The 144,179-nt window shown below is 37.4% G+C and overlaps 1 protein-coding gene across 1 annotated transcript; it reads left to right on the top strand.

The window, feature by feature from the left end:
* Positions 1 to 49,966: 49,966 nt before the first annotated feature.
* Positions 49,967 to 142,091, top strand: LOC129517103 (NKG2-A/NKG2-B type II integral membrane protein-like). The gene is made up of 4 exons (XM_055336732.1): positions 49,967 to 50,153; positions 50,539 to 50,634; positions 88,507 to 88,658; positions 142,068 to 142,091. The coding sequence occupies exons 1-4, from the start codon at positions 49,967 to 49,969 to the stop codon at positions 142,089 to 142,091; spliced, it is 459 nt and encodes a 152-aa protein (XP_055192707.1).
* Positions 142,092 to 144,179: the final 2,088 nt, after the last annotated feature.

Below are 144,179 nucleotides of genomic sequence, written 5' to 3'. Positions count from 1 at the left end.
AATGCTAACCAACTTCACCACCCAGGGACCCCTCACTTATTTAAATTTTTTATTTCATTCATGAACTAGAGGGATACTTTCTACATATGTCAGTTATGTCAACTAGATCCTACCGTTTTTATAGTTTTCCATAGTCCTTCTGATATTATGACTAGTGTTCTATCACTTATTGAGGGAAGAACTTTTAAATCTCCAACTATACTCATAGAATTTTGTATTCATCCTCCTAAATCTGTCAGTTTCTACTTCATGCTTTTGAGGGTTCTGTTGTTAGGTAAATAATATATCTTTTTTAATAAAATATTTTATTTATTTATTTATTCATACGAGTCACAGAGAGAAAGGCAGAGACATAGGCAGAGGGAGAAGCAGGCTCCATGCAGTTAGCCCGATATGGGACTTGTCCCAGGACTCCAGGATCATGCCCTGGGCCAAAGGCAGACGCTCAACCACTGAGCCACCCAGGCATCCCAATATATTTTTATAATAGTTTTTCTTCCCTTTATCCTGATAGCTTTACTATTTTGAATTTTTAAAATTCTGATAATATTTCTTGTTTTAATAGCTACTTTATCTGATATTAGAATAGCCAATTCTGCTCACTTATGTTCATGTTTTTAGGTTATCTTACCTTGTTTTAATTTCACCTAACTGTGCCTTTAAATCTAAAGTGTGTCTATTGTAGATAGCATATAGATGCATCTTATTTTTTATTCAGAATGATAATTTCTATTTCTATTCTATTCATATTTCTATTCCTTTTCTACTCTAATCATAATTCTAATTTCTATTTATATTTCTATAATTTCTATAATTTCTTCTGATTATAGTATTTATTTCATTCACGTTAATGCAATTATTTGTATACTTGAATTTGTCTGTCATTTTGCTATATGTTCTATGGATATGTCTTATTTTCTTCCATCTTAACTGATATCTTTTGTATTAAACACATATTATTTTAGTGTTCCATTTTAATCCCTTTGTTGATATCATAGCTCTAATTTTAAATTATATTCTCGTCATTCCTGTAAGTAGAACAAATGTATCTTCTGTTTGTTTTTATTGAGATATAACTTACATATAGCATTGCATATATTGCAATATGATTACCGTCATAATATTAGCTAACACCTTTGTCATGTCACATGTTTATCATTTCTTTTTTGTGTTAGAGACAGTTAAGATTTAGTCTCTTTGCAACTTTGAAGTTGCTAATATGCTAATGCTGACTACAATCACTATGTTGTACATCAGGTCTACAGAACTTATTTATCTTCCAGTTGTAACTTTGTACACTTAAACAACATCTCCCCAGTTTCCACCTCTTAGGCCCAGGTAAACAACATCTGACTGTATTTTTACAAGTTCAAGTTTTTTAGATTCTACATATAAGTAAGATCACACAGTATTTGTGCATTTCTGTCGAATATATGTCACTTAGTACAATGCTTTCGAGGTCCATCCATTTGTCATGAATAGCAAGATTTAATTTCTGGGGATGGCTGAGTAACATTCGTGTTTTTGTGATATATATATATATCATACCTTCTTAACCCTTTATCTGTTGGCAGACATGTGTTTGCTTTCATTTCTTGGCTGTTGTAAGTAATGTAATGAGCATGGCTGTGCAGATATTTCTTTCAGATACTGATTTCAGTTCCTTTTAATATATACCAAAGAATGAGATTACTGAATTATATGATAGTTCTGTTTTTAATTTTCTTTGGAAGTTACCATATTATTTTCCATTGTGTCCACAATTTATTTTCCCACCAAAAGTCTTCCTTTTCTTCACATTGTACCAATATTTGTTATCTTTTCTCTTTTTGATAAAACCCATTCTACTAGATGTGAGGTGATGATATCAGTGCTTTATACTCATTGATTTGCATTTCCCTGATGAATTGTGTGGTTGAACACCTTTTCCTGTACCTATTGCCCATTTGTATGTCCCCAGAAAAATGTCTACTCAGGTCCTTTGCCCATTTTTAAAATTGGATTATTTTCTTTTTTATTATACTGTTGTATGAGTTCTTTATATATTTTGGAAATTAGTCCTTTATCAGATATATGGTTTGCAATTATATTCTCCCATTCTATGCTGTCTTTTCAATTTTTTGACTTTCCTTTGCTGTGCAGAATCTCCTTATTTAATGTAGTCTCATATTTTTATTTTGCTTTTTTGATGTCTGTGCTTTTGGTGACTTATCCTAGACAGCATTGCCTAAATCATTGTCAGGGATCTTTTTTTCTTTTGCTTGTAACAGTGATTTTACACTTTTCATATATTTTTATTTTATTAATTTGTGTGGGTTTTATTGTTTGTTTTGGCTTAAAGAATTCCCTTTAGCATTTCTGTCGGGTACATCTAGTGCTTATAAATTCCTTATGCTGCACGGCTTTAACAGATACCAGCGGAGTCATGATGCTGCTATCCTGTGATTGCCATCCAAGGCCAGAGTTGAAACTTTGATTCACCATCCCCTGAGATGGTGTGAAAATCTTTATCTCTCCTTTATTTATGAATGGTAGCTTTGCTGAGTAAGGCATTCTTGGTTGACAGCTATTTTTTTCTCCTTTGATCTCTTTAAAATATTATCTCAACTTCTGGGGAAGTGCCAAGTAAGAAGCTTACCTCATCTCATGGATACAACCAGGTAACACCCACATCACTGTTAATAACCTAGAAAATGACCCAAAGACTTGTAGAAAAGACTATCTACTGCTGATTATAGGGAAGAGGCTACGTCCAAGAAGATAGGAATCCAGAGATTCAGTCAGGAGCTAAGCAGACCTGCAGAACTGTTCATGGGAAGCAGGGCTGCCGTGGGTGTATAGAAAGAAGAGAAAGAAATCCTCACACAAAGCACCACAGGCCTGGAGAGCTCATTCGGGGAAAAAGAATCCCATAATATTGGCTTGAAAACCAGAGTTTATTTTGTGAGTTCTTATAATCAATGGGATCTAAGACCTGGAACGTTAAAAAAGAAATGAATAGTCTCATCTCTAGGTGAGGCTGAGGGAGCTATAGAAAACTCAGTCCCCGCCCTTAAAGAGTCCGCACCACAAACAACAGGCTGAGACAGGCCTTCTTGGTGCCCCTTCTGGCATGCTGACACTCAAAGCCCTTAAAGCAGCATTGGAGCTATAGTCCTAGGATCAAGTGCAAGTGAAACCACCACGATGCCATGTCCAGTGGCACAGCTTCACTTGTCACTATTGCACTGATGTCTAGAGTGGAGGCATATGCCAATATCCCATGGACACTGTACTTGGGTCTCAGAGGATAATTCCTGTGACTCAGGCTAGTAAAGGAAATGCATAGGTGACACAGATTCTGGGATTATGAGGGTCAGTGTTGCTTGGGACCAGCGGTAGGGTCTAATAGTCTGGGATGGTGGAGTCAAAGGTTCAACTCTGGCCTAGGTGGCAGTCTGGGAATGCTCAAAAAATTTCCATATAAATTAATGGTATTAACTTATTCAATTTGTACCATATTAGCCTAAAAACTGTTTCATAGCAATATTTCAGATTCAGATAGCAAGGGAAGCCTGCACTTCTAAAAATGTGCTAAAGCCAGTTAACACCGGTTTCTGAGCACCAATTATACAAATTTTTTTCAACACTGTGTTCATGATTTCATGTTAGTGACTTGAAATAAACCATTCAAGGTGACTTTGCACCACAAAAATCAACAAATGCTAAAAAAAAATAAGGCATAAATCCCCTTCCTATGTGCCCAATTACCAGCACAAGGTTGTATCCATATATGGTATAGACCAACCATACAGTGGTATGATAGTTTTAAATAATCTTATCTTTTAAAGAAATAGAGAAGAAAACACACACAGATTCTTAAATTTGCCCACATACTTAGTACTTATATTGCCTTCTTCTTCTTCTTCTTCTTCTTCTTCTTCTTCTTCTTCTTCTTCTTTCTTCTTCTTCTTTCTTCCTTTTTTTTTTTCTATTGCCTTTTTGTAGATATATGTTACCACCTAGTGTCATGTACTTTTAGCTTGAAAAACATTTCTGGAGAACATGTCTGCTCAGAAGAAATTCATAGGTTTTGTGTGTGTTGTTAGGTCCTTATGTACCTTCTTTTTTTGCAAGATTGTTTTGCTAAATTTAGAATTCTTTTTTGACAAGTTTCTTTGTTTTGTTTTGCTTTAATTTGGGGGTTTTTGATTTGTGTTTTGTTTTTAATTTTTTTCCAGTACTTTCAGCTCTTTGATTTTGACCTTCTCTTTTATTCTTCATAGTTTCTGGTGAGAACTCCTCTACTAATCATATTATTAGTTGTAATGAGTAGTTTTTCTCTGGTGCCTTCAAGATCACCTCTTTTTGTTTGTTTACTTTCTATTTTATTTTTTAATCGTGTTAAAAATATTAGAAAATTTATCATTTTACCCATTTATTTAAAAAATAAACTTTATTTATGAGAGTAGGTTTAGGTTCACAGCAAAACTGAGGCAAGGCACAGAGGTGTTCTATATACCACTACTGTCTATATCTGTATAGCCTTTCCCATTATCAATATCCCCCACTTGAGTGGTATACATTTGCTACAACTGATGAATGTACATTCACCCATCTTTATTACTGAAAGACCTTAGTTTAAATTAAGATGTACTCTTGATTTTGTAATGTTTTTGAGTTTGGAGAAATGTGTAAAGACATTTTATATAGAATAGTTTCACTGGCCTAAAAATCTTCCATACTTCACCTATTAATTCTTCCCTTCCTGCTAAACACTGGCAACCATTGATATTTTTAAGTTTCCATAGTTTTATTTTTCTCTGGGATTTTGTATAATAGGAATCACATATTATCCATTACATTTTAAAGTACATTTTAACATTTTATGTCATGTATCTTAACCAATTTTAATCAGATAGTTTGAGTGCTAACTATATTCACATCATTGTCCAACAGATTGCTAGAACTTTTGCCTTTTAAAACTGAAACTCCATACTCATTGAACATAATTTCCCTCCTCCATTTTCCTTTCAACCCTTATCAATCGTCATTCTACTTTCTATCTTTGACTAATTTGATACATCATATAAATAGGATAATATACTCTTTTGTGTGTGACTGGCTTATTTCACTTAGTGTAATGTTCTGGGGTTTCGTCCATCTTGTGGAATATAACAGGATTTCCTTCCTTTGCAAGATTGAATTGAACAACAATATTACTTTAAAATACTTTTTTTCTAATAAATCTAACATCTTTTCCCAGTAAAAATTCTATTAGCCTTGTTTTCCTGTAGTATATAGACATTTATCACTTTCTATGCATGTTTTAAATTTTGGTGGATATTTTGAAAATATAGTTTAATAAACATGCATTGTATTTCATTTTTCTTAGATTTTTTTTTATTTCTGGAACTTCGATAACTTTTAACATAGAGACTTCTCTGAATTGCCAGCTGATATTTCTGCTCCGTTTTCTCACATTCTTATTATTTATTTTTATTTTCTAGCCTACCTTTCTAGAGATTGGCTTTGTGATTTTGTATCTTAGATGTTAACCACTAATATTTTTTAAAGGATGTATTCAAATATTGCGTCAGTAAGGTTTCCGCCCTTTGCCATGTGATGTGTGTGCATGTGTGTGTGTTTGCGTGAGTGTGTGTGGGTGTGTGTGGGTGTCAGGGAGAGAGAGAGAGAGAGAGAGAGAGAGAGAGAGAGAGAGAGAGACTGGCAGTACCCATAAATTTACTATCAGTTTTCAACTCTCCTTCAGCTTTCACTTTTAATTGGGTTTATCTGGGTCTTCTCTACATGTAGGCACATTTTTTTCCATCAGCCTGGAGTATGTAGAGAGAGCTAATGTCATCACTTCTGTTGTACTTTCACTTTCAATATCTTCTCGTTATATTTATGGGAGATAAATCCACTTCAGAAAGTTTGAGTCTTCCTCAATCATTATCAAGTAAATTCTCCACTTTGAGCTGCAAAAGCATTGGGCCATTTATCTCTTTCCCCATTGTTCATACATCTGCTCCTGTGGCAACAGCCCCAGTAATTTTTGTAGCCATTCCAAAATTATAAATACTACAATTCCTCTTGGTCACTGACCTAGGACAGGCAGATGGGGAGGCATGGGAGCAGTCCTAGACAAAAGGATTACAAATGTACTTTTTAATTGAATCTCTAGGAGTTTTTTCAATAATAAATATTTCATAAATTATTACTAATCTTTGATCAGTGATCAGAACTCTGAAATTGTTATGTTTGGTAGATCGTCCACTGCACTTAGTCTTACTAAGATATTTTCATAATGTGTCCAGTGTGTAACATTATATCATAATTTGGAAGATTCTATAGGGGCACCTGGGTGACTCACTCAGATAAGCATCGGACCCTTGATGTTGGTTCAGGTCGTGATCTCAGGGTCTGAGATGGAACCCCCTACCCTCCTGTGGGACTTTGCACTGAATGTGAGCATGTTTGAGATTTTCCACTCCCCCTCCTAATATAACAATAATATAATAATAATAATAATAATAATAATATAATAATAATAATAATAATAGAAGAAGGAAGTAACTTTATTTGTTGCCACAAAATTTAAATGAGCTTAAGAGCTTTATTTGACATCTAATAAAATCTATTTCCTCATAGTATATGTTGAATTTCTTCATTTCCTCTTCATGGATTAGAGTCTCCCGGAGAAGCAATAATTCATGGGTGTTGCCTAAAGGCTTAACTTTCTTTTCCAAACAGTAAGTTTCTCAAGAATTCCTGTATTTTATACCATAAAAGAATTAGTCATGCAAAGAAAAAAGCATTATGTGATAATTATATAAACACAGTGATTGAAGTGTTTCCATAAAAAATGAGAGAAAATGTTCAGATTTACACATATAACTGCTAGTAAATGAATTGTTCCGTCATGAAAATATTAAATTAAACATTGCTAAGATTAATTAGATATTATTTTCTATATTTCAGGTTGTCAGTAACTTCAGGGAGAGACAATTGTACATTTCTATATCTTCAAATAAACACAACTTCTTCTGCATCCTGCTTAGAAAGAAAAACATATGTTTGTAAGCACCAGATACTTAAGATTACCTAAATTTGATATAATGTTTCTCATCTTCTATAAAGAACATATTTCTCTTTTCTTCAAGCCATATGATTATTGACTCAATTATTTTTTAAAGAGGTTATTTTTTAGAGCAATTTTAGGTTCACAACAGAATTAAGAGGAAGGTACTGAGATTTCCTATATTGCCCCTGTCTGCACCCCTGATAGCTTCCCCTGTTATCAACATCACTCACTAGAAATGGTTCATTTGTTACCAAGTATGAATCCATAGTGATGCATTATACTCACTCCAAGTCCAAAATATACCTGAGATTTCACCCTTGATGTGTAGAACTATTTTTCAACCTTTATTTAATGTAAACATATATATTCTCAGGACATGTTACTATACATTTTAAGCTTTTGTATTGACTAAAATAAATTATATATAAATTACAAATCATAATATAAAGCACTGCTTTTATAAAGTCCTCAAGAAGATGAACACTTCCACACATATTTCCAAATTAATCGACTTGTCCTAGCCCTTAAAGGAGCTACAAATGAAGGTTGAGCAACTCAGGGTGGCAAGGTTATCAATCAGTTTTGAGGAAGGAGACAGAAACCAGGAGAAGTTCGATATGGAGCGTTATTAACCATTTGTAAGGGAAAGCCTTCAGAAAGGAGATGAAAGAAAGTTATAAGGATACCTTAGGATTAAAGGAAGGATTTCTGAGAAAGCCAGATCTACTCTCTGAAGATGGGATTCAGATGTCACTGAAGACAATGTGGCTACACAGCTTCATGGCAGACATGCTCACGGGATTGGCCTGGGACGGAGCAGCTGCCCAGACCACAGGCTGAAGGTGGTGAGGATGGATCTCAGGCTGTGACGGGCAAGCAGGGAGAGCCCCTGCCAGAGTGTAAGTGTGTAGAGGCTGGAGGATGGGAAACTTTGACTGATATTGGCCACAAAATCTTACTGGAGGTTGAAAACACAGGACTTCCTGCCTGCATGCAGCTGGCAACCAAGCCACAGTAGCCAAACACCATGAAAACACCATGAAACCAGAAGAAAAGACCTTTCTGCAGCAGCGTCTTGTTAATTGCCTTCACCAATAGGACACAACCTCATGTGAGCTAACAAGGGAGAGAAGCTGATAGCACCTAGCTCCATTATCTGACAACAGTCAGGGATCGATGAGGGGCAGGGAGTACTCAGTTGTTAACAGGCACTCAGGGTGATCATGCAGCCAGCACCGGGTGGCTATATAAGAGCCTTTCACATCTGCCCCACTTCCTCAGAGGATGAAACCAGAGTGTTTTTAGAATCTGTTTTAGTGCAGTACTGTGAAAGGTTAGGCTCATTGTTGGTAGAGATTGCTTTCTCCTTGGGTAATAGCCAGTACTTTTTGATCTTTTTTCTTGTCTGTTGCTTTCCTGGGTTTCAGATATTTTGGGAGAGATATTGTTTATTAAATTCTCTATGTCCTTGGATGCACTTGTGTGGCTTAGTGGTTGAGGGTCTGCCTTTGGCTCAGAGTGTGGTCCCAGAGTCCTGGGATCAAGTTGCACATCAAGCTCCAGGTAAGGAGCCTGTTTCTCCCTCTGCCTATGTCTCTGCCTCTCTGTTTCTCTCATGAATAGATAAATAAAATCTTTAAAAAATTCTTTATGTTCTCACTTCTGTCACTATTATTACCAAGTTTGAATGTGAAAAATAAAAGGTTAAATAATGAAGAAAATAAGAATTTAAAATGTATAGATATTTGTGTGAGTCAAACAACTAGTTATTACCAGAATTAAGAGTCAAACAACTAGTTATTACCAGAATTAAGAACAAACATTAGTAATTTGACAATGATTAAGAGATTTTTCTACCCTAATTCAATGACCTTCAGAGAAAGAGAGACATTAAACTCAATTATTATTTGCATAATAAATTTATATTTCATATGCATTTATCTCTTTGAATATAGACATATTCTTTTTTAAATATTATATTTGTTTATTCATGATATACAGATAGAGAGAGAGAGAGAGAGAGAGAGAGAGAGAGAGAAGCAGAGACACCGACAGAGAAGCAGGCACCATTCAGGGAACCTGATGTGGGACTCGATCCCGGGTCTCCAGGATCACGCCCTGGGCCGAAGGCGACGCTAAACCACTGAGCCACCCAGACTACCCAGACATATTCTTTATATTTTTTATATTTACTTCCCCTGTTAACACAGAGTAGGTGAATATTCAAAATTAATATAATACATAAATAGTAGTTGTAACTAACTGCAAAAATTGTGTTACCAACAACCTAAGATTTCAATCACATTTAAAAATAAGCATTTATTTCTTATTCACCCTTGTGTGGTTTGGCTTTGTTTCAGTTGATGGAGGTTTGGGTTTGTATGAATTTGGCTGTAAACCACAGATGCAGCTCAGATCTCTTTTATATATTTTATTCTTAGAACAGTGGGTTATCTGGTATATGACCTATTTAAAAAGAGATTTGCAGCTCTTCAAGGGGCCAGCAGATATGTGTTTCTTAATTTTGCACTCTGAACTCAAAAGGTGCCACTTTCCCACTCACCATATATTGTGAAAATAAGTCACATGGACAAACCTATCAATAATTGTTTGCAAAGTACACTGTTTTCAAGTGGTCAGTTGGAGGAAAGATGGGTTCACTGAAAAATAACCTAATCTACCACAATGACCATAGGAATATTTTTCTCATTATATTTCATGAGATAGATATCTTTGTTTGTAAAAAATAAACATTAAGAAATAAAAAAATCACACTTTCTTAACCTCCTATCTAGAGTTTTGTTTCATCTATGACTAAACTTCTTATAAACTAGCTTTGTATAGTGGTAAAAATCATCATGCAGATGTTCACCTAGGTCCTTGATCAACTTACAACAGTGAGGATACAGTCTGGTATAAAGTTTTAGGACATCTATAGTGAAACCAGCTCACTTCTGAATGCACAGTATTAGGCTGGTGACTCAGCTACATAATTTCTCTGGCTCAATTTCCTCTCCTACAAAATATAATGCAAATAGTATCTTATTTATAGAGTTACTTGAAGACTATTTGAAACACACCTCTTGCTTCATAAGTATTCACGAAATCTCTACATTTTTACTTAAAAACATCATGCTTCAGTTCCATCACCTGTGATATGATAACCATTTATGTAGCCGCTCATTGGGCTGATCTGAGGGGTAATACTACAATGCCTAAAGATCCTAAAATAAAGCCTAACCTCCAAAATCTATAAAGAACTTATTAAACTCAACACCAAAGAAACAAACAATCCAATCATGAAATGAGCAAAAGACATGAACAGAAATCTCACAGAGGAAGGCATAGACATGGCCAACATGCACATGAGAAAATGCTCCGCATCACTTGCCATCAGGGAAATACAAATCAAAACCACAATGAGATACCACCTCACACCAGTGAGAATGGGGAAAATTAACAAGGCAGGAAACAACAAATGTTGGAGAGGATATGGAGAGTAGGGAACCCTCTTACACTGTTGGTGGGAATGTGAACTGGTGCAGCCACTGGAAAACTGTGTGGAGGTTCCTCAAATAGTTAAAAATAGACCTGCCCTACGACCCACCAATTGCACTGTTAGGGATTTACCCCAAAGATTCAGATGCAATGAAACGCCGGGACACCTGCACCCCGATGTTTCTAGCAGCAATGTCTGCAGTAGCCAAACTGCGGAAGGAGCCTCGGTGTCCATCGAAAGATGAATGGATAAAGAAGATGTGGTCTATGTATACAATGGAATATTACTCAGCCATTAGAAACGACAAATACCCACCATTTGCTTCAACATGGATGGAACTGGAGGGCATTATGCTGAGTGAAGTAAGTCAATCGGAGAAGGACAAACAGTGTATGTTCTCATTCATTTGGGGAATATAAATAATAGTGAAGGGTAATATAAGGGAAGGGAGAAGAAATGTGTGGGAAATATCAGAAAGGGAGACAGAGCATAAAGACTCCTAACTCTGGGAAATGAACTAGGGGTGGTGGAAGGGGAGGAGAGTGGGGGGTGGGGGTGAATGGGTGATGGGCACTGAGGGGGGACACTTGACGGGATGAGCACTGGGTGTTATTCTGTATGTTGGTAAATTGAACACCAATAAAAAATTAAAAAAAGAAAAAAATAATAAAGCCTAACCACGTTAAGTTCTTGCTGTGGGATCTCTACATATTTTGAATTTCCAAATTTTCAGTGAAGGCTGATTTCCAAAAAAACACAAGCTAAAACTGTCTTCTTCCTTTCACCCCTCCAAATCTCTGTTGTTACAATATATTTAGCTGGGCATCAGAAATATAATCTGACTTAACCACTCCCATCATATACATCAAAAATGTTTGCATTTTAATACAGGTTTTTGAGAAATTCAATACATGTCATGTAAGGATACTAAAGAGGAGTAATTTTTTTTTCTGTACATGCATTTCCATCTTTGCAATTAAGTCACAGTTACTGTTCTTCCTCTTATTGGTCAAAAACCCCAGTCTCCTCACCTAATGCATTAGTTTGGGCATATATAAGTGCTGCCTCTTTTGGAATTGAAGAAATTTGGAAATAATTGTCTAGATTTGAGAAGATAGCCTATTCAGTTCTCACATTTGGGGAACCTACAGCCCTAGAGAAAGAAGACACTGAAATGCCCTTTCCTTCCATTGTGGGAATATCCCATCCACACATGTATCTCACACCATTGAGGATGGGGAAAAGACAGAGAGAAATTGCTTAATACATTCTGATGTGGAACACCTCCCAATTTTCTCTTGAAGTATTTTTTACACATCTAAATATGTTCATAAAAAGGTGCCTAAAATGTTACATGTATTCATAAGAAGCCATGGGAATCATTTAGTAGTGTGAGCTTGGGTTATGAGATCCACTAAAAGCACTGAAGATGTGCTTCATTGTGATATATGCATATATATATATATATATATATATGTATATATCACAATATTAGGAGGGTGTTAATCAAGGGTGAATTCAGAATAGAAAGAGCCATGCAGAAGTCATGGATACAAAGATCAAAATGGTAGTTTTCTCTGTATCTCACTTTCTGATATTATGCATTAGGTATTGAACATAAAGAGCTTGTTTTTCTGGATCCCAAGTTAACAATACTCATTTCAGCACTAAATTCAGAGGAAGATGGTGCCCTTTTAAAATTGACTGTTACTGGAGCAGAGTAGAAAGTGTATACTAGGCAGGCTGTCAGTTCCAGAGACAATGCAGGAAGGACTGATCTATGTCTGCCTAATCCTGCGTACCAAATTTCCTAATCTGAAAATTCACTTCTCTGGTAATTAATGAGAAAAAATTGGGATAAAATGAGACAATAGCCATAAAACCTGTTGCTTTGCCCTACATTTTATGAGATTCTTCCCTTGATTATAACTATTGTTTCTTTGTGGTTCCTCCTAAGGCAACAGGTAAAAATTTAGCTTTTGTATTCCCAAATTCTCTCTTTGGATAAAATTAATCCAATCTGAGAGGAAGCAAAAATAATTTTTAAAGGAAAAATGATGTGATAACTTCAAAGTTGTGACATGTAATCAAGATTTTAGAAGGAGAAGGAGGGGCAAGATGGCGGAAGAGTAGGGTCCCCAAATCGCCTGTCCCCACCAAATTACCTAGATAACCTTCAAATCATCCTGAAAATCTACGAATTCGGCCTGAGATGTAAAGAGAGACCAGCTGGAGTGCTACAGTGAGGAGAGTTCGCGCTTCTATCAAGGCAGGAAGACGGGGAAAAAGAAATAAAGGAACAAAAGGCCTCCGAGGGGGAGGGGCCCCGCGAGGAGCCGGGCTGAGGCCGGGGCGAGTGTCCCCAGGACAGGAGAGCCCCGTCCCGGAGGAGCAGGAGCTGCACCAACCTTCCCGGGCGGGCGGAAAGGGGCTCGCAGGGAGCTGGAGCAGGACCCAGGAGGGCGGGGATGCCCTCGGGCTCCCGGGGACACTAACAGACACCTGCGCCCCGGGAGAGTGCGCCGAGCTCCCTAAGGGCTGCAGCGCGCACGGCGGGGCCGGAGCAGCTCCGCGGGGCTCGGGAGCGGCTCCAGGAAGGGTGCTGCAGGGCGGGAGCGCGAATCCACCAGCGCAGGCCCCGGAGCACAGGGCGCCGGGACACAGCCCAGGATCCGGCCTCCCCCGGGACAGGCAGAGGCCAGGAGGGCCCAGGACAGCGAGGACGCTCCTGCCCTGAGCTGAGCAGATCAGCGGCCCCGCCCCGGAGCCTCCAGGCCCTGCGGACGGAGAGCCGAGAGCCCCGAGCCCCATAGTTCCTGCGGAGGCTGAATCCAGGCTTCCAGAGTTGCCATAGCAACTGCGGCTGTTCCTCCTGGGGCCTCACGGGGTAAACAACCCCCGCTGAGCCCTGCAGCACGCAGGGGCAGAGCAGCTCCCCCAAGTGCTAACACCTGAAAATCAGCACAGCAGGCCCCTCCTCCAGAAGACCAGCTGGACGGACCAGTGATACTCCCCCATGTTCCAATACAACTTGTTTTTGGCCACTCTGCACTGAGCAAAATGACTAGAAGGAAAACCTCACTTCAAAAGAAAGAATCAGAAACAGCCCTCTCTCCCACAGAGTTACAAAATCTGGATTACACTTTAATGTCAGAAAGCCAATTCAGAAGCACTATTATACAGCTACTGGTGGCTCTAGAAAAAAGCATTAAGGCCTCACGAGACTTCATGACTGCAGAATTTAGATCCAATCAGGCAGAAATTAAAAATCAATTGAATGAGATGCAATCCAAACTAGAAGTCCTAACGACGAGGGTTAACGAGGTGGAAGAACGAGTGAGTGACATAGAAGACAAGTTAATGGCAAAGAGGGAAACTGAGGAAAAAAGAGACAAACAATTAAGGAACCATGAAGACAGATTAAGGGAAATAAATGACACCCTAATGAAGAAAAACCTACGTTTAATTGGGGTTCCCGAGCGCGCCTAAAGGGCCAGAGGGCCAGAATATGTATTTGAACAAATCCTAGCTGAAAACTTTCCCAATCTGGGAAGGGAAACAGGCATTCAGATCCAGGAAATAGAGAGATCCCCCCCTAAAATCAATAAAAACCGTTCAACACCTCGACATCTAATAGCTTGCAAATTCCAAAGATAAAGAGAAGATCCTTAAAGCAACAAGAGACAAGAAGTCCCTGACTTTCATGGGGAGGAATATTAGGGTAACAGCAGACCTCTCCACAGAGACCTGGCAGGCCAGAAAGGGCTGGCAGGATGTATTCAGGGTCCTAAATGAGAAGAACATGCAACCAAGAATACTTTATCCAGCAAGGCTCTCATTCAAAATGGAAGGAGAGATAAAGAGCTTCCAAGACAGGCAGGAACTGAAAGAATATGTGACCTCCAAACCAGCTCTGCAAGAAATTTTAAGGGGGACTCTTAAAATTCCCCTTTAAGAAGAAGTTCAGTGGAACAATCCACAAAAACAAGGACTAAATAGATATCATGATGACACTAAACTCATATCTGTCAATAGTAACTCTGAACGTGAATGGGCTTAATGACCCCATCAAAAGGCGCAGGGTTTCAGACTGGATAAAAAAGCAGACCCATCTATTTGCTGTCTACAAGAGACTCATTTTAGACAGAAGGACACCTACAACCTGAAAATAAAAGGTTGGAGAACCATTTACCATTCAAATGGTTCTCAAAATATACCCTAAAAACTATAGAACACTTCTGAAAGAAATTGAGGAAGACACAAAGAGATGGAAAAATATCCCATGCTCATGGATTGGCAGAATTAATATTGTGAAAATGTCAATGTTACCCAGGGCAATTTACACGTATAATGCAATCCCTATCAAAATACCATGGACTTTCTTCAGAGACTTAGAACAAATTATTTTAAGATTTGTGTGGAATCAGAAAAGACCCCGAACAGCCAGGGGAATTTTAAAAAAGCAAACCATATCTGGGGGCATCACAATGCCAGATTTCAGGTTGTACTACAAAGCTGTGTTCATCAAGACAGTGTGGTACTGGCACAAAAACAGACATATAGATCAATGGAACAGAATAGAGAACCCAGAAGTGGACCCTGAACTTTATGGTCAACTAATATACAGTAAAGGAGGAAAGACGATCCACTGGAAGAAAGTCTCTTCAATAAATGGTGCTGGGAAAATTGGACATCCACATGCAGAAGAATGAAACTGGACCACTCTCTTGCACCATACACAAAGATAAACTCAAAATGGATGAAAGATCTAAATGTGAGACAAGATTCCATCAAAATCCTAGAGAAGAACTCAGGCAACACCCTTTTTGAACTTGGCCACAGTAACCGGAGAAGGACAAACAGTGTATGTTCTCATTCATTTGGGGAATATGAATAATAGTGAAAGGGAATATAAGGGAAGGGAGAAGAAATGTGTGAGAAATATCAGAAAGGGAGACAGAACATAAAGACTTCTAACTCTGGGAAATGAACTAGGGGTGGTGGAGGGGGAGGAGGGCGGGGGGTGGGGGTGAGTGGGTGACGGACACTGAGGGGGATGCTTGACGGGATGAGCACTGGGTGTTATTCTGTATGTTGGTAAATTGAACACCAATAAAAATTAATTTATAAAATTAAAAAAAAGATTTTAGAAGGAGAGGGAAGCATTTGGCAGAAAAAAAATTTGAAGTAATAATAGCTGAAGGTATTTCAAATTTGTTGAAAAGTGCCATGTTAAATTCAGGAGCCCAGCAAAACCCAAATAAGATAAATAAAAGCTAAAGCATAAGTGGATACATTGTAGTCATACTTCTAAAAGACATAAAACAAGAACTTTAAGAACAATGATAGAATAACAATTAAGATGTCCAGAAATCCATCAGAAATAATGAAATGTACAAGACAGTAGAATATTAATCACAAGAAAAGAATCTGCCAACCCAGAATTCAATATCATTTATCGATTTCCAGAATGAAGGTATATTAAGACATTTTCAAACAACTACTCAGAACATCCATCAACAACAGGCCTGCATTACAAGAGGTGCTACAGCCCCAAGGGTTAGCAGTATCAGATGGAAAAATGGGTATTTGGGAAGATGAGAGGGCATGAAAAGTATAAATATCTGGGTAAATATGAAAAACAATCATCTGTTAACATCATTGCAGTATGCATGACTTCTTTTTTTTCCTTTATTTTTTAATTTATTTTATTTTTTTATTGGAGTTCAATTTGCCAACATATAGCATAACACCCAGTGCTCATCCCATCAAGTGCCTCCCTCAGTGGCCATCACCTAGTCACCCCCACTCCCTGCCCACCTCCCTTTCCATCACCCTTGTTCATTTCTCAGAGTTAGGAGTCTCCCATGTTCTGTCTCCCTTTCTGATATTTCCCACTCATTTTTTCTCCTTTTCCCTTTATTCCCTTTCACAACTTTTTATATTCCCCAAATGAATGAGACCATATAATGTTTGTCCTTCTCCGATTGACTTACTTCACTCAGCATAATACCCTCCAGTTCCATCCATGTTGAAGCAAATGGTGGGTATTTGTCGTTTCTAATGGTTGAGGAATATTCCATTGTATACATAGATCACAGCTTCTTTATCCATTCATCCTTTGATGGACACCGAGGCCCCTTCCACAGTTTGGTTATTGTGGAAATTGCTGCTATAAACATCAGGATGCAGGAGTCCTAGCATTTCACTGCATCTGTATATTTGGGATAAATCCCCAGCAGTGTAATTGGTGGGTGGAAGGGCAGATCTATTTTGAACTGTTTGAGGAACCTCCACACAGTTTCCAGAGTGGCTGCACCAGTTCACATTCCCACCAACAGTGCAAGAGGGTTCCCCTTTCTCCACAGCCTCTCCAACATTTGTTGTTTCCTGTCTTGTTAATTTTCCCCATTCTCACTGGTGTGTGGTGGTATCTCATTGTGGGTTTGATTTGTATTTCCCTGATGGCAAGTGATCCGGGGCATTTTCTCATGTGCATGTTGGCCATGTCTGTGTCTTCCTCTATGAGATTTCATGTCTTTTGCCCATTTTATGATTGGATTGTCTGATTCTTTGCTGTTGAGTTTAATAAGTTCTTTATAGATCTTGGATACTAGCCCTTTATCTGATACGACATTTGCAAATATCTTCTCCCATTCTGTAGGCTGTGTTTTAGATTTGTTGACTGTTTCTTTTGCTGTGCAAAAGCTTCTTATCTTGATGAAGTCCCAATAGTTCATTTTTGCTTTTCTTTCCCTTGCCTTCATGGATGTATCTTGAAGAAGTTGCTGTGGTCAAGTTCAAAAAGGGTGTTGCCTGCGTTCTCCTCTAAGATTTTGATGGAATCTTGTCTCACATTTAGATCTTTCATCCATTTTGAGTTTACCTTTGTGTATGGTGAAAGAGAATGGTCTAGTTTCACTCCTCTGCATGTGGATGTCCAATTTTCCCAGCACCATTTGTTGAAGAGGCTGTCTTTTTCCCAGTGGATAGTTTTTCCTGCTTTGTCAAATATTAGTTGACCATAAAGTTGAGGGTCTGCTTCTGGATTCTCTATTCGGTTCCATTGATCTATGTGTCTGTTTTTGTGCCAGTACCACACTGTCTTGCTGACCACAGCTTTGTGGTACAACCTGAAATATGCCGTTTGATGCCCCCAGCTATGGTTTTCTTTTTTAATATTCCCCTGGCTATTCGGGTCTTTTCTGATAGACACAACATTAAGATGATCGGTTCCAACTCTCTGAAGAAAGTCCATGGTATTTTGATAGGGATTGCATTTAGTGTGTAAATTGCCCTGGGTAGCATTGACATTTTCACAATATTAATTCCTCCAATCCATGAGCATGGAATATTTTTCCATCTCTTTGGTTCTTCCTCAATTTTTTTCAGAAGTGTTCTATAGATTTTAGGGTATAGATCCTTTACCACTTTGGTTAGGTATATCGCTACGTATCTTATGCTTTTGGGTGCAATTGTAAATGGGATTGACTCCTTCATTTCTCTTTCTTCAGTCTCATTGTTAGTGTATAGAAATGCCACTGACTTCTGGGCATTGATTTTGTATCCTACCACACTGCCAAATTGCTGTATGAGTTCTAGCAATCTTGGGGTGGAGGCTTTTGTGTTTTCTAAGTGCAGTATCATGTCATCTGCGAAGAGGGAGAGTTTGACTTCTTCTTTGCCAATTTGAATGCTTTTTAATTCTTTTTGTTGCCTGATTGCTGAGGCTAGGACTTCTAGTACTATGTTGAATAGCAGTGGTGAGAGTGGACATCCCTGTCTTATTCCGGACCTTAGGGGAAGGGCTCCCAGTGTTTCCCCATTGAGAATGATATTTGCTGTGGGCTTTTCATAGATGGCTTTAAGATGCTGAGCAATGTTCCCTCTATCCCTACACTGAATAGTTTTGATCAGGAACGGATCCTGTATTTTGTCAAATGCATTCTCTGCATCTATTGAGAGGATCATATGGTTCTTGTTTTTTCTCTTGCTGATATGATCAATCACATCGATCGCTTTATGAGTGTTGAACCAGCCTTGTATCCCAGGGATAAAGCCCACGTGGTCATGGTGAATAATCTTCTAAATGTATTGTTGGATCCTATTGGCTAGTATCTTGATGAGAATTTTTGTACCTATGTTCATCAGGGGTATTGTATAATTCTCGTTTCAGGTGAGGTCTTTGTCTGGTTTTGGAATTAAGATGATGCTGGCCTCATAGAATGAATTTGGAAGTACTCCATCTCTTTCTATCTTTCCAAACAGCTTTAGTAGAATAGGTATAGTTTCTTCTTTAAACGTTTGATAGAATCCCCTGGGAAGCCATCCGGCCCTGGACTTTTATGTCTTGGGAGGTGTTTGATGACTGCTTCAATTTCCTCCCTGGTTATCAGCCTGTTTAGGTTTTCTATTTCTTCCTGTTCCAAATATGGTTGTTTGTGGTTTTCCAGAAATGCATCTATTTCTTCTAGATTGCCTAATTTATTGGTGTATAGCTGCTCATAATAAGTTTTTTTAAATTGTTTGTATTTCCTTGGTATTGGTAGTGATCTCTCCTTTCTCATTCATGATTTTATTAATTTGAGTCTTTTCTCTCTTCTTTTTAATAAGGCTGGCTAATGGTCTGTCTACCTTATTAACTCTTTCAAAGAACCAACTCCTGGTTTTGTTGATCTGTTCCACAGTTTTCTGGTCTCCATTTCATTGAGTTCTGCTCGAGTCTTTATTAATTCTCTTCTTCTATTGGGTGTAGCATCTATTTGCTGTTTTCTCTCCAGCTCCTTTAAGTGCAAGCTTAGCTTTTGTATTTGAGTTCTTTCCAGTTATGGATGGATGTTTGTATTGCAATGTATTTCCCCCTCGGGGCTGCTTTTGCTGTATCCCAAAGATTTTGAACGGTTATTACTTCATTCTCATTAGTTTCCATGAATCTTTGTAATTCTTCTCTAATTTCCTGGTTGACCCTTTAATCTTTTAGCAGGATCATTCAGGTTAATTTAGCATTAACCTCCACATGTTTGAAATCCTTCCAAGCTTCTTCTTGTGATTTAGTTCTAATTTCAAAGCATTATGGTCTGAAAATATGCAGGGGACGATCCCAATCTTTTGGTATTGGTTAAGACCCGATTTGGGACCCAGTATGTGGTCTATTCTGGAGAAAGCTCCATGTGCACTTGAGAAGAATGTGTATTCAGCTGTGTTTGGATGTAAAGTTCTGTAAATATCGGTGAAATCCATCTGGTCCAGTGTATCATTTAAAGCTCTTCTTTCTTTGAAGATGTTGTGTTTTGAAGACCTGTCGATTGTAGGAAGCGCTAAATTCAAGTCACTAAGTATCAGTGTATTATTATCTAAGTATGTCTAATTTTGGTTATTAATTGATTGATATACTTGGCAGCTCCCACATTCAGGGCATAAATATTGATGATTGTTAGGTCCTCCTGTTGGATAGATCCTTTAAGTATGATATGGTGTCCCTCTTCATCTCTTACTACAGTCCTTGGGACAGACTTTAATTTATCTGATATAAGGATGGCTACCCCTGTTTTCTTTTGAGGCCTATTTGAATGGAGAATTGTTCTCCAAACTTTTATTTTCAGGCTGTAGGTGTCCTTATGTCTAAAATGAGTCTCTTGTAGATAGCAAATCGATGGGTCTTGCTTTTTTATCCATCTGAAACCCTGTGCCTTTTGATGGGCACATCAAATGAGGTGATGCTGGTGCTGAGTATGTTGTGGAGTCCACTGGGGTCTTCACCACCATGCAGAAGGCTGGGGCTCCCTTGAAGGGCAGGGCCAAGAGGGTCATCATCTCTGCTCCTTCTGCTGATGCCCCCATGTTTGTGATGGGCGTGAACCACAAGAAGTATGACAACTCCCTCAAGATTGTCAGCAATGCTTCCTACACCACCAACTGCCAAAGTCATCCTCTAGCCAAAGTCATCCATGACCGCTTCAGCATCGTTTAGGGCCTCATGACTACCGTCCATGCCATCACTGCCACCCAGAAGACTGTGGACGGCCCCTCTGGGATGCTGTGGCATGGCGGCCGAGGGGCTGCCCAGAACAGCATCATTGCTTCCACTGGCACCGCCAAGGCTGTAGGCAAGGTCATCCCTGAGCTGAATGGGAAGCTCACTGGCATGGCCTTCCATGAGCCCACCCCTAATTTGTCAGTTGTGGATCTAACCTGTCGCCTGGAGAAAGCTGCCAAATATGATGACATCAAGAAGGTAGTGAAGCAGGCATTGGAGGGCTCCCTCAAGGGCATGCTGGGCACACTGAGGGCCGGGTTGTCTCCTGTGACTTCAACAGTGACACCCACTCTTCCAACTTGGATGCTGGGACTGGCATTGCCCTCAATGACCACTTCGTCAAGCTTATTTCCTGGTATGACAATGAATTTGGCTACAACAACCGGGTGGTGCACCTCATGGTCCACATGGCCTCCAAGGAGTAAGAGCCTCCGGATCACCAGCCCCAGCAAGAATAAGAGGAAGAGAGAGGCCCTCAGCTGCTGGGGAGTCCCTGCCCCAACTTAATCCCCCAACACACTGAGAATCTCCTGACCTCCAATTTACATCCTAGACCCCGAGGAAGGGGAGGGTTTTGGGGAGCCCTACCTTGTCCTGTACCATCAATAAAGTATACTGTACCCCGCCAAAAAAAAAAAAAAGATATGAATTTAGTGTCATCATGATACCTATTCAGTCCCTGTTTTTGTGGATTGTTTCCTTGGATTCCGTTATTCCTTTACAGGGTCCCCCTTAATATTTCTGGCGGAGCTGGTTTGGAGGTCACATATTCTTTCAGTTTCTGCCTATCTTGGAAGCTCTTTATCTCTCCTTCTATTCTGAATGAGAGGCATTCTGGATAAAGTATTCTTGGCTGCAGGTTGTTCTCATTTAGGACCCCGACTATATCCTGCCAGCCCTTTCTCACCTGCCAGGTCTCTGTGGAGAGGTCTGCTGTTACCCTAATGCTTCTCCCCATAAAAGTTAGTGATTTCTTATCTCTTGCTGCTTTAAGGATCTTCTCTTTATCTTTGGAATTTGCAAGTTTCACTATTAAATGTCGAGTTGTTGATCGATTTTTATTGATTTTAGGAGGGGAAATCTCTCTAACTCCTGGATCTGAATGCCTGTTTCCCTTCCCAAGTTAGGGAAGTTCTCAGTTATCATTTGTTCAAATACAGTTTTTGGACCTCTGTCTCTTTTGGCGTCCTAGGGAGCCCCAATTAAATGTAGATTTTTTTTTCCTTCTGAGGCTGTCATTTATTTCCCTTAACCTATCCTCATGGTCTTTTAATTGTTTTTCTCTCTTTTCCTCAGTTTCTGTCCTTGCCATCAACTTGTCTTCTATGTCACTCACTTGTTCTTCTACCTCGTTAACAATTGTCGTTAGGACGTCCAGTTTGGATTGCATCTCACTTAAATGATTTTTAATTATGGCCTCATTAGATCTAAATTCTGCAGTCATGAAGTCTCTTGAGTCCTTTATGCTTTTTTTCTAGAGCCACCAGTAGCTTTATAATTGTGTTTCTGAATTGGCTTTCTGACATTGAATTGTAATCCAAATTTTGTAATTCTGTGGGACAGAGGACTCTCTGGTTCTTTCTTCTCAGGTGAGTTTTTCCCTCTAGTCATTTTGCTCAGTGTGGAGTGGCCAAAAACAAGAAAAAAGAGAAAAAGAGAACAAAAAAGAAGAAGAAAAAAAGAATAAAAAAGGGGTGTGGGGAAACAACAGAAAGAAACAGAAAAGAAAACACAAGGGGGAGTATCCTCTTATTCTACATACTGTAAATCCTTTGACTTCCCCTGCAACTTTGCAGTGGTGCTTGGTCAATAATTTGCTTTTCCCCTGACCTTCTAGCTGGTCTTCTAGGGGAGGGGCCTGAGGTGCTGATTCTCAGGTGTGCGCACCTGGGGGAGCTGCCCAGCCCCCTGCCAGGTGCATGGGCTCAGTGGGAGTTGTTTATCCTATGAGGCCCCTGCTCAGTCCCAGGTACAGGCTGACACCAGCGGGGACAACAACAGTGGCAGTGGCCAGCTGCCCAGCCCTGCAGTCAGCTCCCGCAGTAACTACTGCGGCTCCCAGTCCACAGGGGCCTGGATGCTCCAGGGACGGGGGCCGCTGATGTGCACAGCTCGGGGCCGCCTGGAGGCAGGAGCGTCCTTGCTGTCCTATGTCCTCCCGGCCTCTGCCTGTCCCAGGGAGCCCTGGATCTTGGGCTGTGTCACCCGGTGCCCTGGGCTCCAGGGCCTGCGACACTGTGAAGGGACCTAAAGTACCACAATGTATAATTTAAAAGCATCAGAGTAAATTTTGTGTGAAGTTAACTTATCCTTTATTACAAGTAAAATTCATAAGCCATTATAGAGGTTTATGAAAAACACAAAATATAGAAACAGTGCAATGACAGGGGAGGGCAAGCCTTCCGTTGGGCTGCAGCCATCATGAGCCCCACGGTAGGAGCTGAGGCGGACCCTTGAGATGGTTCACGTGTTGCTCAGGGGTCGAAGTCAGTTGCTCCAAGGGCAGGTGGCGGCTCTGGCACTTTGGGGACCCGATTACAGGCACTGGGGCCTACTCCTCTTCTGGGGTGGCCAAGGGTGCAGGTGGCTCCTCCTCATCAGGGCAGGGAATCAGAGGTGCGACCACCACGTGCACTGATTTGGACTCAGGAGCCAGCATCACGGATCGGGCCAAGCCCTCAGCTCCAGCAGCCGGGACCGGCTTGATCACCTCAGGCCCTGAAGCTTCATCAGGCCCCACAGTCAGAGCTCGGGGCAGGCTCTTGGGGTGGTTCAGGGTGTTGCTTGGGGTCCAAAGCCGGTTGCTCCATTGAGTTAGGTGACTGCTCCAGCACATTGGTGACCACGATAGCAGGTGCTGGTGCTTGTTCATCCTCCAGGGATCCCAAGGGTGCAGGTGGCTCCTCCAGGGCAGAACAGTGAACTAGAGAAGTGACCACTGTCTGCAGGGGCTTTGACTCAGCAGCTGGCATCTTGGCTCAGGCTAAGCCCTCAGCTCCAGCAGCCAGGACCGGCTCGATCACCTCAGGCCCTGAAGGTGGAGCAGGCCCCACAGTTGGAGCTGGGGCAGGCTCTTGAGGTGGTTCAGGGTGTTGTTCTCAGGCCGAAGCTGTAGCTCCAAGAAGACAAAGTATCATCACCAGGATGGACTTTCCACGTCTTTCACAAATGAAGGACACTCTTCCCACCGCTCAACGTGTGTGAGTACAAAAGCCCTGGGACATCTCCTCAGACTGCCAGCCCCTGGGGATGGGGGTGTGAGCCTACCCACTGCTCCCGGCCCAGCTGCACAGAGGCTTGATCTGTGGGTTCCACACTGTCCCAAACTCGGGTAGCCCCAGTCCTCCTCACCCCTAGCCTCTGGCTCCACTGGATGGAGGCATCTGAATTGTTTGAGGTAATACCAGACATGGTTTTCCAGGTCTGAGCCTGGCATGTACTGCCCCATGAATGCCAGCAGCTTGGTCAGGGAAGGAAATTCTGGGAGCTGACAAAAATCCTCTGGTTAGTAGTCCAGTCAAATGTCCAGGATGCAGGATATGGCCCTGGGGACGGACAGGTGGGCACAGGCATCAGAAGACAGGGCTCCCTCACACACAGGTGTCCCGGGAAAGCCCTGCAGGAACCAGGGCCCCTGGCCCCCCACTCGGGGCTTTCAGAGGCCAGTCCTGCTCCTTATCCACCTGCCACCTGACGGTCCTGCCTGCCACAGGCCTGCTCACTGAGGAGGGGCTGGCACGAAGCCTCTGTGCATGGGAGCCCATGACCAGTGGTGTGACCATCACTGTCTTTCCTGGGGAAGCAGGACTCCCTCCTCAGCCTGGCTCCCAGCCCACTTGCCCCTTGAATCCACTGGCAGGCATCTGGGGACGGGGGGCACCTGGCTTGTCATTGCCCTTACTGCACACTGTCGCTCTGCGAATGTCCAAGCGAGGAGGGCTTGGGTTCTCTGTCTTGCCAGGCCTTTCCAGGAGCTGCCCGGTACCGCCACCTGCCCTCCTGTGGATCTGCGCTGCCTCACTCACCAGGGGCCCCCAGGGGGTGTCCTTCCACTGACTCTAATCTCCCATCTCTCATGGGGCAAGCACTGTCTTGTCCTAGAGCGCTCACTGGCCCTCCTGAGCATTTGTTGTGCACCCGGTCCAGGTGCCACCAGATTGGTGAGTGCAATGCTCCCCACACACTCTGCTCTGGGTCCCAGTGTGGGGTAGGCAGAGGGTTGGGAGGGGGTGGGCATGGAGAAGGTCTCCCTTAGGGGTCCCAGTGCTCTCCCAAGGCCCGCACCCCATCCAGGGCTCTCCTTTGCTCTTTTCCTGAAGGGCCCTTAGACCTGTACCCTGTCACAGGAATTGCAGATATGTGGGGTGAGGGTCCAGCAGCCCCTCTGACCCACAGCCCCCTTGCTGCCCTCCTGATGAGGGAAGGCCCTCCTGCATGAGCCAGAGCTCACTCACATTTTCCACTGCTCCAGGACTCCGTCGTTCTCCTCATAAGCAGTTACAATGCATCCATATCTAGAGGAGGGCAGGGGGCATCACATGAATCATCCTGTGGACGCGACCTCTCATCATGGGGGCTGTCACCCTCTGACACCTGACTAGTCCAGAGCCCTGGGGGGCCATCAGCTCTGTGCACGGGGCTACGGGCAGCTCCAGGAGAAGCACCTGCACCTACTGGGGCTTCCTGAATGCTTGAGGATTGAAAGGGTCTGTCCAGGGCCATGGCCAAAATCCAAGTGGGTCTGGGGTTCCCCAGTGTCCCCAGGGTCCCCCAGTCTGGTTGCCCCAGGACACAGACCCCCGATGGACTCTCAAACCTCCCTTTCAATGGGAAAACAGCCAGCTCAAGACCCTGGTGATGGTGGGCGAGGCGGCACAGGCTTCATCATGGGGAGAGAACGACGACTGGGGAGCACAAGCACAGCCCCTCTAGCCGACCTGCCACAGGTCAGGCCCTGGGGGCTTCCCTACAGGACCCGACTAGGCCCTGTGTGACTCTACTCCAGTCGGAGGAGCAGCCCGGGGGTCCGGGAAGTTCAGAAACATTCCCAAGGCTCCCAACCAGTAGGTCGTCCGTCCCACTGGGCTGTGGAGGGTCAGGGTGCTCACTTTGTAAACAGCAGGTCCAGCACCTCTGCAGTGCTGCCAAATACATGATAGTCCTCTAAGAAATTGAAAATAAAGATGATGTCCCTGCGCAGCAAGGCGGGCGGCAGTTCTTGTACTTCGTGCTCCAGCAGCTCTGTCCGGCGGGGCTTCATTGGGCAGATCTGATTCCACTTCATGGTTGAGGCCCTTTCACCCTGAGGTGGGACAGAGGGGACATGCAGCCTGCACTGTAGCCACCAGGAGGCCTGGGAGTTGGAGCACAGACCAAAGCCCAAGCTCTTAGTGGCTGTGGGGGGACAGGAGTCCCCACAGCAGGAACACGGGGCTTGATGCCTGCGGCTCAGTCACTTAGCATCTGACTCTTGGTTGTGGCTCAGGTCATGGTCTCAGCATCCTGAGATCCCGCCCCGGGCAGGCTCTGTGCTTGGGGCAGAGTCTGCTTGAGGAGCCTGTGTCTCCCTCTCCTACTCCCTGCTCTCTGCCTGTCTCTTAAACAAACAGACTATCCAATAGAGAAATAATCTTAGAGGACACATTTTCCAAAAAAAAAAAAAAAATTGGATCAATACAAGGACCTCAAGTGGGAGAGGTTAGTATCCCAGGTCTGACTGTCAGCTGAGTTTTGACAGCACCTCCCTGCGTTAATGGCTTCACCCCTTGAATTTGACCACACGTGCCTGCCTCTCTTGAGGTGCCAACACGGAGAACTTTCCTTGGGTGGGAGGCTCAGGGTGTGAGGGCTGCGGGATGTTCAGCACCGCCCTGTGATTTGGCAACAGAAGGGAATCGCATCGAAGTCCTGCATCGGTGAAGGGCTCAGTGGCTGTGGGAACCCACTGGCCTTCTGACATGTTGTGCAGCACATGAGGCCCCTGTGCCTGACCCCGGGATGGGGGCAGGAATGTGCTCCTTCAAAACCTAACTGCAGAGCAATAGACATAGTACAGTGAGCCCCGTGTCCCTTTGGGAAAAAGTATCCCAACTCCCCAGGACCATGCTCAAGCCTTGGAGAAAGTGGGGAAGGACCTCAGGCCAACGGGATCTCCTGGGAGCACCGGTTAGGAGAAAGCATAGCACAGTGCAAACTACTGGAGACCACATGCGATGAGACACGGTGTGTCTCTTTTTTAAAAGTTTTTATTATTTATTTATGAGAGACACAGAGAGACAGAGACAGAGAGAGGCAGACACATAGACAGAGGTAGAAGCAGCCCCATGCAGAGAGCCCTAGGCAGGACTCCATCCCGGGACTCCAGGATCAGGGCCTGGGTGAAGGCAATCGCTAAACCACTGGGTGGCCAGGGATCCCCGAAAGCTGTATTCTGATATTCCTACATATCTGTGCACAGGGAGGGGCCAGTGCATCTGACCCAGGCAGGGGCAGGGCCATGGGGGCAAGTTTGGGGAGGAGGGGAATCCAGACTCCTGTGGGAGCAGGAGTCTATGGGGGAGCCCAGCGGGGTAGCAGGCTGGTTTCTGCCCCTGGGCCCTTCCTGCTGCATCAGGGCCCTGGGTGTCAGGTGGCCCCAGCCCCTGCACTCACATTGAGCCCACGCTGGCCTCTCTTAGCTGTGCAAGAGCAATTCCCAGTTCCTCAAGGCGGTGGGGCAGACGGTCCGTTCCTCCCACTCCAGCCCCCGGTCCTGTGTGGAGCTCTGTGAAGACAGTGCCCGGCAGCCAGGCAGGAGGCCTCAGCGCCCGGTCTGGCTGCCTTGACTGGGCCGCACACCCAGCTGACTCCATTCCAGACACACCACAGCCCAGTCGGCGCACACCTCCCCCAAGGAGAGCAAAGGGATGTGGCTGCAGGGCCTTGGGTTAACTCTGGGTTGGGTAAGAGGCACCTCAGGAATCCTGTTTCCACCCTGCCCACCATGGCATCAGGTGACCCTGAAGGGATCACCGGGGGACCTGCTGCCCTGCAACATCCTCCAGCCTGGATGTGACCTGCCCACACATCCCTGTTTCCCTGAATCTGAAGAGGAGGGGATGGGGCTGCCCAGGATGGCTGGCACAGGGGGCCTGGCCTGGCCTGCGCTGCTCTGTATTACCTTACGGCGCCTCCTGATAAACGCCCTGAGGTGTTGGTTTTTATGGTGGAGCCAAAGTCTATAGCACTTGAACAAGCGGCATCCCTGGGGTTCCTGGAAGCCAGAGTCCCCAGAAGTGGGAAAGCAGCAAGAGAACACCTTTCAGTAGCGGATGTCTCCAGCCAAGTGAGCCTGAGGTGGGGCTGCACTAGAATGTGGGTGCCTGGTTACAGGGGTTCCAAGTTCTGTTGGGCTCTGTGTCGAGGAAGTGACCTCACTGCCCGGGACCCTCTACCTGAGTCCACTCCTGGGGGAAGCTTCAGGAGCAGCGCTCGGGGCTGCCGACGGCTCCCCCCTCCCTGCAGGCAATGGCCTGTGTGCACACAGTGACACAACCGCACGCCCCTCCACAGGCCCCAGGGAAGGACTGTGTGCAGCCAGGGCCCCAACCTGGAAACACACTTGGGTTCAGACACAACTTTCCATTCTTCCCGGTTTTGACCCCGGAGAAGCCACTGTGCCCGTCGGGGATGGTCTGCGTCTTGCCTGTGGGACAGGGATTATCCTAGCGGGTGCTTCCTCCAGACGTCCCCAGGCCACTGTGGCATCATATCTATGACATTGGAGGCGGGTGTCACATGCAGGAAATACCCCCAACCACATGTTCCTCCTTGGTCTGTACATGCGTCCAGGCCCACAAGGTCCTTTGTGCACACACGTGGGCACCAGTACTCTCATTCAGGAGGCCCAGAGGGTGACAGCCCCACCGGGGGAGGGATGAGCAATAGCTTCCCACGATCCTAAGCTCTTGAATCCAAGGCAAACCCTACAAAGGGTGTCGGTGGAGTCTTGGCCTAGAAGGTGTGAGGCTGTCCTTATAAGAAACCCTGCCTGTCGTGTGTCACGGGCCATCCCCTCATTTCCACGGGGTGAGCTGTGGACAGCGGTGCACCCAGTGGGTCACCCTGACTTGGGCTCTTCCTCAGATTGGAACATGCTGGAATGCCTCCCATCTGGGCTGTCAATGCCCACCCCCACCCCCGTCACATCTCCATGTCTGTAGCCAGTTCCATTCACAGAACCTTTTCCCAGCCCCCTCAGGAAGGGGAGGGGCAGCCTTGGCCCCCAATGGAGGACACAGAGCTGGCTTCATGCCTCCTTCTGCCTCCTTCCCAGACTCTGATCCTGGTGAGGCAGTGGCCCTGCTGGGGCTTCACCTCCTCCTCTCAGTGGCTCCCTGGAGCCCCAGCTGCTGCGTTTGTCAAAGCCCCACACCTTGTCACAGTGTCATCTGGGGAGCTCAGGACCCAGAGGTAGCACCACGCTCTTTTTCTTTTTCTTTTTCTTTCTTTTTTTTTTTTTTATTTATGATAGTCACAGAGAGAGAGAGAGAGAGAGAGAGAGAGAGAGGCAGAGACACAGGCAGAGGGAGAAGCAAGCTCCATGCACCGGGAGCCCGACGTGGGTTCGATCCCCGGTCTCCAGGACTACGCCCTGGGCCAAAGGCAGGCGCCAAACCGCTGTGCCACCCAGGGATCCCCACCAGGCTCTTTTTCTAGGGAGCAATTGCTCTTTTCATTCCTGATGATGTTCCGTATTTTGTGCATCTTCCCCCCTGGAACATGAGCTCCGAGAGCAAGGATCTGGTCTGCTTGTCGGCTCTGGCACTATCTGTGCTCAGGGCTCAGAGGCTGAAGGAGCAGGTGGGAAGACCCATCCCGCCAAGGGACAGCTCAGTGGTGGGAGCCTTATTGATTTGGGGCATTTTTAAATACTCGTGCTTTTATTTTTTTTTTTTTATTTTTTTTAACTTTTATTTATTCATGATAGGCACACAGTGAGAAAGAGAGAGGCAGAGACACAGGCAGAGGGGGAAGCCGGCTCCATGCACCGGGAGCCCGACGTGGGATTCGATCCCGGGTCTCCAGGATCGCGCCCCGGGCCAAAGGCAGGGGCCAAACTGCTGCGCCACCCAGGGATCCCTGTGCTTTTCTTTTTTTAAAAGGAAACTCTGTGCCCGATGTGGGACTCAAACTCATGACCCCAATATCAATAACCACACGCTCTTCAGACTGAGCCAGGCAGGTGTCCATTGGTCATTTTAAAACCAGTAGACTGATAACTATTTCAGTTAATTTGGTGATGCCCATTTTGTAGGTCTATCCCATTATGCTGAATTACCAAGTGACTCCTCCAATGTCAGTACCGCGTCAGCACAGATTTCCCCACCTGACAGCGCTGAGAGGCTGTTGAGATTGGAGACTGAACTCGTTCACGGGGTCGTTCAGGAGCCAGGGTGGCTCCTCCATGGGCCTCCTCCATCCCCGGGAGGTCATGCATCTCTGCAGCCAGCAACACAAGGGGAAGACAACAAACATAGGCACGAGGGAGGGGGTCTCCAGCCAGGTCTAGCAGGCCTGCATGTCCACCTTTATGCTCACTCTGTGTGTTATTTTTTAGAAGTAGTATTAAATTTTAGGATTTTGTTTATTTATTATGTATTTATTTATTTATTTATTTATGAGAGAGAGTGAGAGAGACAGCATGATCAGTGGAGACAGGCAAAGGGAGAGGGAGAAGCAGGCATCCCGCTGAGCAGGGAAACACAATCCCAGGAATTCTGAGTCATATCCCACAAAACAGAGAAAACACATCGCCAGATCTGCTCCACAAAACAAACAAAAGGCATCTCCTCAAACTGAAGGAAAATTTTCTACTTGAAGTACAGACCATCTGAGCAAAATGAGAGCAAGATTGGTGTGTGTGTTTGTGTGTGTGTGTATACATATATATGGAAATAATGCTGCCTATTTGAATATGGATATAAAAATGAACATGACCATTTATGAATATACATGGATGTAAAAAAGGGGAATGAACATTGACTGTTAAAAGTAAGAATTAGTGTGTTTGCAGGCATGAAGAATTGAAACATATGAGGTGATCATAAAAAGGCAGCATGATGTATCAATCTGGTGAGTCTTCACACTGTTTACAAGTAGGAAACCTGCTGTCAGCCACAGAACTGTAAGTAGACAGGAGGCACTGACTCTCCAGCTTGACCACCAACTGAACTGAAATAATGTTCTGTATCTACGCACACGGACAGAGAAACAGAGAAACGGATATAAATGTATACACATATGCAGAACTAGGAAGTTAGCAGAGGAGAAGTAACAACATTGAAGATCATTAAATAAAAAAAAAAAGAAAGAAAGCTGAATCTTGAATGGAGAAAATGGAGTAATTAAAATAGAATAATGAAAATTAATTCATCAAACCAAAAAGCAGAAAGAGGGATAAAGAAGCAAGAGCACATTGATGACACAAAGAAAGCAGCAAGCCTCGAATGTAAGTATGATTGTGCCTCACGTATTCCATGGAACATAAGCCGAGCAACAAGCAGCACTTTCCAGCAAACGCCTAAGCTAATTATTTTGTTTTGTTTGTTTTATTTAAAGATTTTTATTTATTTATTCATGCGAGTGACAGAGAGTGAGAGAGGCAGAGACATAGGCAGAGAAAGAAGCAGGCTCCATGCAGGAAGCATGATGGGGGACTTGATCCTGGATCCTAGGATCAGGCCCTGGGTGGAAGGCGGATGCTCAACCCCCGAGTCACCTGGGGATCCTAGACTAAGCTAATTAAAATGTACAAGTGATTGTGTCATACTCTGTTTGTAATGTGGTAAAATTTCTTTTTACTAAGAAAGAGAGGGCAGCCCAGGTGGCTCAGAGGTTTAGCGCCGCCTTCAGCCCAGGGCCTGATCCTGGGGACCCAGGATGGAGTCCCACGGCGGGCTCCCTGCATGGAGCCTGCTTCTCCCTCTGCCTGTGTCTCTGCCTCTCTCTGTGTGTGTCTCTCATAAATAAATAAAAATCAGTATATATCACATTTTCTTTATCCATTTATCTTTGATGGACATTTGAGTTGCTCCCACCCCTTGCCTATGATACAGAATGCTTCTATGAAGATGGATGTCTCTTGGAGACCCTGCTTTCAATTCTTCTGACTACATGCCCAGAAGTAGGATTGCTGGATTATATGGTAGTTCTATTTTTAATTTTTTTGAGGAACTCTCATACTGTTTACATAGTTGTTGCACCATTTTACATTCCTATCAGCAATGCACAAGTGTTCTAATTTCTCCATATCCTTGCCAACATTTTTTTTTATAGTGGTCATCCTAATGGGTGTGACGTGAGCCTCATCATGGTTGTGATTTGCATTTTTTTTTTTTTATTTATGATAGTCACACACAGAGAGAGAGAGAGAGGCAGAGACAAAGGCAGAGGGAGAAGCAGGCTCCATGCACCGGGAGCCTGACGTGGGATTCGATCCCGGGTCTCCAGGATCACGCCCTGGGCCAAAGGCAGGCGCCAAACTGCTGCGCCACCCAGGGATCCCGTGATTTGCATTTTTTAATGGTTAGTGATGTTGAGCATCATTTCATAGGCTATTGGCCATTTATACATCTTCTTTCAAGGAATGTCTATACAAGTTCTTTGTCCTTTTTTTCATGGGGTTACTTGTTGCCTTGCTATGAAGTTCATAGGAGTTATTTGTATATTAACTTTTTGTCAAATACATGATTTGCAAATATTTTTCCCATTCTATTCGTTGTGTCTTCACTCTCTGGATTGTATCCATTGATGCACTTTGAAGTTTTATATACCCCATTTGTCTATGTTTACTTGTATGCTGGTGCTTTGGTATCATAGTCAGGAAATCACTGCCAGGTCCATGGATGCCTGGGTGGCTCAGTCAGTAAGCATATGACTCAATGTCAGCTCAGATCTTTATCTCAGGGTTGTGAGTTCAGGCCCCATATTAGGCTCCACACTGGGTATGGAGCCTATTTAAAAAAAGAAAGAAATCATTGGCAGATTTAATATTGTGAATCTTTTCCCTATGTTTTCTTTCAAGAGTTTGATAATTTTAACTTTTATGTTTGGTGCTTTGATACATTTTGAGTTAAGTCTTTGTAGATGATGTCAGGCAAGAGCCTACTTTATTGTTTTGCAAGTAGATACTCTGTTTTTCCAACAGTATTTGTTAAAGAGACTATCCTTTCCCTATTGAGTAATTTTTATGTCCTTTTTGAAGATTACCTGACCATATACATGAGGGTTTATTTCTGGTTCTGTTACACTTCACTGGTCTTTATATATCTATCTTTATACCAGGGCCATGCTATTTTGACTTCATTAGCTGGGCAATGTATTGAAATGAGGACATGTGAATTCTCCAACTTTGTTCTTTTTTTCCAAAGTTATCTGGGCTATTTGGCTTCCCTTGATTCCAAATAATTTTAGGATGGATTTTTTGATTTCTGGAAAAAAATGGTATCAGGATTTTGATAAAGATTGCCCTGAAACTGTGAAGTACTTTGGGCAGCATTGACATTTTAGCAATATTAAATCTATCATCAGGACACCCAGGTGGCTCAGTGGTTAAGCGTCTGCCTTTGGTTCAGGGCATGATCCTGGAGTCCTCCGATCAAGTCCCGCATCAGGCTCCCTGCACAGGGCCTGCTTCTCTCTCTGTCTGTGTCTCTGCCTCTCTCTGTGTGTGTCTCTCCTCAATCAATAAATAAATCTTTAAAAAAATATATTAAGGGATCCCTGGGTGGCGCCGCAGTTTATCGCCTGCCTTTGGCCCAGGGCGCGATCCTGGAGACCCGGGATCAAATCCCACATCAGGCTCCCGGTGCATGGAGCCTGCTTCTCCCTCTGCCTGTGTCTCTGCTTCTCTCTCTCTGTGTGACTATCATATAAATAAATAAAAAGAAAGTATTTAAAAATATATATATATATATTAAGCCTATCAATTTATTAAAGCAAGATAACTACTTTTTATGTTTTTTTAAAACATTACTCTGACATGTTTTCTCATTTTCAGTGTATGATTCTTTCACTTCTTTCATTAGTCTTATTCCTGAATATCTTACTTTTTTCAGTGTTGTGATAAATGGGAGTTGTGTTCTTAATTTCCACTTCAAATTGTTCATTATAAAACATACAGAAATGCAACTGATTTTTTGTGTGTTGGTTTTCATTTCTGCAACCTTGTTGAATTTGTTTACTGCTTCTAATTTTTTTTTAATCCTTACAATTTCTACATATAAGATTATGTTATCTGCAAATATAGTTATTCTTCTTCCTTTCCAGTTTGGATGTCTTTTGTTTCTTTTACTTGCCTAATTGCTCTAGCTCAGATTTCTAGAAATATAGATTACTATATTTGACAGAAAGACCAGAGTAAAGAACTTTATCTTGATCCTGTTTTTAGAGGAAAAGTTTGAGTCTTTTGCTATTTTGTACATTAGTTGGGATTTTTTTTTCATATTTGGTCTTTATTATGTTTAGGAGGTTTACTTTTACTCCTAGTTTAGTAAGAGTTCTTTTCATGAAACAGTATTAAGTCTTGTGAAGTGAAAAAAGTTAATAACACACAAAGGCAGTTGCTTCACCAACTGAACCACCTAGGTGCCCCCCTTTGCACATTTTTTTGTTTCTTAAATTACACTTAGGAATGAAATCATATGATATTTGTGTTTCTCTGACTCACTTATTTCACTTAGCATTACTCTTTAGCTCCATGTACATCTTTGCAAATGACGAGATTTCATTCTTTTGTATGGCTGGATAATACTCCATCGCATATGTACCTTTTCTTCTTTATCCATTCATCTATTCTTTCTAGAGTTCCTTGAGATATTTATATATGTTTTTTTTTCCTGTATGTGTTTATAACATTAAGCTCTCCTAGAAATCTTTTGCTGCAGCCTAAATGTTTTGGTATATTGTGTTTCCTTTTTTCATTTGTTTCAAGATACTATGTACTTAATGTAAGAAAGCTAACCCAGGAGTGGGTTGAGGCAGGGGGAAAGGAGAGGGAGAATCTTAAGCAGGCTCCACACTCACTGCAGATCCCGGCACAGGGCTCCATCTCAAGATCCTGAGATCATGATCTGAGCCAAAGCAGGAGTCGAAGGCTTAACCAACTGAGCCACCCAGATGGCCTCAAGATACTTTTTAATTTCCCCCTTAAGTGATTCTATGAAAGAATTTTTTCTTCTTTGACCTGTTGGTTGTTAAGAGAACGTTGTTTCATAATTGGTTCTTTATACATCTGGGACTTCACTAATACGGTGGTCACTGGCCAGGCACATGTGATAATTGACATTAAAATTAATTAAAATTATATAAAATTAAAAATTCACTTTCTCAATCACACTCGCCATATATATCAGATATCTAATAACCACATACCATATTGGGCAGCACTAGTAGACAGTATTTCCTCTTTACAGTAGGATCTATTGGTAGTCTTGATATAGAATAATAGTTGTCAACCAGCTGCAATTTTGTCCCCCATGGGACGTATGGCAATGTCTGGAAACATGTTTGATTTCACAGGTAGGGGATCCGTGTTTTACTGGCATCGAGTGGGTAGAGTTCCGGAAAGCTGTTAAAATCCGTAATTCACAGGACAGTCCCCCAACAAAGGTTCATCCGGCTCACATGCCAGTAGTGTTGATGATGAAAACCTTTGACCTATATTATGTTTTGGCAGGAGGTGGAGGGCTTGTTATTTTTCCCTCTGATTGGCCAGTTGACTAGACCCCCTCTGCTGTGTGTGTATTCAATCCATCTTCTGCTTACCACTGGTGAACTTTAAGCTAAACAGTGTTTGTTTGTTTTCACTTAAATGGTGGAGAAGGTCCTATTGCCTTGCTAATTAGCATACAATTTTTTCAAAAATCGACCTCTGCTGTCTTACAGATTCTTTGACACTGCACATGTAGACAAGTCTCTGCTCCTAGCTCATCATGGCTTCAACTTCAAGGTAAGTGCCTTTGATGAAAGCCTTTATGAAAGATCACACCCAGGACATTTTTAGCTCTTGGTCCTGCTGGCCTCACTAAGCATATGGTGTCTAGGAAAGAAAAAGGAGGAAGAGAGAGCAGAAAAGGGAGATTGAGGAAAGATGAGGCAAGCAGGGTAGTGTATGTGGTATAGGTGAGGCTTTGTAGCTCCAGGGTCTGCACTGTGTCTGAAAATGTGATTTATTTTTCTCATCTTTTAGAGTTATTTTTAAGATTTATATATGAGAGAGAGAGAGAGAGAGAAGACACAAGTGGAAGGTTAGAGAGAGCGGGAGAACACACTCCAGATGGAGCACGGAGTCCGATGTGGGACTCGACCTCATGACCCTGAGATCAGGATCCAAGCTGAAACCAACAGTTGGTCACATAACTGACTGTGCCATCCAGGCACCCCTTCCTCATCTTTCAATGCACAAGGTGCTTGCTACTGGACTACCGTGGTCCCTGCAAGCTTTACCATTCCATGAGTGTTCTTTCTTATTTTTTTTCAAGTTTTTACTTAAATTCTAGTTAGTTAACATACACTGTAATATTGGTTCAAGACTAGAATTTAGTGATTCATCACTTATGTATAACACAGTCACACAAGTGCCCTCCTCAATGCCAATCACCACGCCAATCCCATGCCCTGCTTCCCTCCAGCAAGACTCTTGTTCTCTGTACTAAAGAATCTCTTATGGTTACCTCCCACTCTTTTCCTTCCTTCCCCTATATTCGTCTGTTTTGTTTTGTTTTGTTTTGTTTTTTAATTCCACATGAGTGAAATCATCTGGTACTTTTTCTGACTGACTGACTTTGCTTAACATGCATAATACACTCTAGTTCCTTCCATATCATTGCAAAAGAGAATATCATCTTTTGATTATTGAGTAATATTCCATTGTCTATCTATCTGTCTATGTACGACATCTTCATTGCCTGTTCATCAGTCCATGGACATTTGGGCTCTTTTCATAGTTTGTCTAATGTTAATAATGCTGCTGTAAATATTAGGGTGCATGTGCCCCTTCAGAGAATATTCTTGTATCCTCTGGGTAAATACTTAATAGTGCCGTTGCTAGATCACACATAGGGTAGTTTTATTTTTAACTCCTTGAGGAACCTCTATACTGTTTTCAAGAGTGGCTGCAACAGTTTGATTCCCCCAAGAGTATAAGAGGGTTCCCCTTTCTCTGTAACCTTGCCAACATCTGTTTTCTGTGTTGTTAATTTTAGACATTCTGACAGGTATGAGAAGGGATTTCATCATGATTTTGGTTGTATTTCCCTGATGATGAGTGATGTTGAGCATCTTCCCATGTGGCTGTTGGCCATTTGTAGGTCTTCTTGGGAAGAATGTCTATTCTGTCATTGACCCATTTCTTAAATGGATTATTTGTGTTTGGGTGTTGAGTTTGAGAAATTCTTGTAGATTTTGGATAAGAGCCCTTTTTCTGATAGGTCATTTGCAAACATCTTCTCCCATTCCGTAGGTTGCCTTTTAGTTTTGTTGATTGTTTCCTTTGCTGTGCAGAAGGTTTTCATCTTGATTAAGTCCCCATAGTTCATTTGTACTTTTGTTTCCCTTGCCTTCGTACATGTATCTTGCAGGAAGTAGCTGTGCCCAAGTTCAAAAGTTCAAAAAGTTTGTTGCCTGTGTTCTCCTCTAGGATTTTGATGGAATATTGTCTCACATTTAGATCTTTCATCCATTTTCAGTTTACCTTTGTGTATGGTGTAAGAGAATGGTCCAATTTCATTCTGCATGTGGATGTCCAATTTTCACAGCACCATTTATTGAAGAGGCTGTCTTTTTCCCAGTGGATAGTCTGTCCTGCTTTTGAATATTAGTTGACCAAAAAGTTGAGGGTCCACTTCTGGATTTTCTATTCTGTTCCATTGATCTATGTGTCTGTTTTTGTGTCAGTACCACACTGTCTTGATGACCACAGCTTTGTAGTACAACCTGAAATCTGGCATTTTGATGCCCCCAGCTATGGTTTTCTTTTTTAAAATTCCCTTGGCTGTTTGGGGTCTTTTCTGATTTCACACAAATCTTAAGATGATCTCTGCCAACTCTCTGAAGAATGTCCATGGTATTTTGATAGGGATCGCATTGAACATGTAAATTGCCCTGGGTAACATTGACATTTTCACAATGTTAATTCTTCCAATCCATGAGCATGGGATATTTTTCCATCTCTTTGTGTCTTCCTCAATTTCTTTCAGAAGTGTTCTGTAGTTTTCAGGGTATAGATCTTTTACCTCTTTGGTGAGGTTTATTCCTAGGTATCTTATGCTTTTGGGTGCAATTGTAAATGAGATTGACTCCTTCATGTCTCTTTCTTCAGTCTCATTTTTAGTGTATAGAAACACCACTGATTTCTGGGCATTGATTTTATGTCCTGCCACACTGCCAAATTGCTGTATAAGTCATAGCAATCTTGGGGTGGAGTCTTTTGGGTTTTCTATGTAGAGTATCATGTCATCTGCAAAGAGAGAGAGTGTGACTTCTTCTTTGCCAATTTGAATGCCTTTTATTTCTTGTTGTTGCCTGATTGCTGAGGCTAGGACTTCTAGTACTATGTTGAATAGCAGTGGTAAGAGTGGACATCCCTGTCTTGTTCCTGATCTTAGGGGAAAGTCTCCCAGTGTTTCCCCATTGAGAATGATATTTGCTGTGGGCTTTTCGTAGATGGCTTTAAGATACTGAGCAATGTTCCCTGTATCCCTACACTCTGAAGAGTTTTGGTCAGGAATGTTTCCTTATTTTGTCAAATGCTTTCTCTGCATCTATTGAGAGGATCATATGGTTCTTGTTTTTCCTTTTGCTGATATGATCAATCACATTGATTGCTTTATGAGTGTTGAACCAGCCTTGCACCCCAGGGATAAATCCCACTTGGTCATGGTGAATAATCTTCTTAATGTATTGTAGGATCCTCTTGACTAGTATCTTGTTGAGAATTTTTTATCCATTTTCATCAGGGATATTCATCTATAATTATCCATTTGGGTGCGGTCTTTGGTTTTGGAATTAAGGTGATGCTAGCGAATTAGAATGAGTTTGGAAGTACTCCATCTCTTTGTATCTTTCTGAACAGCTTTAGTAGAATAGATATGGTTTCTTCATTAAACGTTTGATAGAATTCCCCTGAGAAGCCATCTGGCCCTGGACTTTTGTGTCTTGGGAGGTTTTTGATGATTGCTTCAATATCCTCCCTGGTTATTGGCCTGTTCAGGTTTTCTATTTCTTCTTGTTCCAGTTTTGGTAGTTTGTGCTTTTCCAAAGATGTGTCCATTTCTTCTAGATTGCCTAATTTATTGGTGAATAGCTGCTCATACTGTGTTTTTAAAATCGTTTGCATTTCCTTGTTGTTGGTAGTGATCTCTCCTTTCTCATTCATTTTATTAATTTGTGTCTTTTCTCTCTTCTTTTTAATAAGGCTGACTACTGGTTTGTCTATCTTATTAATTCTTTCAAGAACCAACTCCTGGTTATGTTAATCTCTTCCACATTTCTTCTGGTCTCTATTTCATTGAGTTCTGCTCGAATCTTTATTAACTCTCTTCTTCTGCTGGGTGTAGGATCCATTTGCTGTTTTTTCTCCAGTTCCTTTAGGTGCAAGGTTAGCTTTTGTATTTTAGTTTTTTCCAGTTTTTGGATAGATGCTTGTATTGCGATGTATTCCCCCCTCAGGACTGCTTTTGCTGTATCCCAAAGATTTTGAATGGTTGTATCTTCATTCTCATTAGTTTCCATGAATCCTTTTAATTCTTCTCTAATTTCCTGGTTGACCCTTTAATCTTTTAGCAGGATCATCCTTAACCTACACGTGTTTGAAATCCTTCCAAGCTTCTTCTTGTGATTTAGTTCTAATTTCAAAGCATTATGGTCTGAAAATATGCAGGGGACGATCCCAATCTTTTGGTATCAGTTAGGACCTGATTTGTGACCCAGTATGTGGTCTATTCTGGAGAAAGTCCATGTGCACTTGAGAAGAATGTGTATTCAGCTGCGTTTGGATGTAAAGTTCTGTAGATATCTGTGAAATCCATCTGGTCCAGTGTATCATTTAAAGCTCTCGTTTCTTTGGAGATGTTGTGCTTAGAAGACCTGTTGATTATAGAAAGCACTACATTCAGGTCACCAAGTATAGGTGTATTTTCCAAATATGTCTTACCTTTGGTTATTAATTGATTGATATATTTGCAGCTCCCACATTCGGGGCATAAATATTGATCATTGTTAGGTCCTCTTGTTGGATAGATCCTTTAAGTATGATATAGTGTCCCTCTTCACCTCTTACTACAGTGTTTGGGATAAACTTTAGTTTATTTGATATAAGGATGGCTACCCCTGTTTTCTTTTGAGGACCATTTGAATTGTAAATGGTTCTCCAACCTTTTATTTTCAGGCTGTAGGTGTCCTTATGTCTAAAATGAGTCCCTTGTAGACAGCAAATAGCTGGGTCTTGCTTTTTTATCCAGTCTGAAACCCTGCGCCTTTTGATGGGGTCACTAAGCCCATTCACCTTCAGAGTTACTATTGAAAGATATGAATTTAGTGTCATTATGATACCTATTCAGTCCCTGTTTTGTGGATTATTTCCTTAGACTCCCTCTTTCTTTTACAGGGTCCCCCTTAATATTTCTGGCAGCCAGCTTTGTAGTCACATATTCTTTCAGTTTTTGCCTATCTTGGAAGCTCTTTATCTCTCCTTCTATTGTGAATGAGAACCTTGTTGGATAGAGTTTTCTTGGATGCATGTTCTTCTCATTTAGGACCCTGAGTATATCCTGTCAGCCCTTCTGGCCTGCCAGGTCTCTGTGGAGAGATCTGCTGTTAACCAAATACTTCTCCTCATACAGGTTAGTGATTTCTTGTTTCTTGCTGCTTTAAGGATCTTCTCTTTATCTTTGAAATTTGCAAGTTTCACTATTAAACTTTGGGGTTTTGAACAGTTTTAAATAATTTTAAGGGGGGATCTCACTATCTCTTGGATCTGAATGCCTGTTTCCCTCCCCAAGTTAGGGAAGTTCTCAGCAACGATTTGTTCAAACACACTTTCTGGTGCTCTGTCTCTTTTGGTGTCCACTGGAACCCCAATTAAATGTAGATTGTTCCTTCTGAGACTGTCATTTATCTACCTTAACCTTTCCTCATGATCCTTTAATTGTTTTTCTCTTTTTTCCTCAGTTCCTTCGTTTCCATCAACTTGTCTTCTATGTCACTCACTTGTTCTTCTACCTCATTAACCCTCATCATTAGGACCTCCAGTTTGGATTGTATCTCATTTAATTGATTTTTAATTTTGGCCTAATTTGATCTAAATTCTGCAGTCATGAAGTCTCTTTAATCCTTTATGCTTTTTCCAGAGCCACCAATAGTTTTATAATTGTGCTTCTGAATTGGCATTCTGACATCAAATTGTAATCCAAATTCTGTAGCTCTGTGAGAGAGTACTATTTCTGATTCTTTTTTGTGGTCATTTCTTCTTTGTAGTCATTTTGCTCAGTGCAGAGTGGTTTAAAATAACTTGTACAGAAAAGGGATGGAAAAAAAAAAGAAAAAAGGTGAAAACAAACAAATAAAACAAAACCAAAACCAAAACCAAAACCAAAAACCAAAACAAAACCAAAAACCAAAATAAAAAACAGGGAGCGGTATCCTCTGATCCTATATATTGTAAGTCCCTGAACTTCCCCCTGGACTCCCCTTGAGCGCTGTGTGGTCAAGAACTTGCTCTTCCCCTGTACTTCTAGCTGGTCTTCTGGGGGAGGGGCCTGCTGTGCTGATTCTTAGGTGTATGTACCTGGGAGCTCTTTATACTGTGAGACCCCTATTACCTGGTGGCCCCGCTCCATCCCAGGCACAAGGTGAAACAGGGAGGAACAACAAGACTGGCGGTGGCCAGCTCTCTAGCCTTGGAGGCTGCTCCTGCAGTAACTACCACAGTCCGCCTGGATGCTCCAGGGGCAGGGGCTCTGATCTGCACAGCTCAGGGGCGCCCGACGGCAGGAGCCTCCTCGCTGTCCTGAGCCCTCCCCGACTCTGCCTGTCCCAAGGGGAGTGCAGGATCCTGGGCTGTGTCCCCTAGCGCCACTAGAATCTCACTCCCAGGACCGCGTGGCCCCCTCCGTGTGGAGCCCCCACCTGAGCTGTTCCCGATGCCCCGCCGGCCTGGACTCCAGCCCTTTAGGGAGCTTGGCCAGCGGTGTGTGGTGCGCACTCTCCCAGTGCCACTTCCTCTGTTAGTGACCCCGGGGAGCCTGGGGGCTCCACTGCCCCTCCTGGGGTCCTGCCCAACATTCCTACCAGCGCCTTTCCATCTGGGAAGATTGGAAAAGTTCCTGCATCTCCAGGAGTGGGCTGTCCTGTCCTTGAGGCTCTCTCCACCTGGCCATAGCCCAGCTTCTCACGGCCCCTCCCCCACTGGATTCCTTTTTATGTATTCTTTTTCCATCTTCCTACCTTGGTAGAAGCACGAACTTTTCTCACTGTAGCATTCCAGCTGTTCTCTCTTTAAATCTCAGGCTGAATTTGTAGGTTTTCAGGATGATTAGAAAGTTATCTAGGTTAGTTGGTTGGGACAGGTGGCTTGGGGACCCTACTCCTCTGCCATCTTGCCCTGCCCAAGAAGCTCTATAGCAGTTTTTTGATGGAGTCTTCTGGGCTTTCTACGGAGCATGTCAAGTCATCTACAAATAGTCAAAGTGACCTCTTCCTTACTGATTTGAATACCTTTGATTTCTATGTGTTGTCTGATTGCTGAGAGTAGGAATTCTGGTATTGTGTTAAATAATTGGGGTAGGAGTGGACATTCCTGTCTTTTCTTAACCATAGAGAAAAAGTTCTCAGTTTTTCCCCATGGAGACTGATATTTGAGTTTTTCATATACGGCCCTTATAAAATTGAGGTATGTTCTCTATAAACCTACTCTGTTGAGAGTTTTTATCATGAGTGGATAGTATACTTTGTCAGATGTTTTGTCAGCATCTATTGAAAGGATCATATGATTTTTATCCTTTCTTTTATTAATGTGGTGTATCATGTTGATTGATTTGCAAATATTGAACCATTCTTGCAGTCCATGAATAAATCCCACTAGGTCATGATGAATGATTTTTTTAAATGTATTCTTAGATTTATTTGCTCGACTCTTATTGAGAATCTTTGTGTTCATATTCCATCAGAGATATGGCCTGTAGTTGTCTCTTCCATAGAGTCTTTATCTGGTTTTGGTATCAAAACCTAATAGAATGAATTTGGAGGTTTTCTTTTTGACCTTTTTGGAATGATTTGAGAAGAATAGGTATTATCTCTTGTTCAAATGTTTGGTAGAATTCACCTATGAAGCCATTTGTCCCTGGAGTTTGTATTTTGGTTGTTTTTTTTTTCTTTATTACTGATTCAATTTCTTTGCTAGTTATTAGTTTGGCCAAATTTTCTGTTTCTTGCTGCTTAAGTTTTGGAAGTTTATGTGTGTCTCAGATATGTCCATATCTCCCAAGTTGTCTGATTTGTTGGCATATAGTTAGTTGTTCATAATATTCTCTTATAATTTTATTTCTGTAAGGCTGGTTGTTGTTTCTCTTCTCTCATTTGTGATTTTGTGTCCTTTTGCTTTTCTTTTTGATAAGTCTGGCTAAAAGATTACCAATTTTATCAGTTGTTTCAAAGAACCAGCTCTCGTTTCATTGATCTGCTCTATCGATTTTAGTTTCTAGATCATTTATTTCTGTTCTATTGCTTATTATTTTCTACTTTCTGTTGGCTTTGGGCTTCCTTCATTGATCTTTAGAGATAATATTAGGTTGTTTACTTGAGATTTTTCTTGCCTCTTCAAGTAGGCCTGTATTGGTATATTCTTCCCTCTTAGAATCACTTTTGCTGCATTTCAAAGGTTTTCTACAGTGGTGTTCTCATTTTCATTTGTTTCCATGTATTTTTCATTTCTTCTTTGATTTCTTGGTTGACCCATTCAGTATGTAATAGCATTTTATTTGACCTCCACATATTTGTTTTTTTCCATTTTTTGCTCCTGGCTGACTGCAAATTTAATAGCACTGTTGTTAAAAAAGGTGCATGGTATGAGTTCAATCTTTTTGCATTTCTGGTTGCCTGTTTTGTGACTTGGTATGTGATCTATTCTGGAGAATGTTCATGTGCACTTGGAAAGAATGTATATTCTGCTGTTTTAGAACAAAATGTTCTTATATATCTGTTCAGTCCATCTGATCCAGATTGTCATTTGAAGCCATTGTTTCCTTGTTTATTTTCCATTTAGATGATCTGTCCATTGATGTCAGTGGACATCACAAGCTCCCTACTATAATTGTGTTACTATCAATGAGGTTCTTCATATTTGTTACAAATTGATTTTAATATTTAAATGCTGCCATGTTGGGTGCTAGAAATTTACAATGGTTAGATCTTCTTGTTGGATTGTCTTTATAATTATATAATGCCCTGCTTTGTGTCTTTTTACAGTCCAGATCCACGAGGCACAGAGAATTCCTATCAAAATCAATAAAACCAGCCAACACAAAGACATATTATTAATAGTTTTGCAAAACATGATGATAAAAAAATCTTAAAATCAAAAAATAGAAGAATTCCTTAACTTAAACAAGAAGACCTATAAGGTTAGCAGGAGATTTCTCAACACAAACTTGGCAAGGCATAAGGGAGTGGTATGATATTTTCAAATTGGTGAATTTGAAAAATCTGCAATGAAGAATACTCTATCCACAGAGACTACCACTCAAAATGGAAGATGACATAAATAATTTTTCACATACAAAAATTAAAGGTGTTTGTGACACCCAAAACAGCTTACAGGAAATATTAAAGGACACAAGTGCAATGCAGAGATCAAAAGTGACCAAGATAAGAATGGATGAGAGAAAATTTCCAGAAACAATGAGAAAACAAGTAATAAAATGGTAATAAATACATATCTATCAATAATAACTTTGAATATTAATGGACTAAATGCTCCAGTCAAAAGACACAGAGTGTCAGAATGGATAAAAAAGACAAGACCCATGTATGTGCTGTAAATAAGAGACTGCAGATTAAAGTTGAGAGGGTGAAGAAAAAAATTACCATGCAAATGGACATCGAAAGAAAGCCAGTGTAAGAATACTTAGAAAAACTAGACTTTAAAACCAAAGCAACCTTTAGAAAGAAGAATAAAACAGGAAACAACATGCTCTTAGATTTCAAACTATACTACATAGTTGTAGCAATCAAAGCAGCATGGCACCACAATAGACACAGAGATCAAATGAATGGAATAGAAACCCCAGAAACAAATTTCTGTTTGTATGGTCAATTCATAGATGATGAAGAAGGCAAGAACAGAAGATGGGGAAATGAGAGTCTTCACTAAATGTTGTTTAAAAAAAAACAAAAAATACGTGCTAAAAAATAAAACTAGACTACTTTTGCACACCATACACAAAAATAAACCTAAAATGAGTTAAAGAACCAGATGGAAGGCCAGAAATCATAAAATTCCCAAAGAATCCATTGGCATTAAGTTCTTGGAGAGAGGGCTTAACTTTATTCTTTGGATGTGTCTCCTTAGGGAAGGACAATGAAATGAAAAAAAAAAATGATATGTCAAACTCAAATAGCTTTGTGCAGCCAAAGAAACACCAACAAAATAAAAAGGCAGCCTACTGAATGTAAGATGATATTGGCAAATTATATATCCGACAAGAGGTTAATATTCAAAATATACAAAGAACTCCTCAGCTCAACACCCAAATTAATATGAAAAAAGGATTAAAAAATGGGTCATGGACCTGAATAGATATTCTTTGAAAGGAGTTATACAAATGGCCAACACATGAAAAGGTATTCAACATCACTAATCCTCAGGAAAATGTTAATCAAAGCCCTAATGAGATCTCACCTCACACCTGTCAGAATGGAAGACAAAAATAACAAATATTGGCATAGATATGGATTAAAGGGCATCTTGTGCACTGTTAGTGGGAACTAAAGTGATATTGTCATGATGGGTAACTGTATGGAGGTTTTCAAAACATTATAAATGGTAATAGTGGAACATCCAGAAAATTCACCTCAGGGTATCAATTTGAAGAAAATGAAAACATTAACTTGAGATGTATGCACCCTCTATTTATTGCAGTATTACTTAAAATAGTCAGGATATGGAAGCAACCCATTTGTCATCAAATCTATACATGAATGAATAAGTAGGATATATATATATATATATGTATATATATATATATATATCCTATACACACACACACATATATATATGATGGGATATATATATGTCTATATATATATATATACTATATGTGTTATGGGATATTAATCAGATATAAATAATGAAATTTTTGTCATATTTGACACCATTGATGAACCTACAAGTTTTATGTAAACAAAATTAGTCAGACAGAGAAAAGCAAAATCTCTATGATTAAACTGGTGATGTAGATCTAAAAACACACAAAACAGAAGCAGACTTTATATATAAAGAGTGCTTGATTGCTATAGGGCTGAGAGGAGGAGGAAGGGCTGAAATATGTGAAAAGAAGTCAGTGGTACAACCTCTCAGTTATAAAAGAAATAAGTCACAGTGATGTACATTACAGCATAGAGAATATAATCAATAACACTATTGATTCTGTATGGAGACATGGTATTGAGTTTTATCACGATAATACCATAATGTGTATTAATACTTAATCACTATGTCTACACCTAAAACTACTATAGTATTGTATGTCAACTGTACATCATTAAAAATAAATACATAAAAATAAAAATAAAATTGTCACCTAATTTTGCAATAAATCCCAGAACTTTATAGACCAATAGAAATATACATGCAACTATTCTCCAAAATTATTCACAAGTTAAATCCAACAATGTAAAAAATGGAAGAGAATTGTATTGATGCAAACTATGTAATTTAGATTTAATGCTTTATTTCTGTGGATGTTCATATATCATCTTTTTTAAAAAAAAAAAGATTTTATTTATTTATTCATAGACACACAGAGCAAGTGGCAGAGACACAGGCAGAGGAAGAAGCAGGCTACATGCAAGGAGCCCGACGTGGGACTCGATCCCGGGTCCCCAGGATCACACCCCAGGCTTCAGGCAGTGCCCAACCGCTGCGCCACCGGGGCTGCCCCTGTTCATGTATCATCTAATTGTGTTTTAAAAGTACCTTTGCTGTCCTCGCGCAGTTTTTTCAGTTAAGTAAAATTTTCAAAAATTACATTAATTTTCCCAGTACTTCATTAGACCTAGGCTTATCTCATTGAAAACAAGTATTACTATTATAATAGAGGCAACTTGTTGTCATTGGAGGATGACTCCATAAGTAGTAGGAGTAATTATTCAGAATTCAAACCTCCTTCATGGTGCTATTGGTCTGTATTATTCAATGTTGTGTCCTTCCCACAGGCATTTTGTTCTTATCAGCAGAAATATAAATAACTTTTTTACAAGTAATGAGATTGATTACAGGTCTATTAAAAACTAAGGCAGGGGGCAGCCCCAGTGGCACAGCAGTTTAACGCCACCTGCAGCCTGGGGAGTGATCCTAGGGTCCGAGATCGAGTCCCACATCAAGCTCCCTGTATGGAGCCTGCTTCTCCCTCTGCAAATGACATAGCAAGCACATAAGAACAAGAAGCATGTAATGGAAAATTCAGCAACTTTATCTAAAAGTAAAACTTAGACATGTAAGATATTTTTTTTTCATGTAAGATATTTTTCAGAAGGCCTAATTCTCAGTGTTTCTGATCAGATGGAAGTCATTTAACAGCCTGAGTCGCCAAGGCTCTGATCCCAATACCTTCTGGAACACAAAAGCTTCTCAGAGATACTTGCCAATGGACAAAATAAATGACACACTACAGACTGAAAGTGTGTACATTCTGGAGGTGTGTGATGAGATAAAGTGTCTTCAAAATAGCCCAAGTGTAAGAATTTCCTGTTCCAATTCTAAGTGACACAGTGATGAGAAATCTACTTTTTCCACTATTGGGTCACTCTGAGCTCTCACAGGGCCTGCAGTCTGTAAAGACCACAGTTAGTGTCTATTTATAAGAGTAACCTGGTCTCCTACTGGAAGATGCCTTACCCTCTGGCCAACAGAAGGTATGTGTCTGCACTGCCCTGTCTCTCTTCCTAACCATCTCATTTAGTAGGAGATACAAATGCTGGATGGGATGCAACTGAGGTACAACTAATACATAATCAAATGGCAGAGAACATTGGCATTTTTATTCCAAAACTTCAGGGTAACAGACAGGAATGAATAGGAAATACGTTGGAGAATTTCTTAAAATATTCAAATTTTTGCCTGTGGAGAAGTAATTAGGTGCATTTACACATGCATAATTATGTTTGCAAATCAATAGAATTTCAAGTGAAATCCCATAAGCATCATGACAAGGAACAGTTAATTTTGGATTTGTCATCAATCTAGATAGAATTACATATATTATTTGATATTTAGCTCATATTTAAAATAGATTCTTAAAACAGATGAACATAGGTGAAGAGAAAAAAAGAGAAGTAGGCAAACCATGAGATGTTCTTCACTATAGAGAACAAACTGGAGGTTGATGGAGGGGAGGTGGACAGGGGTGGGCTAAATGCACGATGAGTATTAAGAAAGACTGTTGTACTGCTGAGCACTGAGCGTTATGTGTAAAGGATGAATCACTAAATTCTACTCCTGAAACCAATATTATACTATGTGTTAACCAACTAGAATTTAAACAAATACTTAAGAAAAATAGATTCTTAAGATGAATCCATCAGGGACACGGGGGTGGCTCAATGCTTGAGTGTCTGTCTTCAGCTCAGCGTGTGATTCTGGAGTCCTGGGAATAAGTCCTACTGCCCACAGGGTGCCTGATTCTCCCTTTGTATATGTCTCTGCCTCTGTCTCTCTCTGTCTCTCATGAATAAATAAAATCTTAAAGAAAGTGAATCACCAAATCCTAAAAGTAAAACTTAATTTCTCATACATTTGCTTTGATATATAAAAGAAGTTTGATTTTTTCATGAAAAGCAAGATGAGGGATCTTCTGAAAATGCTAACAAAGTATGCAACAATCAAAAGACTTTTTAAAAAACTGATCAAAATTGGCAAAGAAAGATATTTAATACTGAAAGACATTCTTATCTAATGACTTATGTTACATGTCCAAAGGATATGAATCAGTAATGGTGATGTGAATATTGTGTTAAAAGTACTTAAAATAACTAATACAGTATTAAGAGCTTAGAAAATCCAGATGGAATAGTGTTTTATATGCATTATATTTTACATATTTTAATTCCCATTTTAGATTAGTATAAACTAGACAGGAAGGAATATTTTAGAAGTCATACTTTGTAAATCAGAGAGTCAGGAGTAATTCCAAATTTCACTGACTGCAGAACGCATGGACTGAATTATGAAATGGCATTAACTTCATTTATTAGAATTCCTTATACAAGCTACCCTTATGCTTTTGACATTCAAAGATCTTTCTGGAAGTTTGTACCAACAGTGTTCTACCCTAAATGATCTACAATTTTATCATTTTATGGTTTCAGATGTTTGCCATTAAATCAGCTATCAATTTCTGGTGTTAAATACTTTTCAAAAAATTTGTTTGGTTTTTGTTTTCAGTATTGTTCAGATTTGGGATAAATTTATTGTGTCATAACATTTTTCAACATATAAAATATTTCTTTTAAAATATAATGATTTCTCAGAATTCCACAATTATTCAAAATAAATGGTCACATGATGGCACAACGTTACCTTTTAGGAAAGAAATCTAAGTCCTCAACTAAAAGTCATTTACTATAGGAAATTCCTTATATGCCAAAACTAGTATTCCTTAATTTAGGGCACTCAATTTTTTAACCAATAATGCATTTAAAAATTGTCAGAAATACTGGTGCAGCATTTTCTTTCTAATACAGCATTTCAATATTAACCCTGTTATTCTAATAATGTTGACGTGTTTCTGCGGATTCTGACCTTGTTTTAAGAAGGACAATATTATTCCTGAATTCCTTTCTTCACTAATTTTCACTTTACATTACTCCAACCAATACTATTGTGTCAAACATAGAATAACATTGTAGAAACCACTTATTCTATCATGAAACACTTCTTTAAAGCTCTAAGGAAATTAGCACCAGATTTTGCATTGCTCAACTGCAAATGAAATCACTCACCCCACACTCCACCCAGTGTCACTGTCCTAGCAGTCTTGTCATTACATACACTCTTCAAGTCCTTCAGTACAGTTCCGCTCAGCACTGCGCCTGCCACTATGCAGTTGCAGACATGCATAACCAAGGAGGTACCTATGCAGAGCTCAATCATGCTAAGGACTCAAAAAGACAGCAAATGAAAGCTAAGGGCACTAAGTGTTCCACTTCAGTAACTGAGCAGGAAATAACCTATGCAGAATTAAATCTTCAAAATGCTTCTCAGGATCTTCAAGGGGATGGCAAGAACTACCACTGCAAAGGTAAAACATTCACTACACACAGTATAATTTTCTAGGATGTGTTCTTTGGGTGCTGGAGTGGAGGGTATGAGTACGAAATGATCTCCCATATTTTTCTTTTGTGAGGATCAGAGCTTGGAGCAGGAATATAATATTGTAGTTGAAATCTGAGGATGAGCCTTGTTCAAGTGTTGTAATTCATGGTCTTTATCACGTCTCATGGGGTAATATATTTACTGCAAATGCAACGGTATATTCTGAGAGAAGATTACAGGAGTAGATGCAAGGTTTGGGGGCCATGCATTTATATGTGACTCCTTGTGCATCATTGGTTCCCTTGTATGTAAATTTCCTAAATGATTATTCCCATCCATCCTTTGTCAGTGTTTTCATTTCTCTTTCCACTATTTATCATCATGTCCAAGGAAGCTCATTGCTGGAATCCTGGGAATCATCTGCCTTGTCTTGATGTCCACTGTGATTACAATAGCTGGTATTCTCTGTGAGTATTTGAATGACTACAAGGGAATTTTTCCCTTTGATGATCACCAGTGTCTCAAAATATTACAGAACTTTATGGAATTGTATTAGCTCATTTTAATGCATATATGCCCTAAGTGTGGAATGGTTATTCTGAATTCAAATTTGTCAAAAGTAGAAGTAAGGGTATCACTGTAGAGAGTATCAGACATATATTCAGACTTCATAACTCAAATGCAAGTTATAGGAGAGACCTTATTGAGAAATATAAATAAATTGAGATTGGCTAAACGAAATACTCTAAGAAATGGTGATGTTTGGTTCTTAGAGCTTCGGATTATTTTCCCCCATATATTTATCATTTTCCCCCATGTGTTCATCATTTTATTAAACTTTTACAGGTAAATCAATTTTATTCCAGAGTTTTCTAATTTTAAACAATACACCAAATTTAAACTAAGAAACTCAAATCATTATGATTTATTTAGTTTAATATTAAGTTTGTATGAGCATTACTTTAATATTTCTAGCTGCTGAAGGACCAGTGCGGAATAACACTTCCCTGGAAATAACGACCCAGAAAGGTACACTATCACTTTCAAACCTCATATACTAGTAGAATTTGTATTTTATCTCCGTCTTAAGCTAGGCAAAGATTCTTTTGGGGTAAATTAAGTAGAAAATCACATAATAAATTTTCAGAAATCATGAGTATAGAACAATATTATTTCTTATGCTATAATAGGAGGAAATACTCGTTTATAATGATCATACCTGGGGTTCCTGGATGGCTCTTTTAAGTGTCCAACTCTTGGTTTTGATTCAAGTCATAATCCCAGGGTCCTGAGTTTGAGCCCCATTGGGTTCCAGGCTGAGAGCAAAGTCTGCTTGAGATTCTATATACCTCTCCCTCTGTCCCTCATGTTTATGCTCTCTCTCTCTGTCTCTCTCTCTCTCTCTATCTCAAATAAAAAAATAAATAAATTAATTAATTAATAAATAAATATTAAAATAAAATAATAATCTCCATACCCACTGTTTCCAATGGCCTCAAATTTACTCCTGTTATAATACTATAAAAGATGAGTCATTAAACAATTCCAAAAAAGTGGTTTTATTCAGTGACTCAAGGGACATGTAGAGATGGACATTTTTGTGGGTTTACTTTATTTGGGCATATAAATTTGGGGATAAAAGCCCAACTCTTTTGAGAGTATATATGTGCGGGTTTCATTTTATTTTTACAAGCTTATAAGGGTGCATGGATATGATATATACATCTGTGTATACAAATGCAGGTTGTACATTTGCATGTTTTAATATTCAAAACTTTTTGGATAATATGTCATAATCTTTCTCCAGGACATTATTGTGGCCATTGTCCAAAAGGATGGTTTACTTATTTCAACAATTGCTATTACATTAGCATTGAAAGAAAACCATCAAACGAGAGTTTGACATGTTGTACTTCAAGAACTCTACCCTGATCAACATTGATGATAAAGAGGAAATGATAATATTTCAAATGTTTTTAGATTTAATAAAAGCTTATCAGTTGATATTATATTTGTAGAGTTCATCCATATTTTTGTACATATTTTTAGTTTATTTTAAAATCTGTTACTATTCCACAGTTTGATTCCACGATATTTTATTTACATTTTCATACCTTTAATGTACACTTAATAATTTCCAATTCGTGCTCTTCATAGAAAACATGCTTTCATAAAAGCTCTTTTGTCTGAAATGACTTTATTATTTAATTTTACAACACATCAAGAAACTTAAAATATGATTGTGCAACTTGTTCACAAAGTAGTGGGAATCACATAATTAAAATTTGAGCAAAAAAGAGAAGTTTAAAGCCTCCATTACCCCTGCCAATTTAAATAATGTGGAACACCTTTGTTTATTTTTGGAGTGTATATCAATGGAATCATGCAGCATGCATTTTTATGTGTGTCTCCTTTCACTCTCATATGATATTTGTAATCCATCTATGTATAGCATCTGTCTATATTTTGTGAATTTTCAACTGTGTTTTTTGAATAGGACCTTTCAAAATCTATTCTCAGAAATTTAGTTCCTTTTTAGTATGTGGGAATTACAAATAATTATTTAATGGAAGGCCTTTTCTATGTCCTTTTCCACAAATCATATTGATAATAATTTATTATATATAGCTACATAGTATATGATATATTTATGGAATGTACATATGCATTTGTCATAATAAAACAATAATGTATTAATATAACATTGTAATTGTGTTTATAAATGATTACAAGACATTTTCCTCTAACATTAGCATGAAATTGCGCAACCTTGGATATGTATATTTTTCAATATAATAAATTATCCCTATAATTATTTAGTTTTTGTGTAAACACATATTGTACAAATAGTCCCTTGAGGATAAACTCAGCTGTCTGAGAAAAATTACTACAATAAGTTCTGATGGTTCTACAGCTGTACCATTTTTCTAGGTTGTGAACCATTGGGATATTCTCTTGTGAGAATTAGTGCTCGAGTGTTTCTCTTGCTCATTTCTCTAAGATAGTGTCTTCTTTTCGCATCTTAGAAGACCTTGTCTTATATTTTTCAAAGATTTTATTTATTTATTTGCCAGAAAAACACAGAGAGAGCTTGAACATGAACAGGGGGAGCAGCAGCAGAAGGAGTGATTAGTGCAGGCTCCTGGCTGAGCAGGGAGCCTGAGAACTCCAGGCAGAGCTCCGTCCCAGGACCCTGCCATCATGACCTGAGCCAAAGGCCGACCATTTAACCAAGTGAGCCACCCACACATCCCAAGCCCTTGTCATATTTTAGATATGAGTGATTTTCCGTTTACTAGTTGGAAATGGCTGTGGCTTGCATTTTATTCCCCGACTGGAGTCTTTTAATGATCAGAATTTGAATGTTGCCATGGTCCAATTAATCCCATTTGTGTGTTGGTGATTATTTTGGGTCTGTTTCAGAGGTTCACCAAAATTCATGAATATAATTTCCTGTATTACCTTCCTGGAGTCATCTTTTCATTTCTCTCTTTATTTTTTAACTTTTTTTAAAATAAATTAATTTTTTATTGGTGTTCAATTTGCCAACATACAGAATAACACCCAGTGCTCATCCCCTCAATTGCCCCCCTCAGTGCCCGTCACCCCTTCACCCCCAACCCCCGCCCTCCTCCCCTTCCACCACCCCTAGTTCGTTTCCCAGAGTTAGGAGTCTTTATGTTCTGTCTCCCTTTCTGATATTTCCCACACATTTCTTCTCCCTTCCCTTATATTCCCTTTCACTATTATTTATATTCCCCAAATGAATGAGAACATACAGTGTTTGTCCTTCTCCGATTGACTTACTTCACTCAGCATAATACCCTCCAGTTCCATCCACATTGAAGCAAATGGTGAGTATTTGTCGTTTCTAATGGCTGAGTAATATTCCATTGTATACATAGACCACATCTTCTTTATCCATTCATCTTTCGATGGACACCGAGGCTCCTTCCACAGTTTGGCTATTGTGGACATTGCTGCTAGAAACATCGGGGTGCAGGTGTCCCGGTGTTTCATTGCATCTGAATCTTTGGAGTAAATCCCTAACAGTGCAATTGCTGGGTCGTAGGGCAGGTCTATTTTTAACTCTTTGAGGAACCTCCACATAGTTTTCCAGAGTGGCTGCACCAGTTCACATTCCCACCAACAGCGCAAGAGGGTTCCCTTTTCTCCGCATCCTCTCCAACATTTGTTGTTTCCTGCCTTGTTAATTTTCCCCATTCTCACTGGTGTGAGGTGGTATCTCATTGTGGTTTTGATTTGTATTTCCCTGATGGCAAGTGATGCAGAGCATTTTCTCATGTGCATGTTGGCCATGTCTATGTCTTCCTCTGTGAGATTTCTCTTCATGTCTTTTGCCCATTTCATGATTGGATTGTTTGTTTCTTTGCTGTTGAGTTTAATAAGTTCTTTATAGATTTTGGAAACTAGCCCTTTATCTGATACGTCATTTGCAAATATCTTCTCCCATTCTGTAGGTTGTCTTTGAGTTTTGTTGACTGTATCCTTTGCTGTGCAAAAGCTTCTTATCTTGATGAAAACCCAATAGTTCGTTTTTGCTTTTGTTTCTTTTGCCTTCGTGGATGTATCTTGCAAGAAGTTACTGTGGCCAAACTCAAAAAGGGTGTTGCCTGTGTTCTCCTCTAGGATTTTGATGGAATCTTGTCTCACATTTAGATCTTTCATCCATTTGGAGTTTATCTTTGTGTATGGTGCAAGAGAGTGGTCTAGTTTCATTCTTCTGCATGTGGATGTCCAATTTTCCCAGCACCATTTATTGAAGAGACTGTCTTTCTTCCAGTGGATCGTCTTTCCTCCTTTATCGAATATTAGTTGACCATAAAGTTCAGGGTCCACTTCTGGGTTCTCTATTCTGTTCCATTGATCTATGTGTCTGTTTTTGTGCCAGTACCACAGTGTCTTGATGACCACAGCTTTGTAGTACAACCTGAAATCTGGCATTGTGATGCCCCAGATATGGTTTTCTTTCTTAAAATTCCCCTGGCTATTCGGGGTCTTTTCTGATTCCACACAAATCTTATTTTTTTAACTTTTAATTAGGTTTTATGATCAAACTGGAATTTATTTTTTGATACTGTTTATGATGCTGTGGGATAAAAATGAAGGTCATAATATTCTACATCATGACCTAATTGATGGATTATAATTTATAGCAAAATAGATCTTTTCTTCATAAAACCTTTATACATATAAAGTTATGTATATGTTCATATATGTTCTAGTTTTCTTCATATAAATAATATAGATATCAGATATCTTTATATAGATAAATATATATGCATATATCACAGTCTACACAGTCTAACACAATCCGTAGCACTTTCATTAAGATGTAGAACCTTACCTTCATGTTCCTTTATTGTGTCCCATTTATATGTCTTAAATATTTCTCTACATACATTGAGAATCATTGAATGTTATAATTTTGCTTCAACTGAGAGTGGGTCTGGTGGTGACATGTTTCTTAGTTTTCTTTTATCAGAGAATGTCTTGATTTCACCTGACATTCTAGAGTTTGATATTTTTGTTGGATAGTTGGGGCAACTCTGTTCCAAAACCTGCATAGGTGAAGCTTGCTGGATTCTCCTGCTCCCCTTTTCTCCATGTCTTGACTCACTCTGAGGAGATTTCTCTAACTGCCAAGTGGCTCTCAACTGGAGGGTTCGGTGATGCAGACAAAATACTTACATTCCTTTTATCCTGGACTTCTGAGCTCCACAAGGTTTTTACTGATTTTTTGTTGTCTAGAGATTTCCCTGACCCGTTCTTACTTTGAATGTTTAGTGACTCTTCTTATTGGTTTTTTTGTGGGGCCAGTGAGCATGGGACCTCCTAGCCCTCCATCTGGCCGATGGCACTCTTTACACATATATCGTTAATTGATTGCCCTCTACTTCAAATTATTTTGATTAAATTCTTATAAAATATATGAAAATAGCACTAAGGTATCTCCTTTTCTCCCCTTAACTGTTACAGTTATTCCTCAACTTTTCAAACATTTGCATTCTGTCATGTCACTTTTAGAAAGACCCATGTTAGTACCTATTTTTGCTGAATGACAGAAATCTGAAGGGGGTTTTTGCTTTTAGGACAAAAAGCAGAAGCAAAAGATTGTGTTCAGTGGTAGTTTTGCTGTTACAGAGGCAGCACACACCCTAAGCCCTGAGAGTGCCCCATCAAATTCCTTCCTCAGAACCTGTACTGGGCATCTCAGTATTAAGCATAGCTTTGAATTCTCTTTTTGAGCATCTGTGCTTCATCTCAATTTATTTCTGTGCATCCATTAGCAAGATGAGTTACAGTCTCAGAAAAGCCCAAGAAGATAATTTTTGGACCAACAAATTTTTCATATAAATTAATGGTTATTGTTTCTTCAATTTAACCATTTCAGCTTAGGAAGGCCTTCATAGAACACTCTACTTTCTTATAGAACAGGGAACCTGTACTTCTAAGAATGTCAAACTGAAGTCGGCTAACACTGCTTTCTGAACACCAAGTATGCATGTCTTTTCCTAGACTGTATTCATGAGTTCACATTGGTGACTTGAAATGCAGCATTCCTGGTGATAGCATAACACAAAAATTAATAAATGCTAACAAAACCATCCAGTGTTATAATGATGGCTTTTTAAATATGATTTTTATTCATTTGATGAGAGGGAGAACATAAGCAGAGGGGAAGACAGAGGGAGAGAGAGAAGCAGACTCACCACTGAGCAGGGAGTTTGTCAGGGGGAGAAGGATAGGTTAATCCCAGGATCCAGAGATCATGACCTGAGCCCAAGGCAGATGTTTAACCATTTGAGTCACTGAGGTGCCCCATAAAGATGGTTTTAAATAATCATATCAGCTGTTTTGCTGAATTTATAATTCTTGTTTGACAGTCTTTTTGTATTATTTTATTTTGTTCTGTTTTGGTTTTTTTTTTGTTGTTGTTGTTGTCCCAGAAGAGTTGGTTTCTTTCTTATTTTTTTAGTACATTCAGCTCTGAATTTGACCTTCCTTTTTTTTTTTTCTTTATTGCTTCTGGCGAGAAGCATATAATTATTTTCCTAAATGTAATGAGTAGTTTCTTCTTGCTGTTTTCAATATCAAATCTTCTTTTTGTTTGTTTGCCTTTTATTTTTAAGTTTCGGCAAAAGAATAACAAAATATACTGCATTTGCCTTGTGAAAAAGAAGTTTTAATTTCTTAAAGCAGTTTTAGGTTCATAGAAAAACTCAGACAAAGCACAGAAATTTCCTGTATTCCCCTATTGTTTATGTATTTATGTAGGAGTAGCACACAAACTCCTTTTCAGTATCCCTCAGTGAAGTGACTCACATGCTATAATTAATAAACCTATATTAACATGACTTTATCACCTAAAGACTATTGTTTATAGTAAGGTTTCCTCTTGAAATTGTGCATTTTGTGAGCTTGGAGAATTCTGTAATGACATGTGTCAATCATCATGGAGTTATACGGAAAGGTTTCACTGCTGAAAAAATCATCTATGCTCTTCCTAATCATCTTTTCTTCCCACCAAACCCTGTCAACCACTGATCTTTTCACTGTCTCCAGAATTTTGTTTTTTCCAGCCTGTCATATAGTGGGAATCATACACTATCTCATATCTTACATTAATTTTAACTGTATCATACATCCTTCCCCCCCCCCAATTTTTATTTAAACTCTAGTTGTTTAACATATAGTGTAATATTGGTTTTAGGAGTAAAACTTAGTGGTTCACCATTTACATATAACACCCAGTGCTCAACACAACAGGTCCCTTCCTTTATACTTATCACCCTTTTACTCCATCCCCCACCCACATCCTGCCATCAACCCCCAGGTTGTTCTCTAAACTTAAGAATCTCTCATGGTTCATTTCTCTCTTTTTTCCCATCCCGTATGTTCATCAGTTTTGTTTCTTAAATTCCATATGTGTGAAAATATATGATATTTGTCTTTCTCTGACTGACTTTTTTCACTTAGCAAAAGATACTCTAGCTCCATCCATGTTGTTACAAATGACAAGATTTCATTCTTTTTGATGGGTGAGTGATATTCCATTGTGCATGTATATCACATCTTCGTCCCTTCATCATTTGATGGATATTTTGGTTTTTTTTTCCATAATTTGGTTTTCATTAACTATATCATACATCTTAACCAATTTCAAGCATCAGTTATGGAGTGCTAAATACATTCACATTGTTGCCCAACAGATCACTATAACTTTCATCTTATAAACTCAAATCCCATACTCATTGAAGAATTACTCCATTTATCCACTATCCTCTCAGCCTTTAACAATCACCATTCTGCTTTCTGTTTCTATCCATTTGACTACATTAGATGCTTTACTTAAGTGGCATCATACAGTTTTCTTCCCCATGTGTATGTGACTGGCTGATTTCAAGAAGTATAATAACCTGTGTTTTCATCCATGTTGTAGCATGAGATAGGAGTTCCTTTTTAAAGATGAATAATATTATATTGTCATGTATATTCTATGCTTTCTTGATCCATTCATCCATCAATGGATAGTTGAGTTGCTTCTACCACCTGACTGTTGTAAATAATTCTACAGTGAGCACACAAATAATGATATCTCTTTGAGCTCTTGTTTTCAGTTCTTTTAGATATTTTCCTACCTGTGAGATTGCTGATTCATAAGTTAATTCTATTTTTATTTCCATTTTGTATAATGCCTGACCAATTTACGTTCCCAACACAGTGTACAAGAGTCCTCTTTTTTCCATCTCCTCACCAACACTTTTTGTTTTGCTAGTGTCATTCTTAATTTTATGAAGTCATATCTCATTGAGGTTTTGATTTGCATTTCTCTGATAATTGCTGATATAGAGCATCTTTTCATATGCTTTTTGATCATTTAAATATTTTCTTTGGAAAAATGGCTATCCAATTCCTTTGCCCATTTTTAAATTGGGTTGTTTGGGTTTGTTGTTGTTGCTGACTTATAGGAATCTTCATATATTTAAGATAGGAATTCCTTTTCTGAAATATGATTTGCAATTGTTTTCCCACTCTATCTTTTCATTCTGTTGATCACATCATTTGATGCACAGATGTTTTTTTTGGTGTAGCCTCCTTGTCTACAATGGATTTTTCCTTTGTGGTCTGTGCTTTCGGTGGCTTTCCCAAGGAATCATTGCCACACATAATGTTGTCTACACTTCCCTCATATTCTCTTCAAGGAATGTTATAGTTTTATACCTTGTGTTTAGGTCTTTGGTCCATTTTGAGTTAACTTGAGTATATCGTTTAAATGTTCACATCCAGCTTCATTCTTTTGCATGCAGATAGTCTGTTTCCCAACACTGTTTGTGAAAGATACTATCCTTTCCCTATTGAATGATCTTGACATCTTCATCAAGAGGGATTAGACTGACTATACTTCTGTTTATGTTTGGATATATTTTTAAGTTATTTTTTCCCTGGAGGATTTAGGACCAGGGACTTCCTATTCCTTCATCTTGCTGATGTCATTGCCCTTCAATGTGAACTACTTTCCCATAGGCAGATATGAATTCTGTTATAGGCATGTGGTCTAAGGCTACTGGAGGTGGAAGATTTATTATCCATCCCATCAACTTGACCCACCAAGTCAGTTTCACACTGACTTGAGTCACCTCATAACCTACCTGGTTCCCTCAGGAGTGTTACTTTGCTTTTGCATGTGTTCTTCAGTCATTTCATCATTTTGACTTGTGTATTTCTATTTCTATGTGTTCTATTTTTAGTTTCCTGAGCCTCTAAAGTCTATAAATATTTTTTTTTTATTTATTTATGATAGTCACACAGAGAGAGAGAGAGGCGGAGACACAGGCAGAGGGAGAAGCAGGCTCCATGCACCAGGAGCCCGACGTGGGATTCGATCCCGGGTCTCCAGGATCACGCCCTGGGCCAATGGCAGGCGCCAAACCGTTGCGCCACCCAGGGATCCCAATATTTTAATATATTTAAGAAGTTATTAACTGTGACTTATGATTGTTTTTCTGGTTTTTGTTTTTGTTTTTAATTCCTGCTTCTCCTTTCCTTCACAGATTATATTTAAAGTATGCTGGTTCCTCTTTGGAAGATTTCCTAACTCTCTTAATTTTTCTCTCCTTTTTCTCTCACATTCTATGGGATGAATAAATGTTGTTACCCCTTCCTCAATTTCATATATTTTTTCTATTGCTTCTCAAATATTCTACAGAGCTTATTTAATACATTTTCAGTTAGTTTTGTATTTATAATGCAGAATTTCTCTATAGCTTATTCATATAGCTTATTTCTCAATTGATATTTCCTACTCGCTATATTGCTGCCATCATATGTTCATTAAATTATCTGAACTAAGTTTGCTTAGAATTTACATATATTTGTAAATATTATCTTAAAATACATTTCTAATAAATGTAACATTTATCCCAGTAGAAGTTTATATTGACCTATGGTTCACCTTAAGTTAGAAGACATTTTTCAGTTTCCATGTTTTATAAAAAAAAAATTTAGTTAGACACTTTTGAAACTATAGCTTAGTAGTTATGCATTCTATTTCATATTCTTAGATTTATTATTTTTGGTAGGTTTTATATAAACTTTACTGCACTATTGCTTTTTTCTGAAGCTATCTATATTTTTAAACATTTAGTTTCCTTATTTTACTGAGAGTGCACAAGGTGGAGAAGAGGAGAAGCAGACTCCCCACTGAACACAGATCCCAACACGGAACTCCAACCAGGATGCTGAAATCATGACCTGGGCCTAAGGCAGACATTTAACCAACTTAGCCACCCAGGTGTCCCAGCCTACTGATATTTTTGTTCATTTTCCCAAATGCTCATTGTTTACCTTAATTTTTTAGCATACATATTGGGGGTTGCCCTTGTGATTTTGTAGCTTAGATGTCACTCACAATTATTTAAGAAGACTGTGGCCAAACACTACAAATCAGCTGGGTTTCCACCTTCTGCCATATGTGTGTATGTTAGTGTGAATATGGAAGAGGAGTGCTCACAACTTTAATATCAGTTCTCAAGGCTCCTTTGGCTTATTGTCTATTGGGTTCATTTTGAGTTCCTCTCCTTGTGCCCATATTTTTTCCATCAGCCAAAAGTGTATAGAGATCTCATATCAACCCTCCCAGTATACTCTTGCTTACAATATCTTACCATTATATTTATACGAACCATAGTGCTTGACACAAAGATCACAATCTCTGACTAGTAAATATAGGGGTTTTCCTCATTCATTACCAAGCAAAATTAGCACTTTGAGCTGAAAAATCAATGGGTTATTTCACCCCTTCCACACTGCTAATCAGGTCTCCCTTGTGGTACCAGCACCACTGCTTTTGGTAGGTTCCCCAGTTTGTGGAACTACATAATTTTCGATCCCTGAGCTAGGGGTGGGCAGGTAGGATGCATGGAAGCAATGCTAATCAAGAAGATAACAGATGTTCTTCTTACTTGAGTCTCTAGGAGTTTTTTCAAAGTTAGATGTTTCACAGATTATTATTAACCTTTGATGAATTATCAGAACCATAAAAGTGTTACCTTTGTCACATTTATTTTCTTCACTTACTCCTACTATGATATTTTATAACATTTCCAGTGTATAACATTATATTAGAATTTGAAAGATTCTGTAAGGTAAGAAATAATTAACTTTGTATGTTACTACAAAATTCAAATGAGTATATAAGCTTTTATTTGACTTCTAAAAAATGTTTTTTCTCATAGTGTTTGTTTTGCCAACTTATTGGTTCTTCTTGGATAAGATCCTACAAAGGAATCAGTTTAAGATCATCTGTGTGCCCAAAAGTCTTGACTTTCTCTTCGAAAGCATAAGTTACTTAGACCACTTCTGTATTTTATGCCTTAAAAAGATTAATCTTACAAAGAATAAGTACAATATGTGAACAATTACATAAACATAATTGTTGAAGTGTTTCCATTGGAAAATAATATGGGAAATATTCAGATTTATATATATAACTATTAGAATGAATATTTAGTCTTAAAAATATTGTGTTATATATTTTTAAGAGTAATGAGATATAATTCTCTGTATTGCAGGTTGTCAATATCTTCAGAGAATGACAGGAATTGTCCCTATTTCAACTTTGACTCAAAGACCAGTTGTTCTGAATCCTGCTTAGATCTAAAAACATATGTTTGTAAACACCAGGCAATATAGTTCCCTAATTTTGGTATAATGCCATCTCACCATAAAGAACATATTTCTCATGTCTTCAAAAGCCATACAATTGTTCTCTCAGAATATTTTTCAGATACTATTTTTTGGAATGATTTTAGAATCACAATAATATTTAAGAGGAAGCTACAGACTATCCTACCTTGTCCTTGTAAACATACATGCATGACCTGTCCCATTATCAGCATCATTCACTAGAATGATTCATTTGTTACCAAGGATGAACCCACAGTGATGCATCATAATCTCTCAAGGTCCAAAGTATTCTTGAGGTTTCACTATGGTGTTGTAGAACTTTTTTTTTTTCTGAAGAACTTTTAAAAAATTTTTTATTTATATTAATGAAAACTATGTGTACTCACATGCTATGCACTTCTTAAGCTTAACTATTTAAATTATATATAAATTATACATCATCATACAAGCACTGTTAAAGTCATCAATAAGGCAATCAACCCATGCCTATATCTAAATTACTTGATTTGTCCTAGCCCTTAAAGGGGCTGTGGATAAGAGTTGAACAACACAGGATGGTAATGTTATCAGTCAGAATGATAACCAGTCAGGAGACAGAAACCAGGGGAAGTTTAATGTAAACAAGTGTCTATTTATAAGGAAAACCGACTGAGAGGAAAGGCTGCTAAAATAAAGAACATCATAAAGAATTTCTTAGGTTGAAGGAGAGTACCCAAAGGAGAAATCATCAGGAAGCCAGGTCTACTTTCTGAAGGTAGGATTTAGATGTCATTGAAGACAATGTACCTACACAGCTTCATGGCAGACAAGCTCACAGGATTGGCCTGGGACAGAGAAGCTCCACAATCCACAGGCTGCAGTTGGTGAAAATGGATCTCAGGCTATGACTAAGAAGCAGGAAGAACTCCTGCCAGACTGTTAGGGGTGTACAGAGCAGAGGGCAGGAAGCTTTCACTGGGACTGGCCACCAAAACTTTCTGGAGACTGAATACACAGGACTTCCTGCTTGCATGCAGCTGGCAACCAAGCTATATTGGCCAAACACCCTGAAAACACCACGAAATCAGGAAGAAGTCCTTCCCCTGCAGTGTCTCTCCATTGTCTTTTATTAACACAACTCAACCACATGGGAGCTGACAAGGGAGAGTAGTTTATCTCCCCTAGCTCCATTATCAGAGAACAGGGCCCTAAGGGATCAGTTTGGAGCTGAGAGCTCTCAATTGTTAACAGGCATTCAGGGTAACCAGGCATCCACCACAGGGTTCCAATTTGAGCCATTTACATCTGCACCACTTCCTCAGAGAAGGGAACAAACAGGCATTTTCTGAATCATTTTTAGTAAAGCTGTATCAAAATTAGGTTCATTTTATGGTACAGATTGGTTTTTCCTCAATCAATAATAATCAATGTCCATTGATGCTTTTACTTGTGTGTTTTTTTCCTTACCTGGATTTCAGATATTTTAGAAGACATCTGGTTTTATTAAATTCTCTAGGGCCCCCCCTTCTGTGATTCATTACTCATGCTAGAAAATACTTTGATGTAAAAAATAAAATGCTAAATAAGAAAATAAGAATGATGTATAAAGATTTTGTGTAGGTCAAACAGCTAGTTATTGCCAGAAATCGTGACAAACTTTAGTAATTTGATAATGATTCAGGTATTTCCACTGTAGTTCAATTGTAAGAGGGAAGGATGTTAAGCTTGATAATTACTTGCAAAAAAATCCATACCTCATATACACTTATTTCTTTGAATAATGACATATTCTTTATATTCTGTATTGATTCTTTACACTCCAAAAGAGAAATTATATGAATCTTCAAAATCAAATTCATATAATATGTAAATGGTAGCTATAAATAACTGGCAAAGTTGTGCTAAAATTATTTTAGCACAAAATAACTCTGTTGTGCCCAAGATTGGGAATTCGAGAAACCACCGAGGAGCCGACTCCGATGCAAGTACATGAGGGTTTATTTACAAGCTCGAGCTTGGGTCCAAGTGTACCCGACACAGGGGAGCAGGGACTTGGACCCCGAGGTGGGTTTCAGCTTAGTTTTAAGGGCTGGTCTAGGGGACCTCCAGAAGGGGTGGAGGAATTTCTCAAATTCTGTTTACATTCTGATATGGGGCTTTCCAGCGCATTGAGCTCTGTTCTTATTCTAATAGAGGCTTCTTGCCCTTGGCTTGGGCTCTGTTCTTATTCTAATATGGTGCTTTCTAGGACATTAAGCTGTAAGCTGTTTTCTTCCTGTAATTGAAGTAAGGTAAAGTTCAGCTCTTATTTACAGGGGCCTGGGATGGCTGTACTTGTGCTAACGCTGAACTTAAAGTGGAATGGCCTTAATTTTCTCAGCCTCCACACTCAAGATTGTATTGACATTGAAAAAATAAGCATTTCTTTCTCATTCACCATTTTGTGGTTTGATTGGGCTTTAGTTGATCAAGCTTCGCATGTATGGGCTTGGCTCAAGACTACAGAATCAGGGGGGGAGGGGCAAGATGGCGGAAGAGCAGGGTCCCCAAATCACCTGTCCCCACCAAATTACCTAGATAACCTTCAAACCATCCTGAAAATTTACGAATTCGGCCTGAGATGTAAAGAGAGACCAGCTGGAATGCTACAGTGAGAAAAGTCCGCGCTTCTATCAAGGTAGGAAGACGGGGAAAAAGAAATAAAGAAACAAAAGGCCTCCAAGGGGGAGGGGCCCCGCGAGGAGCCGGGCTGAGGCCGGGGCGAGTGTCCCCAGGACAGGAGAGCCCCGTCCCGGAGGAGCAGGAGCTGCACCAACCTTCCCGGGCGGGCGGAAAGGGGCTCGCAGGGAGTTGGAGCAGGACCCAGGAGGGCGGGGATGCCCTCGGGCTCCCGGGGACACTAACAGACACCTGCGAGCGCAGGAGAGTGCTCCGAGCTCCCTAAGGGCTGCAGCGCGCACCGGAGCAGTTCGGAGGGGCTCGGGCAGCGGCTCCGCGGAGGGGGCTGCAGGGCGGGAGCGCAAATCCAACAACACAGGCCCCGGAGCACAGGGCGCCGGGACACAGCCCAGGATCCGGCCTCCCCCGGGACAGGCAGAGGCCGGGAGGGCCCAGGACAGCAAGGACGCTCCTGCCCCGAGCTGAGCAGATCAGCGGCCCCGCCCCGGAGCCTCCAGGCCCTGCGGACGGAGAGCCGAGAGCCCCGAGCCCCGTAGTTCCTGCGGAGGCTGAATCCAGGCTTCCAGAGTTGCCATAGCAACTGCAACTGTTCCTCCTGAGACCTCACGGGGTAAACAACCCCCGCTGAGCCCGGCAGCAGGCAGGGGCAGAGCAGCTCCCCCAAGTGCTAACACCTGAGAATCAGCGCAACAGGCCCCTCCCCCAGAAGACCAGCTAGAGGGACCAGTGATACTCCCCCGTGTTCCAATACAACTTGTTTTTGGCCACTCTGCACTGAGCAAAATGACTAGAAGGAAAACCTCACTTCAAAAGAAAGAATCAGAAACAGCCCTCTCTCCCACAGAGTTACAAAATCTGGATTACACTTCAATGTCAGAAAGCCAATTCAGAAGCACTATTCTACAGCTACTGGTGGCTCTAGAAAAAAGCATTAAGGCCTCACGAGACTTCATGACTGCAGAATTTAGATCCAATCAGGCAGAAATTAAAAATCAATTGAATGAGATGCAATCCAAACTAGAAGTCCTAACGACGAGGGTTAACGAGGTGGAAGAACGAGTGAGTGACATAGAAGACAAGTTAATGGCAAAGAGGGAAACTGAGGAAAAAAGAGATAAACAATTAAAGAACCATGAAGACAGATTAAGGCAAATAAATGACACTCTAAGGAAGAAAAACCTACGTTTAATTGGGGTTCCCGAGGGCGCCGAAAGGGACAGAGGGCCAGAATATGTATTTGAACAAATCCTAGCTGAAAACTTTCCCAATCTGGGAAGGGAAACAGGCATTCGGATCCAGGAAATAGAGAGATCCCCCCCGAAAATCAATAAAAACCGTTCAACACCTCGACATCTAATAGTGAAGCTTGCAAATTCCAAAGATAAAGAGAAGATCCTTAAAGCAGCAAGAGACAAGAAGTCCCTGACTTTCATGGGGAGGAATATTAGGGTAACAGCAGACCTCTCCACAGAGACCTGGCAGGCCAGAAAGGGCTGGCAGGATATATTCAGGGTCCTAAATGAGAAGAACATGCAACCAAGAATACTTTATCCAGCAAGGCTCTCATTCAAAATGGAAGGAGAGATAAAGAGCTTCCAAGACAGGCAGGAACTGAAAGAATATGTGACCTCCAAACCAGCTCTGCAAGAAATTTTAAGGGGGACTCTTAAAACTCCCCTTTAAGAAGAAGTTCAAGTAACTCTGAACGTGAATGGGCTTAATGACCCCATCAAAAGGCGCAGAGTTTCAGACTGGATAAAAAAACAGGACCCATCTATTTGCTGTCTACAAGAGACTCATTTTAGACAGAAGGACACCTACAACCTGAAAATAAAAGGTTGGAGAACCATTTACCATTCAAATGGTTCTCAAAATATACCCTAAAAACTACAGAACACTTCTGAAAGAAATTGAGGAAGACACAAAGAGTTGGAAAAATATTCCATGCTCATGGATTGGCAGAATTAATATTGTGAAAATGTCAATGTTACCCAGGGCAATTTACACGTATAATGCAATCCCTATCAAAATACCATGGACTTTCTTCAGAGACTTAGAACAAATTATTTTAAGATTTGTGTGGAATCAGAAAAGACCCCAAACAGCCAGGGGAATTTTAAAAAAAGAAAACCATATCTGGGGGCATCACAATGCCAGATTTCAGGTTGTACTACAAAGCTGTGTTCATCAAGACAGTGTGGTACTGGCACAAAAACAGACATATAGATCAATGGAACAGAACAGAGAACCCAGAAGTGGACCCTGAACTTTATGCTCAACTAATATACGATAAAGGAGGAAAGACGATCCACTAGAAGAAAGACAGTCTCTTCAATAAATGGTGCTGGGAAAATTGGACATCCACATGCAGAAGAATGAAACTGGACCACTCTCTTGCACCATACACAAAGATAAACTCAAAATAGATGAAAGATCTAAATGTGAGACAAGATTCCATCAAAATCCCAGAGAAGAACTCAGGCAACACCCTTTTTGAACTTGGCCACAGTAACCGGAGAAGGACAAACAGTGTATGTTCTCATTCATTTGGGGAATATGAATAATAGCAAAAGGGAATATAAGGGAAGGGAGAAGAAATGTGTGAGAAATATCAGAAAGGGAGACAGAACATAGAGACTCCTAACTCTGGGAAATGAACTGGGGGTGGTGGAGGGGGAGGAGGGTGGGGGGTGGGGGTGAATGGGTGACGGGCACTGAGGGGTACACTTGACGGGATGAGCACTGGGTGTTATTCTGTATGTTGGTAAATTGAACACCAATAAAAATCAATTTATAAAAAAAAAAAAAAAAAAAAAGACTACAGAATCAGCTGTGACTTTATTTATTTTATTCTTAGAAGAGTGAGCAACATGGTATATGACACATTATAGTAGAAATTAGGCCCTAGAGAAATATGATTCTTTTTTTTTTTTAATTTTTATTTATTTATGATAGTCACAGAGAGAGAGAGAGGCAGAGACATAGGCAGAGGGAGAAGCAGGCTCCATGCACCGGGAGCCCCGACGTGGGATTCGATCCTGGGTCTCCAGGATCGTGCCCTGGGCCAAAGGCAGGCGCCAAACCGCTGCGCCACCCAGGGATCCCGAGAAATATGATTCTTATTGCTTGGACTAACTCATAAGCTATCACATTCCCACTCACATTATATTGTAAAAACAAGTCACATGGCTGAACTTAGCATTGATTTTCTGCAATGTGTACTCCTTTCAAAGTGGTCAGATGTGAAAATGTAGTTTTATCAAACAATAATCTAATCTATCACAATAGCCTTAGGGATATGGTTCTCATATTTCATGAGATAGAGATGTTTGCAAAAGAAAAATATTGGGAAATAGATGGACAATTTAGTACTTTCTTCACTTCTCATCTAGTTTTTGCCCCTTCTGTGCAAAATTATTGTAGTTTCAGATAGTAATAAACATCCTCATGTAGATGCTCACACCAGAGTCATTGATCAATTTACAAATGGGAATAAACAGTAAAGGATAAAATTTAAGGACATTGGAAGTGAAACTAGGCCTCTTCAATGTAATTTCTAAATGCACACTTTAGGCCTATGAGTCAGTTGCATAACTGTTCTGGCTCACTTTCCTATCCTGGGAAATATTAGATATAGATCTTATTTATAGAGTTACTTGAAGATTATTTGAATACCACCTCTTGGCACACAAGTATTCTCTAGATCAGCCATTTTGACTTAGGGACTTCATGCTTCATTGCCATCTCTTGTGACATGATGACCATAATTGTAGCTACCCCATACGGCTGAACTGAGGAATCAATAGTATAATATCTAAAGATCCTGGATATACAGCCTAACTCGATGATATTCTTACTACATGTGATATCTTCCTATTTTGTTTTCCCAAATATTTAACAAAAACTGATTTCCAAGAGAACCCAAGCTCTGACACTGTCTTCTTCCCCTCATTCATCCAAATATTTATTGTTACAATATATTAGTTTCACTGGACATCAGATATATTATCTGACTTAACCACTTCCATCATACACAACAAAGATGTTTGCATTTTAAAACATGGCTTTAAAAATTCAATATATGTCACTTATGGACAGTAAACAAGAGTAAGTTTTTCTGGACATGCATTTTCATATTTGCAATCAAGTTGCAATTCCTGTTCTTTAACTAATTGGTGAAGAAGGCCAGTCTCCTCACCCAGTGAGTTACTTTTAACAGTTGTCTCTTTTGAAATGAAGAAATTTGAAAATAATTGGCAATATTTGGCAAGATAGCCTGTTTATTTCTTAGTTGAGGAACCTTCCAGGGCCTGGGAGAAAAAGACACGGAAATGTCCTTTTTCATCCAGTTGCAAGTATCCCATCCACACACATGTATTTCTTACTACTGATAATGGAGAAAAGAGCAAATTTGCTTAATATTAACATTGTGATGTAAAACACATCCCAATTTCTCCCAAAGTATTTTTTTTAAGATTTTATTTTATTTTTTTATTCATGACAGACAGAGAGAGAGAGAGGCAGAGACACAGGCAGAGGGAGAGAAAAGCAGGCTCCATGCAGGAGCCTGATACAGGACTGGATCCTGGGTCTCTAGGATCACACCCCGCGCCAAAGGTGGCGCCAAACCGCTGGGCCACTGGGGCTGCCATTCCCAAAGTTTTTTTTTTTTTTTTTTTTTTTTTTAACATATCTACATACTTCTGAAAAAGGTGCTTAATATCTTACATGTACCCATAAGAAGCCATTGGAAACCTCTGGTAAAGTGAATTTAAGTCAGACAATCTACCAAAAGGACTGGAGATACATAAATATGAAACAATATTTTCAGAGGGTTAATCTAGTATGATCAGAGTAAAAAGAGCCACGGAGAGGTGTCTGGATGCCACAGTCAGCTACATGTCTGACTTTTGATTTTCACTCATGTCATGACCTCAGAGTCATGAGATTGAGCCCCACCTTGGGCTCTGAGATCAATGCAGAGTCACCTGAAGATTCTTTCCCACCTCTCAGCCCCTCTGCACCCCTTCAAATAGATAAATGAATCTTAAAACAAAAGACCATACTATCTTGATGAGTATAGCTTTGTAATATAGATTGAAGTCCCAAACTGTGATACCATCAGCTTTAACTTTATTTTGAACATTACTTTGGCTTATTTAGGTACAAATTATTCTAATTCCATACATTTTTAGGAGTGTTTCTTCTAGCACTGAGAAAAATGCTGATGGTATTTTGATAAGGATTGCATTGAATGTACAGATTGCTCCAGGTAGCATAGATATTTTACCAATATTTGTTCTTCTGATCCATGATCATGGAATGTTTCTCCATTGCTTTGTGTCTTCCTTAATTTCTTTCATCAATGTTCTATAGTTTTCAGATTACAGATCACTTACCTCTTTGGCTAGGTTTATTCCTAGGTAGCTTTTTTTTAAAGATTTTATTTATTCATTCATTAGAGACACAGAGAGAGAGATAGAGGCAGACACACAGGCAAAGGGAGAAGCAGGCTTCATGCAGGGAGCCCAATGCAGGACTCACTCCCGGCACTTCAGGATCACTCCCTGTGCTGAAGGCAGTGCTAAACCACTGAGCCACCAGGGCTGCCCTATCCCTAGGTATCTTACGGTTATTAATGATTGTAAAGTTTTAGACAAAATATGACTTTAAGATTTAAAATGTGTTGCTCTGTCCTTAATTATAGCCAGTGTTTCTTTGTGGCTTCTCCTAAGGCAATATGGAAATATTTAGCTTTTGTCCCCCTCAGATGCTCTGGATTGGAGAAGAATAATAATGCAATCTGAGAGAAGATCAAAAATATTTTTTACAAGAGAGATCAACGTGATATCAGAAGTTATGACACATATAATTGGTATCATATAAGGAGAAGGAAATGATTAATACAAGATTATTTGAAGAAATAATGGCTGAAGCTATTTCAAATTTGTTGAAAAACACCAAGTTAATTTCAAGAATCCCAGCAAACCACTCCCCACCAAAGACAAAACAAGACACCTACATCACAAGTAGGCAGATTATAGTCATACTTTTGAAACAGATAAGCAAATATTGAAAGCAATGGGAGAATAACATTTTCTATGCCTAGACACTCATTACAAATAATGAAATTTAGGACACAATAGAATATCCATCTCACACAAAAAACCATGCCAACTCAGAATTCCATGTCGTTAATAGTCTACCTGAATGACAGTAAATTGAGACATTTTCAGACAACTACTCAGAACACCCATCACCAGCAGGCCTGCAGTGCAAGAAGTGCTAAAGGAAGGAAATCTGTCGAGTTCACATGTAATAGTTTCATTAGAAAACTCGGTCTTTGGGAAGGCTTGAGGCCATGTAAAGTTATAAATATTGGGATAAATATGGAAGAAAATCTTCTGTTAATTTTTTTGTAGTGTGCTTGACCACTCAAAGCAAAATTTGCAAGTTTTCTCCAGTGTTTACCACGTATGTAAGATAAAATACATATGACAACTATATACCATGATGAGTAGAAGAGGTGATCAATCAACTTGTTCTGTACAAGATTTCTTAAGCTGTGTAATTAGTTCTATCTAGAATGTGAAAAGTTAAGAATATGTACTGGAATCTTAGAACAACCATAAAAATATAATGTAAACAGCGATAGTCAAGAAGCCAATATACTAATTGAAATGGAGTTCTTTAAAAAAAAAAGATTTTATTTGTTCATGAAAGACACACAGAGTGAGGCAAAGATATAGGCAGAAGGAGAAGCAGGGTTCCCACAAGGAGCCCAATGTGGAATTCCATCCTAAGACCCAAGGATCACACCTTGAGCCAAAGATTGATACTCAGCCACTGAGCCATCCAGGCATATATGGAGTTCTAAATATATTCAAGTAATCCAAGAGAAAGCAGACACAGAGTGCACAAGGACAAAATAAATTATAAATCCAGAGGATCTAATTTTGAAATTAACAATTATATAATGAGTATTATCTATATGATGACATAAATAAGAATTCTATCCTAACTTCTACTCTATTTATTCTTCACCATTAGTATGTGTTGTCTAGATTAAATTAGTATTGATTTGGCAGATTCAGTTTAGGCTTGCTTCCCTTAAAATGGATATAGTATTTTCCAGACTACAAAAAAAAAAAAAAGAGAGAGAGAGAGAGTTTAAAATATCTTATGTTTCTCATTTTTAAATTTCCAAATATATACTAGCACATAAAAAATAAAGCTCCAGTGTTTCATCCACAGTCTTTGCCATTATCTTCTTCATAGGAAAAAAAAAATCCCTGTATGTACAGTTTATCATAGCCAAATTATTTCCCAGACTTTAGCAATCATTGTTGCGGAATAAAAACTTTTGCAGTTATTCTCAACCCAGGCCATATAGGATTTGGAAGCTATGATCAAAATTGAAAATCATGCCAAAAAAAAAAAAAAAAAACAGGAAGAAGAAAAGAAAAAGAAAAAAAAAAAACCCAAATGACGGAATTCTTGAATACAGATTATAAAGTACAAATATTTAGAATGAATCAAAATTTAAGGGATAAGATGGACCACCAAAAAAGAAGTTAGTGTCTGAGGGTTGGGTGATGGAAAAAAAAAACAAAGAAATTTGAAAAGGTCAAAAAGAAGAATTCTAGAAATGAAAAGAAAAAACACATTTAAATGAATAATCAAGAGATTGATTTAAAAACAGGTTAGAAAGAATTAGAGTGAAAGTAAGTGAATTGAAAGAATAACTGAAGACAAGAGAAAAGGAGGTAGAAACCCTAAAAGCTACTCAAGAGTGAAGGAAAACATTTGCAGAGTGGATCAAAATGATAGGGAAAATTCATTGGAATTTTTGGAAGAGAGCAAAATTGTAGTGATTGTAGTCAGGATTGGTAGTGTACTGGTTAGTCCTATTCAAGAACCACAGTTCATCACTATTGGAAAAGATACCTTTAATAAACCCTTGGCTGCATGTTAGTAAAACTATTTCTAATTCTTATCCTTCCATTTTATTTTAAAGCTAGCACAAATTGCATTGTTGTCCCAACAACCCACTGGAACCATTCCCTATTTCGTACATCCAATTATACAAGTTCAACTTATTTGATTAGCAGCAGCATTACACAGAGTGGATCATTCGTATCTCCTGGAAACACTTTTCTTCACTTGGCACCCAGGGCAATACACTTTCTTGCGTTTGATAGCAATCCCATCATTATTCTTTCAGTTTTGTTTGCTAACTTCCCCTCTTCCCCTCTACCTCTTTACATTAGAGAGTCACAGAGTCCCATCCTAGGACTTCCTCTTGTTTATATCCACTTAAGTTTCTGAGTCATATTATCAGTTAGTTTTAATCACCGCATGTAAGCTGAAAAGCCCAATTGTATGCTTTCTTGACCAAATCTCATTATTTACTTCAGAACTTTGATATCTGAGTCCCTATTCATCTGCTCCACATATGTGTTTTATGAATAATTCACAGTTTATGCATCCAATCCCAATGCAGACCTCTGATTACTCTATCCCACACCTCCTTCATGTATAATTTTTTTCCAGTTCATTGAATGGAAATGCATTCAACCTGTTTTCAGAGATTCAAGGTAAAACACATGTTTTATCCTTGATTCCTTTCCTTCTTTCTCAGGTCACATTCTCACATTAGAGTCCTATTCACACTGACTTCAAAGTATTCCAGAGTCCAATCTCTTATCTCCATTGCTATTCTCTGCCTTGGTCCAAGCCACCACATCTCTTGCCTGAATTATTTTGAGTTTTACTCTTAATTTTTGTATTTCATTTTAGTGGCCCAAATCAAGACTAGTAAAATATAGTCAGATCATGCTGCTCATCTGTTCATACTTCTTGAAAAGAAGGTGCAGTCTTACTCACAAAAACCTGGGTGATCTGAGCCCTCTTCCATTGTGCATACAACCCTATAATACAGCATTTTTAAATCTTTTCTTAATTATCTTCCCCAATCTCAATCCACCCAGGAGTCTTTACAGACACATTATCTCCATGGAAATTCAAGATAAAAAAAAATATGTTATATCTCTCTTTTTGTACTGTGTGTGTATCTGTGCTTTTTGATAAAAATCTGAGCAAGATTTTTTCACTACCAACACCACAGAAATGCAATTATAAGAGAATATTATTTAACACCATGGACCAATAAACAGAACAATCTGGAAAAAATGAACAAAATCCTACAAACATGAACTACCATAACCAAAAGAGGAAGAAATGGAAAACCCAAGCAGATGAATAACCAGCAAAGAAATTGAATCAGTCATCAAAAATCTCCCAACAAACAAAAGTGCAGGGCCAGATAGCTCCCAAAGAGACTTCTGCCAAACAATTAATGAAGAATTAAGGTATATTCTTCCCAAAAAAACTCCAAAAAGAATATAAATGGAAGGAAAACTTCCAAATTCATTCTATTAGGCCAGGATTCCCCTGATAACAAAACAGACAAAAATTTCACTATCGAAGAGGACTATAGGCTAATAGTCCCCACGAACATGGTTGCAAATATTCGCAAAAAAATGCTAGTAAATCAAATCCAACAATAATTAGAAGAATCATTCACCACAATAATGTAGGATTTATTTCTAGGACCCAAGAGTGGTTCAATATTCACAATTAATCAATGTAATACAGTACAATTATTTTAAAAAAGATAAGAACTATATGATTCTTCCAATAGATGCAGAAAAAGTATTTGATAATATACAACACCCATTCATGATAAAAACTCTCAATAATCAGGGATGAGGGAAGATAACTCCACATAATAAGAACACATGGGAAACAAGCACAGCTAACATCATCCTCAATGGGGAAAAACTGAGAACTTTTTTTTCTACAGTCAGGAACAAGATAGGGAAAAAAAGATATCCACTCTTACCATTGTTATTAAACATGTACTGGTGGTCCTAATCTCATCAGTCAGATAATATATTCATCCAAATCAGTGGAGATGAAGTCAAACTTTCACTATTTGCAGATGATATGATACTCCATAGAGAAAACACAAAGACCACACCAAAAAATTGCTAGAACTGATGCTGGAATTCAGAAGTCACAGAATATTAACTCAATGTACAGAAATCTATTGCATTTCTACACTCCAGTACTGAAGCAGCATAAATGAAAATCAAAGAATCAATCCCATTTACACCTGCATGAATACCATGAGATACCTAGGAAGAAAACTAACCAAAGTTGTGGAATATCTGTATTCCGAAACTATAAAACACTAATGAAAGAAATTGAGGACAATACAAAGAAATGGAAAAACATGCCATGTTCATGTTTTGGAAGAACAAACATCTTAAAATGTCTATATTAACCAAAGAAATGGACATATTTAATGTAATGCTATCAAAATGCTAACAGCATTTTTCACAGAGTTAAAACAAACAGTCCTAAAATGTGTATGGTTTCCAAAAGACATCCAACAGTCAAACAATCTTTAAAAGGAAAGCAAAGCTGGAGGCATCCCAATTCCATACTTCAAGCTATATTACAAAGCTGTGGTCCAAAGACAGTAATATGATACTGGCACAAAAACAGACACATAAACCAATAGAACAGAACAGGAAACTCAGAAATAGACCCACAGCTCTATGGTCAACTGATCTTGGACAAAGCAGGAAAGTATATCTAATGGAAAAAATAATGTCTTCAACAAATGGTGTTGGGAAAACTGGTAAGCCACTTGCAAAGAATGAAACTGGATCACTTCCTTACACCATACACAGAAATAGGTTCAAAATGGATGAAAGTTCTAAATGTGAGATGAAATCATCAAAATCCTAGAGGAAAACACAGATGGTAATCTCTTTGACATTGGTGGTAGCAATGTCTCCTTAGGCAAGGGAAACAGTCAAAAATAAACTATTGGGACTTCATCAAGATAAAAAACTGCACAGCAAAGGAAGTAATCAATAAAACTAAAACACAACCTATGAAATGGGAAAGGACATTTGCAAATGACATCTCTGCTAAAAGAATACCATTTGAAATATATAAGTAGTTATAAAACTCAACACTTAGAAAATAAATAATCCAGTTAAAAAATAGGTAGTAGACATGAATAGACATTTGTCCAAAGATGTTATCCAGAGGCTGACACATGAAAAGAGGCTCAACATCCCTCATCATCAGGGAAATGCAAGTCAAAAGTACACTGAGACATCACCTCACACCTGTCAGAATGGCTAAGATCAACAAGACAGGAAACAACAGGTGCTTAGGAAGAAGCACAGAAAGGTAAGACTCTTGTACTGGGGCTGGGGATGCAATCTGGTCCAGTCACTCTGGAAAACAGTATGGGGATTTCTCACAAAGTTAAAAATAGAACTACCCTGTAATCCAACAATTGCACTACTAGATATTTACCCATAGGATACAAAAATATTGTTTTGAAAGGATACATGCACTCCAAAGTTTACACTAGCATTATTCAAAATAGCAAAACTATGAAAAGAATGCAAATCTCCATCGACTGATAAATGCAGAAAGAAGACATGTTACATATGTTAAATGGAATATTAGCCATCAAAAAGAATGAAATCTTACCTTTGGAAATGACTTGGATGAAGCTAGAGAATATTATATTAAATGAAATAGGTCAATCAGAGAAAGACAAATACTGTATGATTCCACATATATATGAGAGTTAAGGAACAAAACAATTGAATGAAAGGGGGGGAAACAGAGGCAGACCATGAAACATACTCTTAACTCTAGAGAACAAACCAAAGGTTACTGGGTGGGACAAGGGCAGGGGATGGGCTAAATAGGTGATGGTAATTAAGGAGGTGATTAGTGATGAACACTGTGTGTTTTATGTAAATAGTGATTCACTGAACTCTATACCTGAAACAAAAAAATAAAATTAAATTAAATTAAAAAATCCAAACAAACAAAAAAGTCAAATGACAAGATTCTTTTTTTCCATTTCTGAATAGTAACCTATTGTATGTATTCCACTGCGCCTATATCTATTCTTCTGTTTTAGACACTTAGGGTGTTTCTCTACCATAGCTACCATGACTAATACTGAAATGAACATGAGGGTAGGGATATATATATATATATATATATATATATATATATATATATATATAATCTTTTCCTTTAGGTATATACTGCATAAGCGTAATAAAGTGAGCGTCACAATAAACCAGTCATATAAATTTTTTGGTTTCCCAGTGAAGAGGAAAGTTATGTATACACTATAGTGTAGCATTCTTTGTGTTGGAGCATTATGGAGGAGCACTATGTCTTAAGAAAATAAAGTACTTATATTAACTAAAAATTACTTTATTGCTGAAAAATGCTCACCATCACCTGAGTTTTAAGCGAGTTATAATCATTTGTCAAAGATCACAGTAACAAATATATAATAATGGAAAGTTTGAAATATTGCGATTTTTACCAAAATGTGACAGACTCATAAAGTGTGAGTGAATGCTGTTAGAAAAATGGTGGTGATACACTTGTTCCACACAGAGTTGCCACAAACCTTCATGTGTAACAAATATAATATCTACTAAATTCAATAAGCAAAAGGCAATAAAAGGAGATATGATATCCCCAGAATTGGGATTGCTAGATGATTATTTTTTTCTGTTTTTAAGTTCTTTAAGAATTATAGGTACACATCACCCTAATTCTTGATACAAGATGAAGAATATTGAAAAGAATGGCATTTAATGAAACAAGATAATATAAAATTTTTCTCTTTTTTTAAGATTTTATTTATTTGAGAGAATGAGAAAGAGATAGTGAGAGACAGCACAAGTAGGAGGAAAGGCTGAGGGAGAAGCAGGCACCCCACTAAGCAGGAGGCCTGACTTGTGGCTCAATCCCAGGACTCTTGAGATCTTGAGCAACAAAGTCTGTTGCTTAGCCAACTGAGCCACCCAAGTGCCCCTTAATTTTTTGGTGTTCTTATGTCGTTAACTTGTTTTTTAAAAAATATACCTTTTCTGCCCTCCCATTTTTGGGTTAACAGTAATGCTTCAAAATTGCATTAGTTTCCCCTACATAGTTAGAATTGGGTTTTGTCATTTACAACACATATTACTATTTAAATAGAGACAATTGATTATATCTGGATGTGAATCAATGAATAATGCAATGAGTAGTTATTTAATATTATAATCTCAGCCATGGTGATATAGTTCAATATTGTCTAATGTTTTAACCTTCAAGAGTCATTTTTTTATCACATGAAATTTAAATAACTCATTTATGAATAATAAAATAAAATCCAGGAATCTTAAGAACTAGGACAGAGAAATTGGGATAAAAAGTTTAGGAATGATGACAGTAGTAATGGCTACTATAAAGTTGAAAATATAGTAATTCTTCAGAATAGTTAGAGATGAATATCATTAAATACCAACTGCTAATGGGATTATGGTTTCAGATTATTCCTATTAAAATGTAAATTACATAATGAGAAGATTATAAAGGAAAGAACTATGTAATGCCAAGATTTAGCAACCCATGTAAAAATAAATAGAACAAAAAACCTAAGACCCTGAATTTTTGGTTCTCAGCATTTGTGACTGAGATAAAAGCAAGTTAATAGCCTGGGTGGTCAAGTCTCTGACCCCAATATCATTTAGAACATAAAAATTCCTCAGAGGCACATGTCAATTAAATGCCACAGTATGAGCTGAAAGTATTGGACATTCTGGAAGTGGGTGATGAAATAAAGTGTCTTCAAAACAGTCCAAGTGTAAGAATTTCCTGTTCAAATTTTAAGTGACACATTGATAAAGTACCTATTTTTTCTACTATTGCTTCATTTTTGAACTCTTTGAGAGCTGGCAGTCTGTGAAGACCACAGATATTAACTGTTTACAAGAATAATCTGGTTTCCCACTGAAAGATGCACGACTGTCAGGCCAGCAGAAGGTATGTGTCACTACTGCTCTGTGTCTCTCCTAGCCACCTCATTTAGTGGGAGATACAAATGCTGGATGGGATGCCCCTGAGGCACAGCTCTATGCAATCAAACCACAGAGAATTCTGCTAATCTCTATTCCAGCAATTCAGGGTAGCCTACCGGAAAAAATATCAGAAATATGTCAGAGAATTTCTTAAAATATTCAAATTCTTGACTGTAGAGAAGTAATCAGATGTACACACATATGGAATAGGGGGTTAAAAATTAATATAATTTCAAGTGAAATCTCATAAGCATCATGCATGACAGGAACAGTAATTTGGATTTGTCAACATTGATATAATTACATATATTATTTAATATTTAGCCAAGCCTTTAAAAATAGGTTCTTAAAATAAAATCATGCAATCATGGAGGTCAAATATAATTCTTCATATACTAACTTGTAAAAAGTCACAAATTTGAGAGCCAGAAGTCATTCTAGACCTCATTGAATGCAGAGTTTAAAGTGTAAATCATTAAGTTACATTATTTTACTTATTACAATTGCTTACCCTCACTGCCTTTGACAGCCATCGGTTCTTTGCAAGTTCACATCAACAGTATTCTTCCATAAATGATCTCTGATTTTATTTATCATTTTACGGTTGCATATGTTGGCCATTATCAATTACCATTTTCCGGTGTCAAGTAGGGATTTTTAGACATCTTTTCTCTTGTTTTTGATTATTTTCAGTACTGTTTAGGTTTTGGATTAGTTTAATGTGCCATGTGGCGCTTTTCACCATATACAATATTTCTTTAAAATTTAGTGATTTCCAGAAATCTACAATTATCAATACAAAGGTCATTTAATAAGACCTCATACCCTTTTGTTAAGTAAATCTAAGTCACCAAATAAAACTAATTTACTGCAGGAATTTCCTATATATGCTAACACTAATTTACCCCACCTTTAGAACACTCAATCTTTAACCATTCACAGATTTTAAAATTTGTCCTAAAAAATTAGTCTCCTTTTCCGTTAATACAGCATTTTAGTTTTAACCCAGCTCTTCTAACAGTCTTAAAATACATCTATCAAATCTGACCTTGGGTTAATAAAGGCATCATTCTTTATGAATTTCTTTACTTCTCACTAATTTGTTGCTTTTAATTGCTACAACCAATAATATGCCTCAAACATAGAATATCATTTTAAAACTCACTTATTCTATGATGAAATACTAATTTAAAGCTCTGAGGAAATTCGAACCAGACTTTTACATCATTCGACTACAAAGGAGTGCTACCGCCTACCTCACACTCCACCCAGGGTGAGTCTAGTAGTGCTCTTGTCATTACATAACCCATTTATCAACTACATCAGTCCAGGTTTCATAGAGCACAGTCCCTGAGATTACTCAGCTGCTGAGATGAATAACCAAACCAAAAACCTCTCAGGACCAAGTCTGGTTAAGAACTCAAGAAGACAGCAATTGAAAGGTAAGGGCACTAAAACTATAGTTCAGTAACTGAGCAAGAAATAATCTATGCAGAATAAAATCTTCAAAACGCATCTGAGGATCTTCAAAGGAATGACAAGAACTACCACTGCAAAAAATAAAGCAACCGTGGAAGGCACACAGTATAACCGTTCAGGATGAGCACTTGTAGTTCAGAACTGTGGGGAAAATAGTAGAGAATGATCTCACAGATTTTTCATTTGTGAGGATCAGAGCTTGAAGTTGGAATATGGTATTATTATTGCAATCTGAGGATTAACTTTACTCAGGTATTGTTGTTATTCATAGTCTGACCAAGAATTCATGAAGTATTATGACATGGCATATCTTAAGAGAAGATGACAATGGGAGATATGGGCTTGGGGTCCATGTTTATGCATATGATTTCTCTGCATCTTTGATTCTCTTGGGTGTAAACTGTCTAAACTGTGGCCTCTATCCATACATCCATTATCAGTGTTTCATTTCTCTCCCCACAGATTTGCCATCATCTCTAGAGAATCATCTCTAGATGATTTTAGCAATCATCTGCCTTGTCTTGACACTGGTTGTAGCAAGAATGATAGGTTCTATTCCCTATGAGTAATCTTTGACCAATTATAAGTGATCTTTTCATTTTAGTGATGGTCAGTGCCTCTAAACATTTCAAGTATTATGGAATGGAGCTTCCTTTTCATAATGCATTTAGACTAAATGTAGAATACTTATTCTGAATTTCTCAAAAGTATAAATAACAATGATCATAGAACATATATATAAATATATATAAAATAAATATATAAATATATGTATAATTCTATATATATAATTGAGAAACAGAATTTTTTTAATAATAAATTTATTTTTTATTGGTGTTCAATTTGCCAACACAAGAATAACATGCAGTGCTCATCCTATCAAGTGCCCCCCTCAGTGCCCATCACCCATTCCCCCCCACCCCCTACCCTCCTCCCCTTCCACCACCCCTAGTTCATTTCCCAGAGTTAGGAGTCTTCATGTTCTGTCTACTGTTCTGATATTTCCTACCCATTTCTTCTCCCTTCCCTTCTATTCCCTTTCACTATTATTTATATTCCCCAAATGAATGAGAACATACACTGTTTGTCCTTCTCCGATGGACTTACTTCACTCAGCATAATACCCTCCAGTTCCATCCACATCGAAGCAAATGGTGGGTATTTGTCATTTCTAATGGCTGAGTAATATTCCATTGTGTACATAGACCACATCTTCTTTATCCATTCATCTTTCGATGGACACCGAGGCTCCTTCCACAGTTTGGCTATTGTGGACATTGCTGCTAGAAACATCGGGGTGCAGGTGTCCCAGCGATTCATTGCATCTGTATCTTTGGGGTAAATCCCCAGCAGTGCAATTGCTGGGTCATAGGGCAGGTCTATTTTTAACTCTTAGAGGAACCTCCACACAGTTTTCCAGAGTGGCTGCACCAGTTCACATTCCCACCAACAGTGCAAGAGGGTTCCCTTTTCTCTGCATCCTCTCCAATATTTGTGGTTTCCTGCCTTGTTAATTTTCCCCATGCTCCCTGGTGTGAGGTGGTATCTCATTGTGGTTTTGATTTGTATTTCCCTGATGGCAAGTGATGCAGAGCATTTTCTCATGTGCATGTTGGCCATGTCTATGTCTTCCTCTGTGAGATTTCTCTTCATGTCTTTTGCCCATTTCATGATGGATTGTTTGTTTCTTTGCTGTTGAGTTTAATAAGTTCTTTATAGATCTTGGAAACTAGCCCTTTATCTGATAACGTCATTTGCAAATATCTTCTCCCATTCTGTAGGTTGTCTTTTAGTTTTGTTGACTGTATCCCTTGCTGTGCAAAAGCTTCTTATCTTGATGAAAACCCAATAGTTCGTTTTTGCTTTTGTTTCTTTTGCCTTCGTGGATGTATCTTGCAAGAAGTTGCTGTGGCCAAGTTCAAAAAGGGTGTTGCCTGTGTTCTCCTCTAAGATTTTGATGGAATATTGTCTCACATTTAGATCTTTCATCTATTTTGAGTTTATCTTTGTGTATGGTGCAAGAGAGTGGTCTAGTTTCATTCTTCTGCATGTGGATGTCCAATTTTCCCAGCACCATTTATTGAAGAGACTGTCTTTCTTCCAGTGGATCGTCTTTCCTCCTTTATCGAATATTAGTTGGCCATAAAGTTCAGGGTCCACTTCTGGGTACTCTATTCTGTTCCATTGATCTATGTGTCTGTTTTTGTGACAGTACCACACTGTCTTGATGACCACAGCTTTGTAGTACAACCTGAAATCTGGCATTGTGATGTCCCCAGATATGGTTTTCTTTTTTAAAATTCCCCTGGCTATTCGGGGTCTGTTCTGATTCCACACAAATCTTAAAATAATTTGTTCTAACTCTCTGAAGAAAGTCCATGGTATTTTGATAGGGATTGCATTAAACGTGTAAATTGCCCTGGGTAACACTGACATTTTCACAATATTAATTCTGCCAATCCATGAGCATGGAATATTTTTCCATCTCTTTGTGTCTTCCTCAATTTCTTTCAGAAGGGTTTTGTAGTTTTTACAGTATAGATCCTTTACCTCTTTGGTTAGGTTTATTCCTAGGTATCTTATGCTTTTGGGTGCAATTGTAAATGGGATTGATTCCTTAATTTCTCTTTCTTCAGTCTCATTGTTAGTGTATAGAAACACCACTGATTTCTGGGCATTGATTTTGTATCCTGCCACACTGCCGAATTGCTGTATGAGTTCTAGCAATCTTGGGGTGGAGGCTTTTGGGTTTTATATGTAGAGTATCATGTCACCAGCGAAAAGGGAGAGTTTGACTTCTTCTTTGCCAATTTGAATGCCTTTTTTTTTCTTTTTGTTGCCTCATTGCTGAGGCTAGAACTTCCAGTACTATGTTGAATAGCAGTGGTGAGAGTGGACATCCCTGTCTTGTTCCTGATCTTAGGGGAAAGGCTCCCAGTGCTTCCCCATTGAGAATTATATTTGCTGTGGGTTTTTCGTAGATGGCTTTTAAGATGTAAGGAATGTTCCCTCTGTCCCTACACTTTGAAGAGTTTTGATCAGGAATGGATGCTGTATTTTGTCAAATGCTTTCTCTGCATCTCATGAGAGGATCATATGGTTCTTGGTTTTTCCTTTGCTGATATAATGAATCACATTGATTGTTTTACGAGTGTTGAACCAGCCTTGTGTCCCGGGAATAAATCATACTTGGTCATGGTGAATAATATTCTTAATGTATTGTTGGATCCGATTGGCTAGTGTCGTGTTGAGAATTTTTGCATCCATGTTCATCAGGCATATTGGTCTGTAATTCTCCTTTTTGGTGGGGTCTTTGTCTGGTTTTGGAATTAAGGTGATGCAGGCCTTATAGAACGAGTTTGGAAGTACTCCATCTTTTTCTATCTTTCCGAACAGCTTTAGTAGAATAGGTATGGTTTCTTCTTTAAACGTTTGATAGAATTCCCCTGGGAAGCCATCTGGCCCTGGACTCTTGTGTCTTGGGAGGTTTTTGATGACTGCTTCAATTTCCTCCCTGGTTATTGGCCTGTTCAGGTTTTCTATTTCTTCCTGTTCCTGTTTTGGTAGTTTGTGGCTTTCCAGGAATGCGTCCATTTCTTCTAGATTGCCTAATTTATTGGCGTATAGCTGTTCATAATATGTTTTTAAAATCGTTTGTATTTCCTTGGTGTTGGTAGTGATCTCTCCTTTCTCATTCATGATTTTATTAATTTGAGTCTTCTCTCTCTTCTTTTAAATAAGGCTGGCTAATGGTTTATCTCTCTTATTAATTCTTTCAAAGAACCAGCCCCTGGTTTTGTTGATCTGTTCCACTCTTCTGGTCTCAATTTCGTTGAGTTCTGCTCGAATCTTTATTAACTCTCTTCTTCTGCTGGGTGTAGGATCCATTTGCTGTTTTTTCTCTAGCTCCTTTAGGTGTAAGGTTAGCTTTTGTATTTGAGTTCCTTCCAGTTTTTGGATGGACGCTTGTATTGCGATGTATTTCCCCCTCAGGACTGCTTTTGCTGTATCCCAAAGATTTTGAACAGTTGTATCTTCATTCTCATTAGTTTCCATGAATCTTTTTAAATCTTTTTAAATCTTCCTTAATTTCCTGGTTGACCCTTTCATCTTTTAATGTTTTTTAAATTTATTTATTTATTTATTTATGATAGTCACAGAGAGAGAGAGAGAGAGAGAGAGAGAGAGAGGCAGAGACATAGGCAGAGGGAGAAGCAGGCTCCATGCACCGGGAGCCCGACGTGGGATTCGATCCCGGGTCTCCAGGATCACGCCCTGGGCCAAAGGCAGGCGCCAAACTGCTGCGCCCCCCAGGGATCCCCGACCCTTTCATCTTTTAACAAGATGGTCCTTAACCTCCATGTGTTTGAAGTCCTTCCAAACTTCTTGTTGTGATTTATTTCTAATTTCAAGGCATTATGGTCTGAGAATATGTAGGGGACGATCCCAATCTTTTGGGATTGGTTGAGACCTGATTTGTGACCCAGTATGTGGTCTATTCTGGAGAAAGTTCCATGTGACTTGAGAAGAATGTGTATTCAGTTGAGTTTGGGTGTAAAGTTCTGTAGATATCTGTGTATCATTTAAAGCTCTCATTTCTTTGGAGATGTTGTTTTTAGAAGACCTATCAAGTGTAGGAAGAGCTAGATTGAAGTCACCAAGTATAAGTGTATTATTATCTAAGTATGCCTTAATTTTGGTTATTAATTGATTGATATATTTGGCAGCTCCCACATTCGGGGCATATATATTGAGGATTGTTAAGTCCTCTTGTTGGATAGATCCTTTAAGTATGATATAGTGTCCCTCTTCATCTCTCACTACAGTCTTCGGGGTAAATTTTAATTCATCTGATATAAGGATGGCTACCCCTGCTTTCTTTTGAGGACCATTTGAATGGTACATGGTTCTCCAACCTTTTATTTTCAGGCTGTAGGTGTCCTTCTGTCTAAAATGAGTCTCTTGTACACAGCAAATAGATGGGTCCTGCTTTTTTATCCAGTCTGAAACACTGCGCCTTTTGATGGGGTCATTAAGCCCGTTCACGTTCAGAGTTACTATTGACAGATATGAGTTTAGTGTCATCATGATATCTATTCAGTCTCTGTTTTTGTGGATTGTTCCACTGAACTTCTTCTTAAAGAGGAATTTTGAGAGTCCCCCTTAAAATTTCTTGCAGAGCTGGTTTGGAGGTCACATATTCTTTCAGTTCCTGCCTGTCTTGGAAGCTCTTTATCTCTCCTTCCATTCTGAATGAGAGCCTTGCTGGATAAAGTATTCTTGGTTGCATGTTCTTCTCATTTAGGACCCTGAATATATCCTGCCAGCCCTTCCTGGCCTGCCAGGTCTCTGTGGAGAGGTCTGCTCTTACCCTAATGCTTCTCCCCGTAAAAGTCAGGGATTTCTTGTCTTTTGCTGCTTTAAGGATCTTCTCTTTATCTTTGGAATTTGCAAGCTTTACTATTAAATGTCGAGGTGTTAAACGGTTTTTATTGATTTTGGGGGAGAGGGGAATCTCTCTATTTCCTGGATCTGAATGCCTGTTTCCCTTCCCAGATTAGGAAAGTTTTCAGGTACGATTTATTCAAATACATATTCTGGCCCTCCATTTTGGCACCCTCAGGAACCCCAATTAAACGTAGGTTTTTCTTCCTCAGGCTGTCATTTATTTCCCTTAATCTATCCTCATGGTCTTTTGTCTGTCTCTTTTTTCCTCAGTTTCCCTCTTTGCCATCAACTTGTCTTCTATGTCACTCACTAGTTCTTCCACCTCGTTAACCCTCATCGTTAGGACTTCTAGTCTGGATTGCATCTCATTCAATTGAGTTTTAATTTCTGCCTGATTAGATCTAAATTCTGCAGTCATAAGGTCTCTTGAGTCCTTTATGCTTTTTTCTAGAGCCACCAGTAGCTGTATAATCGTGCTTCTGAATTGGCTTTCTGACATTGAATTGTAATCCAGATTTTGTAACTCTGTGGGAGAGAGGACTGTTTCTGATTATTTCCTTTGAGGTGAGGTTTTCCTTTTAGTCATTTTGCTCAGTGTGGAGTGGCCAAAAACAAGTTGTATTGAGAAAAGGAGAAAAAGAGGGAAGAGAAAGAAGGAAAGAAAAGAAAAAAAGAAAAAATGAAGAAAAAAAGAAAAACAAAGAAGGGAAAAAAGGAGGGTGGGGGAAGCAAACAGAAATTAAAAAAAAAAAAAAAAAAAAAAAAACCAAGGGGGAGTATTCTCTGATTCTGTACACTGCAAGTCCCTTGACTTCCCCTGGAACTTTCCAGTGCTGCTTGGTCAATAATTTGTTTTTCCCCTGTCGGTCTAGCTGGTCTTCTGGGGGAGGGGCCTGTTGTGCTGATTTTCTGGCGTTAGCACTTCGGGGAGCTGCTGTGCCCCCTGGCTGGTGCAGGGTTCAGTGGAGGTTGTTTACCCCGTGAGGCCCCAGGAGGAACAGTCGCAGTTGCTATGGCAACTCTGGAAGCCTGGATTCAGCCTCCGCAGGAACTACGGGGCTCGGGCTCTCGGCTCTCCGTCCGCAGGGCCTGGAGGCTCCGGGGCGGGGCCGCTGATCTGCTCAGCTCGGGGCAGGAGCGTCCTCGCTGTCCTGGGCCCTCCTGGCCTCTGCCTGTCCCGGGGAGGCCGGATCCTGGGCTGTGTCCCGGCGCCCTGTGCTCCGGGGCCTGCGCTGGTGGATTCGCGCTCCCGCCCCGCAGCCCCCTCCGCGGAGCCGCCGCCCGAGCCCCTCCAAGCTGCTCCGGGTCCCGCCGTGCGCGCTGCAGCCCTTAGGGAGCTCGGCGCACTCTCCCGGGGCGCAGGTGTCTGTTAGTGTCCCCGGGAGCCCGAGGGCATCCCCGCCCTCCTGGGTCCTGCTCTAACCCCCTGCGGGCCCCTTTCCGCCCGGGAAGGTTGGTGCAGCTCCTGCTCCTCCGGGACGGGGACGGGGCTCTCCTGTCCTGGGGACACTCGCCCCGGCCTCAGCCCGGTCCTCGCGGGGCCCCTCCCCCTCGGAGGCCTTTTGTTTCTTTATTTCTTTTTCCCCGTCTTCCTGCCTTGATAGAAGCGCGAACTCTCCTCACTGTAGCGTTCCAGCTGGTCTCTCTTTAAATGTCAGGCCGAATTCGTAGATTTTCAGGATGATTTGAAGTTTATCTAGGTAATTTGGTGGGGCAGGTGACTTGGGGATCCTACTCCCGCCGTCTTGCCCCTCCCTCCAGAATTTAATTCTTGAGACTGGTTAAAGGAAATACTGTTAAGACATGCTGAAGTTTGGTTGTTTAAGTGTTTGAGTTTGAGTTGATTTGCCCTCAAAGTTTCATGATCTTGGTAAATCAATTTTATTCCAGAATGTTCTAATCTTAAAAAGTCCACCAAGTTTCAAGCAGAAAACCTAAAATTGTTTCAAGGATTAATTTATATTTTTAGGTAGTGAAATGCCATTGCAGAACAATTTGTCCCCAGTTACAAAATCCAGAAAGTTATGTAATGATTTCCATAATTGTGATATTAACATAGTTTATATTTTGTCTCCTTCTAGGCTGTACAAAATCATAATAGAGTTTGAGGGGAGACATAAATTGTAAAATACAGATAATGTATATTAATAAGTAATGATTATAAAGAGTGTTCCTTCTTATGCAACAGTATGAAGAAATTCTATTTTGAAATCACGATCCTAAAAAAAAGAAAAATAAAAAAAATCACCATCCCCATTACTACCCATTGCCTCAAATTCCTTCCTGCTATAATATGATAAAAACTAACACACTGAACAATTCCAAAAACTTGGCATTGTTCATTGACTCAAAGTACGTGTAGAAATGGACAGTTTTGTGTGTTGCTTCATATGGACACATAAATTAGGGAATCAAACCTGACTCTTCTGGGTGTATGTTTGCATTTTGTTTTATTTTTACCAGCTTGTGAGGGTGCATGAATATGTTATATGCACATTTCTATACATATGCAAGTTGTAAGTTTGCATGTTTTAATATTCAAAGCTTTTACAATAACATCTCATAATCTTTCTTTAGCTTATCACTGTGGTCATTGTCCAAAAGATTGGTTTACATACTCCAACAATTGCTATTACATTAGCACTGAAAGAAAACCATGGAATGAGAGTTTCTTGTCCTGTGCTTCTAAGAACTCTACTCTGCTCTATATAGATGAGAAAGAGGAAATGGTAAGATTTCAAATGTTTCCTGCATTTTATTAAAAGCTTATCAGTAAATATTATATTTGTAGAATATGTCCATATTTTTGTACATATTTCTAGTTTCTTTATTATAGAATCTTTTAGTATTCCATAGTTTAATCTTATCATATTTTATTTATATTTTTGTACCTTTGATGTACATTTGATACTTTCTAGTTCTTCCTTTTCATAGAAAATCATACTTCAATAAATGCTCTTTTGAATGAAATACCTACGTTTACTATTTAATTTTATCACACATCAAGGCAACCAAACATATGATTGTGTAGCTTGATCACAAAGTAGTGGGAACCACATAATTGTAAATCAGAGCATGAAAGAGAAGTTTGGAGCCTTCATCGGCCCTGCAAATTTTAATATTATGAAATATCTTTGCTATTTTTGAAATTTATATCAATGGAATAATGCAGCATATATTTTTATGTGTATTTCCTTTCACTCATATAATATTTGTAATCCATCTATATTATCACATTTGTCTATATTTTGTGAATTTTCACTGCTATCTTATAAGAATATGACAGTTTTAAATATATTCCCAGAAATGTATTCCTTTTTTGTATATGGGTATTATGATAAATATTTTATGAAAAGCCTTTTCTATGTCTTTTTAAAAATATATTTATTTATTTTACAGGGAGAGCACAGGGGGAGGGGCAGATGGAGAAGGAGAGATAGAGAATCTCAAGCTGACTCTGTGCTGAGCATGGAGCCAATGCAGGGGTGGATCTCATAACTCCGAGCTCATGATCTTTGCTGAAAACAAGCATCAGGTGCTTAAACAACTGAGCCTACCCAGTGTCTTTATATGTCTTTTTTTGCAAGTCCTATTTATAATAATTTATTATACATAACCCCATAGAATATAGTATAGTATATTTATGGTATATAATTATTGTATTTGTCATAATAAAATACTAAAATATAAATACAGTATAATTGCATTTATATATTATTATAATACATTTTCCTTTAAGCATTAGTATGAAATTACATGGTCATAGATATGTGTCTATCTTTCAATATATTAAATTATCCCTATACTTTTCTAGATGATGTATACAGGTTTGGAAATTCCCCAAATTTCTTTCTGTCATTGCTTCTAATTTATTCCTTTGTCTTCAGAGACTATTGTACAAAATAATCTCTCTATCCAAAACTCAGTAGTCTCAGAAAAATTAATACAATAAGTTCTTGTGGTTAAATAGCAATATCATTGTTTTCTGGACTATAAAACATTAAGATATTCTCCTCTGTGAGAATGAGAAGTGCTGGAGTGGGTCTTTTGTTCATTTCTCCTAGATGGTATTGTCTTTTCTTAGTCTTTGCCATATTTTAGATATGAGAACTTTTTTGAGTTTATGAAATGGAGATAGTTATGACGTGCTTTTTTACTCCCCTACTGGAGTCTTTTAATGATCAGAATTTTATTTTCTTTATTTTAATTTTTTTAATGATCAGAATTTTAATGTTATCATGGTCCAGTTCCTCATTTTGGGCGTTATTTTGGACCTGTTTCAGAAGTTAGTGAAAGTTCATAAATATAATTTTCTGTATTACCTTCCTGGGTCTACATTTTTCTTCATTTCTTTATTTTTTAGCTTTTAATTATGGTTTATGATCCATTATTTTTTATAATGCCGTGTGTATGATGCTGTGAGATAAAAGTGAAGGTCATACTTTTCTACTTCATGGCCACATTAATGGAGCATAATTTACAGTCATGTAGATCTTTTCTTCAGAAATAATTTTATAAATAGAAAGTTATATATATGTCCATATATGTTTTAATCTGCTTCGTATAAGCAACATGGATATTTGATATCTTTATATATATAGTTATACATACAAATATCACAGTCTACACAGTCTATCACAACCCACAGCATTTTCAGTAAAATGTAGAGCCTTACCTTACTATGTCTGCTTAATATGCTCCATTTATAGTATAATTGTCTTAAATATTTCTCTACATATGTTGAAAAGAACCACATGGATGTTATAGTTTTGCTTCAACTGATAATTTTGCTTCAAATATTAAACAATTTAGAAAACACAAGAGGTGAAGGAAAGAAAGTGCATTAGAACTAATGATAGTTCTATTCTTTCTTTTGTTGTCTCTTTCTTTCTGATCATCCAAGAGTCCTTCTGTTATCATTTAATTCCTCTTTAGATCATTCCCTTTAGCAGTTCTTTCAGAGTGGGTCTGGGTGGTGACACATTTTCTTCATTTTCTTAGTTTTCTTTTAGTAGAGTATGTCTTGATTTCCCCCTGAATTTCTGAGTGATAGTTTTGCCAGACAGTCAATGGTTTTTAGTTGGAATAATGCATATAGTGTCTAAAAATTTTCTTTCCTTCTAACATGACTATTCTCCATTATTTTCATTGGGATCAAAAAACATTTTTGGATCTCTTATCTGTTCCCATTGGTGTATATGCATTTCCAGGCTCTCTGGAACCAGTCTGGGATATGTAAAGTAAAGAGAAATTTCAGGGTTCTCACCTTCATGTTTTTCCTCAGGTCTAGAGTGCTCTGTCAGCTTGCTCTTCACCTGTCTGAATCTTCCTATGTTGTCTTGTATATACTGTCTTGCACAGCAAGATGCCCCCATTCCTGTTTTTATGTGCATTTTAAAAACACATAAATGGAATCAAACACTATGTATTTTTTCTTTCTTGGCTCTTTCAGAAGAATATAAACTTGTGGGATCTATCCACATAGTTACATGAAGTTATAAATTGTCCAAACTCATTTCTGTTCCATTGCCTGATTCTACTACAATGTATTCATTCATACTATTGCTGATGCTCTTGGATGTTTGGGCATGGATCCATTGGGGGCTTCCATGAGTTGTTCTATTATACATACTACACAATCAGCTCTCAGCTAAATATATGTTTATCATTTCTTCCTTCTTAACTTTAAGTGGCTCTTCTCCGTACAGCTTCTTGAGAAGGCAGCTACACAGGTCTTACATTTATAACAGTATTCCTTTTTAATCTTTTTATTTTTAAAAATAATTTATTTATTCATGAGAGACACAGAGAGAAAGAGAGAGGCAGAGACACAGGCAAAGGGAGAAGCAGGCTCTGTGCAGGGAACCTGACGTGGGACTCGATCCTGGGTCTCCAGGATTACACCCTGGGGTGAAGGCAGCGCCAAAACGCTGAGCCACCCCAGCTGCCCACAGTATTCCTTTTGAGTATGTGATGAAGCTATGAATTGTCTCTAAACACTACTTAGCTTCCTCCTAAAATTTTTTATATATTCTCAGTTTATTATTATCCAGTACAAGGTAATTTCCATCATTTGGTACAATGTATTTTCAAAGCTTTCATCTTTGAACTGTAAATTTTTCAGAAATATGTCACTTTCCACATGTTTAGTAATTCCTTAAATTTCTTTCTGTTGTTGTTTCTAATTTATTCCTGTGTCTTCAGAGAATATACTTACAAAATTTCCATCCTTCGAATGTTGGATTCCTATTTATGACCTGGAGGAATACTTTTTACATATGTCAGTTGTGTCAAGCTGGTGCTTTGAGAGACTTCCATAGGCTTCCTGATTCTGTGACTAGTTGCTATCCTTTACTGATGAAAAAACTTTTAAAACCCCAACTATACTCACTGATGTTTATTTAACCTTCTAAATATATCATTGCCTATTTCATGTATTTGAGTGTTCTGAGTTAGGTGAATAATATATGTTTATAACTGCTTTATCTTTCTCTTATAGCTATATTCTTTTTTAATATTTTATTTATTTATTCATGAAAGACACAGGTAGAGAGAGAGGCAGAGACACAGGCAGAGCGAGAAGCAGGCTCCATATAGCTATATTCTTAAGTCATTTTCTTAGTAGGAGCAGTAAGTATACAAATATATCCTTTGCTGTTTGTTATTGAGATATAATTGACATGTAACTTTATATAAATTTAAGGCATACTGTGTGTTCATTTAATACATTTATGTCTCTTTTTCTGACCTGAAATAATTTTATTTAGCATTTTTATAAGGCATGTCTAAGTTAAAATTTCTTCTGACACATGGCCTTAACAGACCACCAGTGGAGTCATTGGTGGTCTTTTCTCACTTCCATTTGGGGAAATACTTGGAACTCTGACACACCATCCCCTGGGATGCTGAAAAAGTCTTTCTCCTTCATTTCTGAATGACAACTTTGCTGAGTGAGATATTCTTGGTTGACAGGTCATTTTCCCTTTGATCACATTAAAAATATCATCCCACTCTCTTCTGTCTTGTCCATGAATAGAAGTTCTTGCTGAGAGAATCTTTTTTGGTGTTTGGTATACCACGCTGACCTTGGATCACCCTCAAAGCAGTATTGGAGCTGTCATTCAGGAGCTGTCATCCAGGATTAGGCATAGATGGACCCACACATAGTGTGTATGGGTGCACAGATTCACTTGTGTGGTTGTGGCACTGGTGTCTAGGGAAGAGACATGTGCACATATTCCCTAGAAACTGTATTTGGGTCTCGGGGGCTCACCATTGTGACTCTGGCTGGCTAGAGGAATGTAGCAGTAACACAGGCTCTGGGATGACAAAGTTCAGTGGGGGCTTAGGCCCCAGGTGGTAGGGTATAGTAGTAGCATCACCTGAGGCCTAAGTCAAAGTTTCAACTCTGTCCCAAGTAGCAGTCAAAAAATAGCAGCAGCATGATCCAGTGGTGGCTTGTTCAAGGCATATGGCAGGACCCTGGGAGCTGGGCATAGAACTCTAGCCATTTAGCCCCCAATGACAGTTCAAGCTGTGACCTGGGAGCTGAAAGTGTATCTTGGGATATAGCAGTATAGTAACAGCAATGAGGACTCAATTCTGTTATGGGACATAGGAGGTGGGGCTCAAGGAGTGGGAGCTTGACCTTAGCAATGATGAGTCAGAGCCTTGAGCTTCCATAGGTGGAGGAAGGGGTTCAGGCAGCAGCAGTTAGGTGTTAGCAATGGCAATTCAGAGTCCAAGCCCAGTATGGGGATTGTGGTTCAGAGCAGCAGAGGCACCCTTAAAAATGAAGGCCCAGAGTCATGACCTGGATCCCACTCAGTGGGGCACAGGGAAACAGCGGCATGCACCACTAGAAGCAACCAAAGCATATCTTCTGACATGAGGGTGGGGTTCAGGGCAGCAGAGGTGACCCGGGTAATGATAAGACAGAGCCCCAACCTGGGAACAGGAGTGGGAAAAAATAGAGGCAGCTCTAATCTTGTATATGGGGAGATGCATTGATACCTAATCCCTAAGAGCAGCAACTGGGGCCCCTGAAAGCAAGTCTCTCCATAGCAATAGCTCCAGCCTCTGGGAGTAGATGTGGGGGAAAGGGGGCACTCTGTGCTGCTCCATCATGTGGGATCACCCTCAGTTGCAAAACCTGCAGATGTCCACAAAGGTGAAGCTAACCTGCTTCTCCTGTTCCTCTTCTCTCCATGTGGTGACTGCCCCTTTGGGTATTCCTCCAGATGTGAACCAGTTCTTAACTGGAGGGTTGGGTCATACAGGTAAAATATTCTCTTTACTTGCTTTGCAGCAATCTTGGATTTTTGAGCTCCCCCCAGGTTTTTGATGATTCTTGGTTATCTAACGCATTCCTTGAGACATTTTTAGTTTAAGATTGTTTAGTGATCATTATTGTCTTTTGTGGGGCTCATGACCATTGGAACTCCCTAGCCCTCCATCTTGCTGATGGAAATCTTCACACATATATGATTAATAGTTCACCATCTACTTCAAATTAATTCTGACTAAATTCCGATGAAATATATTAAAATAGCACTAGTATAGCTCTTTTCCTCCCCTATTATAGGTATGCCTCAACTTTTCCAAAATTTGCATCATATCACTTTGTTTTGATGAAAGGCCTACGTTAGTACCAGTTTTTGCTGAACAACAGAAACCCGAAGGGGATTTTTGCTTTTTTGAAAAAAAGAAGAGTGAAAATTGTATTCACTGTTAGTTTTGCTGTTGTAGAGGCAGCACATGCCTCAAGCAGCGGGAGTGACCTTGTCAAATTCCTCCTCAGAAACTATACTCAGCATCTGAGTATCAGGCATAGCTTTCAACTATGTTTGAGGGTCTGTGCTTCATCTCAATTTATTTTGTGCATCCATTAGCATGATGTGTCTTAAGGGATCAGGAAAGCCCAGGAGAGGTTATTTTTTGGATCAGGGAATGTTCAACAACTTTTTCATATATATTAATGGTAATTGCTTCTTCACTTTATACCTTTTCAGCTTAGGAAAAGTTTCATAGGAACATTCTACTTTCAGATAGAATGAATAATCTGTACTTCTAACAATGTTGTACTGAAGTCAGCAGGTACAGATTTCTGAACACCAGTTATGCTTATATTTTCCTACACTGCATTCATGATTTCACTTTGGCAACATGAAATGAAGCATTCCTGGTGAATTTGCACCTGAAAAATTAACAAATACTAAAAAAGTAAAATATTTTATTTCCCCTCCATGTGCCATATACCAGCACAAGTTTGCATCCACATATAGTATAAGTCCAACCATATAGCATCATATTGGTGGCTTTAAATAGTCTTATCTTTAAAAGCAATTCTGAGGGGAAAATGCACATAGATTTTAAGATTTACTGACATATTTACTATTTCTTCTATTCTTTATTCATTCTTGTAGATTCGTGTTACAGTTTAGCATCCTCTACTCTTAGCTTAAAGAGTATTTTTGGAGGGGAGGTCTACTAAGGAGAAATTCTGTTAGGGTTTGTGTATGTCAAGGGGTTCTTATGCACCTTCTTTTTTGACAGACTGTTTTACCAAGTTTATAATTCTTGCTTGACAGGATATTTTGCTTATTTTGTTTGGTTTTAGATTTGTTTTATGTGGGGAGTAGGTTTGGTTGCTTTCTTTTTCAGTACTTTCAGCTTTGAATTTGACCCTCCCAGTCTTTCATTCTTCATTGTTACTGGTGAAAATTCATCTATTACCAATATTGTTATTTTCCTAAATGTAATGATAAGTTTTTCTCTCACTGTTTTCAAGATCATCTCATTTTGTTTGTTTGCCTTTTTATTTTGTTATTTAAGTTCTGGGGACCAATCCACATAACATTACAGCAAGACTCAGACAAAGCACAGAGATTTCCTGTACTCTACTGTCTATATCTATGCATGTGTAGCACACAGATTCTCTTACTTTTAATATCCCTCAGTGGAATGTTTCATTTGATATAACTGATGTTTATTAATGTAGGTTTCTATCTTGACACATCTTTATCACACAAAGACAATAATGTACTTTAAGGTTCACTCTTGATATGTATATTTTATGAGTTTGGAGAAATATGTAGTGACATGTATCAACATTTATGGAGTTATACAGAATAGTTTCACTGCCTAAAAAATCCTCTCTGCTCCACCTATCCATCTTTCCTTCCAAACTTTGGAAGGAAACTTTGTCAACCACTGATCTTTTCACTGTCTCTATAGTTTTGTTTTCTACAGACTGTCATATGGTGGGGACCATACATTATCTCACATCTTACATTAAATTTAACTATATTGTGTATATTCATAACTTCAAGCATGCAGTTTAGAGTACTAACTATATTCACATGGTTTCCCAACAGATCTCTAGAACTTTTTCACTATATAAAACTGGAACTTGATGCTCATTGAACAGTAATTCCCCTACTTAACTTCCTCTCAACCTTTAGGAATCACCATTCTGCTTCTGGATCTATCAGTTTCACTATTTTAGATACTTCATACAAATGGGATCATACACTTTGTGTGTGTGTGTTTGTGTGTCTTATTTCTATTAGCATAATGCCCTGGTGTTTCATCCATTTCGTAGCATGTGACAGGATTTCCTTCCTTTTCAAGGCTGAATAATATTGAATTGTTATGTATACTATGTTTTCTTGATCCGTTCATCTATCAGGGGGCATTTGGGCTGCTTCTACCACTTGACTCTTGTGAATAATGCTGCAAAGAGCATGAGTGTACAGTTATCTCTTTGAAATCTTGTTTTCAATTATTTTATGTATTTTCCTACATGTGGGATTGCTGATTCATAATGCTATTCTATTTTTAGTTTTTGAAGAAAGAAGCTCCATACTGTTTTTTATAATGGCAGCCAAATTTACATTTCCATTAGTAGTGTAAAGGATCCTTTTTTCCACCTCTTCACTGACACTTTTTTTTTCATAATATCCATCCTGAAACATATGAAGAAATATTTCATTGAAGTTTTGATTTGTATTTCTCTGATCATTGATCATAATGAGCATCTTTTCGTATGGTTTTCGATTATTTATAAATTCCCTTTGGAAAAAATGTCTAAGTCCCTTGCCCATTTTTTAAACAGGCTATTTGGTTTTTATTCTTGTTATTAACTAACTCATGGGATTCCTTATATATTTTGGATATGAATCCTTTGTCTGATATATGATTTGCAAGTGTTTTTTTTTCCCACTTTGTCTTTTCATTCTATTGATCAATCCCTTTGATGCACAGAAATATTTTAATTTGATGTTAGCCTATTTGTCTAGAGTTGACTTTTTGTTCGTGATCTGTACTTTTGGTGTCATATCCAAGAATTCATTGCCAAATATGATGTTGTTTTTTTTTCCTCACGTTCTTTTCAAGGAATTTCAGGTTTTACATCTTATGTTTAGATTTTCAGTCCATGTGGATTTAATCTTAGTATACGGTGTAAATGTAAGCATCCAACTTCACTTTTTGCAAGTAAATGGTCAGTTTCCCATCAACATTTGTAAAATATACTCTCTTTTCTCTACTGAGTGGTCTTGGCAACCTTATAAAAAATGATTAAGTGGAATATACAGGGGTTTGGGTCTGGATGTATCTTTAAATTATTGTTTCTATGGGGATTTAGAGCTTGGGGTTTTCTATTGTTATGTCTTGCTGATGTCACCTCGTCTTCAGTCTGAAATAGTGTCTAGGGCAGACGCAGATTCTGTGGTACATAACATGTTCTAAAGCTGATGGAAGTGGAAGATGTATCACCATTCCCTGATTTTCATACTGATTTAAGTCACCTCTTAATCTACCCTGTTCCCTCAAGAATATTTCTGTGAGGACAGCTCAGGTGGCTCAGCGGTTTAGCACCGCCTTCAGCTCAAGGTTTGCTCCTGGAACCTGGGATTGAGTCCCGGGTTGGGCTCCCTGGTGAGTCTGCTTCTCCCTCTGTCTGGGTCTCTGCCTCTCTCTCTCTCTCTCTCTTTCTTTCTCTGTCTCTCATGAATGAATAAATAAAATCTTAAAAAAAAATTTCTTTGTGTTCTCAAATGATGTTCAGTCATTTCAGTATGATATCCTGAGATGTGAATTTCTATGTGCACATTCTCTTAGTTTGCTAAACCGCTGGGGTCTATAAATATTTGTATTTATTTTATTTATTTTTTTAAAGATTTTATTTATCTATAAATATTTTTAAATGGTATTTAGACATTGTCTTGCATTGTCACTTAAGACTGATTTTCTGTTTTTTTTTTTTGTCTGCTTATCTTGTCCTTCTCATGTTGTACTTAGAACTATGCTAGCTTTACTGATATTGTTTTGAAGGTTTCTGAACTCTGTTAATTTTTCTCCCTCATCCTATGGGATGAATAATAATCTTACTTCTTTTTTAATTTCATCAGTTTTTTTCCTCTGCGTCTCAAATTTTCTGTAGGTACAATTTATTGGATTTTTAATTTCAGGTATTTATTTTACAAAGCAAGAATTTTTTCTGTGGTCTATTCATATAGTTTTATTTGTCTATTGACAAATCCTACCTGCTATACTGCTGCCATCATATTTTCATTTATTTGAACTCAGATTTTTAAAGTTTACATATATATTTGATTTCTAATAAAATTTGTTTTCTCGTAGTATTTGTTGAACTTCTTCATTCATTCTACATGGATTAGAGTCTCCCAGAGAATCAGTAGTAATTCATCTGTGTTGTCAAAGAGCTTAACTTCCTTTTTCTAAGTGTTAAGTTTCTTGAGAACATTTATATTTTATAACTTAAAAAAATTAACCTTACTAGGAAAAACATTAATATGTGAACAATTAGATAAACATAAATGCTACACTGTTTTCATAGAAAAATGACATGGGAATTATTTAGATTTTGATATACAACTATTAGTCCAAATAAATTATTTATTCATTTATATTCATTTATATATTACTAAGATTAATGAGATGTAATTCTCTGTATTTCAGATCACCAATATCTTCAGAGAGTGAAGACAATTTCCATATTTCAACCTTGACATTAACAAAGTTTCTCATGACCCCTGCTTAGAATTAAAATCATATGTTTGTAAGCACCAGGTATTAATTACCTAATTTTGGTATATTGCTATCTCATCATCTAAAGAACATTACCTCTCATTTCTTCAAAAGCCACACAATTTAAAACAATTGTGTTTTAAATTTAAATCAGAATATTTTAAAGATATTATTTTTAGAGCAATTTTAGGTCACATCGAAATTAAGAGGAAGGTGCAGAGATTTCCTCTATTGCCCCTGTTCACACATGTGATGTGTTATTATCATGACTCACTCGAATGGACCATTTATTACCAAGGAAGAATATGCAGTGATACATCATAATCACCCAAAGTCCAAAGTGTACGTGAGGTTTCACCCTTGGTGTTGGCATCATATTAATGTAAGAATATATACACTCAAGTACATATTATACATTTCTTAAACTTAGAAAATTTTCTATTTATTAAAGTGAATGATATTTAAATTACAAAACATAATATCAAACACTGTTTTTGTAAATTCCTCAATAAGATGAACAATTCTACTAATATTTCCAAATTAATTGATTTTTCCTAGGCCTTAAAGGGGTTATAAATGAGGATTAAACAGCCCTGGGTGGCAAGGTTATTGATCAGAATTGAATCAGGAGACAGAAACCAAGGGAAGTTTGAGGTAAACAATTATTATTTATTTGTAAGGGAAAGCACATTAAGAGGAAAGGCTATGAAAATAAAATTATAAAAATACTTTAGGATGAGGGCACCTGGTTGCTCAGTCATTTAAGTGTCTGCCTTTCTCTCAGGCCATGATCTTAGGGTCCTGAGGTCCAGCCTGGCATCAGCCTCCCTGCTTAAGGGAGAGCCTGCTTCTCCCTCTCAGTCTGCTTCTCCCCCAGCTTGTGCACTTTCTCTTTGTCAAATAAATAAACTCTAAAAAGAAAGAGGAAAGAAAGAAAGAAAAAGAAAAGAAAGAAAGAAAAGAAAGAAAGAAAGAAAGAAAGAAAGAAAGAAAGAAAGAAAGAAGAAAGAGAAAGAAGAAAGAAGATGAAAGAAAGAAGAAGAGAAAGAAAGAAAGAAGAAAAGAAAGAAAAAGAAAGAAAGAAAAGAAAGAAAGAAAGAAAAGAAAGAAAGAAAGAAAGAAAGAAAGAAAGAAAGAAAGAAAGAAAAAAGAAAGAAAGAAAGAAAGAAAGAAAGAAAGAAAGAAAGAAAGAAAGAAAGAAAGAAAGAAAGAGAAAGAAAGAAAGAAAGAAAGAAAGAAAGAAAGAAAGAAAGAAAGAAAGAAAAATACCTTAGGGTGAAAGAGGAGTACCCAAAAGACTGATCCTGGGAAGCTAGTTCTACTCTCTGAAGATGGGATTTAGATGTCATTGAAGACAGTGTGGCTACATGGTAGACATGTTCACAAGATTGGCTTGGGACAGTGTAGCTTCACAGTCCACAGGCTAAACTTGGTGAGGATGAATCTGAGGCTCTGACTGGCAAGCAGGAAGAATTCCCTGTTAGAGTTGTAGGAGCCACAGATCAGGGGGCAGAAAACTATGACAGGTGCTGGCCACAGAAACTGGCTGGAGGCTGAATATACTGGAATTCCTGCCTGCATGCAGCTGGCAACCAAGCCATAGTGGCCAAACGCCATGAAAACACCAGAAATGAGGAAGAAGAGACCTTTGTGCTGCAGTGTCTCTCCGTTGCCTTATACTGACAACACTCAACTTCATGTGAACTGACAAGGGAGAGAAGTTTATCTCACCCGGCTCCATTATCTGAAAACGGCACAGAGGGATTAATTGGAGCTGAGAGTACTCAATTGTTAACAGGCACTCAGGGTGACCATGCAGTCATCACAAGCTTCCTATGTAAGTGCCATTCACATCTGTTCCACTTCCTCAGAGAATGGAACCATGTACCTTCAGAATCTGTTTTAGGGCAGCACTATGAAAGGTTAGGTTCATTATCTGGTAGAGACAGGTTTTCATTGAATAAGAACCAGTGCCCTTTGATACTCTTTCTTGTGTGTTGCTTCCCTCACCTGGATTTCATATATATTGGAAGAGATCTTGTTTTATTAAATTCTCCACATCACCACCTCTGTTGTTCTTTACTACTATGCTAAAAAAAATACTTTGAAGTGAAAAATAAATGTTTAATAGTGAAGAAAACAAGAATTAAAAGTATAAGGATATTAAGTATAATTAAAAGTATAAGGTAGAGCACATAGCTCGTTATTGCCAGAATTCAGGACAAACTTTTGTACTTTGATAATGATTCAGATATATTTTTACCCTATTCAATTACAGCAGGGAAAGAGATTAAACTCAATAATTATTTGCAAAATAATTATACATTTATCACTTTGAAGATACATTCTTTACATTGTCTGTACTTATTCCTTATGATCATATAGGGAAAGTATTTGAATATTCAAAATCAATTTCACATAACAGTTAAATGGTAGCTGTAACTAACTGTTAAAGTTGTGTCATAAACAACCCAAGATTCCATTGGCATTTTAAAATAAGCATTTGGGGATCCCTGGGTTGCTTAGCAGTTTGGTGCCTGCCTTCAGCCTGGGGTGTGATCCTGGAGACCTGGGATTGAGTCCCACGTCGGGCTCCCTGCATGGAGCCTGCTTCTTCCTCTGCCTGTGTCTCTGCCTCTCTCTCTCTCTCTCTCTCTCTCTCTCTCTCTCTCTCTCTCTCTCCCTTTCTGTGTCTCTCATGAATAAATAAAAAAAATCTTTTAAAAAATTAAAAAATAAAAATAAGAATTTATCTCTCATTTGCCAATCTGTGGTTTGGCTATTTTTTAGTTGATAGAAGTTGGACATGTATAGATTTGGCTTGAGACTACAGATTCAGCTTGGATCTTTTTTACATATTTCATTCTTAGAATACTGGGCAGCCTTGTATATTCACTAGATCTCAGTCATTTTGACTTAAGAACTTGATCTTTCTGTGTCAACACCTGTGTCATCACCTGTGACATGATGTCCCTAATTATAGCTACCTTATGGGGCTGATCTGAGGAATCAATAACATAATGCCTAAGGATCCCTAAAATACAGCCTAACCACATGACATTCTGGCTATATATGATCTCTTCATATTTTGCTTTACCAAGTATTCAATAAAGGCTGTTTTCCAAGAAAATCCATGCCTTATAACTGTTTTTTCCTTTCACCCAATGAAATAGCCAGGTATCAGAAATATAATTTGACTCAACCACTTTGATTATACACATCAAAGATATGTGCATTTTAAAACAAGTTTTTGAGGAAGTCAATATATGTCATGTATGGACAGTAAACATGAGTAATTTTTTTTTCTGGGGATGCATTTCCATTTTGGAAATCATGTCGCAATTCCTTTTCTTTCTCTTTTTTTTTCAAGAACCCAGTCTTCACTCAATAACATGTTTGAATGAATGCAAGCACTGTCTCTTTGAAATTGAAGACATTTTTAAAAAGATTTTATTTGTTTATTCATGAGAGACACAGAGAGAGGCAGAGGCATAGACAGAGGGAGAGAAAGGTAAGCTTCTTGCAGGGAGCCCGATGTGGGACTCAGTCCCAGGCCGAGGATCACGCCCTGAGCCAAAGACAGACACTTAACAGCTGAGCCACCCAGGCATACCGAGATTGAAGAAATTTGAAAGGAATTGTCAAGGTTTGACAAGGTAGCCTATGTGGTTCTTAGATTTGGAGAACCTCCAGGGCCCTAGGAGAAGAAAACACTGAAATGCCTCTTTCCTTCCAATTTCGGAGCATCCCATCCACACATATGTATCTCTTGATATGGAAAATGGAGAAAAATGAGAGACTACTTGCTACATTCTAATGTTGGACACCTCCTAGTTTTCTTCCAAACTATTTTTTTACATATATAAACACATTCATAAAAGATGCCTATAGTCTTCCATGTAGAGTTATTTGATAGAATGAGCTCGATTTAGGATATCCATCAAAAGCACTAGTGATATACAAATATGGAACAATATTAAGAGAGTAATAAAACCAAGAGTGAATTCAGAATACAAAGAGCCATGCAGAAGTCAGGGATATAAATATCAAAATGACATTTTTCTCTGTGTCTAACTTTCTGAGGTTATACATTAGGTGTTGAACATAAAGGGTTTGTTATTCTAGATCCCAAGTTAACAGTACTCATTTCAGTACTAAATTCAGAGGAAGATGGTGTCCTTTTAAAATTTACTGTTGTTAAAACAGACCAGAAGGTGTATTCTTTGCAGGCAGCCAGTTCCAAGGAGAATGAAGGAAGGACTGAGCTGTGTTGGTCTAATCTTTTTTTTTTTTTTAAGATTTTATTTCATTTAATCATGAGAGACACACACACACACACAGAGAGAGAGAGAGACAGAGACAGAGACACAGGCAGAGGGAGAAGCAAGCTCCATGCAGGGAGCCGGATGTGGGACTCAATCCGGGACTCCAGGATCACCCTTGGGCTGAAGGTAGGTGCTAAACTGCTGAGCCACCCAAGCGTCCCAATGTTTTGGTCCAGTCTTGTATACCAAATATACTAATGTAAAAATTTTGTTTCCTGGTAATTAATGAGTATAAACGTATGGATAAAATAACTCATTAGCATTTAAAAAGTGTTGCTCTGCCCCACATTTATGAGGTTCTTCCCTTAATACAACCATTATTGCTTTGTGGTTCCTCCTAAGGCAACATGTAAAAATTTAGCTTGTGAACTCCTAAACACTCTGGATTGGAGAAGAATAATCATCCAATCTGAGAGAGGAGCAAAAATATTTTTTAAAAGAGATCAGTATGATGACCCATGTAATTGGAATCTTACAAGGAATAAAGAACATTTGGCAGAAAAAAAATATTTGAAGAAATAATGGCTGAAAAAATTTCAAATTTGTTGAAAAATGCCAAGTTAAATTCAGGAAGCTCAGCAAAACCCAAATAAGATAAACAAAATCCAATAAGATAAACAAAAGCTAAATCATATTGTCATCATGCTTCTGAAACAGATAAAAAGAAAATCTTGACAGCTTTAACTTAAACACTTCATAGCCCAGAAATTCACTACAAACAATAAAATTTAGAAGATTAAAGAATATTCATTTCAAGAAGAGAAACCTGCCAACCCAAAATTCTCTGTCATTAAAAGCCTTCCAGAATAAAAGTAAATTAATACATTTTCAAACAACTACTCAGGACATCCACCACCAGCAGGCCTGCATTGCAAAAGGTGCCACAGGAAGAGAATTTCAGGCTTAAAGGTAATAGAACAAGATGGAAAACTGGGTATTTGGGAAGATGAAAAGAGCATGAAAAGTTATAAATATCTGGGTAAATATGAAAAACAATCTTTTGTTAATTTCTTTACAGTATGCATGACTACTCACAGCAAAGTTTGCAACATGTCATCCGATGTTTACAATATGTATAGGATGTAATATATACAACAACTATACCATAAAGGCTAGGGGAGGTGATCAATATTTTTTAAGTGTCATTATTCACTACTGTTGCCATCTGAGCTGAGTGGAATGTTTTTGTAAGAAGGTTTATATCATGAACTCAATTTCTTTAATATGTGGTAGGTTTGCACAGGTTTCTTTTTGTTGTATTCCATTTTGGTAATTTGCATTTCTAGGAATTTTCTATTACATATAGATTTTTAAATATATTTAAAATCTACCTTTACTACCTTTTATTTTTTTTAAAGATTTATTTATTTATTTATTTATTATTTATTTATTTACTTACTTATTTATGATAGACATAGAGAGAGAGAGAGGCAGAGACAAGGATGAGGGAGAAGCAGGCTCCATGCTGGGAGCCTGCCGTGGGACTCAATCCCGGGACCCCAGGACCAAGCCCTGGGCCAAAGGCAAGCGCCAAACCACTGAGCCACCCAGGAATCCCCCTTTATTACCTTTTAATGTTGTTTTAATTTAAAACAATAATGTATTCCCAAATTTAATCTGGATATAAATGGTTTCTGTCTTTATTTTTTGATAGCCTTATCCATTTTATTATGTCTTTTCAAAGAGACTATATTTGATTTTCTTGATCCTCTCTATTGCAGTTTTGCTCTTTGTCATGATTTGTACTATCATTTTCTCTTATCTTCGTTTGGATTTAATTTTACCTAATTTTGCTCTCATATTTTTAATGTTTATTTTTTAATTATCTAAAAGTTTTATTTTCTAAAAAGTATGACAGTATGTAAACTGTGACAGCATCTTTGTATTCTACTGGTATTCTTTTTTTCAAATTTTTATTAAAATTCTAGTTAGGGGGCAGTCTGAGTGGCTCAGTGGTTTAGCGCCGCCTTTGGCCCAGGGTGTGATCCTGGAGACCCAGGATCGAGGTCCGCATCAGGCTCCCTGCATGGAGCCTGATTCTCCCTCTGCTTGTGTCTCCACCTCTCCCTCTCTCTGTGTGTCTCTATGAATAAATAAATAAAAATAAAGTAAAATAAAAAATAAAATAAAATAAAATAAAATATAAAATTCTAGTTAGGTAACCTATAGCGTAATATTGGATTCAAGAGTAGAATTTAGTACAACACCCGTGCTCAACACTACAAGTGCCCTCCTCAATATCCGTCACATTTTGCCCATCCCCTGCCCAATTACCCATCAACCATCAGTGTGTTCTCTATACTTAAGGATCTCTTATGGTTTGCTTCCCTCCCTCTTTTTTCTTCCCTTCTCCTATGTTCATCTGTTCTGTTTCTTAAATTCCACATATGAGTGAAATCATATCGTATTTGTCTTTCTCTGGCTGATATATTTTGCTTAGCATAATACTCTCTAGCTCCATCCATGTTACTTCAAATGGCAAGATTTAAATTTTTTGAGGGATGAGTAATATTCCATTATGTAAATATCATCTTTCTTTATCCATTCATCGGTCAATGGACACTTGAGTTCTTTCCGTAGTTTGGCTATTGTTGATAATGCTGCTATAAAAATTGGCATGCATGTGCCCCTTCAAATCAGTGTTTTTGTACCCTTTGGATAAAAACCTAGTAGTAGTGCAATTGCTAGGTCATAGGGTACTTCTCTTTTTAACTTTTTGAGGAACTTCAGTACTGTTTTCCACAGTGGCTGCACCAATTTGCATTCCCACCAACAGTGTAAGAGGGTTCCCCTTTCTCCACATCCATGCCAACATCTATGGTTTCCAGGTTTGTTATTTTTAGCCTACTGACTGGTGTGAGAAAGTATCTCATTGTAGTCTTAATGTGTGAGTGATGTTGAGCATCTTTTTTATGTGTCTTTCAACCATCTGTATGTTTTCTTTGGAAAAATGTCTATTCATGTCTTCTGCCCATTTCTTAATTGGATTATTTGTCTCTTGGGGTATTGGTTAGGTAAGTTCTTTATAGATTTTGAATACTAACCTTTTATTCAATACATCATTTGATCTTCCATTCTGTAGGCTGCCTTCTAGTTTTATTGATTGCTTCCTTTGCTGAGCAGAAGCTTTTTATCTTGATGAAGTCCCAATAGCTCATTTTTACTTTTGTTTCCCTTGCCTCTAGGGATGTGTCTTGTAAGAAATTGTTATGGCCAAGGTCAAAGAGGTTACTGCCTGTGTTCTCCTCTAGGATTTTGATGGTTTCCTATGTCATATTTAGTTCTTTCATTCACTTTGAATTTATTTTGTGTATGGTATAAGAAAGGAAGAATATTCAATGCTTTCATGTTTTTAGTTTCATGTGGTGTATGGTCAGATTTCTGCTCTGTTTTGTAATAGGTACACTTAAGGTAATTATTATTTCATAGAACAAAATTGTGCTGTTATATTTCCCTTATAATTCATGTAAAAAATGTCAACATTCATTGTAATCATATGTTTGGCTCATATGTTAATTAGAAATATATTAGTGAGTTAAAACCATACAAGGGGACCACCTGGGTGACTCACTTGGTTAAGCATCTGCCTTTGGCTAAGGTCATGATCCCAGGGTCCTGAAATCAAGCCCTACATTGGGCTCCATGCTCAGTCTGCTTCACCCCCTCCCTTTCCTTCTGCCTGTTGCTCTGCCTACTTGTGCTCTCTCTCTCTATCTCTCTGTCAAATAAATAAAATCTTGGGATCCCTGGGTGGCACAGCGGTTTGGCGCCTGCCTTTGGCCCAGGGCGCGATCCTGGAGACCCGGGATCGAATCCCACGTCAGGCTCCCGGTGCATGGAGCCTGCTTCTCCCTCTGCCTGTGTCTCTGCCTCTCTCTCTCTCTCTCTCTCACTGTGTGCCTATCATAAATAAAAAAAAAAATTAAAATCTTAAAAAAAATAATACCATACAAGGATTTTAAAATTGATGTTTACTGACCTCTATTTTAGGTGAACTATATTTAGAGAATTTTCTATGAAGCTGGATGTGGCCTATATTTGTGTTAACATGGCTAGTATAACTATGGAATTAATATTAAGTTTTTATTTATTTTTAATTATGAAAAGTTAATTGCAAATATTCATATACATTTTTCCAATTGCCAACTTGGCTACTGGCTAATGCAGTGACATCACAGTTCTATATGTTTTATATTAATTAATATACTTGGAAATGTGAGTATATAGTGTATTTTTGGAAGTTTTGGAAAATTTTCATATGAATTTAAAAGTATGAGTATTTTGTAAAAGGTGAAAGATTTATGTGATCTGAAGAGAAACCAGAGCCTAAAAAAAAGAGTATTTTTCATTCTTTATAGTGTGTGTATATATATGTGCATATATATATTTGTGAATAGTCTAGTTTAAGACTTTCTAGCCTTACTTATATATATCTGCTTGTTTGATAAGCAGGGAGATAGAGCTGTTTGAATCTCTATTTATGATTGTTTCCTCCTTCCCTTTATTTCACATCTATGTTCAACTCATACTATTAATTACGTACAGATTTTATGAAACATTGTTAATGGTTTGGATAATCAATTCATTATTATGAAATGTAAAATGTGCTTCATGATGTCCAGCAATGGTTCTTGCCTTATACTGTGACAGTGCTTTAGCAAAAGTTTTCTCCTGGCTTGTATTGCATATCTTTCCATCTTTACACTTTCATTTTTCTGTTTGCTTCTGTTGAAGGAGTATCTCATTAAAGCAGCAAACAGTTATCTAAATATAAACACTATTGGAATTGAAATAAAAATGATCCTATTTCTATTAACATAATTTATAAGTGTATTCTTACTGATATAATTTATCTCCATGTGTAAGTACATAGATATGATTAATTGCTAACTATAAAATATTTATCATTTAATTTGGGGTAAACACTACCATTTCTTTGAATTCTACTTTTTCTTTGTTTTCTTCTCCTTCACAATAAAAATTTTAAATTTGTTCTATAAGAATGTGTTAATTTAATATGCTTTAATATCCTTTGGCTAAGCACTACATTTTATAGCATACATTCTTTACTCTTTACTTTGTTACAATATAACAAATTAGCACTTCTACCCCTTCTTAAATGGTGAAAAGACTTAACAACCCTCATTTCTATTTACTGAAAATATTGTATTTGCTTGCATAAATACTAAAACAAACATTATTTATTTATTTATTTTTAAATTGTATATTTTATTTTTATTGAAGTCTAGTTAGAATACAATATTATATTAGTTTAAATGTAAAACATAGTTATTTAACATGTATATACATTACAAAGTGATCACCATGATAACTCTAGCTACTGTCACCATACAGTTGTTACTTATTATTAACTATATTCCTTATTCAGTACGAATATGTATTTATAATTTGAAACATTACCATCAGTATTTTATCCACTCAATAACCATTTAGATACATCCACATAACTTATTTTCTTCAGGTCTTCTTTCCTCCATTTCAGTTTTCATCTGAAATAAATTTTTCAACATGAGAATATCCTTAAGTATTTTCTTTTTCTTTTTAAAGTATTTTCTTTCTTTAGAGTTAGTAACTAAATCTCTCTACTTAAAAATAATCCTTGAAAAGAAATTCACTTTACCTTCATATTATAAATATATTTTTACCTTCTATTGACTTCCAATTTATCCATCTCTCTTAGGTCACTAGGTATCACCATTGTTAGAAATAGTTAAATATATACATACATTTATATCATAAAAAGTAAATTCAAACTATCCTTACTATTCTAGTAATTTTTACTGTGACTTTATGCTGCTGGCATAGATTTCATTAAAGTTAAATGCCAAAAGGGTGAATTCATATCTCTACATGTAATAAATAAAATATGATACAAAAATATAATTATTTTATTGAAAACAGTAATGTGTATAACCATAGTACAATAGATATAAGTACTTTAAATTTAAAAAAAGAACATTAGTGAATTTTACTAATTTATGGGTTAGGGCTAGTAAATGCATTAATTGTTATAATCCTATTATATGACTAATAGAGAAAATAGATTGCTAGTTTGTAAAAATATATTAAAATGTAATTCATTGAAATTCTCATATAGCTAGTCAGCTTTAGCCATTGTTTAAAAGTCTTAAATATTAGTCCAAATCTCAACTGACATAAATATGATTTTAAATTAGAAAGCTAAAGATTGCACAGTTAGTCTCTTAGAGATTAGAGTGAAAGTGAATATGCTTAAGAATGATACATAAATATCCCCCCTTTCTTTGGTACAAGATGAAACTGATGAGAAGAATTCTGAGGTGAATACCAAGATGGTGCAATAGGAGGATCTTGAGCTGACCTCCTAGGCACACAGCAGATCTGCAACTACATATGGGAAATTACCTAAGAATTAGAAGAACAGTTCTATGCAGCTAAAGGTATGAAGAAAAAGTCAAATCAAAAAGGGTATAAAGGGAAAGACATGGCCTGATTTGACCCACAACCTCAGTATGGTGACCCACAACTGGCAGAGATCTCACAGGCACTGAGAACCTCTGTGAAAAATGAGGGGATCAAGTTCCACATTGGGCATCCTACTACCCTGAGGATCTGCACTGGGATGATGAGCTCCCATTGCATCTGGCTTTTAAATTTAGCTGGATTAATCTCCTGGAATGTTGACCTGCCTGCCTATGTATTCTGGCTGATGCCCCTAAAAGAGACTCTTGCCCTGCCATACCCCATGGGAAGTCTACCCTGGGACCAGTGACCTACAATGGGGTATCTGCCCCACCATACCTGGAAGAAGGCCTTGAATAGGAGAGGACCACTGCCAAAGTGGCTTCCACACTTCCATACCCACCAGGCTGGGTTGGCTAGTCTGGCACACATGCAAAATACCTTCTGCATCACCAGTGGACCATCTCAGCTGGGACCAATACCCTCCAAATAGCTCCCATCCTGCCACTCCTAGTGAGTGGTCTTACTAGGACTAAACCATTCCAAAGCAACTCCTATGATGGTTGCCCTTGCCCACCAGTATGCCTGTAACATTTGTGGCCAAACTGCACCACTAGCCACACTGGGTACTTATCCTGTCCAGCAACATGCCCTTAATATTTCTACCCAGGCTTCCCAGCTAGCTATATCAGGGGCCAGCTGTAGCTGCTGATGTGTTCACAGCAGTTGCCATAGAATATCACAGCCAGAAGGATGGGGACTAGCCTCTGTCTCCCCACCAACATACAGTAGTTGTGGATAAGCCACAATAGAAGGGTGCATTTGGCCCACACAAGGGACACCCCTGAAGTATCTACCTGACGTTGATGAATAGGAGGAATTTCACTTTTGTGCCCCCCAAAACAAGGCCATTCCTTCAATACCAGGAGACTTGCTGACATACCTATACCTATACCTATACCTATTCATTCTATGAATGAAACAAGGAGAGTCAGGCAAAACGAGACAAATGAGGAGCTAGAGGATATGTTCCAAATGAAAGAATAGGATAAAATCTCATTAAAAAATAAGAGTAAAGTGAAGATAAGAAATCTACTTGATCATCAGTTTAAAGTAATGATCACAGAGATGTTTACCGAACTCAAGAAAAGGATGGGTGGACACAGTGAGAACTTCAGCAAAGAAATGGAAAATACAAAAATGAATCAATCAGACTTGAAGAGTACAGTAACTGACAATTAAAAATATATTTTAAAATACACTGAAGAAATTAATAACAGATTAGGTGATGCAGAAAGGATCAGTGATCTGGATGACAGGTTTGTGGAAATCATACATATATAACAGCAAAGACAAAGAAGTATTTTTATTTTATTTTTTAAGTTTTTATTTAAATTCTAGTCAACATACAGTGTAATATCAATTTCAGGTGTACAATTTAGTGATTCAACACTTACATATAAGACCATATGCTCATCACAGCTGTGCAGTCCCCATCACTTATTTAATGAAACCCCCCACAACTCTTCTCTGATAACCATCAGTTTATTCTCTATAGTTAACAGTCTGTTTCTTTGTTTGCTTCTCTCTATTTTTACTTTATGCATTTTTAAAAATGAGGATAGTTTAGGGGAACTCTGGACAATATTGAAGGTATTAACATCCCCATTTACAGGAATCCCAGGAGGAGAAAATAGAAAAGACAGAAAACTTATTTGAAGAAATAATAGCCAATAACATTTCTATCCTGAGAAAGAAAACATGCATCCACATCCAGGAAGCACAGACAGCTCCAAGCAAGATGAACCCAAAGCAATCATACCAAGATGCATAATTAAAATGGAAAATATTAAAGATAAATAGTCTTAAAAACTGTAAGAGATAATCAACTAGTTATGTAGAAGGAGAACTGAATTTTTAGCAGAAACTTTGCAGGCTGGAAGGATGTTGTATGATATATTTAAAGTGCTGAAAGGAAAAAGCCTACAACCAAGAATATTCTAACTGGCAAAGTTATCATTCAGATTTGAAGGAGATATAAAGAGCTTTACAAACAAACATTAATTCATCACCATTATACTGGCCTACAAGAAATGCTAAAAGGATTTCTTTAAGTTAAAAAAAGAAAAAAACCATAAATAAAAGTAAAATAGTTATAAGAGAAAAATCTCACTGGCATAAAACTAACATTTATAGTGAATCAAGAATTTATAAACCTACTATGAAATTTAAAAAACAAAAGTAGCAATATCAACTATAGCTACATAATTAGTAAAATAATATACAGAGTAAAAAGAAGTTATGCATCTTCAATAACATAAAGCATAGAGAGCATATTAGAAATGCAAAGTTTCTAGAATATATTTAAAATTAACTATCAACTTAAAATAGATAATATATATATTTATATTTGTATATTTTATGTATGAACCTCATGAGAGGCATAAACTAAAAATTTATTAGAGACAAAATCATAAAGAATAAAAATTTAGACCACCATCCTAGGGAAGCTTATCAAATCGCAAGGGAAGAAAAACAAAGAAAGGTAAAGGAACAGAGGAAAACTACAAAAGCAGCCAGAAAATAATTTCACTAAATGGCAGCATTACATACCTATTAGCAATTATTTAAAATGTAAGGGAACAAAATGTTCCATCAAAGGAATGTATAGTGGCTAAATGGATAAAAAATAAAAAATAAGACCCATCTTTATCCTGCCTATAAGAAACTCACTTCAGGCCTACAGACACACTGTCTGACAGTGAAAAGATGGGAAAAGATATTCAGTAAGCATGAAAATAAAAAGAAAGCTGATGTAACAATTCTTACATTAGACAACATAGACTTTGAAACAGACAGTAACAAGAAACAATAGGATAGGAGTAAATCCAACAAAAGGATGTAATGATTGTAAATATGCAGCAAACATAGACATGTAAAAAAATATTAACAGGCCTAAAGCAATAAATTGAGAGTAATACATTAATAGTAGGAGAATTTAACACTCACTTAAATCAATGGATATATCATCAAGACAGAATATCAACAAACAGCAGTTTGGGAAAAGATATTCAGTGAATATGGAAATAAAAAGAAAGCTGGGGCAACAACTCTTACATTAGACAATATAGACTTTGAAACAGACAGTAACAAGAAACAATAAAGGAGTTTGAGAAAGGAGTCAACCCAACAAAAGAATGTAATGATAGTAAATATCTATGTAGCACCTAAACATGTAAAAGAAATATTAACAGTTATAAAACAATAAATTGACAGCAATACATTAATAGTAGGAGAATTTAACACCCACTTAAGTCAATGGATAAATCTTCAAGACTGAATATCAACAAACAGCAGTACTTTGTACTGGGTGAATTTAATAGATAGTATGGAACATTACATCTAAAACCAAAAGAATATGTATTCTTTTTAAGTCCACATAGAATGTTTTCCAGAATAGATTACATGGAAGGCCACAGAACAAATGTCATTAAATTTAAGGAGATTGAAATCATAATATGCATCTTTTCTGATCACAATTGTATATTTATCTAGAAATCAATCACAAGAAAAAATGGATGAAAAACAAAAATATGGAGGCCAAGCTACATGCTACTAAGCAACCAATAAAGATATCTACAAGAAAATCTAAAATCCCTGGAGAAAATGAAAAGGAAATCCCAATGTTTCAAAATCTATGGGACACAGCAAAATCATTTCAAAGAGGAAAGTGTCTAGAGATACATACAGGTTTACTCAATAAACAAGAAATGTCTCAAACAATTTATCCTTATACCTAAAGGAACTAGAAAAAGAAAAAAACCACACAAATATGTAAAAGGAGGAAATAATAAAGAATGGAAATAATTGAAAATGAGATTAAAAAACAATAGAAAAGATCAATGAAATGAAGAGTTACTTCCTTGAAAAAATACATAAAATTGATAAGATTTTAACCAGAATTATCAGGAAAAAAGAGGACCCAAATAAATACATTCAGAAATGAAGTTAAGACATATGCCTTAGAAATACAGATGACCATAAGATACATACTGTGACCAATTATATGCCAACAAACTGGACAATCTAGGAGGAATAGACCAATTCCCAAATATACAAATTTTCAAGATTAAATCAGGAATAAACAGAAAATCCAATCAGACTAATTAATAATAAAGAAATTGAATCAGTAATCAAAATTCTCCCAACAAACATGTATCCAGGACGAAATGGCTTCATAGATGAATTCTACTGAACTTTTAAATAAGAGATAATGCCTCTTCTTAGATCAGTTCCATATTGAAGACAAAGGAAAGCTTCCAACTCCATTCTATGTGTACAGCAATACCCTGATATCAAAACAAAACAAGGATCACACACACACACACACACACACACACACAATTAGTATAGGCCAAAATCCCTGATGATTATGCAAAAATTTTCACTACAGTTTTAGCAAGCTGAAGTCCACAATACAATAAAAGTTTCATATACCATGTTCAAGAGGGATTTATTCTATATATGCAAGGATGGTTCAATATCTGTAAATCAATCAACTTGACATACCACATTAACAAAAAGATCAAAATCATATGGCAATCTCAATAAATGCAGAAAAAACACTGACAAAATTCAACACCCAATTATGATAGAAATAAAAAGTGTGCAGAGAGGGACTATACCTCCATATAATAAAAGTCATATATTACAAACCACAAGTAACATCATTCTCAACAGTGAAAAGCCAAAAGCTTTTCCTTTATGATCAGGATCAAGACAAGGGTATCCACTCTTACCACTTTTATTCAAAATGGTACTGGAGGTTCTAGCCACAGTAATCTGAAAATAAAAAGAAATAAAAAATATCCAAATTTATGAGGAAATTACAAAACTATCACTATTTTCTGGTGACATTATTTTCTAGTTAATTAACCTAGAGACTCCACCAGAAGAGCTATTACAACTAATAAATGAAATCAGTTAATATGAGGATGCAAAATTAATATGCAGAAATATGTTTCATTTCTATTCACTAGAAAAAACTAGGAGAAATAGAAATAAGAAGACAATTCCATTTATAAGAATAAATTCCATAAAAACAAATTTAACCAAAGAGGTGTGAATCCTATACTCTGAAAACCATATCTTTGATAAAAGAAATTTTAAGATGATGTAAATAAAAAAATGAGAAGATATACCATTCTTACAGACTGGAAGAGTTCATATTGTGAAAATATCCATATTTTGCTAAATGACATAGAAATTCAATGTAATCTCTATGAAAATACCAACAGCATTTTTCACAGAACTAGAATAAATTATCTTAAAGTTTGTGTGGAACTACAAAAAACTCTAGGTATTCAAAGCAATCATTAGAAAGAATAAAACTGGAAGGAACACACTTTTATATTTCAAACTACACTACAAAGCTCTAGCAATCAAAGCAATGGCACAACAATAGACACAAGATCAAAGAAATGGAAAAGAACGCCCAGAAATTAACCTCTGTTTAAATGGTCAATTAATATATGACAAAAAGGCAAGAATAGAGAATGAGGAAAAGAGAGTCCTCAGTAAATGGTGTTTAAAAAACTGAAAAACTAAGTGCTAAAGAATAAAACTGAACCTCTTTTTTACACTATAAGCAAACATAACCTAAAATGAATTAAAGATGTAGCTGTAAGAATTAAAGATGTAGGTGTAAGACCAGAAACCATAAAACTCCTAAAGAAAGTATAGGCTATAAGCTCTTGGAGATAAGGGCTTGATTTTATTCTTTTGGGTCTGTTTCCTTAAGGAAGGAAAAATAATGAAAAATGAAAACATCAAACTACAAGACTTTTGCCCAACCAAGGACACCATCAACAAAACAAAAAGGCATCCAACTGAATGGGATATGATATTTGCAAATTATATATCTGACAAGCAGTTAATATCCAAAACGTAAAGAATTTCTACATCGCAACACCAGAAACAAAACAAAACAAATAAACAAGCCAGCAAACAAAACACACACACACACACACACACACACACACACACACACGAGATTTAAAAATGGGCAAAAGACCTGAATAGATATTCTTTGAAAGAAGACATATAGATGGTCAACCAACATATGAAAAGATCCTAAACATCACAATTGTCTGGAAAATGCAAATAAAAAGAGAAGAAGAAAGAAAAGAAAGAAGAAAGAAAGAAAGAAAGAAAGAAAGAAAGAAAGAAAGAAAGAAAGAAAGAAAGGAAAGAAAGAGAGGAAGGAAGGAAGGAAGAAAAGAAAGAAGAAAAAGAAAGAAAGAAAGAAGAAAGAAAGAAAGAAAGAAAGAAAGAAGAAAGAAAGAAAGAAAGAAAGAAAGAAAGAAAGAAAGAAAGAAAGAAAGAAAATGCAAATCAAAACCACAATGAGCTACAAAACACTCTCAGAATGAAACAAACAAACAAAATAACAAGTATTGGTGAGGATGTGCAGAAAAGGGAATCTTGTGCATGACGATGGGAATTTAAATTGTTGTAGTCTTGATGGATAACAGTGTAGAGGTTCCTCAAAAATTTAAAAATGTAAATATCATAGGATCCAGTATATCCATTTCAGAGTATCTAGATACAATGAAAACATTAACTTGAGGAGATGTGTGCACCCTGTGTTTATTCCAGCATTACTTAAAATAGCCAGGATATGGAAGCAACCCATATTTATATATTTATATATTTACTTGGCAATAAAAAAGAAATTCTGTCATTTTTAACAAAACTGATGGACTTAAAAGATTTTATGCTAAATGAAATTAGTCAGAAAAAAGGAAAGTAATATGATATGTTTTAATAATGTGCAATCTAAAACAGAGTCATATAGAGAGAGAACAAAACTGTGATTGTCATAAGGCAGGGCATGGAGAGATGGAGAGATGGCTGAAATAGGTTAAAAGAAGAAAATAGAATAAAATTTCAGTTATAAAAGTAGTCACAGGGACCTAAACTACGACATAGGGAACATATTCAATAACATTGTATTAATTTTGTATAGTGATAGCAATGAGTTTTATAAATGATCATATCATAATGTGTATAAATGTTGAATCACCATATCTACACCTGAAAGTAATATAATATTTTATGTCAACTGTACATCAGTAACAATAAGTAAATAAAAATAATATTGTCAACCAATTTTGCAAAAAACCCACAAAACAACAAAACTACAGACCAGTAGAATATATTTTAAAAATTTTATCTTCAAAAATTATTCACAAATCAAGTCCAACAAAGTAAAAACTGGAAAAGAATTTCACTGATGCAAAGGTGGTAATTTAGATTTAGTTTTATTTCTTTTGATGTTCACATGATATTTAATTGTGTTTTAAAAGTTCCTTCTCTACCCTACCTCAATTTTTTGAATTAAGTGAAAATATTAAAAGTTACATTCATCTTCCCTTTACATAGGTGGACATATGATATTTTTCATTTACAACAATTATTCCTATTAAAATACACACACCTAATTATCATTGGAGGATGAATCAATAAAATCTCTGGGATGATAGTTTTTCAATAATATCCAATGTTTTATCCTTCCCTCAGCCATTATTTTTTTAGAAGATACTTAACTAGCTTATTTACAAATAACAAAAATAAAATGCAGGTATATTAAAAAATGAAGGTAGAAAAATTAAGTTGGGATATTGATGTCTTTGTGGCAGTGATAATAAAGTTGAAAATGTAGTAAGTCTTCAGAATTAGTGCCAAATATCATCAAGTACCTGTTAACAGAATGATGATTTTAAACTGTTTTCAATATAATAGGTATGACATAGCAACATATAAGAGAGAAAAGCACATGATGTCAAGATGTGGAAACCCTGTCTTATAGTAAAACTTATGAATTAGACATTTCTCACAAGGCCCAAGTTTTCAAGTGTTTGTCAGGTGGAAGTAATTTAACAACCTGGTGGTCAAGGCTCTGAACCCAATTATCTTCTCGAATATAAAAATTTCTCACAGGTACTTGCCAAAGGACAAACTAAATAATATACTGTAAGCTGAAAGTCTTTCCATTCTGGAGGTATGAGATACATTGTCTCCAAATAGCCCAAGTATAAGAATTTCCTGTTCAAATTTTAAGTGACGCATTGATGAGAAATCTACTTTTTTCCACTATTGCCTCACTCTGAGCTCTCCCAGGACCAGAAATCTATGAAGACCACAGATATTGTCTGTTTACAAGAATAATCTGGCCTCTCACTGGAAGATGCATGACTGGCCAACAGAAGGTATGCATCACTACTGCCCTGTCTCTCTCTTAGCCACCTCATTTAGGAGAGATTACAAATGCTGGATGGAATAAACCCAACATACAGCTAATAAACAATCCAATCACAGAGAACATTGATACCTTTATTCCAACAACTTAGGGTAACAAACAGGAATAAATAGGAAATATTTTGGAGAAGTTCTTAAAATATTCAAATTCTTGATTATGAAGAAGTAATAAAGTTTATGTACATGCACATAACTTTTTTCAAACCAATATAATTTTAAGTGAAATCCTATAAGCATCATGATAAGGAATAGTTAATTTGGATTTGTCATCAATTACAGATATAATTACCTATTATTTCATATTTAGCTGAGGTTTTAAAAATAGATTCTTAAAATGAACCCATTAAATCATAATGGTCAAATGTAATTCCTCACACATTTGCTTTGATAAACTAAAGCACTTTGATTTTTCATAAAAAGCAAAATGAGGCACTCTCTATAAAATACTAATTTAAATACAAATATTCAAAAGAAAGCTTGACAAAAAAAAGATATTCAATACTGAAAGACACTCTTGCCTAATGAATTATGTTACATGGTCTAAAGGGTATATTCAGTAATGATAATGTGACTATTTTGTTAAAAATACTTTAAATAACTAATATACTATTGAGAGCTTAGAAAGCTAGATTGAGTATTAAGTGCTTTCTATGCTTTATTTTACATATTAAATTCCCATTTTAAATTAGTAAACTAGGTAGCTGGAAGGAAATAACTTTTTAAAGATCACACTTTTAAGTTTGAGAGCTAGGGATAATTCCAGATTTTACTGACTGCAGGGCTCATTGACTGAATGATGAAATTACATTGATTTGATTTATTGGAAATCCTTATACAACTAAAGCTACTCTCACTGTCTTTGACACATAGATTTTTCATAAAGTTTGTACCAGCATTATTCTTTTATAAATGGTCTACATTTTTATTTATAATTTTAAGATTTCATTCTTTGCCATTGAATCAATTGTCAATTTCTGGTGTTAAATAATTGCCTTTTAAAAATAAGGGGTTTAGAGAGGAGGCTCTGGGGCTGGAGATCTGGCCACCGCCATTTTCATTTTTTTCTTTTAACCTTTCACCTGGAGAGCTGGCCTCTAGGGAAACAAAAGCCTCACAGATAAACAGCTAACACTGAGCAGGACCACCTGGCAAGGGGTGGGGCATCTACGCCCAGGCACAGAACCTGAATGTCAGCGTAGCAGACCCCTCCCCCCAAAGAACTGCTAGAAGAACAAAGGAAGAGCAAGTTTACTGAAAAAGCAATGCTGGAAAGTTCCAGGACTGAGGGAAAATAGTGTACAAAACTCGAAGTTTTTTTCCTTATGATTCATTTATCTTTCAGGTTAAAAATTTCCAATATTTTTTTCCCTTTTCCTGCTTTAACTATAGTATTTTACTAACTCTTCATTTTAAAACATTTTCCTTTTTGAGTTTCATATTGCTACAAATACATGTCTTAGATATATTCCTCATTTTTTGATCCCTTTCAACATATTCAATTTGATTTTGGTAGATATATGAGTTATGGGTTTTTGTTTTCTCTGTATTGTTTTGCTTTATAATGGTGGAAGTTAGTACCTTCTAACGCACAGACCAAAATACACCCAGAACAAAGAGGAATGCCATGTTGTTTCATTCTGTGAGATTACATTCTCTCTTCCTTCCCATTCTGTCCTCTTCTTACATCTTGTTTCTGTTTTTGTGGTTGATATTGGGTCTCTATATAAGTTTTGCTGGTTTAAATAAATTTCAAATTTAGCATCTTCTAACTTACAGAACAAAATACACCCAGGACCAAGAGGATCACCCTTTAGGTCCACTCAGTGAAACTATATTCTCTCTCCACCACCAATTCCTCCCCTCATTTGTTATTATTATTATTAGCATTATTGTTTTACTATTATTATTTTTTAAATTTGTTTTTCATGTTCTTGGTCTTTTATTTTTTTGTTTTTGTTTTTCTTTTATTTTCTGGTCTCTGACATTTTCAGAATTGTCTAGGGTGTACTGTATAGGTCGTAGTTGATATTTTTGACTCTGCTTGTTCATACAGCCATTCTGCACTGGACAAAATGACTAAAATTAAGAATTCACCACAAAAGAAAGAACAGGAAGTAATACTCTCTGCCACAGACCTGTTAAATATGGATTTAAGTATCATGTCAGAGATACAATTCAAAAGTACAATTATAAAATCACTGATGGCTTTGGAAAAAAAGCATTAAAAAACTCAAAAGATTCTCTTATTGCAGAATCAAGATCGAATCAGGCTGAAATTAAAAATACTTTAACTGAAATGCATTCTAAACTGGATGTTGTAACTACTAGTGTTAATGAGGTGGAAGAGAGAGTGAGTGACAAAGAAGAAAGTTGATGGAAAGGAATGAAGCTGAGGAAAAAAAACAATTAAGAGCACATGAAGAAAGCCTTCAGGAAATAAAGGATAGCTTGATAAGGAATAATACTTATCTTACTGGAATTCCAGAAGAGAGAGAGAGAGAGAGAGAACCACAAAGTATATTTGAAAAAATCACAGCTGAGAACATCCCTAATCTGGGGAAGGAAACAGGCATTCAGATCGAAGAGATAGAAAGGACCCCCCCACATACACACACACAAATCAACAAAAACCAATCAACACCTTAATATATAATAGTGAAGCTTGCAAATTTCAAAAATAAAGAGAAAATTCTAAAAGCAGCTCAAGATAATAGATTCTTAACTTATACAGGGAGAAATATCAGATTAACAGTAGACCTCTCCACAGAGACCTGGCAGGTCAGAAAGGGCTGGCATGATATATTCAGGGTACTAAATGATAAAGCATGAAGCCAAGAATATGTTATCCATTACAGCTGTCATTCAGACTAGAAGGAGAAATGAAGAGCTTCCAGAATAGACAGAAACTGAAAGAATATGTGACCACCAAACTGGATCTGCAAGAAATATTAAGGGGACCCTGTAAGAAAATGAGGGAGCCCAAAGAAACAAACAATCTACAGAAACAGGGACTGTATAGGTAATACTATGAAACTAAATATATCTTTTAGTAGTTACTCTGAACATGATCCCATCAAAAGATGCAGGGTATCAGACTGAATAAAAAAACAAGACCCATCTATATGCTATCTACAAGAGACTCATTTTAGACCTAAGAACACCTCTAGACTGAAAATAAGGTGGTAGAGAACCATTTACCATTCAAATAGTTTTCAAAAGAAATCCTTAATATCAGATAAATTAGATTTTTTTTATTGGAGTTCAATTTGCCAACATATAGCATAACACCCAGTGCTCATCCTATCAAGTGCCCCCCTCAATGCCCATCACTCAGTCACCCCCACCCCCCTGCCCACCTCCCTTTCTACCACCCCTTGTTTGTTTCCCAGAGTTAGGAATCTCTCATGTTCTGTCTCCCCCCTCTGATATGAAAAATATTTCATTTTTTCTCCCTTCCCCTCTATTCCCTTTCACTATTATTTATATTCCCCAAATGAATGAGACCATATAATGTTTGTCCTTCTCCGATTGACTTATTTCACTCAGCATAATACCCTCCAGTTCCATCCATGTCGAAGCAAATGGTGGGTATTTGTCGTTTCTAATGGCTGAGTAATATTACTAAATTAGATTTTGTATCAAAGACTGTAGTAAGAGATGAAGAGGGATGCTATATCATACTTAAAGAGTCTATCCAACAAGAAGACCTAATAATTATGAATATTTATGCCCCTAATGTGGGAACAGTCAAGAATATTAATCAATTAATAACCAAAGTAAAGAGGGACATAGATAATAATACACTAATAGTAGGAGACTTCAATGGGGATTCTCAGCAAAGGACAGATCTTCTAAGCAGAATATCACCAAAGAAATAAGGGCCTTGAGTGACACGCTGGACCAGATGGACTTCATGGATATATACAAAACATTCCATCCTAATGCAACTGAATACACATTCTTCTCAAGTGCACATGGAGCTTTTTCCAGAATAGACCACATACTGGGTCACAAATCAGATCTCAACCAATAACAAAAGATTGGGATTATCACCTGCATATTCAGACCACAATGCTTTGAAACTAGAACTCAATAACAAGAAGAAATTTGGAAGAAACTCAAACACTTGGAGGTTAAAGAGCATCCTACTAAAAGATGAATGGATCAACGAGGAAATTAGAGAAGAATTAAAAAGATTCATGAAAACTAATGAAAATGAAAGTACAACTGTTCAGAATCTTTGAGATACAGCAAAAGCAGTTCTGAGGGGGAAATACATTGCAATACATGCCTCCCTCAAAAATTTGGAAAAATCTCGAATACACAAGCTAACCTTGCACCTATAGGAACTGGAGAAAGAACAGCAAATAAAGCCTAAAGCAAACAGAAGAAGAGAGATAATAAAGATTCGAGCAGAACCCAATGAAATAGAGACCAGAAGAACTGTAAAACAGATCAATAAAACCAGGATCTGGTTCTTTGAAAGAATTAATAGGATAGAAAACCCCCTAGCCACCCTTATTAAAAGGAAAAGAGAAAATATTCGAATTAATAAAATCACAAATGAAAAAAAGAGATCACAACCAATACCAAGGAAATACAAATGATTTTAAAAACGCATTATGAGCAGCTATATGCCAACAAATTAGGCAACCTGGAAGAAATGGATGCATTTCTGGAAACCTACATAATTGCCAACACTGAAACAGGAAGAAATAGAAAATTTGAACAGGCCAAAACCAGTGAGGATATTAAAACAGTCACCAAAAACCTCCCAAGACACAAAAGTCCAGGGCCAGATGGCTTTCCAGGGAGATTCTATCAAATGTTTAAATAAGAAATAATATCTATTCTACTAAAGCTGTTTCAAAGGATAGAAAGGAAGGAAATACTTCTAAACTCATTTTATGAGGCCAACATTACCTTGATTCCAAAACCAAAGACCCTACCAAGAAGGAGAATGATAGACCAATATCCCTGATGAATGTGGATGCAAAAATTCTCACCAAGATACTAACCAATAGGATCCAACAGTACATTAAGAGGATTATTCACCATAACCAAGTGGGATTTATACCTGGGATGCAAGGGTGGTTCAACACTCATAAAACAATGTGATAGATCACAAGAGAAAAAAACAAGAAATATATGATCCTCTCAATAGAAGCAAAGAAAGCATTTGACAAAATACAGCATCTATTCCTTATTAAAACTCTTCAAAGTGTAGTGGTAGAGGGAACATTCCTCAGCATCTTAAAAGCCATCTATGCAAAGCCCACAGCAAATATTATTCTCAATGGGGAAAAACTGAGAGCCTTTCCCCTAAGATCAGGAGCAAACCAGGAATGTCCACTCTCACCACTGTTATTCAACATAGTACTAGAAGTCCTAGCCTCAGCAATCAGACAACAAAAAGAAATAAGACATTCAAATTGGCAAAGAAGAAGTCAAACTCTCCCTCTTTGCAGATGACATGATATTTTATGTAGAAAACCCAAAGACTCCACCTCAAGATTGCTAGAACTCATACAGCAATTCAGCAATGTGACAGGATACAAAATCACTGCACAGAAATAAGTGTGGTATTTCTATTCACTAACAATGAGACTGAACAAAGAGAAACTAAGGAATCAATCCCATTGACAAATTGCACCCAAAAGCATAAGATACCTAGGAATAACCTTAACCAAAGAATTAAAGGATATATAATTTTATCAAAGAAATTGAGAAAGATGGAAAGAGATGGAAAAACATACCATGTACATGCATTGGAAGAATGAATATTCTGAAAATGTCTATGCTACTCAAAGCAATTTACACATTCAATGCAATCTCTATCAAAATTCCATAAACTTTCTTCACAGAGTTGGAACAAATAATCTTAAGATTTGTATGGAACCAGAAAAGACCCTGAATAGCCAGAGGAATGTTGAAAAAGAAAACCAAAGCTGGGGATATCACAATGCCTGACTTCAAGCTGCACTACAAAATTGTGATCATCAGTATGGTACTGGCACAAAAACAGATCACATAAATCCATGGAAGAGAATAGACAACCCAGAAATGGGCACTCAACTCTATGTTCAACTCATCTTTGACAAAGTAGGAAATAATATGCACTGGAAAAAGGACAGTCTTCTATATAATGTTGGGAAAATTGGACAGCCACATGTAAAAGAATAAAACCGGACCATTCGCTTACACCATACATAAAGATAAACCCAAAATGATTGAAAGATCTAAATATAAGACAAAAAATCCTTCAACATTCTAGAGGAAAACACAGGAAACAACTTTTCTGAACTTGGCCACAGCAACTTTATACAAGACACATCTATGAGGACAAGGAAAACAAAAGCAAAAATGAACCAGTGGGACTTCATCAAGATAAAAATCTTTCACACAGTGAAAGATACAACCACCAAAACTAGAAGACAATCTACAGAATGGGAGAAGATATTTGCAAGTGATGTGTCAGATAAAGGTCTAATATCCAAGATTCACAAAGAACTTATCAAACTCAACACCCAAGAAACCAACAATCCAGTCAAGAAATGGGCAGAAGATATGAACAAACATTTCTCCAAAAAAGACCTACACATGGCCAACAGACACATGAGAAAATCCTCCGCATCCCTTGGCATTAGGGAAATACAAATCAAAATCACAATGAGATACTACTTTACACCAGAGAAAATGGCTAAAATTAACAAGACAGGAAAAAAATATTGGCAACGATATAGAGAAAGAGATATTCTCTTGCACTGTTGGTGGGAATGCAAACTGGTGCGGCCACTCTGGAAACCTGTGTCGAGGTTCCTCAAAAAGTTAAAAATAGAGCTACCCTATGACCCAGCAATTACACTATTGGGCATTTACTCCAAAGATGTAGATGTAGGGAAACAAGATACCTGCACCCTAATATTCATAGCAGCAATGTCCACAATAGCCAAACTTTGGAAGAAGCCATGATGACCTTTGACAAATGAATGGATAAAGAAGATGTGGTATATACAATGGAATATTACTCAGACATCAGAAAAGACGAATACCCACCATTTGCTTCGATGTGGATGGAACTGGAGGGTATTATGCTGCTGGGTGAAATAAGTCCATCAGAGAAAGGCAGTCATCATATGGTCTCACGGATGTGGAATATAAGAAATAGTGAAAGGGAATATAAGGGAAAGGAGAGAAACTGAATGGGTAAAAATTAGGAGGAAAACAAACTATTAGAGACTTCCACCTCCGGGAAGCAACAAAAGATGGAAGGGGAGGTGGTTGGAGGGTGAGGTGACAGGTTGATGGGCACTAAGGAAGGCAGTTGATGGGATGAGCACTGGGTGTTGTACTATATGTTGGCAAATTGAATTTAAATTTAAAAATTTTAAAAAATTAAAATGGGGTTTTTGATTTTGTTTTCAATTTGATTCAGGTTTTGGAAAACTTTAAAATGTAATGTGACATATTTCAACATATAATTCTTTTTTAATTAATGATTTTTCAGAAATCCACAATTATTCAAAATACATGATCACTTGATGGGGCTGCATTATATTTTAATAAAGAAATCTAATTCCTGAAATAAAAGGTATTTACTACAGGAAATTCCTATCTGTGCTAAACTAGTATTCATCAATATTGGAACATCCAAATTTTAACCAATACTGGATATAAAAATTATCCAAAAATTGGTGCACTATTTTTCTAATTCAGCATTTTAATTTTAAACAAGTTTTTCTAATAGTGTTGAAATGTTTTGTGGTTTCTGACCTTATATTAATAAGGAATATATTATTGCTGAATTCCTTTCTTCTTCATTAATTTATTGCTTTGCATTTTTCCAACCAGCACTATTCTGTCAAGCATGATAGATGTCATGGAATGCATCTGTAAAGGTCTAAGGAAATTCTTACCAGATAGTACATTGTTCAACAACAAATGGTTACTATCATTCACCCCGCACTCCACCCACTGTGACTGTCCTAGCAGTCTTATCATTACGTACACTCTTTATCAAGTCCTTCAGTACAGTTCCATTCAGCGCTGTGCCTGACACTACACAGCTGCAGAGATGAGTAACCAAGAAGGTACTTATGCAGAACTTAATCATGCTAAGGACTCAAAAAGACAGCAAATGAAAGCTAAATGTTCCACTTTAGTAACTGAGCAGGAAATAACTTAGGCAGAATTAGATCTTCAAAATGCATCTCAGGATCTTCAAGGGGGTGGTAAAAACTGCCACTGCAAAGGTAAAACACACCCAGTATAACTGTTCTAGGATGTACTCTTGGGGTGCAAGGGTGTAGAGAATGACTAGGGAATGATCTCTCATATTTTTCATTTTGTGAGGTCAGAGTGTAGAGTAGGAATACAGCATTGTAATTGATATCTGATGATTAACTTTGTTCAAGGATTATTGTGATTTATTGTCTTTACCAGCACTTCATGGGGTAATAAATTACTACAACTGCAATGGTATATTCTGAGATAAAGTTACAATAATAGATACGGGTGAAGAGTGCAACTTTCATATGTGACTCCCTATGCATCTTTGCTTCTCTTGTATGTAAATTTCCTCAATGATTATTCCTATCCATCCTTTCTCAGTGTTTTCATTTCTCTTTCTACTATTTGCCATCATGTCCAGGGAAGCTCATTGCCAGGATCCTGGGAATCATCTGCTTTGTCTTGATGTCCACTGTGGTCACAATAGCTGGTATTCTCTGTAAGTGTTTGAATGGTTACAAGGGAATTTTTCAGTTTAATGATCAGTGCCTCGAAATGTTTCACAATAATTATGGAATTGTATTAGTTCATTTTAATGCATGTATGCTCTAAATCGGGAATGACTCTGAATTTGTCAAAAGTAGATACAACAGATTAACTATAGAGAGTATTTCACATATATTCAGACTTCATAACTCTGCATAACTCTTGCATTTGCAAGTTATAGGAGAGACCTTACTGAGAAATTCAAATTAATTCTTGAGATTAGTTAAACCACATACTGTAAGAAATGGTGAATTTTGGTTCTTTAAGCTTTTGAATTATTTTCCCCATGTATTCATCACTTTATTAACTTTTAACTGGTAAAATCAATTTTATTACAGAGTTTTTTCATTCTAAACAATACAAATTTCAAACTAAGAAACTCAAATCATATGATTTATTAGTTTGATATTAAGTTTTATGAGGATTGCTTTAAATTTTCTAGATACTAAAGGACTGGAGCAGAGCAAAACATTCTTAGAAACAAGGAACCAGAAAGGTACAACATCATTTTCAAAATTCTGTTGTTAGTATAGTTTTTCTTTTATCTCTATTAAGCTAGGAAAAGATGATAATAGATTCTTTTGGGGAAAATGAATCAGTAAATGCCATATTAAATTTTCAGAAATAATGATTATAGGAGAGTATTACTTCTTAAGTAACAGTATGAAGAAATCTTCATTTAAAATCACCATATGCATAGTCATCAATGGCTTCAAATTTCCTCCTGCTATAACATGATAAGAGATAAATCATTATACAAATCCAAAAGAATTGGTTTTGTTCAGTGACTAAAAGCACATGTAGAGATGGACATTTTTGTGTATTTGCTTTATATGGCACATAAATTAGGAGATGAACACCTGACTCTACTCTGAGTGTGTGTGTGTTGTTGTTTCATTTTTATAAGCTTGTGAGGGTGCATGGGTATCTTATGTACACATATGTTTATAAATACGCAAGTTGTAAATTTGCATTTTTTAATATTTGAAACTTTTTGGATAATATTTCATAATCTTTCTCCAGCATATCACTGTGGTCACTGTCCAAAAGAGTGGTTTACATATTCCAACAATTGCTATTATGTTAGCACTGAAAGAAAACCATGGAATGAGAGTTCATTGTCTTGTGCTTCTAAGAACTCTAACCTGCTCTACATAGATGATGAAGAGGACAGGGTAAGATTTCAAATGTTCCCAGTGTTTTATTAAAAGCTTATCATTTAATATTATATTTATAGAGTTCATCCATATTTTTGTACATATTTCTTCTTTGTTTAAAGTCTGTTTATTATATTTTATTTATATTTTTATAGCTTTACTGTACATTTAACAATTACCAGTTGATTTTCATAGAAAACCCTTCTTCTATAAATGCTCTTTTACCTAAAATAATGTTACTAATTTTACCACACTTCAAGGAAACTACACATATGATTGTGCAACTTGATCACAAAGTAGTTAGATCCACACTATTACAAATCTGATCATGATTTAGAGCCTCTATCAGCCCTGTCAATTTTAATAATAATGTGAAATATCTTTGCTTATTTTTGGACTTTTTATAGATAAAATCATTCAGCATACATTTTTATGTGTTTCTTTTTGCTATGATATTTGTAATCCATTTTTATTATTGCATTTGTCTATAGCTTGTGAATTTTTACTGTTATAAGAATATGACCTTTTAAAAGGTATTCTCAGAAATTTAGTTCCTTTCTAGTATGAGGGAATTATAAACAATTATTTTATGAAGAGCCTTTCCTATGTCTTTTTCCATATCTTGGATATATAGTAAATTATTATATATAACTACATAGTATATAGTATTGTATAATTATGCAGTAGAAATATTTCATTTGTTATAATAAAATAATAATCTAGAAATGTAACATTATATCATTGAATGTAACTTTTGCCCATTTCTCCTTGATGGTGTTTCTTTTCCCCTGTTAGAAGTCTTTGTCATATTGTAGCTATGAGTGCTTTTTGAGTTTATGAGATGGAAGTAGCTGTGACTTGCATTTTTAATCCTCTATTGGAGTCTTTTAATGATCAGAATTTTAGTGTTACCATGGCCTAATTTATCATTTTGGGTGTCAGTGATTATTTTGGATTATTTCAGAAGTTATTCAAACTTCAAAAATATAATATCCTATATTGCTTTTCTGGATTTACCTTTTTCTTTATTTCTTTTTTAACTTTCAATTACGGCTTATGATCCAATTGGAATTTATTTTTTTGTGATGCTGTATTTGTGATGCTGTGAATTAAAAGTGAAGGTTATGTTTTTCTACATCATGACCTAATTTAGGAGTATAATTTATAGCATAGTAGATCCTTTCTTCATAAAAAAAGTTGTATACATATGACATTACATATATGTCCAAATATGCTCTAAACTGTTTTATATAAATAATATAGATATTAGATATCTTTATATAGATAACCTTATACATATATATCACTCTACACAGGCTGTCACAATCTACACACTTTGGGCAAAATGTAAAGCCTTACTTCTCTCATGTTTCTTTACTGCCTCCCATTTATGCTATAATTGGCTTAAATATTTCTCTACTTATGTTGAGAATATAATGAATGTTGTAATTTTGTTTCAAATGATAATTTTGCTTCAAATATCAAACAATTTAGAAAGCACAAGAGGTGAAGGAAAGTCCATTAGAACTAATTATAGTTTTATTCTTTCTTCCTGATCATCCAGGAGTCCTTCTTTTATCATTTAATTTCTGGTTAGAATATTCCCTTTAGCAGTTCTTTCAGAGTGGGTCTGGCAGTGGCACATTTTCTTAGTTTTCCTTTATCAGAAAATGCCTTGATTTCCCCTGCATTCCTTAGTGATATTTTTGTTGATAATCAAAAGGTTTCGATTAGAATAATGCACTTAGTGCCTAAAGTTTTTCTCTTTCTAGCATGCCTTTTCACGATATTTTGACTGAAGAGAAAAAAAAATTGGGGGACTTTTGTCTGTACTCTTTGGTATTTGTAGATTGCCAGCCTATCTGGCACCTATCTGTCTGGGATATGTGAGGTAAAGAGAAATTCCAGGGCACTCACCACCATGTCATTCCTGGAATCTGGAGTGCCCAGTTCCATAAGCTTTCTCATCATTACTGTAAATCTTTTCATGTTGTCATATATACAATGTCCAGGGGATTTTACCGTATTCAGTGGGAGGAATGGACATGTCTGATCTACAGGTGTTTTAGTTTTAATTTTCCTAAGAGTAATAGTGTTGAGCATCTTTTCTTGTACTCTTTTGCCAGCCTTATATGTTTTCAGATGGATTTATCTGCTGACATATTTTGCTTATAATTTTACTTTCTATTATTGTATTTTGAGAATTTTTTATTATCCTGGTAGCAAATATCTTATTAGATGTATGATTTGTAAATATTTCCTCTGAAAACTATGATTTATCTTTCTTTTCTCTTCATAGAGTAGAAATTATCCTGAGGAACTAACACTTCATTAACTTGTTACTTTATTCCATAAAATAATAAATAATAAATAATTCCATATTTTTGGTGTTCTGTTTAAGAAATGTCTGCCAACATTAGGTCATGCATTTTTTTTTAAATACATCTTTCTGGAATTTTATTATTTACAGTTCTGTATGACCAATTTTTAGCCTTTTTGTATATAGGATAAGGTCTATATTTATTAATGATATTTGATGCTCCATTGTTTCTGCAACATTTATTGAAAAGATTATCTGATCTTCACTGAATGACTTTGCATCTTTGTTGAAATCTGTATTCCATTTACATGTGAAAATAATTTTTGCACGTCAAAATCTGTTTCATTAATCTCATTGTGTATTTTTATGTCAATTTCATACTTTAAAAACCATTCTTTTGTTAAACAGTGGGTTTATATTAGTACTTTTTCAGAGTTATCATATCTATTCTAGATCTTTACATGTTTCCTATTCATTTCTTTCAAAAGATTCTTTTAAATTAGGATGAATATAAGTTCTATCAGTTGTCTTCTGCATCAGAGAAATCACATCATTTGACCTTTGCTATGTAACAGATTAAGTCTATGGAATTTTGAGTGTAAATCCAACATTGTATTGCTTCAATAAATCTACTTATGTCATAGTCTTTTTTTTTTACTTGTTGTCAGAATTGGTTTATGATTGCCACTGACATGTAATTTCCTTTTCTTAGTATTCCCATCATAATGCACATAACACATATTTTATTACCCTCTATTTTCTATCTTACAAAAGTTTCTTTTTAGTTCTTAGTTGACATTACAGTTTCTTCATTCTTAAATGTCTAAATATTCTGTAGCTGAGTGTGAAAAGCTTTCTAATAAAATTGTATTAGAAGTCTTACGACTTCTGATATTTTAATTTTTTATTTGTGTTTTCACAAGTTGTATTTGGTAGGATTTTCTATCAATTTTATGCCTAGTTTTAAATATGTTTGCATATTTTCATAGTATTCTGTAATGGTAATATTATTGTGGTATAACATACATATAGATGGATGCACATGTAATACATGCCAACAGATAGGTGAATTTTCAAGTGTCACTGACACACAGAATGAGAAAATGAATTTTATCAGTACTGCAAAATGCACAGTTCATTACTTATCTGATTTTTAAAAGACATTTATACAAATGGAATCATAGAGTATGTATATTTTACTTTTGGCATTTTCAGGGAAGCTAACTATATTCATCTATATAGTTGTAAACTATCATACTCTTTACTGTTCCATTGTCTGATTCTACTACAATGTATTCATTTATCTATTTTATTACTAGTGCCCTTGAATATTTGGGTATTGATCCATTTGTGGCTATTGTTATTCTACTATCCATACTTCACAATCAACTTTCAGCTGAGTATATGGTTATCATTTCATTCTTCTCTAACTTTAATAGCTTCTCTCTGTACAGCTTCTTGAGAAGGCAGCTACTCAGATCTTGCATTTATAACAGTCTTTTTTAGTATAAGTGACAAAGCTATGAATACTCTCTAAACACTATTTAGTTTCCCCATAAAATTTTTGATATATTGTCAGTTTTGTATATTCCAGTACAAGGTAATTCCTATCATCCAGGACAAGGTATTTTCAAAAATTTCATCTTTGAACTGAAAATTTTTAGGAAATGTGTCACTTTCCACATTTGGAAATTCCCCAAATTTTTTTCTGTTGTTATTTCTAATTTATTCCTTTTTCTTCAGAAATATGCTTTGAAAATTTCCATCCTTTAAATATTTGATCCCTATGACCCAGACCCCTTTCTATATATATTAGTTATGTCAAGCTGGTTCCTGGTGTTTTGACAGTCTTCCGTAGCCCTAATTTTTTGATTTGCTGTACTATTACTTACTGACAGAAGAGCTTTTAAATTCCCAACTATATTCATTGAACTGTTTATCCTAATTCTGTCAGTTTCTATTTTATGTGTTTGAGGGTTTTGTTGTTAGGTGAATAATATATTTTTATAATTGTTTTATCTTCCTTTTGTACTGACAGCCTTAACATGTTGAAATATTCCTTTTAATTTCTAATAATACTTCTTGCTTTAACAGCTATGTTTTAGAATAGCTATTTCTGATCACTTACGGGGTTACTGTTTGTGAGGTAGATCTTTTGCTATCTTTTAATTTCATTCATTTGTGCCTTTGAGTCTAAAGTGTGTCTATTACAGAGAGCATATGGATGGTTCTCATTTTTCTTATTTGGGATGACAATTTCTAACTTGATTGGAATATTTACTTAATTCACATGAGTGTCATCATTAGGATAGTTGCATTCAGGTCTGCCATTTTGCTATTTATTCTAGGTCTATGTCTTGGTTTCCTGTTCACCTAAACTGATATCTTTTGTATTAAACATATGTTATTTTAGCATTCCATTTTAATTCCTCTATTGATGTATTATCTATATTCTTAAGCTAGCTCTTTGGTAGTAGGTGTAGGTATTACAAACATATTTTTTGTTTCTTTTTATGAGATATAACTGACATATAGCATTGTGTAAATTTAAGGTATACAATGTATTCATTTGAAACATTGTGTATTACAGTATGGTTACTATGGTTATGTTAGATTACACCTTTCCCATGTCACATATTTATCATTTCTTTGGGTGTAGAGAAGAGCAAAGATTGAAGATTTAGTCTTAGCAACTTTGAGGTTTGTAATACAATAATGCTGACTATGATCACTATGTTGTACATAAGACCTGCAGAACTTATTATCTACTAGTTGTAACTTTGTATTCTTAAACATCTACTGAATTCCTCCACTCCATAGCCCCTGGTAAAGAACATTCTACTCTTTACAAGGTCAATGTTTTAGATTCTACATGTGACACCATACAGATTTGTCTCTCTCTGACTTTTGGCACTTAGTATGATGCCTTCAAGGTTCATCCCTTTGTCACAAATGGCAAGATTTCCTTTTTCTCATGACTGAATAATATTTCAATGTGTATATATATCTTTGTGTGGAGGGGCATGTATCTGTATACGTTTGACATGTCCTTTATATATCTAACGCCTGATACTTAGGTTCTTTTCATAAATTGGCTATTGTGAATAATGTTGCAATGAGCATGAGTGTGCAGATACCTTTGAGGTGTTAATTTAAGTTTCTCTAAATATATACATAAGAATGACATTACTGATTTATATGGTAGTTTTTACTTTTAATGTCTTAAAAGCTGCCATACTATTTCCATTGTGGCAGCACTGATTTACAGTTCTCCAAAGGATTTCATTTTCTTCAAATCCTCGCCAATATCAAGCATCTCTTGTCTTTCTGGAGAAAAAAAGTCTTTCTCTCTTTTTTTTTTTTTGAAAATGCCATTCTAACAGGCATGAGGTGATATTTCCTTATTTTGATTTCCATTTCCTTGATAATTAGTGATTTTGAACACTTTTCATGTACCTATTGGCCATTTGTATGTCTTCAGAAAAATGTCTACTCGGGTCCTTTGATCATCTTTTATATTGGGTTATTTTCTTTCTTTATATTGCATTATATGAATTCTTTATATATTTTGGATTATAGTCCCTCATCTTATGTATAGTTTACAAATATTTTCTCCTTTTCTGTACATTATTCTTTCAACTTTTTGATTCCTTCCTTTTATGGGCCGAAAATCTTCAGTTTAATGCACTCTTACTTTTTTTTTTTTTTTTTTAAATTTTTATTTATTTATGATAGTCACAGAGAGATAGAGAGAGGCAGAGACATAGGCAGAGGGAGAAGCAGGTTCCATGCACCGGGAGCCCGACGTGGGATCGATCCCGGGTCTCCAGGATCGTGCCCTGGGCCAAAGGCAAGCGCCAAACACGCTGCGCCACCCAGGGATCCCGCACTCTTACTTTTTAAATTAGTTGTTGCTCCTTGTAGTTTTGGTGACTTCTACATGAAATCATTGCCTATGCCAATGTCAAGGATATTTTTTCCCTTTTGCCTCTACCAGTGATTTTATATTTTCATATGTTTTTATGTTACTTATTTTTGTCTTTTTCTCTAAGCTCGAAGAATTCCCTTTAGCATTTCTGTAGAGCAGGTCTAATGGTTAAAATTTCTTCTAACATGTGGTTTAATAGACCACCACTGGAGTCATTCTGCTGCTCTCCTCTGACTGCCATTTGGGTTAGAGCTAGAATTTTGACACTCCATACCAGGGATGCTGGGGAAGTCTATATCTCTTCTTCATTTCTGAATGACAGCCTAGTTGAGTGAGATACTCTAAATTGACAGATCAAGGGATATATCATCCCACTCTACCCTGTCTTTCCATGAGAAGAAGTTCTTGCTGAGAGAATCTTTTTTGGTGTCTGCTATGGCATGTTGATCTCAGAGCCCTTAAAGCAGTATTAGAATTGTCACCCAGAATCAGGCGCAGATGGAACTACCATAGTCACTGCATGTTGGTGCACAGGTTGACTTATGGCTGTGGCACTTGTGTCTAAGGTAGAGACATCTGCAGATATTCCCTAGAAACTGTACTTGCATCTCAGGGACTCAGTACTGTGACTCCAGCTGGCTGGAGGAATGTAGCAGTGACATGGGCTCTGGGATGAAAAGGTTCAATGGGGGCTTAGACCCAGGGGGAGGGTATAGTAGTAGTAGCATAGTTTGAGGATACCAAATCAAAGTTTCAATCTGTCCCAAGTAGCAGTCACAAGATAGCAGCAGCATGATTCAGTGGGAGTTTGTTAAAGCCATGTGTCAGGACTCAGGGAGCTAGGTACAGAGGTCTACCAGCATAGCCTCTAATGACAGTTCAAGCTGCGACCTGGGAGCTGAAAATATGTCTTGAGATACAGCAGTAGTATATGAGAAATGAGGATTTAGAGCCCTGCTATGAAACCTAACAGATTGGGCTCAAGGCAGTGGGAGCTTGATGGGTCAGAACTTGGAGCTTCCACAGGTGTAAGAAAAGGTCCAGATAGCAGTAACCTACTTTTAAAAGTGGCAGTAAGAATCCAGGCCTGGGATGGGGATGGGATTTAGAACAACAGGAGCACCTTTTACAATAAAAACCCAAAATTATAACATGGAACCCAGTGACTGGGGCTCAGGGTAGCAGCAGCATGCATCACTAGTGATAGTGATATGGCTATCATAGCATATCTTAGGACTTGGGGCAAGTGTCAGGGTGGCAGAGGCTGCTCCAGTATTGGTGAGACAAAGACCATCTTGGGACTGGGGTGGGCAAAAACCATAAGCAGCTCTAGTCTTACATATGGTGAGGTACTATGGTGCCCAGTCCCTAAAAGCAGTAATTGGGGCCCCTGAAAGCAAGTCTCCTCTTAGCAGCAGCTCCAGCCTCTGGGAGTAGATGTTGGGTGGGGCACTCTGGGATGTTCCAACAAGCAGGATCAGCATTGGTGGGGCATCTCTGTGACAAAAGCTACAGATGTCCACAAAGATGAAGCTTGCTGGATTCTCCTGCTCTCCTCTGCATGTGGTCACTCCCTCTGAGGGGATTCCTCCAAGTGTCAGGTGGCTCTCAACTGGGGAATTTTGTGATACATGCAAAATGTTTGCTTTCCTTTCAATGGCACCATCCTGGACTTTTGCACTCCACCAGGTTTTTGCTGCTTCTTTGTTGTCTAGAGCTTTTCCTGAGCCATTTTTAGTTTGAATTTGTTTAGTGATTGTTCTTACTGGGTTTTGTGAGGCAAATAAGCATTGGGACCTCCTAGTCCTCCATCTTGTTGATGGTACTCTTCACACATAATAACTGATCACCATATTAAATTGAATTAATTCAATTAATTCTGTCTAAATTCTCACAAATATTTTCAGTTAGCTCTAAGAAAGCTAATTTCTTCCCCTTAATTATTACATGTATGCCTCAACTTTTCAAAAATTTTCCTATGTCACTGCTTTTTTTCATGTCACTGCTTTTATGAAATACCTATGTTAGTACCAGTTTTTGATGAACAACAGAAATCTGAAGGGGATTGTTGCTTTTAGGACCCAAAGCAAAAAGAGAGAACTGTGTTCAGTGCTAGTTTTGCTGTTATAGAGGCAGTCCACACTGTAAGCAGCAAGAACAGCCTCATCAAGTTTCTTCCTCAAAACTATACTTAGCATCTCAGTATCAATCATAACTTTGAACAGTGTTTTTGAGGATCTGTGTTTTATTCCAATTTATTTTGCACATCCATTAGCATGATGTGTCTTAGGTATCAGAATAGCCTAAGAGAGGTTATTTTTTGGATCAGGGAATGCTCAACAATTTTTCCATATAAATTAATAGTAATCACTTCCTCAATTTACATCATTTCAGTATAGGAAAAAGTTTCATTGGAACCTTCTGCTTTCAGATAGATTAGGGAAACCTGCACTTCATGGTTTTGTACTGAATCCATCTAGCATTGGTTTCTGAACACCAATTATTCATGTCTTTTCCTACACTGCGTTCATGATTTCAAATCAGTGACTTGAAATGAAGCATTCATGATGACTTTGCCCACAAAAACTAACAGATGCTAAAAATAAGGTATAGATACAACTATATAGTGATACAATGATGCCTTTAAATAATCTTAACTTTTAAGGAAATTATGAGTCAAAAATACAAAGATTTTAAATTTGCTAAGATACTCACCATTTCTGCTGATTTATTCCTTCTTGTGTATTTGTGTTACTACCTAGCATCATTTATATTTAGCTTGAAGAACATTTTTGGAGAGAGGTCTATTAAGAAATTCTCTTAAGTTTTGTGCTCTTTATGGGGTCTTTATGTACCTTCTTTTATTTATTTTTAAGATTTTTTTCACTTCTTCAAAGGCAGGGGGAGTTGCAAAAAAGAGCGAGAAAAATTCTCAAGCACACTTCCCACTGAGCACAGAGTCTAGCACTGGACTGGATCGCAGGACCCTGAGATCCTGACATGAGCCAAAATCGAGAGTAAGATACTCAACCTACCGAGCCACCCAGGTGCAACTATGCACTTTCTTTTTTGAGAGACTGTTTTGCAGGTACCTGGGTGGCTCAGTCAGTTAAGTGTCTGCCTTTGGCTCAGGCCATGATCCCAGCATCCTGGGATCCAGTCCCATGTTGGGCTCCCTGCTCAGTGGAGAGCCTACTTCTTCCTCTCCTTCTGCTGCTCACCCTGCTTGTTCTCTCTCATTCTATCAAATAAATCAATAAAATCTTAAAAAAATTAAATGAAAGGCTGTTTTGCCAAATTTGTAATTCTTGTTTGACAAAGGTTTTTTTTTTGGGGGGGGGGGTAGAAACAAAGCTGATCTGTTTCTTGTTGTTATTGCTGTTTCAGTACTTGAATTTGACCTTCCCTGTCTCTTATTGTTCATTGTTTCTGGTAAGAACTCATCTAATAATCCTACTGTTATTTTTTCCTAAACATAATGACTAGTTTTTCACTTGCTTCTGTCAAGATCACCTTTTTGGGTTTGTTTGCCTTTTATTTTTTGAGTTGTGGCAAAAAAAGTCCATATATCATAATTTACTACATTTCAGTGTTAAAAAATTAGACTTTTATTAGATCAGTTTTAGGTTCACAGGAAGACTCGACAAAGTGTAGAGATTTCCTATATTCTCCTACTGTCTCTGTGTCTATGCACACATAGTAGATAGATTCTCATTTTCAATTACTTTAAGTTTTACCCTTGATTTTTTTTACTCGCATTTTATGAGAAATACGTAATGACATGTATCAACCTTTATGGAATTATAGAGAGTGGTTTCACTGCCTAAAAACATCCTCTGTGCTCCACCTAGCCATCCTTTCTTCCCTGCCAAATCCTATCAACCACTGATCTTTTTTGAGTCCGTAGTTTTGTTATTTCCAGACTGTAATATAGTGGGAATCGTATACATTATCTCACATCTTATATTTACAATCAGGCATCTTAACTGACATTAAGCATACAGTTTAGGAGTGCTAACTATGTTCACATTGTTGCATAAACAGATTTCTAGAACTTTAACCGTGTAAACCTGGAACTATACTCATTGAATAATAATTTCCCTTCTGTACTTTCCCCTTATCCTTAGTAATCACCATTCTTCTTTCTGTTTCTGATTTTGAATACCTTACATACTTCGTATAAGTGGAATCATATACTGTTTTGTGTAGGTGTGTATGTGACTGGATTATGTCACTTTGCCTAAAGTCTTGCAGTTTCATCCATATTGTAGCATGGAATAGGATTTCCTTCTTTTAAAGGCTGAATAATATTATATCCTTATGTATATTTTCTTAATCAACTGATCCCTCACTGGACATCTGTGCTGCTTCTACCACTTGGCTCTTGTGAATAATGCAGCAGTGAGCATGGATGTACAGATATCTCTTTGAAATCTCACTTTCAATTCTTTTATGTATTTTCCTTTATTGCTGATTCATATGATAATTCTATTTTAATTTCTTGAAGCAGCTCCATACTCTTCTTCATAATGGATGACCAATTTATATTCCTAACAAGAGTGCACAACAGTCCTCTTTTTCTACCTCCTTACCAACACGTTTTTGATAAAATCCAACCTAAACAATATGAGGAGATATCTCTTTGGTTTTGATTTGCATTTCTCTGATCATTAGTGATATTGGGAATCTTTTCATAAATTTCTTGAGCATTTGTGTATTTTCTTTGGAAAAAGTGTCTATTCTTTTACCCATTTTTAATTGGGTTATTTGGGTTTTGTTTTTATTAATGATTTATGGGATTCCTTATAAATTTTGGATATGAATCTCTTGTTTGATGTATGATTTGCAAGTGTTGTTTTTTTTTTCCCCCTCACTTTGCCTTTTCATTCTGTTGATCATGCCCTTTGTTGCACAGAAATGTCTTAGTTTGATGTAGCCCATTTGTCTATAATGGATTTTTTTCCTTTGAGGTCTTTGCTTTTGGTAGCATGCTCAGGAAATCATTTCCAAATATGATGTTACTTCTCTTCATGTTCTCTTAAAGGAATTTTATAGTTTTACATCTTATGTTTAAGTCTTTAGTCCATTTTGAATTAACTTCTGTATATGGTGACAATATAAGTATCCAGCTTCATTCTTTTGCATGCGGATAGTCAGTTTCCCATCACCATTTGTGAAAAATCCTATTTTTTTCCCATTTGAATGGCGTTGGTACTCATATCAAAAATTGATTAGACTGAATATATATGGATTGTGTATCTGGGTGTAATTTGAAGTTATTGGTTCCACAGAAGATTTAGGGCCTGGAGCTTCCTGTTCCTTTGTCTTGCTGATTGTATTCCCCCTCCAGTCTGAACTAGCATTTAGGTCAGGTATGGATTCTGTGGTAGATACAATTGTTTAATATTGCTGAAGGTGAAAGATCTATTGCTCATTTCCTGACTTTCACACTGACTTAAGTCACCTGTTCCCTCAAAAGCATTTCTTGTCGGTGTTTACAAGTGTTTTTGGTCATTTCATTTTACATCAGTCTTGAGAGGTGGATTTGTATGTGCTTACTTATCCTATCAGTAGTTTGCTAGCCCTCTGGTGTCCATAAATATTTTTAAATGATATTTAATAAGCTTTTCCTTCATCATGACTTTAGATTGTTGTTCTGTTTTTTTATCTGCCTCTGCTGTGGGTTTGTAGTTAAACTTATGCTGGATTCCCTGAAACTGTTTCTAAGATCTCTAAACTGTTAATTTTTCTCTCTCTTCTTTCTCATTCTATGGGATGAATAATTTGTTACTCCTTTCTCAATTTCATCAACCTTTTCTACTGTATCTCAAATTTTCTGTAGAGCCAATAATTGAAGTTTTCATTTCAAGTATGAATTTATAAACTCAGAATTTTCTGTGGTTTATTCATATAGTTTTATTTCTCTATTGATATTTCCTACTTGTTATATTGCTGCCACCATATGTTCATTTAACTATCTGAACATTGTTTTCTTTATAATTTACATATATTTGTAAACGTTACTTTAAAATACTTTTTTCTCTAATAAATCTAACATCTTCTCTCAGTAGAAATTTCTATTGACCTACACTTTCTCTTAGTATGGAAGATATTTTCCGACTTTTCTTCATTTTTCCTAAATTTTTAAAAAGTTTTATTTATTTTATTTTAGAGAGAGAGAGCTTACCCACATATGTACGTGTAAATGAGGAGGGGCAGAGGGAGAGGAAGAGACAGAATGCAGGCAGACTTCATGAGTCTGAGTGTGGAGCCTAATATGGGGTTCAATCCCAGGACCCTGAGATCATGACCTGAGCCAAAATCAAGAGTTGGCTGTTTAACCAAATAAGCCACCCAAGTGCCCCATTTCTTAATTTTTTCAGTAGACATTTTTGATAATATAGTTCAGTGAACATGTATTCTCTTTCCTTTTTCCTAGATTTATTATTTTTATAGTTGCATAGACTTTACTGCAGAATATTCTCCTCTAAAGTGGGCCTCCTGATACTTTTGTTCAGTTTTTCCAAATTCGTATCGTTTATTTTTATTTTTAACTTATATTCCTAGGGATTGTCCTTGTGATTTTGCACTTTGGATCTCAACTGCTAATTTTTTAGAAGACTGTATTCAAATACTGCAAGTCAGTAAGACTTTCTCCCTCTTCCCTGTGATGTGTATGCATGTGTGTGTGTGTGTGTGTGTGTGTGTGTGTGTGTGCATGTGAGGTTGGGAAGGGAGTACTCATAACTGTAGCACTTCTCAAGTCTTCTTCAGCTTTTACTTTCTATTCAGTTCATCTCGGTCTCCTCAACCTGTGCACATATTTTTCCATAAGCTAAGAGTATGTAGAGAGCTAATGTCATCTCTTCAGTCATACTTTTCCTACAGTACCTTCCTATTATACCTACAGGAGTCAGAGTCCTTGACACTAAACCACAACCTCTGACTAGAAAAGTATGGTTTTCCTCATTTGTACCAAGCAAAATCAGCACTTTGAGCTGAAAAATCAGTGTGCTATTTTGTCCCCTTCCCCACTGCTAATCAAGTCTGCCTTTGTGGCACCAGCACCATTCTTTTTCACACCTTCTCCAAATTGAATAAGCTACAGTTCTTGATCACTGAGCTAGGGTGAGTGGTGGGAGGTGTGAGAGTTGTCCTAGATAATAAGATGACAAATGTTCTTCTTCTCACTTGAAATATCTAGGACTGTTTCCAATATAAATATTTCATAAAATATTGTTAACCTTTGATAAATTTTCAGAATTCTGAAATTGTTGTCTTTGTAAATTTGTCATCTTCACTAACTCCTATTCATAAACTTTTAGAATGTGTCCAGTATGAAACATTGTATTATAATTTGAAAGATTCTATAGAGTAAGAAAGAATTAACTTTGTTACTAGAAAATTCAAATGAGTATAAGAACTTTTGTTTGATTTCTAATAAAATTTGTTTTCTCATAGTATTTCTTGAAGTTTTTTACTAATACTTCATGGATTAGAGTCTCCCAAAGAAGAAATAATAGTTTATCTGTGTGGCCAAAAGAATCAACATTTCTTTCCAAAGTGTAAGTTTCTTGAGAACTTTTGTATTTTGTGCCTTAAAAGAATTAATCTTACAAAGAAAAACAGCAATATGTGAACAATTATATAAACACAATTGTTGAAATGTTTTCTAAATGAATTGTATGGGAAATATTCAGATTTAGATATATTACTATTAGTTGTAATAAATTGTTACTTCATCAAAATATTATGGTATATATTGGTAGGATTAATGAAGATAATTCTCTGTATTTCAGGTTTACAGCGTCATCGAAGAGTGACCATACTTGTCCATATCTCAATTTTAACTTGAAGAAACATTTACCTTCATTATGCTCAATAATTAGAACATACATTTGTAAGCACCAGGCATTTTAGTTACTTAATTTTGGTATAATGTTATCTCACCATCTATAAAGAACATATTTCTAATTTCTTCAAAAGCCATACAATTATTTTTTCAGAATATTTTTCAGGTATAATTTTTCAGAGCAATTTTATGTTCACAAAAATTTAAGAGGAAGGTACAGAGTTTTCCTCAATAGCTTCTGTCTGCACACCTACCTCTCCCTGTTATTAATGTCATCCACTAGAATGGTTCATTCATTACCAAAAATGAATCTACATCAATGCATCATGAACACCCAAAGTCCAATTTGTACATGAGGTTTCACCCTCAGTGTTCTCAAACTATTTTTCATTATTTATTAGTATCAATGTAAAAAATGTATACTGAGGTACATATTATGCATTTCTTAAGCCTTTGCTATTTATTAAAATTAATTATATATGAATTAGAAATCATAACATTATTGTAAATTTCTCAATTAAGTGAATATCTATTCATATTTCCAAATTAATTGATTTTTTTTGATTAATTGATTTTTTTTTTGTCTGCAAATGAGGGTCGAACAGCCCATGGTGGCAGGATTACCGGTCAGAATGGAGTCAGGAGACAGAAACCAGGGGAAACTTTATTATGTATTTGTAAGAGAAAATGTACTAAGAGCAAAGTCTACTAAGATTTAAAAAAATTATAAGGATACCTTAGGGGTAAAGGAGAGTACCCAAAGGTCTGATCACTGGGAAGCCAGGTTTACCCTCTGAAGATGGGATTCAGATATCATTGAAGACAACGTGCCTACACACAGCTTTAAGGCAGACATGCTCATGGGATTGACCTGGGACAGTGCAGCTCCATAGTCCACAGGCTGAAGTTGGTGAGGATGGATCTCAGGCTGTGACTGGCAAGCAGGAAGAATGCCTGCCAGATTGTTAGGGGGGCACAGAGGAGAGTGCAGGAAGGATGACTGACTTTGGCCACAAAAACTTACTGGAGGCTGAATACATAGGACTTCCTGCATGCATGCAGCTGGGAACCAAGCCATAGTGGCCAAACACCATGAAAACATCATGGAAGCAGGAAGAAGGGCCCTTTCTGCTGCAGTGTGTCTCCATTGCCTCTTACTGACAAAACTCAATTTCATGTGAGCTGACAGGGGAAAGAATTGTATAGCACCTACCTCCATTTTGTGAGAATAGGGCAGTAAGGGATTGATTTGGAGCTAGGAGTACTCAATTGTTAACAGACATTCAGATCATGCAACCACCAAAGGGTGGCTATATAATAGCTTTTCACATCTGTCCCACTTTCTCAGAGAATGGAACCAATGTGTACCTTCAGGATCTGTTTTACTGCAGCACCATCAAAGATTAGGTTCATTATTTGGCAGAGATTGGTCTTTCATTGGATAAAACCAGTGTCCTTTCATACTTTTTCCTGTGTCTTTTTTCCCTCTCTTGGATTTCAGATATATTGGAAGAGATTTTCTTTTTTTAGTTCTCCACATCACCATCTCTGTTGTTCTTTACTACTATGCTAAAAAATACTTTGATTCAAAAAATAAAATGTTAAATAAGAAAGAAAACAAAAGAATTAATAGTATAAAGATATTGGTGTAGAGCAAACAGCTAATTATTACCAGAATTCAGGACAAACTTTAGTACTTTGATAATGATTCAGAGATATATCTACCCTTATTCAATTACAAGAGGGCAAGAGATTCTTGGATTATTATTTGCAAAATAAATTCATATTTTATATATATTTATCTCTGAATATAGACATATTCTTTATATTCTCTGTACTTATTCCTTATACTCATATTGGGAAATTATATGACTATTCAAAAATCAATTTCATATAATATGTAAATGGAGCTATAACTAATTGCTAAAGTTGTGTTTGCATTGACATTTTAAAATAAGCATTTCTTCCTCATTCATCTGTGGCTTGGCTGGATTTTACTTGATCAAGGCTAAGCATGTGCTTGACTCCAAACTGCAGATTCAGCCCAGATATTTTTTAT

This window comes from Nyctereutes procyonoides, unplaced genomic scaffold (genome assembly GCF_905146905.1).
Source record: "Nyctereutes procyonoides isolate TBG_1078 unplaced genomic scaffold, NYPRO_anot_genome, whole genome shotgun sequence".
Lineage (NCBI taxonomy): Eukaryota > Metazoa > Chordata > Mammalia > Carnivora > Canidae > Nyctereutes > Nyctereutes procyonoides.
The sequence above is the reverse complement of the archived record's forward strand: the minus strand, read 5'-3'. Positions and strand labels throughout refer to the sequence as shown.

Bases quoted from the DNA above. Each gene is read 5' to 3' on its own strand.
- LOC129517103 (XM_055336732.1), top strand. From the start codon at position 49,967: ATGCATAACCAAGGAGGTACCTATGCAGAGCTCAATCATGCTAAGGAC. The intron at 50,635-88,506 runs GTGAGTATTTGA...ATCTTTCTTTAG, and splicing joins TACAATAGCTGGTATTCTCT to CTTATCACTGTGGTCATTGT. The intron at 88,659-142,067 runs GTAAGATTTCAA...TCTGTATTTCAG, and splicing joins TAGATGAGAAAGAGGAAATG to GTTTACAGCGTCATCGAAGA.